The 142,280-nt window shown below is 41.8% G+C and overlaps 8 protein-coding genes across 17 annotated transcripts; 3 read left to right on the top strand and 5 right to left on the bottom strand.

The window, feature by feature from the left end:
* Positions 1–15,335: 15,335 nt before the first annotated feature.
* Positions 15,336–19,691, bottom strand: krt97 (keratin 97). Its single transcript, XM_030059633.1, has 8 exons — positions 19,175–19,691; positions 18,394–18,476; positions 17,981–18,137; positions 17,148–17,312; positions 16,898–17,023; positions 16,344–16,567; positions 16,103–16,143; positions 15,336–15,849 (listed from the first exon to the last, which is right to left on the bottom strand). The coding sequence occupies exons 1-8, from the start codon at positions 19,568–19,570 to the stop codon at positions 15,743–15,745; spliced, it is 1,299 nt and encodes a 432-aa protein (XP_029915493.1). The 5' UTR covers positions 19,571–19,691; the 3' UTR covers positions 15,336–15,742.
* Positions 19,692–27,816: 8,125 nt separating this feature from the next.
* krt222 (keratin 222) lies at positions 27,817–49,181 on the top strand. The gene is made up of 10 exons (XM_030051576.1): positions 27,817–28,057; positions 28,322–28,525; positions 32,098–32,180; positions 34,843–34,996; positions 37,443–37,700; positions 40,002–40,127; positions 41,856–42,076; positions 44,192–44,415; positions 44,524–44,626; positions 47,434–49,181. Exons 2-10 carry the CDS (start codon positions 28,328–28,330, stop codon positions 47,645–47,647), a joined length of 1,581 nt encoding a protein of 526 aa, XP_029907436.1. The 5' UTR covers positions 27,817–28,057; positions 28,322–28,327; the 3' UTR covers positions 47,648–49,181.
* A 139-nt stretch (positions 49,182–49,320) lies between these two features.
* LOC115361104 (tensin-4-like) lies at positions 49,321–60,258 on the bottom strand. Its single transcript, XM_030054435.1, has 13 exons — positions 60,215–60,258; positions 58,610–58,883; positions 56,660–57,002; positions 55,734–56,074; positions 55,513–55,608; positions 55,053–55,184; positions 53,342–53,434; positions 52,496–52,573; positions 52,138–52,197; positions 50,914–51,085; positions 50,687–50,755; positions 50,278–50,307; positions 49,321–50,056 (listed from the first exon to the last, which is right to left on the bottom strand). The coding sequence occupies exons 2-13, from the start codon at positions 58,857–58,859 to the stop codon at positions 49,924–49,926; spliced, it is 1,797 nt and encodes a 598-aa protein (XP_029910295.1). The 5' UTR covers positions 58,860–58,883; positions 60,215–60,258; the 3' UTR covers positions 49,321–49,923.
* On the top strand, positions 51,738–110,391 carry LOC115361177 (zinc finger protein Aiolos-like). 5 transcript variants are annotated; one of them, XM_030054719.1, is made up of 10 exons: positions 51,738–51,937; positions 82,817–82,939; positions 100,360–100,485; positions 101,367–101,433; positions 101,757–101,855; positions 104,041–104,433; positions 105,669–105,836; positions 106,283–106,399; positions 107,137–107,247; positions 109,722–110,391. In XM_030054719.1, the coding sequence occupies exons 2-10, from the start codon at positions 82,937–82,939 to the stop codon at positions 110,351–110,353; spliced, it is 1,716 nt and encodes a 571-aa protein (XP_029910579.1). In that variant the 5' UTR covers positions 51,738–51,937; positions 82,817–82,936; the 3' UTR covers positions 110,354–110,391. The 5 variants fall into 5 exon arrangements, with proteins under 5 accessions (XP_029910579.1, XP_029910493.1, XP_029910617.1 ...); XM_030054633.1 differs by having other exon boundaries at positions 51,738–51,947; XM_030054757.1 differs by lacking the exon at positions 51,738–51,937 and having other exon boundaries at positions 82,773–82,939; positions 100,413–100,485.
* On the bottom strand, positions 63,476–67,378 carry ccr7 (chemokine (C-C motif) receptor 7). The gene is made up of 3 exons (XM_030055333.1): positions 67,284–67,378; positions 65,866–65,915; positions 63,476–65,586 (listed from the first exon to the last, which is right to left on the bottom strand). The coding sequence occupies exons 1-3, from the start codon at positions 67,336–67,338 to the stop codon at positions 64,528–64,530; spliced, it is 1,164 nt and encodes a 387-aa protein (XP_029911193.1). The 5' UTR covers positions 67,339–67,378; the 3' UTR covers positions 63,476–64,527.
* On the bottom strand, positions 69,355–79,514 carry LOC115361514 (SWI/SNF-related matrix-associated actin-dependent regulator of chromatin subfamily E member 1). Of its 4 annotated transcripts, none has more exons than XM_030054951.1 (11): positions 79,345–79,509; positions 78,430–78,481; positions 78,027–78,070; positions 77,561–77,665; positions 76,590–76,670; positions 76,108–76,239; positions 75,712–75,883; positions 71,714–71,886; positions 71,490–71,591; positions 70,887–71,148; positions 69,355–70,755 (listed from the first exon to the last, which is right to left on the bottom strand). In XM_030054951.1, exons 2-11 carry the CDS (start codon positions 78,434–78,436, stop codon positions 70,547–70,549), a joined length of 1,287 nt encoding a protein of 428 aa, XP_029910811.1. In that variant the 5' UTR covers positions 78,437–78,481; positions 79,345–79,509; the 3' UTR covers positions 69,355–70,546. The 4 variants fall into 4 exon arrangements, with proteins under 4 accessions (XP_029910811.1, XP_029910896.1, XP_029910984.1 ...); XM_030055036.1 differs by having other exon boundaries at positions 77,567–77,665; XM_030055124.1 differs by lacking the exon at positions 76,108–76,239 and having other exon boundaries at positions 79,345–79,514.
* On the bottom strand, positions 86,401–97,537 carry LOC115361784 (insulin-like growth factor-binding protein 4). The gene is made up of 4 exons (XM_030055454.1): positions 96,694–97,537; positions 88,808–88,971; positions 87,631–87,756; positions 86,401–86,538 (listed from the first exon to the last, which is right to left on the bottom strand). Exons 1-4 carry the CDS (start codon positions 97,049–97,051, stop codon positions 86,401–86,403), a joined length of 786 nt encoding a protein of 261 aa, XP_029911314.1. The 5' UTR covers positions 97,052–97,537.
* A 3,028-nt stretch (positions 110,392–113,419) lies between the features above and the next one.
* Positions 113,420–135,934, top strand: LOC115364557 (protein AF-17-like). 3 transcript variants are annotated; one of them, XM_030059116.1, is made up of 20 exons: positions 113,420–113,724; positions 114,881–114,960; positions 115,059–115,113; positions 116,419–116,528; positions 118,608–118,711; positions 119,777–119,870; positions 120,495–120,602; positions 120,794–120,880; positions 121,484–121,628; positions 121,893–122,687; positions 123,288–123,487; positions 123,831–123,948; positions 124,217–124,283; positions 124,855–125,003; positions 129,011–129,211; positions 129,933–130,009; positions 130,752–131,122; positions 131,838–131,925; positions 132,657–132,875; positions 132,977–135,934. In XM_030059116.1, exons 1-20 carry the CDS (start codon positions 113,616–113,618, stop codon positions 133,010–133,012), a joined length of 3,213 nt encoding a protein of 1,070 aa, XP_029914976.1. In that variant the 5' UTR covers positions 113,420–113,615; the 3' UTR covers positions 133,013–135,934. The 3 variants fall into 3 exon arrangements, with proteins under 3 accessions (XP_029914976.1, XP_029914975.1, XP_029914977.1); XM_030059115.1 differs by having other exon boundaries at positions 120,495–120,614; XM_030059117.1 differs by lacking the exon at positions 113,420–113,724 and adding an exon at positions 114,349–114,664 and having other exon boundaries at positions 120,495–120,614.
* The last annotated feature ends 6,346 nt before the right edge of the window (positions 135,935–142,280 follow it).

Below are 142,280 nucleotides of genomic sequence, written 5' to 3'. Positions count from 1 at the left end.
GTATGGAGCATGCATGACTATGGAATAAAAGTGGTTACATGAAATAGACTGATAATTACGTAGGTGTTTACGTCTTTGCCACAACACTGTACATGTTGAATCTGTACTTGTCATGTGTAGGTGGTGTCGGCAGTGATAGTGTCAAGCCACAGCCACAGAGCTGCTATAGCGAACAGATATGGAGTGCATCAAACATCAGTTACATCAAATACAGGTGTGTCAACATCCTTCTCTCTCTCTCTCACTCTCTCTCTCTCTCGTTTGCGGTGGCTATCTTTGACAACAATAGATAGAGTGCTCCTCCAACACCCTCAACTCCTCTCAGTGTACACAGCCACGTGAAGACACACACACACACACACACACACACACACGCACGCACACAATCAGCCCCAGGCACACACCCTATACACAGTTCAGCTTTTTCTAAGAGTGCAATATCTTTGCTAATGGAATGATGGATCTGTTGTATGTAAATATGAACAACCACACATTAGCACCTATTGTGGAGTGGTTTGTGTCAGTGGACTGTACAAATGCTGGGCATGGCTGATGCTCTGTATGGCCATGCATGAAACAGGCCCATCAGTTCCCTTGACCACAAACACAGACAGAGAGAGAGAGAAAGAGAGAGATCCTGGTCAGCCGAAGCAGAATGCATCCTCATTAAACTTTAATGCTGGTGAGTTCTGGGAGCACTAAACAGGCTGAGCCTCTCTCTCTCTCTCTCTCTCTCTCTCTCTCTCTCTCTCTCTCTCTCTCTCTCCCTCAACATACACACTCTCAGGTCCCACCCAGCCCTACACTGTAAGCCACCATCACTGTCTCTCCCTGAAAAGGCCACTCCTGCTCCCTCTCCCTCACATGTTTTCCTCTTTCTTCTCTATCAGTGGTAGGAAATGATTAACCAGATCTCACAGCGGCACAGGTGTATCAACACACAACCACAAGGCCATTTCCCACATCACAAAAGAAAAAAAAAAGATATTAGTGGTCTGAGGGTAGGTCAGTGGTTTAAGGGAGTGTTCATTTGTCTTCCCTTAGAAAAGATAAAATACACACTTGGGGGAAACAAGAATGATTTAGAAAAGTGCGGGCCCCATTTGTAACATTTAGAACATTTAGAACATTTCCAACATTCGCCGGTACATTCAGATATCAAGATGAGTCAGGATGAACACATTGTCTTCTGGCCTCTGCACACAAATGTTTAGCCTCAATTCAGACTAATTGTGTAGCATGACTATATTAAAGGATAACAGTCATAACCAAAGAGCATCTTCTAGGCTATGCTTTTATACATTTTTCATGCTTTTAATTTGACTTTAAAGGTGAATTAACAGCTTTAAGAGCTAAAATCTTTAGTGTTCTGTTGCAATAAAATATGCATCTGCAGAGTTTTGGTTGGGTTATTTGATATGGTTACTAAGCAGTTTCATGTTTGCTGAGATTTACGGCTTTCAAAACTCACTCTAAGGGCTACCGACAGCCCACCACACTCCCCATGTTTTAAATCACAATGGAGAATGGGTCTAGGAGTGAGAGACTGGCATGTAGTATTTTGTTCCCAAGTCAAAAAGCAAATGAATAAACAGCATTATAGTTGAAGGGTCTGGATCTCTGCTCCAGTTGGTCCTTAGTGCTCATGTCTATCATGGAAATAAGAGTTTTTGACAATTATAGGTGACCATCAGCTGTGCCAGACTCCTGTCAGTTTTGCTACAAGTCCTTGGCCACAGTAAAAGTAACAAATAACTTAAAATCTATTTTGGTTTCTAATTTATGTGATATTTGTCTCTCTTCTTTTTTATTCGCCAGTGTCTGTACTGTATTATTATATAACTCAGTAACACTAGAGCAAGGCATGGCTGAGAGTGTGATCTAAACGGTGGCCAAACAGGATTTTGGAACTTGCTGTGACAGTGAAAAACTGAGGGAGGCAAAAAAAAAAAAAAAAAAAAGATAAAATATGCAGCATTTCTCAACAAGTGTCAAAGTTCTTCCATTGTTCACAAAGAACAATGGCACTCCACTGAGAATGATAGACAAGAACAGACACATGCACACAGAAAAACACACATGCATGCCAACACAAGCCCATACACACATACAAAAGAAGCTTGCACACATGTTTATACACACACAAATAAGTACACACACCCAACCACCCACCCACCCACGCACACACACACACACACACACACACACACACACACACAACGCTATTCCCCCAATGGCATACATTCTTCCAGGTGTTGCAGACACACCTGACTGACTTTGAGTTCTTTTAATTAAGAGCAAAGTGTGAACATCCAATCCAGCACTTTCCAAATACAGACACATGGAGCGTGGTGTTAGCGCTGAGATTCATCCACTCTCCAGATGTCTGGAAAAGAATAGAAGCAGGCTGCAAAGCAACAGGACAAACTGTACAGTGCTTAAGCCATTCTAAGACAGAATGGCTGGGGGAATGTTCTTCCCTTCTGCAAGCTTACATCCACAGGCCAAGAAAGCAGAACAAGGCCCTTTGGAGCCGCACGTCGGCTTGTGTGTTGCTTACAGAGGCACTGCAGAGGCCTCACATGCTCTCAGACACACAGATGTAACGCGTATGAGTATGCATGTGTATGAAAACACATAAAACACATGCATGCCTCCATATATCCACACAAATGAGGTAGAAACATGAAACACAACAGTGGACCAAAAACGAAACAGGAGGGGGAAAAAAATTAAACAGAACATCAACAGCAGCCAGCAAACTGTATATTTAAATATTTCAGGATCTGCTTCCAAGTGTGTGCTATTTTCAGAGCTGATCCATAATTCAACATTAGCATTTTTCTCCCAGAAACCTTGAAACTCTTAACTCCGCTTGGGAAAAAAAAAATGTTTCTGTTTATCTTAACTGGGAGACACCAAGTCGGGTTGAGGCAAAAGGTTTTTTTTTTCTTTTCTTTTCTTTTTTTTTACTCAGGAAACATAATTTGGTAACTTGATGTAATGTTAGTCACTCTTGCATCCTGTCAGCCCTAGTGCAGGCCAGCTGAGGCTATCCACCAAGAAGTGACATATATTTCACTAAAAATAATCAAGAGATACATACAACGTAAAACATAAACTCAGTATATGGAAATATAGAATCATATATGGAAATATATTTCTATATCATAGAAATATAAAGCCTTTTTGTGTGTGTGTGTGTGTGTGTGTGTGTGTGTGTGTGTGTGCAAATGTGGAAATTTTATGGCTCAAAAACATCATCCACATCAGCACCAACTCTTGATATTTTTCTGTTTCATGTAACTTATATACACTTACTAATATAATATTGGGAGAAAAAAAAATGTCTAAGTTTGAAGCTACTTAAGGACAAATATAAAGCAAAATTCACAAGATTACAGCTCATTTATGTGTAAAAACTCAACATTTCAAATAATTTTGTAGCAGTGAACACACTGCAGGGGCTGTCTCTTAAAGACAACATGAATTAAGTCTATGTTCTCAGGTTTCAGCCCTTGAATGACAGTTGTTAAAGCCAGTATTTTCACCAACATCATCTGAAATGTTCAAGATTAATAGGTGGACCTTCTTAAACAGCGCATCACATAAATTTTTCTAGGCGCCATGCTTCATGCATGAACAGGGCCAGGACAGCTCAGCTTAGTTCAGCTTTGTTGTTAAGAGCTCTAGCTCAAGAGCCACATACTCCTCCCAGATGGCTTATGCACACACACATGCGCACACACACAGGTGGTGCTTAGCAAGAGAAACATGCTAGTGGAGTTACAGTCAATTCCCACTGGTAAATTTCCACCCAAAGCATGCATTTTCAGACTGCCTCACATCTATACATTTATTCTGTGTTTTGTAAGCTTGTCATGGCATTACCTGCACTGACCTCTGCATGTGCATTATGACACTGTCAAAAAATTAGGACTGAACAGTTAATTGAAATATTATCAAAATCATAATGTGGTCAAATGGAATATCCAAATTGCAGGAGCTGCTATTTTTTGATCAAAGTAAAATAAGCGACAGGAAGTACTGTAGTTCTACAGAGATGCCCTAGCCTTCAAATCGTCATCATCTTAACACAAGATTAAAAATAAGATGCAAAATGTATCACTCCTACTAAAATTGTGAGTAATATCGCAATTGCAATATCTAAAATTAATTGCAATATGATTTTTTTCTTCAACCCTTCTCTCTATCATCCATTCATATCATACAAGAGGAGTTCAACCCTGTTCACAAAAGCATTTATATTTGATTTTCTAAATACCCAGAGTATAAACACCCAGTGTCGGTCACTTCCTGTGCATCACAGGAGGTGAGGTGTTTTATGATTCTGGCAGGAGCAACAGAGATGGTTTGAGAAGAGCCAGAAAACACTGGTTTACTATCCACAGAAATTCACATTTCAACAGAAAATCAAAGGATAAACACTTCAACTAGGCATGCCAGCTACATTCTTTGATTGACGAGTGGTATCTGGGAATGCTAGTGCAAACCCATAGCAGCAATGATCTTTAATCACTATAGATGCTACCAAATTTAGAAAGAGAGACAACCATTTCAACGATGCTACAAATTACAGCCAGGATTGCAAATACTCAATGACGTATTTGTTGGTTTATAGAAACGTAAAATGGCAACATTTTATTCTGGCAACTGAGTTACAGTAACCGGCTGTTACCCAGGTTCTGATGAAACTTCCAATCTTAATTATTCCAGATGTGCCATATATTGTATATGTATGATATAGGATCCTGCAAGGACATTTTCCACTATCTTTTCCTTCATACTGTTACTCCTCTACCTATTCTAGTTATACCATCTCACTGGTGAAAGAGAGCCTGGGAAAGTTGATCCCAAGCCTGTAACGTCACATTTGAACGGTACAGGTTTTCCATGACAGGAGCCATAGGTAACATGGCAGCTGAGACTGTAACGTGTGTCAACTGACTGAAGAAAAAGTGTTTGAAATGAGCTGAAATATAAAAAATGTGCTGTATACATGAATGATGTGTTGCAATCCCCCACTACAAAGGATTATGTAACAATGCAACAGATAGGATTATGTGAAAAAAGCAGGAACTGGACACATTTTGGTGAAGTTTTGGGTTGAGGTCTGATTTAGTCAACTAAACCAATTTGGCTGAGGTGAGGGTGAGGTTTCATTTGACTGTGCCTCCCCTGAGATAATTTTCAAGTTAGAAAAAGCAACAAACCTATTTTTCCACATTGTTTGACAAACAGAGGTGTATCTAGATATTTTGGATCATTTTATTTCCCTGTTACTCATTTTATAATTTAATTTATCTTCCCCTTTAATACATCCACTAGAATTTAAAATAAAGTTCTGTGGGTTTGAACAAAGCTTGGGAACTGAAGCCCAGACACTGGGGCTGAGAGAAAATACACACACCCTTCCATTGCACTTTCCTGTTTCCTGTTTCTAGTTGTACTTGCTCTGTGTCATTCTTTTGTGGTGGGAACCGTATTTCTCTCTCTGCATACACTCATTTCACTGCAATTCATCAGACCAGGCTGATGGTACATAATCATACATGAACCTATCTGTGCATCCAGCTCTTCAAGTTCTGATGGTGAAATGCCTGGTACATGAAGTCACACATCACAACTGTATCCTCCACTGAATGACCCCTCCCATCTCCCCAACGAGTGACCTCTTGCTGGGCAGTAGCAGCCACACCAAACACATCAAGGAGAGGCATTTCTGGCCTCCAGATGCACCCTGTAGCCTGTAGCCTGGGGGACCACTGTGGAACAGAGATTAGCGATGTGTGTGTGTGTGTGTGTGAGTGTGTGTGTGTGTGTGTGTGCGTGTGTGCGTGTGTGTGTGTGTGTGTGTGTGTGTGTGTGTGTGTGTGTGCGTGTGTGTAGTCTTCCTAGGGGCCCCTCACAGAGGCTCTCCCCCTCCTTTCTCTCCCCTTTTTCTTTCTCCCACTCTTTCTGCCATTCTAATCCTTAAGCCTCCAAATCCTCGCTTCTCTCCCTCCTCCTTTGCCCTCTTCTCTCCATCTGGTCCATCGTCCGGTATACAGGATGTCAAGCAACAAGCCACGGCCAATCTGAACCTCACAACGCACACTCTTAGAAATAAAAGGGCTAACTACAAACGTATAGGTTTCTTTGGCTTTTCTGTCTAGGTACTACTCTTTGTAAAGGTTTTACACTGAAGGGTTTCTTCCTGTGACCCAGACCTCTGTAAAAGGTGCCACGCAGATATGTTGTGAAATTTTATGCAGAGAACCCTTTTAGGATGCAATGATTTTACCCATAAACCTCTTTGGGGGATCTATCTGGAACCTGTGCACCTTGTAAGAGGTGTTTCAAGAACTGTCCCAGGAGATTTTACCAAGAATCCTTTTATACTCCAAGGGATTTACCAACAACCCACTTAAGGGGAGTTTACAAAAAAAAAAAAAAAATCTCTTCATCGAGTTTCATGTAGAACAAACCAAGAGGGTTCTACACAGAACCTTTGAGAAATTTTCTTTTAAAAAAAAGTTGAGATTCAAATGGTTCTGGGCGGAAACTCACCACCCTTTCAGATGAAAGGACTGGATCATTTCAGATTTAAGTAACTCAGTAACTCACCTGTGGATTCCAGTAAATTACTACCATCTCAAATAGAGCTGACTTGCACTGAGCCGTACTTTAAAACTGGTACAAGACAAATCACCACACCTACCACCCACCACTGTACTCCCACCCCAGTATTCTCTCCTGTTGCTGTGTTACACATCAATCCCTGTCTAACATAGCTACACCCTCTATTTACATTTCGCAAACCTCAAGAAGCTGCAGATCGGGAGCTTGGGGTGCTGGGGGAGAAGGATTTAGGCAGAAGTAACTAATTACTTTTACTTGTGTTGCTGTCATTGAGCAGTTTTTTGTGCACTTTTGAGTATTTAAACTTTTACTTCAGTACGTTTTCACTTGAGTATTGTATTTCAATGCATTTTAAATCGCATCCATTACAGAGAAAAAATGGTCAATGACAGACTGTGGAACCTTTGACAATTAACACTCAGCAGCAAAGATGAGAGGAGGAACCTGCTTCCTCTTTGTTGATTCTACTTTTTGTCATTTCCAAATTTTACACTGAAAGGTGCACAGTGAAAAACTGCAGATGGTCGATCATAGCGAGGACCATTTAGACTCAACTAAATGTGGAACAAGTGTGGAGAGTCGTCCTGACAATACGAATTGTGTAGACTCAACCATCACATTACACGCACATTTGTCAGTTCACTTCAATTAACCCTCTATAATTTTGCCAAATGCTCCTTTAAAAGAATGTAGTTTGAAGCACATTCTTTCCTCCTTTTATAACTGCATGGAAAAGATCACATCTAACACAGTTCCTGTTCTGGAAAAGGAATTCAGTAACTTGTAGTCTGCGTTCATTTTAAATGAGCTACTTTTTACTTAAGTAGCTTTTTACAGCAGTACTTCTACTTCTACTGAAGTAAAAAATCAGCAAAGCATCAGTTCTTCTACTTGAGTAGCAATTTGTAGTACTCTTTGCACCACTGGAGAAGGGTGTGAGTGAAGGGTCAGAGCTTGCAGTGTTGGACAGTGGGAAGATTTCCCACTCTGCTGGTGGGAGGATTTAGGTGGCAGGGCGTTATGTGCCAGGTTGGAGCAGCTGGTCATCGCCATGTTCAAGAATTTCGCCCACTTGCATGACAGTTCAATCACATTAACTTCCTCAGGATTAGAAAGTCAGCGGACATGCAGCGAGTAAATGAGAGACGTCTCTGAAGGCTATGATGTATTAATCAAGCACAAAGCATTGCTGGTACTGAGTATCAGTATAGCAAAGACCAGCTGTTGACTTCTCACAGACTGGACAGGGCTAATTATTAGCCCAGAGCCAGCTCCACTGGCAGGCCAACAAACCAGGACACTCAGCCATCAACGCGCAGAGGCTGAACTGGTGAGACAGAGTCCCATATTGATACAATCTTATCATTACCAGCTGCTCAGGTCTCAGGCAGTGTTGCAACTAGGCTGGACTGTATGGTACTGGTGCACACTATAGATGTAAGACAAGTTCATTACAGTCTATGAATGTTCACTGTAAAGGGGGCAAGTCTGTGGTTTTACTTTTGTCCCTTCTGTTGGTTGAAAACAAATAATTATTGCTAGGTGTGCTTGCCAAATTAATTGATGGAAAGGGTCAGTTTGAATAGTATCCCTTACAAAAAAGTCAGATTTGTCTCTTTGCATTTGAAATGAAGTCTCATGTTATGTAATAGCAGGCGAAGATGTGAAAAAATATTCATGTGTGGGTAAAGAAACACATTTCATCAATACATTTAAATTTTCACACCTGAGGCAAAAACTGTCACATGATGTCAGAATAGAAATTGAAAAAATTTGTGTCCACAAATTAAAAAAAAAAAAAAAAAAAAAAAAAAAAAAAGCAACATGCATTCAAAAGGTGCATGGCGTTGGAATTTATATGTAAGTTTTCCCATATTACTTTTTTGTAAGGAATAAATATGTCACATATTAGCAGCTGGCACAAAAATGATAACATGCTTTTTTTGAGCTACCTCATAATATGTGTGTTGCAACATGAATTACTGGCACACAGAGGACTAAACTATGTCTGTTATTGTACACACCCTGTCAGAGATTCATATTCAAAACAATATTTTTTAGATTTCTCTTTTACATAATGTATTCAAAGGGATTTAAATTTTATTTTTTACTCAACATAACCATGTACAAATTGAAATAAAAGAGGGAAAAAAGAAAGGAAATGCATGGGATAAATAAATCAGTTATTAAATAATGGAATCATAGAAAAGTAACACACAGATTTGTCCTTATTATCAAAAACATCTAAACTTTTTTGTATGTTTGTTGGCCCGTTTTGTCAGCTTTGACAACCAACATATTTGTCCATCTCCACTGTCAACAGACTGTAAAATGGTAAGAGATGATAACTTTATTATGCTAACAGAGAATAATGAGAGAGTGGTAACAATGCTGGCAATTAAAGTATAACCAGATGGTCTGTGTTTATCTATGTGAGACTCATCTATATTTAAATGTCTCTCTCTATGACCAAATCAGTCATTTTGGTGCAGTTTTATTCTCTCCATGCAGCTCACCATGTATATTTCAACGGCTTAAGGTGATCCATCAAGGCCTTTGTCATCCATCATTGTCCTAATCTTTCTTTTTGTATTACTCTGGAGACCAGAATTCTTTGGTAGTCCTATTGATTTTGGCATTAAACCGTCCCTTCAACACACCTGTTGCACACTGATGCTCGTGGTGTTGCAGCCATGGCCAAGCCTACAGCATGTGGTCTGTCGCTTTATTTTAGAATTTCTTTTTGGGTCAGGTGCACCATGTGTTTGTGTGGTCATCCCGCTTGGGTGTGAAAACATGTGTGACTGGTGTCAGTTTTTGCAATCACATCTCTCCTGGGACTGATCAGGAATGTTGGGCCCCTGACAGGCCCTGATGGTTAATCTTACACTTTAAAACACAATCAATAGATCTATATATCTATACATCTATGCATTGATCTGTCTATCTACCTGTCCTTTTTTTAATAATCACATCTCTTCTTCATCCATGGAGGATCTATGGCTAAACGAAAAGACAGGGTAACATGTGTGCTGCGTGAGTGGTCCCATCAATGATTGGCCAGATGATGAAGCCATTATAGACGGTACCTGTGCTGTGCAGGGCCTCATGGAACATTAAATACATCACTTCCTCTCAAGGGGACCAAGGCAGCTCTCACCCAGCTCCCCCAAGGCTCCGGTCAGGAAATGAAAACAGCCATTATAATGTGAACCAAGCAAGAGTGATATGATGGGCAACAGCAATATCCTTTATTATGCTTTCTGATTCAGCCATCTAAGCTCATTTTCACCTACTGGGCCCTCACTGTGAACATGGTCAGGGAAAATTGACATATAGCCTCAGCTTCACACAGGTCTGGTGCCTTTACCATTCCTTGTGAGGTGAAAAACCTTACAAAGCAACAATTCCTGTAAGAGACAGAGATAGCAAGATATGTAGAGCCACCCTGTAATATTTCAATTATATACCTTTAAGGACTTGTACCAGGACTGTGATACTCAGTAGTGAGTTTATTTCGACCTTAAGCATGCTTTAGGATATCTTGCATCTCTTATGGTACCACTGTGGTATTCCCATAATACTCCTTTAGGGGTTTATAGTTTTGCTGTGATATTTATATGGTATTACTCTCAAATGTATTATAGAATCACTATAGCTCTTTTTGGGTGGGAGTGAAGAATGGGAGGTTTGAGGCAACTGATGATCATTGGATCTGTTTTCAGAGCGCTTGCAAAGGTGCTGAAATAAATCCAGTCTGTCATCTTGGCCCGTATCGTGCCCGGTTAAGGCCTACATCGGCTAAGATTCCCAACCACACCCCATCCTCTCTCCACCGAGTGGAGCAGAAATGATGGGAGCTAACGCCTGGCGGACATATAAAATAAATGGTTTGTGTCACTCTAGGGCTATGGGCTATAATGTCATTATTGTCCCCCAGTCAAACTGGTGCACACACACACACACACACACACACACACACACACACACACACACACACGTTCCCTCGTTGTGCTCACAATCCTTCATGTTGCGTTCTACATACAAACCCTCTACAGCCTATAGGCTACGTGCGTAAAAGGGCCTGAGATGTGAGCAGATATCGTATATGGATGCCGACGTGTTGGGGGAGAAAAGCATAGCCTACTTTCCCCATTGATGGAAACGGGTGGGTGACGGATGGATAATGGTATGATTCATCCCCGGCTCCCCCCACCCCCCACCCACCACCACCCCACAAATAGTCACACCCCATCTCCACGGCCGTATCTACACCTGTAACTTGTTTGACCCTGTTTCGGACTTCAGTATATCACTGTTTTAATCCATTAATCGATTTATGCCTCCGAAAGAGCTGATTTCGAGCATGACACCTAACCTGCTGTTTCTGATGAGCATGAATGCTTTTGGAAGCGCATAACACCAGGCTGCATTCTGAGCTATTACTGCCCGCCTCTGTCTTATTTTTTGGATGCTTTTTCTGGGGAGGGGTGAAACACGACGAAGGTCTTCAAGCCTTTTGGAGTGAAGTATTCTTAGATAAAGCTAACTTGCAATAGCACCGACGGCGTTTACAGCTTTGAATAAAAAAAAAAAACGTGAGTGCAGGCAAAGCAACGACTAGTAGTGAATGGGTGTGATGGGTGTGTGATGCTGACCACCACAATGGCAATCAGCAGGCATATTGGTAATATATTGCACTATAATGGGCAGCGTACCGGGGACACCTTTCTCATCAAAGGGGGGCTGTGCGCTTTGCATTACGCGTTTGGGGTTCCACAGAAAACGAAATGTTGTCCTTACTTTAGCATGGCTTCTTCTTTCTCCTCTTCCTCCCTTTGCCGAACCATCACTGCCATGATGATCTTTCTCTCCTCCTCGGTGAGGTGGCTGAGGTCCGGCAGATCCGGCATGGATGGCGGCACGGTGGGTGGGCGAGGGCCGCCTTGGGGCCCCACTGAGGCGGACATCTTTTCCACCACCACCACCCCTCCTCGGCGTGTCGTTTCGGCTGACAGGATCCCCGGAGCGTTTCCGAGCCACACCTCACGACATGGTCCACGGGAAGAGCGGCAGCAGCGGCAGCCGCAGCTCGGGCAAATAGTGCAAGCCGCTCATGGTTGCAGGCACCCACGGTTGTGCTTTTGTTTGTCCTCGTCTTTTTTTCCACCACTCTCGTCGTCCCCCCCCACCCCCCGCCTGCCCGCCTCTCCCCTCCACCGCCGGATTTACGGGGAGCCCATTTCCATTTTCGCGTCGGGAGTTGACTCAAGCTGAGGGGCCACTGGATCACTTGGCCGGTCTGTGGTGCCACCGCCGCCGGACCAGAGCTTGATGTTGGGGCGGTATAGGCGGAGTCCGTACTGCTTCTCTCTCTCTCTCTCTCTCTCTCTCTCTCTCTCTCTCTCTCTCTCTCTCTCTCTCTCTCTCTCTCTGCTCAGTAAACGCTGCTGCTGCTTGCAGAGAGAGGGAACAGTCAGTGGGGATGCAGCCCTTCCTTTAGCGGAGGCGCGCTTACTCATGTGAGAATGGGGTTCTCATCATCATGATAATGAGGACCCCGAGGATGATGATCAACCCCCACCACCACCACCACAACTACACACACACACACACACACACATACACACATTCACTTAGCACACCAAGTTGTAATTCTCATAACCAGCTCTTAACGCCTAATCTGTTACCATTATCTCATACAAACAGCCCAGTCTCACGACACTTGTTACATCGTATTGCTTTTTCGGTTCAAAAGGAGAAAAAGGCCACATTAGGCTCCAGTGGGGGTGAATGTTTCAGCTGTATTTTCCTTTTCCCCCTTTCTATTCTATTCTATTTCTATTTCTATTCCCTTATCAATAAACGTTTCCTCAGCAGACGCGTTCTATGTTTCAGCACCATGGACAGCAGCAGCCGCTCTTCACAACAGTATTGTCTGAAAACATCACTTTCCCCACACAAGTCCATTCTTCCTGCAGTTATATCAGCAATCATAATAAATAACCTGGTTAATAAATCTCAAAGATTTGATATTTGTATGTACCAAACAGAAAAGTAGGTTATCTACCATCCCATTTCAGGCTATGCTTGATTAGGTGCAACTAATCAGACCACAGACAGTTTTTTAATCTATTGTTTCACCTAAATGTGCGTTTTTCAGATTGAATCAATACAGAGATTGAACAACCGAGTTTTTCTTTTATTTGCAGACTGTGAAAGGGTTTTTAATTAGCCTCCACTTTTGTCAACTTAACTTAAATGGGTTGAAATACTGTGTTAGATCAAAAGCCCTCTGTCCAATAGCTACGGAGTTACTGGGCCAGCCCCTCTCAGTTTGTTTGTATTCAGATCCAGACTTCCAGGCTATACCGAGCCGGAGCTGGCTCCCGTTTCCCCCACTGACGTAATGTTAGGTGAGTGGCTGAGTCCATCCAGCAGATGGCAATAGCCTTGCTACTACCACGTCCGTCCAGTGACATCACCGAGGAGGTGACTGTACCGCGGTGACGTCAACTTCCCGTGGTGCAGAATTTTGTCATCATTTAGGTCGTGACTGGGGACCACGAGCCTTGAGTGACACAGTGATGCACTACAGCAGAGGCTGACCACATGCTGCAGCACTGGATATAACTCTTCACTGTATCAGAGTCCCTGTCTCCCGCTGCTTTTTTATGATGTATTATATCTCTAAAGGCACTGAACAGACACTGCTCAGTTCAAGCATTAGGTTACACGTTATGGCAGTGATGGGTTAATGCATAACCTATTAGAGGTGAATGCATGAAAGGGACTGTTAGTATTTAAACCACTGGTTTTGATGCAGAGCAAGGACAAAAGACCACACGACCAACTTTTCAGCGTGTGTTTTGTTTTGTTTTATTTTGTTTTGTTTGGGACAATAAATATCGGTGAGAATGCCTATTGGCACAAAATAAGATATGTAATATGTATGGAACTGAATAGCAATGCAGATGTTTACGAAATCTAAATGTTACTGTTTTGTTAGTAAATGGCTCGAGAGATTAATTTTATTCTCATGGCAGCAGTTATGTTGTCTGAGTTACAGTTTTCAAATGATGAGTAAAATAATCTGGAACAGAATAAAATCATGTTTTTATACACAGCAGCGGAAAAAAAGAAGGTAATTGATCATGTTTACATAACTTTTAGGCAGCATTTTATCTTTCACTGTCCAGATTAATTCATTTTTCAAGGCAAACCGCGCATAAATGCCATAACAATTTCACAAATCGCAAAGTTTTTTTGTTGTTTGTTTTCTTTTTCTTTTTTCATTCATTTTTAAAAACAACAACAACTATTATTATTATTGTTATTGTTATTGTTATTGTTATTATTATTGTTGTTGTTGTTATCATCATCACACATTTCGGGCCATGATTATACCAACCAAGCAATTATGAAGGAGGAATCCCCGCAGGATCAGTTGAGCATTTCAACAAATCCAAGATCTTAGCAAACTGTCACGACTTGGCAATCCTTATTATTGTAAATATACCGCCATCTAGAGGGAGAATGAAAGCACTACATGTACAGTGTGCGTGTGAGGGAGGGAGAAAGGAAAACGAAGTGCCTTTTACATTTAATTCTTTGAAATGAAGTGCTGTTCTATTCCAAATAATAAGCGTTGAGTTAACATTTACAACCAGACCAGATACAATGTGCATAATGAAAGAGGAAACAGAGATGACAAAGACACGTAAAGACATACCAGAGCCACCAATTTAAACCTGTGGCAGATCTTAACATGTATTTATTCAGGCAAGTTCTCAATGCAGACCTTATTTCCAAAACTAATTTGAAAACTCACACTCTCCCACCATGACATAGTGTTGTCAGAATACTATTCACACATTTGCACTCATGCATCTGTCAGTTCAGTGCTAACTGATGGGGTTATGCATCACTGACCAGATTATATGAAATCATGCCTGTGGATAAACTGGATCATAGGACCAGGACTCATACAAGGTACTGGAGAAAGTGACAACAAGAAAAGGAAAAGGTTCAGCAGGCTCTACAGCCTCAAAATTAGCGTTTATGGATCTTGTAATACCATGTTATCATGATTTCTTTGACAATAATATTTTGATATTTAAAAATGAGACATGTAACTCCTCTTGTGTCAAATGAGAGGTGCTATGTGTCAAAACATACCATTCCCTTAAAATATGCTCATATTTTCATTAAGTTGAGAAGTCATACACACCCACATAGGCATAAATCTAAGAATCACAGTGGTTATTAAAAAAATGGAAAGGGAAGACAGTGTAAATAATCTAATGACGAGTGTAAGGGAGACTTTTTCTGTTGATTATTTGGCCTCAGTCCTCCTCGTTCCCTTCCCTTTCTGAGCAAAGGCAATCAAGCGCACAGTGACACCTAATGTTGACATACGGCATTGCATGTAGCAAGTTGCAGGGCAAAAAGGCCTGCTGTAATGATAACCAGAGATAGGACAGACAGAAAAAAAACATGGTTTGTTAGGTAACTTTGCTCATTAAAATTTAGCCAAACTGGCTAAACGCTCATTTAACCCCTTGTTTACAATAGGATATTAACAAATGAGAGGAGATTAATATAAAAAGTGAAGAAAAAATAAGTACTGACACATAATTTGAGTATGTCTCTATGACAATGACACCAGATACAAGAAACACCGGTAAATTCACATTTTAAATCTTTTATTGTTTCATATTTTTGAGCAATACATCCAAATTTCCAGGAGGATCAGGATTGCACAAGTTCACTAAAGACTAAACTTAAACCGCATGGTGAAACTGTGGATGGCGTCTAGAGCTGAACGCTGTGGACACATCTAACAGTACAAAGTAGAGCTGAGCAGTGTTGTGGAATGAGGGCGGGCTCCAGACCTTGATCAAATAAGGACAACAAATAATTTTTTCCCAGTTTGTTTTAGTATTTTTCAGTGTGTACAGATGGGTGTAACCAGCCAAACAGAGAAATACAATGAGGGCCAGAAAAAGAAAGGCGTATTTGAGAAATTAACCTTACGTACTCCCCACCCAACAAACACTAAGAATTATTTGACCCAGGTCTGGTGGCGCGACAGTCTTGTCTACTTCTGGATGACCTCTGTATCCACGTCCTCTGTGCGGGACACCACCTTTCCATCAACCATCTCCTCAATCACTGTCCTCACTCTCTTGGTTACAACTGGTTCAGCTGTGATGAGAGACAAAGTAATCATTATTTAACAATCAAAGTTATCTCAATATACACATTTTTAATTCATTCTAAGAGAGAGTTCCCCCTGGGTCCAGTGGCAAGGGTCTAAACTAGTACACTGGGCACAAATATAAGTGCATTTTACAACTAGTTTTTGTTTGTCTTTGTTTTGGTTCATTTTATTTTCAGCTCATTTAGTGTTTGGCAAGTTGGGCACCATTAAAACTGTGTAATGTCAAAGTGCACTTACGTTTGACTTCAATGACCTCTACCTTCTTCACTGCAGTTCTCCTAGAAGACAAAAGACAGAATTCATGTGATTTTTTTTTTCCCTAGGTGAAATTGCTCTGGTACAAGAAAAAAACTAAGCATCATGTTAATAAGAGTTTGTTCTTATTTTTACCTGCATGATCATTAAAAAAAAGCATTAAACATCTATGATCCTTGGGTAAATCAATCAAATCATTATATGTTTTGCTGAATTTCCTTACTGCACTTCGATCTCTCCATCCAGCAGCCTCCTGTACTCAGCAATCTCCATCTCCAGCCTGGTCTTGATGTCAAGCAGCATCTGGTACTCTTGGGCCTGCCTCTCGATGTCTACCCTGACCTGGCTGAGTTCGGCCTCCAGGCTGTTTACCAGGGCCTGCAGCTGGTTCAGCTGGATGCTGTAGCGGCTCTCTGTCTCGACCAGCTGGCCCTCCAGCGCTGCTTTCTTCACCAGACAAACAGCACAGGGGGAAGGTGAGAAGGCGAGGCAAAACACTCTAACTAGTTATTAAATTAATGGTTCACAAAGTAAACCAGTAGTTTCAAACTGTGACCAATTTCACTGACAGTTATTGACTGTGTCTTACAATGGTGTATACTGTGATGTGTAACATTACAGTTTGGCCTGCAAGCTCAGAATCAAAAAGTGCTCATTTTATTTGATGCACAAAAATGTTGAAAAAAATGCACAAGAATGAACATGCAGTTCCATCTGTGTGTGTGTGTGTGTGTGTGTGTGTGTGTGTGTGTGTGTGTGTGTTGGATCATTCATTACCAGGCTCAGCTGGGACTGCAGCTCTATCTGCAGGGCCTGTAGGGTCCTCTTGAGCTCAGTGATCTCAGTGCGGGAGGTCTGGAGGCTCTCTGTGCTGCTTGCCACCTGCTTGTTCAGCTCATCAAACTGAAATGGGGAAACATTGGTGTTAAACCCCCAAAAATGAACAAAGATTAGAGCTATGCCAAGATGTACAAAATATGTATGTATATAACTAGCAGACATGGTGTGAGCATCTCACTCCCCTCACCTTGCCCTTGTACCAGGCCTCCATATCACGGCGGTTCTTTTCAGTGATGCCCTCGTACTGAGCTCTGACCTCCTCCATGACCCTGGCCAGGTCCTCCTGGGGTGCAGCATCCACCTCCACATTCACAGAGCCGGTGTTCAATTGAGCACGGACAGCGGCAAGCTCCTGCAGGTGGGCACAGAAAATCAAAAGTCAGTAAAAGGTCGCAGGCCACGTGCAAATTGACAGCGGAGGCTGTGGGATGTCCTAGATGAAGAGCTGCAGTTAGTACACACTGTAGAATGCGATCAGCTATGCTATGTATCTCTTCCTACCTAATAAACATGAAGCAAAAATAAATAAAGCAACAAAATAAATGTGTCAAGTGTCTTTCATGGTGAGGTAACGTTTTAAGAGGTCTCACCAAGCATTGCTATAAGTAAACAGACGATAAATCAATTAATTATTATCAAAGAGGCCTTGTAGACATGTGGTGTCGAAGATTAAATTTTTAAGCGACAGTGCCTTGGAGCTCATGCCAAAACTAACTTGAAGGTACACAGCCACAAGGCAAAGGAGACAATCCAAACAAGTTTTGCATGATTTGTTGTTTGCATAAGGGATGCTTCAACAAACGATAATATGCCTTGGGAAACCTGAGGCAAATAATAACCTCATTGTCTGTTGGCAAACAGTTTCCCTGCTGTCATTGTCTGCTGTTCCCAGTACAAACTACTGTGCCATCAAGACCTTTTTTTGGGTTGCCACTGGTGAAATATATAACCTTGAAGATACCAGGGAGCGTTTAAATCTTAAACACAGAGGGAAGTAGAGACAATGTGATGCCATTTCACCTCTGCATGGTTCTTCTTCAGGTAGACCAGCTCCTCCTTCAGGCCCTCGATCTGCATCTCCAGGTCAGACCGGGTCATGGTCAGCTCATCCAGAACCTTCCGCAGCCCGGCGATGTCAGCCTCCACAGACATGCGCAGTGCCATCTCATTCTCAAACCTAACACGTGGAAGAGAGCACCAAGGTTCATGTTACTGTACCTGCTGAAATGTTGTTGGTACCAACAAAACTGATGCGGTGAACCTGCACCAAAAACCAGCTCCACCAGTTTTATTGCTGTGTTGACTTTGACGCCTCTATAGTAACATGTCCACTTAACATGACATTTGGCCAAGGAATGTATGTGTGCCAAACACAGGTGATTCTGTCATTCTAACTTCATTCTAATTCTAAATTTCAGTGACTTTTCACATACTTGGATCTGAAGTCCTCTGCTGCAAGCTTAGCGTTGTCGATCTGCAGAATCAGCCTGGCGTTGTCCAGTGTGGCAGCATTGATCTGAAATACAAAAAAAGAGAACACTGTTACAGATTTCTTACCCTCATACAGTATCATGTCTACCAAGAGGGTGTGTCAGTAATTCAGTATCTCAAATATCTCAATGTGGGCTGGCAGTTATGTTAGCTGGCAGATTTCTTTTCAAACCTGCATACCTTGAAACCTCACTCACTCCTAATTTCCTCATCACGTACTCATCATGTGCTGTGCTGTATCCCCAGGCAGAGTATGTAGGTGGAGTGCCAGCATTATGTCCAAGAGTTTTTTTTTTTACACTAAAGTGTTAATTCCAATGTCTAGGCCTCCCCAAACTAATTATTTTCCTCTTTCAAACACAGAAAAACAAACCTTTGCGCACCTTGTCTCTCAGAAATTTACAATTCAAATGACAGTTGTAATGGTTTTAGCAGTTCACATCCTGAGGGCATTTTTGCCTCAGACCTGACTAAGCTGCTCATCGTACCTCAGTGTGTTTGTCAAAACATGGGAAAAAAATAAAAAAAGAAATAAAGTAACTGTTCTTTATACTGGGTTATGGATGAAATGGGCATACATATTTCCAGTTAACACACTGTTTTGTCTCTCAAATAGAATTTGCTCACCTTTTCAGGCTGACACAAATTTGTGCCAAGTCATACTTTTATGTAGCTTTACATTACAAGTTATTTTAATGGTCTCGGTTTGTTTTGGAACCCCACCTTTCGGCGCAGGTCGGCGATGATTGCCTCATACTTGCTGTAGTCCCTGACAGTCGGTGTCTGCTTCTCGTACCACTGGCGGATTTGAAGCTCCAGCTGCGAGTTGGCTCTCTCCAGGGAGCGCACCTTCTCCAGGTAGGCGGCCAGGCGGTCGTTGAGGTTCTGCATGGTGGCTTTCTCGTTGACTGAAACTGAAAAGCTATCGCTGCCCCCTCCTGTGCTCAGGCCCATGCCCATGCCATAGTCTCCGCCGAAAACCCCGCCGCTCCTGAGGCTGCTGGCGTATGACAATTGGACATTGCCGTCCCCTGCCCCGGCATGGACGCTTGATGCCCGGTGCTTTCTAGAGGACCCTACAGAGTACATAGACGCGGCTCTGCGATAACCGGTGCTCATGGTGATGATTGCAGCGTCGGGTAGCTTTAACAAAAAGTTGGATCTGGCAGACCCCGCGAGTGGCACGAGTGTGTTGGTGCTGAAACAGTCTCAGGAGGATGAATTTATACCTCCCCTCGAAGTGGGAGCGGCTGAGAAAGAGACGCATCGTCGCTCACAGGTTATAGATGCTGATCATTACCAGGTGTGACCACGCAGGGTGTGGTGTGGATTGGCATGCAGGTGAACTGAAGCTGTCACGATACATTTCATTTAAGGCGCGTTGACCGCTCAAGTTATATCTGATAATCAGGTCTCTCTGGTGAATTCCCCAGCACCGTGAAACACAGATAAAAGGCTCACAGATCATCCATGTAAACGTTATGTACACACGTCACAACTCCCTGATGGCAGTGTGCGGGGACACACCTTAAAATAGTGAATAGTGCCCCCAAAAGGCTCATATAGGAATATTACGTTAATATTATTATGGCCTTTTTGTTGGGGAGAGGAATTGTGATATAAAGAGGAACGATAAACAAAATATTGCAAGTGAAACTGTAAAAACTGTTCATATATGTAAAAAAAAAAAAAAAAAAAAAAAGGGCTATCTGAAAATAAACCCCTAGAAGAAGTAATGACTAAAATAAGTGTCGACTACACAGCAAAATGTACACATTTTCTTAGAATTAGTTTTTCTTCCAGCTCTGTGACTTATCTTTAAAGAGTGACAGACAGTGACATATGGTGTTTCTGCCCTGCAGTGAAACAAAGATGTCAGCTTCTTAAGGTCTGTGCAGTATAGTGGATATAATGTAGACCCTGAGAATTCAACATGAGTATTACATTTCTAAAGGTCTCACGTAACCAGTTGTGCATAAATGTAACAAAAGTAGATTTCTCTATCAGGAAGTCTTTCAGGAACAGGGAAGTGGACAAACCTCGACACATCTACAAAGAGCATAAGGAATTAAAAAATGATTGCAAAACCCTATTGTAGAGTTCACAGAGACACACCCTCACACGATTATAACATGCACTTAGATAAAACATTTTCTCTCACACTCAAATCTGCAACATTTTGCGTGACATGACCCACTGATACTAAATACGATACTAAATCCTACACTTATGTCAGTCAAAGTGACATGATCTTATCAAGTGCATGCAGCAGCATTTAAAAATAATACATTGATGTTTAGTTAATTGCTCATAATGCTGTTTGCTGCCCGAGGCTGGTGTTCTGCCACAAGTCATCAGGTGAGGATTTTCATGTTGGTGCACAATTATTTTGACATCAAAAGTGCAATAAATGGCTTGACCTTTCGAGGTTTGAATTTGCATGTGGATTCTCATACACTCTAGAGGATTTGATGTTTTAGTTTTTGAATGTAATCGGCTTTTTCCTGCTTTAACCTGCGATTCCAGGCTCATGCTATATACTGTGGATTAGCTGCAGTGAATCTTTGGTGTTCATATTCAGTGAAATTAAATGAACAGCGTACATTATGAGCTTTTTTTTTTAAGGTTCCCCTTACCTGATGCTGAAGCCATGTTTTCATAGCCTTGTAATTACACAATAGTTTACACTGTGGCTTTGTTGTGTGCTGAGAGGCATTTGCCCGCTGTTCCGCTTTGAAGACAGATGACAAAAAGTTGACAAGAACAATAAACTGTGGACAAACTGCTCTTGCCATATGAAGACATCGCTTGTTTAATATAGTCCTGTCGCTGAGTAAAACTGCATTGTGTTTTTTGTGCCACAATGAAAGAATTCAACCCCCTAATGAAAGCTCACTGGTTTTCTATGGAGCACCTGGCCTTTTCAGCTCAGTGTGTACTTTCTAACAAAAACCCGTGCGCGGATTTCATTCAAAACATGAAAAGTTTCTTACGGCAATTTCATAATTACAGCTTTAACCATCTTTTAAAAAATTCCCTTAATACAATATATTCTGACATGACCAAGGGTTACTCATGTCAGAACAGGTGTGGTCAGATCTGGTTTGATCAAGGCACAGTTGTGTGTGGATTTGCCTGTCAACATGTTTTAATCAGGTAAACTTAACACATACAGGTGCACTGAAGAAGACAGCCACACCACAGGAAAGCATGATACCTGATGCACCAGTGGCATAGGCACAGATCCATCCCCAGTGGAGAGTCCCAGTCATTCACAGTACAAGAGTGTGTGTTAAAACAAGAAAGTCAGTGATTTAATCACAAAATAGAGGAAGATCCCTTCAGTGTTCCAGGGCAGTCTGTCTGTCATCGATGCTTGGAAGGCCTGTAACAGCTCAGAACATGTTCCATAATAAAAATAATTGTGATTATTGGTTGCGGCACTACGTGGGCTCATTGCAAGCCATGTCATGCGAGACTTGTTTTAAGTGATCGATCTCAAAACTGAGCAGGATCCATTTCCCATCAAACATTCTTGTTGTCATAATTAGATTAATCCAAAAACATGTCAGCATATTATTTACAGCGTTAGTAATTATCTTTGCGCACCACATGAAATGGTTCAGTTTGTAGAAACTGGCAGATGTCATTTATGGTGTTTTTCCATTACATGTTATTGACTCTGCTTACTTTTGGTACCAGTTACTTTTCTGGATTTTGTTTTCCATTGCAGACAGTACTGGCTCTTGGTGAAGGCCCATCGGTCACTTGTGGGCATGTTGACTGTTTTTTTCTCTCTTCTCTACCATCGCACCGCAGTGTTAAGACCAACTTGAAATGGCTGCTTCACATGAACAATATTTGTGTGACTAAGGTACTCACTGAAAAACATTTTTTGTAAGAATGGATTATCAGCTATGACACAAGTTTCATGAGTCTTTTGCTAGTATTTCCTGATTGTAAGCAGCGACTGGCAGGGCTTTGCTACCAGCAGCAAGTTTTCCCTACCTTTTTGTTTATGCATGCATGCTATCCTAGTTTTTTCCCTGGGATGGCAAAATCATGACCTAATTGACTTACATTCATTCTCTCCAATCTCTCCCTAATCTTAGCCATAACCACCTTATGCCTAACCCTAACCTTAATCCTAAATGCAAAATGACCATTCAAATGACTTTTGAATGGTCAAAAAAAAAAAAAAAAAAAAAATGGCCTACTTGCAGGGTGCCACTGTTTTATTTTATTTCTGACCAATCAATGGTCTGCAGAATTTCGCATCACTTTTAATATCTGCTCAGCTCACTTGGAAACTCGACTGAGGTGGTTCCAAAAATAATAACCACTACCAGATACTATCCCAAACTTTTGCCCAGTGGAAAACCACAAAAACTGTCTAGAGTTGAGGCAAGTAGAGCCGATACTATGTAATGGAAAAGTGCCAATAGTTGATGGGTGGAGGTAGAGGTATTTTGTTTCCTTCTTGGCTTTGGTCCAGTTTAGAACACAGACAGATGTAGGACGCTTTGAATGAACTCGGCTTCAGTGGTTATATTCACTCAACAATAATTGCATCGTTTAGCCACCCTTTTCACCAAGCATTACTTTCAAATTGGCTCAGGTCCCGCTGAATTAATACAAATGTCCCCAACGGCAAACTGAGAAGTCATCCAAAGCCTTTTCCTCAGTTGTATAAAGCTCTGAAGTGTAGGCAGTTTTAGAATTAGAGCTTTGCAATATAATAATTGTCGTTGTTTTGATCAATTCCAATATATACTGTAAATCCTGCTACCCCAGCAGGGTGAACACAGGAGCTTGAACCAGCACAGGCCTCCACTCCTGCTGTCTTGATATTGTAATTGAGGTTAATCATGTTAAAGCAATGCCTGTGGTCTCTTCCCACCCACCACCCTATCAGCTGCACGCCCTTGCCCCTTAAACCAGCCTCTCTGTTGACCCCTCTAGCTGCCTGGGTAATAATAGGCATTGCCCCGACTTGCCTGACTGTTTCATTGTAAGTATGAGCCCATCCTTGTTTTACGCACAGCGGCGAATGACAACTAAGTGTGGCACTCCTATGGTAATTGTTTTTGTGAGAAACAAGTACTTTAGACCTCGAGGTGCTTTGCCAAATGCCTTGTCAAAGCAGATTATCACAGGGATAATAGTTTTTCAGGCGCCGTCACAGCACTCAGCCTCTGTCATCTGGAAGATAGTCTGTATGCTTTCTTTGCATCTATAGACTACCAAAAAATGCATTGACTCCAATCAGTTTAAACTAGTTTTCAAGCTATACCTCAAGTTGCCAACCCTTGACGGTACAAAAGTAAAGCGTCAAAACACCAAATTACACAAAAGGTCAAAATGCCATCAACAATTCACCTGAAATCCTTTCATTTTCCTGCCAAATGCTGTTCAGCCAAAAACTATTAAAGGTCCCTGATTCGTAATTTAATGTACATGAAACATACAGTAGCAGGAGTCTTGTCTGTGTGAAGCTTTGCAGCAAACTTTCCAAGTCAGTCAGCTGGAACCGCCCTGCCATCTCAGGGTTTAAAACATCTTTGGAATTGACTTGTTAACATGCAAAAGTATTTTTTAATCTCATTGAATACCACGGTCGCCTGTCTTTTTCTCAACCGTGAAGAGTGAAATGTGTGGAATGATGCAAGTCTGGCAACAACTTAGGCTGGCAACCGCAAAATTGTTGGGTCGAGCCAGTTTAGTCTGGCTTGATTAGCATCAAAGTAAGGTGTGGATGCTTTGGCTGATAGTAATCTCTATGTACAGAACGTATATACAGTAATACAGTATATACATCTCTCTCTCTCTCTCTCTCTCTCTCTCTCTCTCTCTCTCTCTCTCTCTATCTTTCTAAACACACACACACACACACACACACACACATACACACGCACGTTTGTAGTCCAAGTGGTTTTGTGAAGGTAAATAATCCATGTGGGGGGTGAAGAGGCACAAATGTAGTCCAGATCTAAACCATCTACAAAAAGTATTGATGTGTGTGTATTGTGTTGAGAAGCATTCAACTTGTGTAGTAAAAGAAATGGAAACAGTTTCTGGCTTGTCTCTAGCTACACTGGAAAACCCCCAAAATTGGCCACCAACTCCAGAGGCTAAATCGTCACCATATGATAGCTGATAGATTCCAAGATTGGGCTGATAGAGGCAAAAGGACATTAGGGGAAGTCATCTGGTTGCCAATGCAAAGCTCGTGGCTCAGATACTGACAGGTTTTTTCTGTCAAAGTTAGGGTTATAAAAATCCCCCAAAACGGACAAGTGAGCAGCCATTGTATTTTGCATATAAAATATTTTTATTTGGTACTCTCCTAAACACCAAACACAGCAAAGGCAGGCTTTAGCATCCAAACTTGTAATGCGTTTTGCCAAAAAAAAAAAAAAAAAAAAAACAGTCCTCCTCAAGCAAAGGAGTTAACATGGGAGATATGTCAGGTGATGCATCATGTGGTCACCTGGGCACACCTCTCTTCCTGCCTGTGGTAGGCTATAAATAGAGCCTCCTTCCTTAGACGTGTAAGCTTGTTTGACTGAAAACGGCTATTTTTTGTCACAACACATTGGATGTTTTGCGTGCTGTAGTCTGTTTTTGCTGTGTTTGGTGTTTGGGATTGTGCCCAGTAAAAAGTATTTTATATGCAAAGTACAATGGCTGCTCATTTGTCCTTTTTTGGATTATTGTTTGCCCAATGAGCACTTGGAGACATCACATTTTTCCCTCTTGGGGTTAGGTTTACATTTGGATGGGCCTTAAGGATTATTGGGGTGTTACTCTGTGCTGCGTGGTTCAAACATGATGATGGGCTTTGAACCCATTGAGTCCCCTTTTTTGACCACAACTGACTAAATGGTCCTTTGAAATGACTGGAAAGTCAGTTCTGGCTTCAATTGTTGCATTACATAAGAGCCTTAAGCCATTTTCCTAAATACTGCACACAGAGACAGTGAGTGTAGTTATCTGTTGATCTATTTCAAATGGTAAGATGACTGAACACCAGTCTGACTTTTAGTAGAAGCTTGAATTGATATCATTGTACTTGAGCACTTGAGTAAATGGCCACAAGAAGGGCTGTCACATGACTGTACCAGGGTTTTTTATAGGTTTGAAAAGTCACAGTATTATTCTTCCTATTTCCTGTTTCTTCATCTGTACAATAGCTTTGTACTGCAACTTTAAGCATATGAAACATGCTTAAGCTAAACACAGTACAGTCTGGTAAAGAGTTTATATGAAGATAATCCCCTCTACAGTTCTGGATTTGAATCACAATACCTTACAAACCGGGACTCAAGTGGCTTGCGTCATGATATCATGTAGGAACAAAGGCCTCCTGGCATGATTTTGTCCATAATTGTTACTGAATAGTGCTAACCTGTTGTGGGCATCTCCAACCTGTTTTTTCCCCCCTTTCTTTCTGGAATCCACCTTAGGTCTGCACAAACATGAATTATGAAGGATCATGTGAGTAATGATCAAAGTACTTGCTCACACCCACCCTCAAAAGGACTGGTAGTAGAGGAATGCAAAGTCACAGAGGTTAAGAACAAGTGGTAAACCCATAATCTGGGCCCCACTTGTTTTGTTTTCATTCCCTTCACTGCCTCTGAAACACATCAGGCTGGGTAGGGATGTTTTTGTACTGCAGTTTCAGTGTAAGGATGTCAAGATGTAATGATAACAGCCACGCAGAAGTAGCTAATTTACATGTCCATCTCTGCTACCAGACCGTGACCAAAACAACAAGCCACTACCTGCCCTGCCTTGTAACCCTCAGTTAATCCCCTGCCTAAAACCTCCTGCGAATGTCATGCGACGGAGACCGTTTTGTGGATCTTGTGGGAGCAGCTTGACAGTAAGAAACAGGCTGGGTTGCATTCCCTGTTTAGTCGTCACAACGGGATTCATCTGGCCCAGACGTTCAGAACAAAACTTACTGCAACGCCCTAACAGGTATTGTGTTTCCAGGATTTTATCTAACGGCATTATTAATCGTCACCATCATCAACACCCACTCTTTGGGTTGCTGAGTGGGTGTGGGATTGTAAATGACGGTAAGTGTTCCTCCAGTCTTGTGTGGCCCTGTGTTTGTTCTCAGACAGCATGCATGCATAAGTAAAAAATTCACAGCTTTCACTTTCGTGAGGTGGACAATTCAACTCTCTTTCTCTTTCTCTTACTCTCTCTCACTTTGACATTCACATGGCGGAAAACCACAACCATGACAATCTCTGAACAAAAGAAAGTCAGCTGGCTGCTCCTCTCTACTTTCCAATTGTTTCCTTAGAAAAAGAATGAGGCGCCCAATATTTGTACAAGGATTGTAACCGATCTAAATGCAAGCATGGTAGTCTGAACTGATAATCCCTAGATCCTAGTCTTTTAGATATTTACCTAGGAAGTCATGCAACAAGCAACTCTCCAGCCTGTTTCCTAGAAGTTTCTTGTTTAAAAAGAAAGCTCTGGGCAAAACTATATGGAAAGTCAGAACAGAGATGAAGCTAATGACAGGATTGTTTCAAGTAATTTATGGCTCCGTTTATCCTTAAACATTCATTGCCATCTTTGTCACGCCCTAGCATAACTACACACACATCTTATCATAACACTCTACCTGTTTAGTTTGTTTTTGATTTTGGCACTGATGCCTTTTTGTCTGCTATGCGAGATGAAATGATAAAAGAAGGCACTTATGGAAAATTCTGAATGGTATGGAAGCCCTAATTCACAGCTGCTTAAACAATAGGCAGTAAAACCCATGCTAGGTAATCAGGCATTGCACGCATGCACAGCAACAAGAATATTCAAGACACTAGAACATTTTACAGATGATGCCTTTGCTCCAGACAGCCAGACACAGACACTCAGTTATTTTCTCAACCAGTCCAACGAAGTCATTGGGCAATGGGTAACTCTGCACAGAGAGTAATGTTTATTGGTTAGAAATTGCCAGTGTACAGAGCCATTGATTCCACATGAATTATAGCATTTATAGCCACTGATTAGAGCACTGCTCACACACATATACACACTCACACACACACACACACACACACACACACACACACACACACACACACACACACACACACACACACACCTCCTGTCGTGTGTGCCCCTGAACATTCCCTCCACAGCTTGTTTGAAAGCAGCTCAGTAATCCTGGATCAGAGAGTACAAAGGGCCTCAGAGAGCTGGTGATGTAAGCGCTGTGTCCAGTGCTTACCCCACTGGTCTCCCCTCTGCCAGAGGCTGCTGATGTGGGTGGGGGATACCCCTGTCATGCCGACCCCTGCGGCACTGACTGACACATATAGTGAGAGCGACAGTCAAACCCTAGCCTATCTCCTCTGTCTGATCTGTCTCAAGGGTCTGCCAGTGACCTGGGACCCAGTGGGAAAGGGAAAGTGTTGACCAACCCAGCATAGAGGAATGTGGCTAAGCTCTGTCTGCAGGGAGTGGTGGATCGGCCTGCTGTGACCAGAGGTTGGATTGTGGGAGTTTTGCTGCTTCTCCACTACCCTTAGCCACACACTGTGCCAGATTTTTGCAGGGAAGGCCACGCTTCCTCAGGTAAATACCACTGGGTAAACATTTACGCAGTATACGCCTGTCGGACTGTGATCTTGTGGCTCATATTAGTGGGACTTCCTGCCTGGGAAAGGTGTTATTTCATGTGACTCGGCCGTGCAGGAAAGACACAGGTTTTTCAGCTGCATTGCCACCTGTGTGTTTTAGCCAGTTTGGATACCACAACGTGTGTTGCTTTCAAGAATGACAGCGTCACTGCCTCGTTATTTGTATATGTAAATGGACGGGTGTTCACCTTCCTCTCAGGTTTCCATGGACTTGATGGAGGACACCCGTCAAACTATGTGGGGTCTGAATGCCCGCTTGAAGGGGTTTCTGGAGCAGGTGCACAGGCTGCAGGAGGCCAACCAGCGTCTGGAGGATCAGATAGCCAACTGGGGTATTAGGAGCACCTCACATTCCCGGGACTGGTCCCGGCAGGAACAAACTGTGAGGGAGCTCCGCAACCAGGTGAAAGTTTCCTCTATTGTCTTTTGATCAGGTGATCCTTTGGGTCCTTTATGGAAATTGCATGTATTGCACATCAATTATTAAAGACGATTTAAAAGCATTTTGGAAAATAACACTTCAGTTTGTCAAAGGGATTTTGGCCATGTGAAAAGCATAATACTGGTGCAGCTGACATAGTATTGTTATCTCCATTCAGTCTTGTGCTCTTAATATTCTGTTGCATCAGCTCAAGGCCATTTTACTTGGCCGGGAACAAAAGCAGGTGGTTATAATCAAACAGCAGTGGCGACAATCAAAAAGCAGACGCACACTAGTGTCGGTGACAAATGCATGACTCATCATGTGAATACTATTAAGTACCGGAGCCACTCCTAGATGTCAGCATTGAGGCCCCTGCTGAAATACCACCAGCCCAGTGCTGGCTATGTTTACATGGTGACTAAATAGATTGAAGATACTTCTCACTCTCTTGTTGTTGTCAGATCCTTTGATGCAAGGGCTGACAGTTTGTGGCAGCTAAGTTTTAGATGGCATGTATTTTGAGGCTGTACATGTTACATTGCTCATGCAAAATCCTCATAAAATCAGTTTTGATAGTTCCATGATTTCATCTCAGCTGAATGTTTGTCTGGGTTGGGAAAATTCTCCCACCTGTTGGGCTTATGAAACGCTTATGAAAAACTGATGTTTGGTTCAAGTAGTGCAATGCTGGATTAAAAACACCAGAATAAATTAGGACTGAAAACCCAAAAAGCTTATTTTACACTACTTAAATTTACCAGCTGTGTATCCAAATATCATTTAAAGTTAAGACATTCAAATGAATTTGTAAATCCATTAGGGGAGAGGTGACTCCATATTAGGCAAACCTCCTACAAAGGATTAGAAGTTGGTATGTGTCATTATGTATGGACTGGAGCCAACACTGCAAGACAAAGCAAGAATGCAGGCTGTTACACGCATTATGAAGGCAGGCCTCTTTACTACCTTAAAGGCCATACCTCTTTGTAGGCCATTAACTCGGCTGCAGCTGTGATCTCGCCGACTTGAGGTCTTTCAATTACTCCCTGAATTGTTGCTGTGTCAGCATCAACATAAACTGAATGCACCGAAGCCATTGATCTGACACCTAGTCCAAGCAGTGTTGACAGACAGTAATTATAATTGCTCTATAGTGCTTCACTGCTTATCTACTGTACCCGTGTCCCCCCCTTTCATTCTCAGCTCAGCTAAGGTTCTCATAATTTACCTGTCAAGTGACAGACATAAGATCAAACAGGTTTTTGTTGGTCACTGATGCACAAAATGCAGTCATGTCCCTCTATAAGATATATATTGTTCTGCAGAAGAACTGTTTATTGTGATGTTTCGTAGTATTAAGTTAATGTTAAGCTGTCAAACAGCAGGACACTCAGCAGGATCCTTCTTTGCAACAATGTCAGGGTATTGACTCAAAAACAACAAAAAAAGAGAGAGAGAACTGTAGACTAGATGAAAAATAACAGCCAATAATGAATGTAATGAAATGTAATTACAATGATCTTGTCAGAGTGTTTGGGTGATAACAGTTCTGGAATATTCCATGTTAGTTTTGGCCTTGCTTCAACATGGGTGCGTCTCTTTCTGTGCTGGATTTCTAAGGAAGCAGGGGCAAATAAGGGTGTTTTTTCATTTTTATTTGTTGAATTACAGAGAGAGGAGCCAGCATTTCACACTGGGAAAATGTCTTGTCCTAACTAGTGAGAAATTAAAATGGGATGAAGTGTTTGGTTCGCTTGAATTTTGAGCAAAAGCATCAACACAACTTAGTCATTACTATTGTTAATAGATAATTCCCTGAGGCCCCTCACCTGTCAAACATTTTACAAGTTGCCTGGGTTATGCATGCAACACTTACATTACCACCCACAGGGCTCTGACATCCAGAGATGGCTTGTGGATGGGCTACAAACAATAAGTTTTTGTATTGAATAATATTACACTTACATTTACACGCAAATGTAAATCTTGTAATCTGCAAATGCCTCATATTATAGCATTACATCTATTTCTAAAAGCTTTCGTCATTTTTTAAAATTCATGCAAACTAGGTTGAGCTCATTGGTATAATACTATAATTACCTCACTTTTAAATGTCATCTTTTCAAAGTACAATCCGGGTTGGCTCTCCAGTCATCCCTAATTTTGGCTCTTCAGTTCCCCAAAATAGATTTAATAGTAGTAATCCTCCTGAATCCTGAATTTCAATACCATCCCCTGAACCTAATGAGCTAATATTAGTGAATATTGTTTAACACTACCTTTAGGTCTTGTTAATGTTTTCAGATATACTAGGTGGATGAAAAGAGATATACAATCACTATTGACATAAGAGGTCTCTCCCAATAAACTATTATATATATTTCATACATAATATATAGGAAGCAAAAATATACTGCAATATTGTATGTGATATGAATACTTAAAAATCGCCCCTTTGAAGAAATAGTTCTAAATATGCAGAATCTCTACTGATGCAAAATTTTCAAGAACTGCCTCAAAGCTGGCTCATAACATGGGCTTTGCAAACAGTACGAATGAGTGATTTTGATTTTTACTACTATTAGTTATTTTATTAGTACTAGTTAAGATTTTTTAAAATGATTTGATACTGCAAGCATTGGTATTTTATGTCCATTGCCACCAGCTGTCATGAGTGATCTTACATAAGCTGGGCAGTAAAGGTCATTACTACACACCTGTCAGGCATACACAGTTCAGCAAGGAGCCAGTGAAAATCCTGCAGGCACCTTGTGACTTCAGCAGATCTAAAGCGATCAATATGTTGATGCAATGGCCTCTTGGCGAACATAATGATCATATAAAATGAAGAAAACAGCATACACAAGTGCAAATCAAGCAAAATCAAGTTTTAGAGCAAAAATATGTTAAAACGTGTAAAGGGTCAGGATCAAAGAGGTTATCTACAACTGTACATGCATCCATGTTGACTGTGCAAGAAAAGACTGACATCATGGAGGAAAAAGAAGAGATTGAAAAGAAAAAAGAAATGAAATGAAAATGCAGACCAGAGAGATGCTTCATCATACAAAGTTTGAACACGGTGCGAAACTGTTAATCATGTAATTTATTCCATAATTTCCATAGCTGTGGTTTTAATGATGCTAAATGAAAGGGCAGTGTCTAGGTGTAGCAAGCTCGATGATATAATACAAGGATAATGATATTCATCCAAACTCAAAAGCATACATTGCTTTATTATCTACTGTATACGAATATCAGCAAAAGACACATTCATTGTGGGGAATAAATAAGGAATGTTTTCACTTATTGCCCATGGAAACGCTCAATATCAGACAACAAACAAAGAGTGAAACTTCTTGTTTTGAAAGCGCCTCGCCCAAATGCCTGAGCTCAACCCAACCCAACCACACCAATCAACATTTTCTGTTATCTGGCATCACAGGGAGTAAAAATAAATTAAACACATAATCAGGCAGCTGCGAAATTAAATGCTTGATGTAAGCATGCTGTTGTTGCATTTCTCCTGTGTCTCGTGTGTTTTGTGCCAGGTTGGTAAACTACTGATGGAGAATGCCCAGCTGGCATTGCAGTCAGACAACATGAAGTCCAAAGCTGCTGCCATTCAGGCCAGGTCAGTGATGTTTGGTTCTGCCTTTCCTGAAAACTCGAAAAGCTCCAGGACTAGCAGCAACCCCTCCCTCCCAGCAGCACCCCACCCCCTTCCTTTGATTAGGAGCCAGGTATGAAATCAGGTCCCACACAACAGCAACACACACATCTGATTGTTCTCACTCATGCTCTTCATCATCGTCAGCCACAAAAAGAAAATGATACTTAATTGCGTGGTAACATGGGCTGAGAAAAATAACACATGGGGTTGACTTTTTTCATAATTTCACATTGCTATAGTATGAGGTACCCCAAATAGTTCTTGTCATATAGACTCAGGTTCAAGCCACCAGCCAATTAAAGGGATTATCATTAGTAGCCAATAAGAACACTACAGTATAGTCATAGCAGTTAAAAAGCAATCAAAGACTTCCTGTTTTCCCCCTGCAGCAATGCTCAGTCAGTCATCTGTTATCTAACTCAGGCCAGTTCCTGCTCCTGTGGGCCAACCTGCATACAAATCCAGGCCGGGCTTTGTGCCACGTCAGCACTTTCCCTTATGTATTGATGTGGAGCGACACCAACCCTCACCACCCGTCCATCCCCCTCCCTTTCTGCAGCCACAGAGGCCCATTAACCCCTGAAGGGCACAGGCAACACCCTGCACCTTAAAATAAATACACCTGTTCTATTTTTAGAGCCACCTGATGGCCCAGCTGACTGGCTGCATCCGTCTGTGAGACTGTGGACTCTCTGGCTATGTATCTCTGGACTGCACCTACACTCTCAGAAAATAAAGCACAGAATTGTACCTTCAGGGGTACAACGGCTTGTCAGTGGGGCAGTATCCTCTAAGATTTAACTTTTGCAGCCTTGACATTGGGTATTTATTTGCACCCTTGCGGTTTGTACCTAATAGAGACCAGTGTTCTTCCTATATTATAACAACAATATTGACTGGATAACTGTTTTACCTATTTTTCATATCAACAAATCTAGCTACTCAGCTACAGCCTGGAAGTTAAAATCGACCCTAAAATAATATTTCACCTAATTTATCTATTTATTCAGGTATCTGTTTATATATTTATTTATTTATTCATTCATTTATCGACTGATTTATTGTATTTGGCCTGACAAACGCTTTCTCCTGATATTGTACCTTATTTAGAGGAAACATTTAGAGAAAACAGTACATATATGTATCTTTTACTGCTTGAGAACATATACTATATGGACAAAAGCACAGGGCCTCACCTCTTAATCACTGAATTCAGGTGTTTCATTCAGTCCCGTGGCCGCAGGTGTATAAAATCCAGCAACTAGCCATGCAGTCTGCCTTTACAAACATTTGTGAACGAATGGCTTTTTCTAAAGAGCTCACTGATTTCCAGCGTGCTGCTGTAATAGTCATGTAATAGGATGCCACCGCAGTAACAAGTCAGCTGGTGAAGTTTCTTCCCTCCTAGATATTCCACCATCAGCTGGAAGTGGGATTATTGCAAAGTGGAAGCATTTAGGAACCACAGCGACTCAGCCACCAGGTGGCAGACCACGTAAAGTTACAGAGCGGGGTCAGCAAGTGCTGAGGCACATAGTGCGTAAAAGTGGCCAACGCTCTGCTGACTCAATAACTGCAGAGCTCCAAACCTCCTTAACATCAGCACAAAAACTGTGTGCCGGGAGCTTCATGGCATGGGTTCCCATGGCCGAGCAGCCGCATGCAAGTCTTACATCACCAAGGACAACGCCAAGTGTTGGATGGAGCGGTGGCCGACTGTAAAGTTTGGTGGAGGAGGGATAACGCTATGGGCTTGATTTTCTGGTTTTGGCCTCGGCCCCTTAGAGCCAGTGAAGGAAAATCTTGATACTTCAGCTCACCAGGACATTTTGGACAATTCTCTGCTTCCAACTTTGTGGGAACAGTTTGGGGAAGGCCCTTCTCTGTTCCAGTATGACTGTGCCCCAGAGCACAAAGCAGCTCCATAAAGACATGGCTGGCTGAGTTTGGTGTGGAAGAACTTGACTGGGCAGAGCCCTGACCTCAACCCCATCCAACACCTTTGGGATGAACTACAACAGAGATTGAGCCAGGCCCTCTGGTCCAACATCAGTGTCTGACCTCTCGCATGCTCTTCTGGATGAACGGGCAAAAATTCCCACAAACAGACTCCAAAATCTTGTAGAAAGCCTTCCCAGAAGAGTGGAAGCTGTTCTAACTGCAAAGCAGGGGGGGCGACTCCACATTAATGACTATGGATTTAGAATGGGAGGTCATCAAACCTCCTGCAGGTGTAATGGGTAGGTGGCCCAATGCTTTTGTCCATTTACGCAGTTGTGCACATTTCTGTTGCTCACTTGTCTACTGCCACCCATTGAGAAAAAAAACTCTATGATTGTCAGAATCCCCATCAACTCGGCTAGCACAGGGTGTTTGTTAAGATTAAATATTTTAAAATTTCAATAATGCAAACCCTCCACTTGACTCCAGTCCTTTGTGCTTGATTTAAATAAATTGTTTCAGTAAATACAGGGTGTGTGACTCTTTTGGTCATGCCAGCATTAGCTCTGTTGTGGAGCCACATTCCAGTCATACCATGGCGGTCACTGTAGGTTATAGGTAATTAGTCACTAATAAAGGCTGAATGGAGTTGAATAATTGATCCTGTCTGTTCCTGGTGCAGATGTGAAGTGGAGGAGCGGCACACCAAGCGTCTGGAGCAACAGGTGGCGCTGCTGAGGGAGTCCAAGAGGCGGGCAGAGCACAACAGCGTGGAGCTGGAGGCAGACCTTCAGCGCTCCATGACACAGCTGCAGGAGCTGCACCAGGAATTTGAGGTCACCAATTACACTGTACATGCCTGTCACAGCAACTTGGTTTTCCTGTCTGTCACTGTGTTTTGTTATCTCCGCCATAAGCTGTCTGCCTTTCTGCTTAGCTCTCTATCTGTCTATCTATCTGCTTTTCTATCTTTCTTTCTTTGTCTGTGCATCTGCTTTCAATTTTTTTTTTGTTTTGACTGTTTAAGATTTTTTTTTCTTTTTTAAACTTTTGTTCAACTGTCGTTTTAGCAGGCAGATCAGTTGAGAACAAAACCAGCGTATTTCATTTCAGCATTTACACAAAGCCAATCAAAATTACAGACAGACAGCCTGGCAAGCAAAATGCATCTTGATGGGAGAACAAACAAAACAGACAAGTCAATAAATAAATAGTAGGCGCAGTAATGTTAATAATAATGCTAAATGTAGTGCTTATTATTATTAATGCTGTGACTATTTTCATTAGCAGCAGAAGCATTACCATTCTTATTAGCAATGTATTGAGTTCTCAGTTTTCAGTTACAGTCCCTATCTATAAAATAGGTGTGTGTGTATGTGTGTGCGCGCGCGTGCGTGTGTGTGTTTGTGACAAAGAGTGTGTGTGTCTACGTCTGCACTTTGTAAAAGGAAGATAAATGTGAGACAGGATTTGCCAGTGTGTCTGTGTTTACTAACGAGAGAGAAAGAGAGGGAGAGAAAGAAAGAGAGAGAGAGAGAGAGAGAGAGAGAGAGCAGTCACCTCCTCCTTATTAGCCCATTAGTGCAGAGAATGCTTACCGCTGTTCTCTCTGGCCTCCCTGCCTGACCCTGGCTTGTAACTTTCACAGTATCCTCTGATTCCTCTCATCACCTCCTTTTCAATGCCACCCCTTTCCTCTTCTTTTGCTTGCTGACTAATACTATTTTTGAATCTTTACTGAAACAAGTAAAACCTACTACATACAACATAAATAGTGCATACACATTGGGTGTCACACTATATGGCCAAACCTCCCCCAGGCTGCAGTCTAAACACACTATGAGACTGACATGTCAGGACCTAAAGAACTTATCTAATTCCCCCCAAACAAGTACTATTAACATATACACATACACAATACATGCACGCACCACAGACATCCACACAGATAATGTAATATGTGATAATACACACATTCAAATGATGATATACCTGAGAGGCCAGGAGAGAGACATTTTGTTTTGTTTATTCTACTATTCCCATCCTTCCCAAAGGCTTAGATGCTGCCACTCCTTTAGGAATTTCAAGGTTTGTCATGTTCTTTTAGATGTTAGTATTTCTATCATCCAGCATCTTCTAAGACAGGCATTGAAATCCGATATGTTCAGCTGTCTGTATATTTTCCACTTTATTATGCAGGCTTTGCCAAACAGGCTTACAATATTACTAATATCTCTTGAGATTAGTTTGCAAATAGATAGGATTTTTTTTTTATTATTGTAGTTCTGTATCCACTTTTAGATATCCCAAAATAGAGCAACACAGCAAATGCAAGATCGATTCCTCATCATCATTGCAAAATGTACACAAGCAAGTTTGTTCTAGGCCCCAGATAGATAGTGTTTTTGTTTTTGTTTTTTTGGTGAATAAAAATTTACATATTTTCTGTATTTGTATTATATGTATGGATACATCTGAGGTTGATAATACTAAGTACATCTTTCTATGAAATTATTATGTTTATTTTATTTCATTTTTTTTAAATTTACTGGATTTTTAACAATTTTGTCTTTGACCATATTAGATTTATATATTGTTTAATTCATTTTATTTCTATTCATCCGTCTGCCATATGGACTGCATAGAAGTCGTTAATACTAATACTTCCCATCCATCCCATTTTTCAGCTTTAACATGATCCAGTGGTTGTCTCCCATGTTCACACACACACATACACACACACATGCAGATACATTTATTGGCTCAGTAACTGACTCTGCTAGTCTTCTGCATTGCGTGTGCTGCCTCTCTCCGTGTACCACTGTATACTCTCTCTCTCTCTCTCTCTCTCTCTCTCTCTCTCTTTCTCTCTCTCTCTCTCTCTCTCTGTCCCTTTCTCTCTTGCTCTCCTTTTTCTCCTTGGCAATCATAAACCTTTTCACTCTCTGGCATATGCTATTATTTTCACTAAATATCTTTCGCATCCTCTCATCTCCCACTGTCTTGTTTCTTTTGTTCACACTCACAATCTATCACACTCTCTCCCTCCCTCTTTTTCCCTCCCTTCCTCTCGTTCTCTCTCTTTCTCTCTCTCTACCTCCCACTCCCTCCCACTCTCTCCCTCCGCCCCCCTTCTCTCTCTCTCTCTGTCTCTCTACCTTTCTCTCTCTCTCTCTCTACCTCTCTCTCTCTCTCTCCCTCTCTATCTCTCTCCCTCTCTCTCCCTCTCTCTCTCTCTCTCTCTCTCTCTCTCGCTCTCCCTCTCTGGTTGGCTGTTTGCAGGCAGCCTCGGCTCTGCAGCGGCAGCAGGCCGACTTCTGTGATGCTCTGTCAGTGACGGCCACAGCAGCAGGGGAGGAGGAGGATGGCACAGGGATGGAGCTCACCCAGCTCCTCGAACGAATCAGAGCGCAGTGCGACCAGAGCAGACTTCCAGGCCCAGGCGAGGGACGTCTCGGCCCGGGCGCCGTCTCAAATCCAGTCCCAGGCCTGGCCAGGCCCGGCCGATCCGGAGCCGGAGCAGCATCAGCAGCATCAGAGGTACGCAGTGTCTTCGCTCTTCTTCCCCCTCCTCCATCTTCACACATCCCTTTTCTTTTTTTATCCCCCTTTCATGCTGTTCTGGCCCAGAGCCAAGCAGACACACCCTCAAGCCCCTCACTAAGCATTCCCACAGGCAAAGCAAAGTGATGTATATTTGGCTGGAGTTTAAAGACTAGCAGAGTATTTTGCTGGCTGTGATGTAAGGCCTTAGGCTCAGGACTTGCTATGCCTCTTTCTCCCGTTCTGTTTGTGTGTATGTGTGTGTGTATGTGTTTGTGTGTGTGACTTCCCACATGCTTGTGTGCATGTGTGTTTTTGTGTATGCCTTATTGGTCCCTCAGTCTCTTCAGCTATTTACGAGCGCGTTCAGTGTTTACTATATTATTGGCTCATGATCCTTTATCTTCATCAAATATTTATGAGCCATAAACTAATACGTGCTGAAGGCAATGATTTTGAAATATGAGCTTTTTTGGCTTTTTGTTCCAACCCAAACTGCCTGTTTTTGTTATTTTGGGGAAAATGCAGTCTTCCGGGGCTTCTTATTCTCCCAGTGTTCCTGTGTCACAGCTCAATGACTTTGACCTGACAGCAACAATAAAGTACATTAGCCAAGGACTGCAAGCCACCACAGTATTAAATCAGAGCAGGCTTTATGACGTTCCGTTGTTTACATCATGAAATTGAAAGCAGGAGCTCTCGGTTCCATTACTGTACAGTTTACAGTCAAAATCTTAAATGCACAGCATGCATAATTAGCATGGCTGGTATTTAAATTTAGGATTTCATGGGTTTCTTCCACAGAGGTGTGTTACACTGGGCATATTAAGATATCCTCAGGTGTATAATACGTTATTATACTATTACATGCAGAGAATGTGTGCTCACTGGGAGGAGGAGTTGCATTGTTTATTTTATGAGGTGACAATGCTGGAAGGCAACCCTGTGTCTGTCCCATAACTGTGAAGTGTTTTCCACAAGCCTGCAGTGAAAAACCTGATGCAAGCACCAAAACCACACAACACCCATAACTATTTTTGATGACATTAATACCCTTTTCAACCTTAAATCATTCAGCACAATTTCTGGTATTGCTTCATGATGGAAACTTTGGTTGAGAAATGGGTAAGTAAAACAGAGTACATGTTTACTAAAGCTCTCAGTGCTATGTTAGCTATTGACATGTTAAAAAACAAGCAAATTTAATGATAGCCATGAAAGATGTGAGTCAGTAACAGGATGTATCATTCTTACAAGTTTAATCTAAGTCAAATCAATGATGTAGCAGTTACAAAGTTTATTTTTTACCTATAATTTTTTACCTATTGTTATAGCATATCCATCAGGCCAATCAGTATATCAGAGATATCATGCCTTAGTTAAAGGCTCTGACCTTTTATAGGTCAAACGGTGTGTTGTTCAAAAACTGGAAGACAATGCAAAGCGTCATCTTTCCTCTACGTTTTGTCAATATGAGACTTGGGTGTCTGAAACATCACCTGAGATAGTCAAATGTTGGGCAAGTGCATTTCACTGAAACCTCACTTGGGTCATCAGCCCAAAGCAGGACATTCCAGAAGTTGTAGAAAAGACTGCACTCCAAAAAACAAAACCTCATGTCTTCAACTGCCTGATTTCTATTCCATGTTTACAGAATCATATCCAGCCACATGAAAGACATGCTGACGCATTTCGGCTAAGCAAAGCTTTCATCAGAGCATGAAGCGAGAACAGGCATCTTGTTTCTATTGGTAGTTCAGCACTGACCCAAGGCACATATGGTCTTAATGTGTTTATCACACAATTCGCCTGCTAGTTACAGAAAATCATCTGCAGCATCGGCAAATCGGCCAGAGCAGAGTAAACAGAGACTAACTTACATAACTTGAGTCATCATCTTTTGTTATGCTGACAAGGTGTTGTCATAACGGTATTGAGGCTGCTTCACTGCTTCACTGCGTCTGAAGTGTGTGTGTGTGGAGGTGGCAGAGGGTGGGAAACGCATAACGCCTTATGTCGACTCAGGCAGTGCAGCTGTGTGTCGATGCCTGATGCTGTGTGCCAACATGCCAGCTAGGATGTCTGCAAGAGTGTCTGTTTACCCAAACCGATCCACACACTGACACCAGTACCACCTGTAGCCGGTTGGCCTCCGAGGCAGACTGTGTGCCAGAAGGGTGGGAACATTTACCCACAAGGTGTGTAGCCTGTGCCTGTTTGTGCAGGTGCGGGTGTGTTTTGGGTGAGAAGGGGTGAAGAGGTGGTCCTCTTAACAACCAATCGTCCTTCCCCACCCAGGAGGAGGCAGCGTGGGCGCAGGTGAGCCTCGGCGGTGCTGCCTTGAGGGAGGCACGGGCTGAGCTGGCCGAGGCCCGGAAACAGTGGCACTCCCTACAGGTGGAAATCGAGACCCTATATGCCTTGGTAAGAACAACCGCACACACACACACATCACACATCATCACTGCCACCATCACTCTTCACCTACTAGCTGATTATGTCTCCTGGCAAGCAATAGATTAAATATATTGTTTTAGTAAAAATGATCGCTTAAGGGGGCAACGTGTAGAGCATGTACCACATCCTGTTGCGGCTTGTCTTCGATTCCACCCAGGGCCCTTTGTTGCATGTCATCCCCTTTCCCTGTCCCATCTTTCCTGTCTCTCTCCTCTGTACCTATCCTATAAAGCAGAATGCCCAAAAAAAAAAAAAAAGATCAGTTAAATGAATACTCAAACGTTTTGGACAAAATATTCCTATTCCAAATTACCCATGATGTTAGATACTCTTTTCGGAGATGTCGGAACTGGTGATCCGTGCATCTCTGAAGGTATAGGTAGATCCATCACAGATTAACTTAAATTACTCTCATTTGTTTTATTTTTTTTTTTAATTTCAAGACGTATATTTCAACTACACATAATACATTGTGTAATCAGGATCGCTTCAGAGTTGCTTTAAGGTTTGTTTTTTTTCACTTTGACAGAAATAGGCTAATGACTCCCATAGACTTCAAGTCTTTATGCTAAGCTAACATGAAATGCTACCCACAGGACCTGAACCACTGGACGTACAGAGGTGAAAATGCTATCGAACATCTTTTCTCAGTCTGGATAAGTTGGAAAAAGGATAATCTAGTTATAACATTACTTACAACAATACCCTGTGAGGCAGGTGGACAGAGCGTGGGAAACAGATAACGCCTTATGTGTACTCAGGCAGTACAGCTCTGTGTTGATGCCTGATGCTGTTTGCCAACATGCCAGCTAGGATGTCTGCAAGAGTGTCTGTTTACCCAAGCTGATACGCACACTGACACCAGTACCACCTGGTGTCAGTGTGTGGATCAGATTATTGATTATCACACGCATACCTCTCAGATTATTGGTCTGAGCAGCACATGTGATATCATGTCTTACCTTCTTAAATGAGGTATACTATGGGCAGCAGCTAACTCTTGGAGGACATCGCCTTGTTCATTTTGACCTGAGGTACATCTCTTCTTTTTAGCTGTATCCTCTTTGTCTTACATGTTCCAATTTTGCATACTGCACCTTTAAGAATGCTTAAAATCATGCAATGATGCAACAATAACCACCTATTTCCACTGTGTATGGCCATGACAAATATGCCAAGGCAGGCAAAACAAGACGATATGAAGCTTTATGATCCCTGTGGGAAAAATTAGGTTGTTGAGGCAGCAAATAATAGGATGAATCAGGGGAAAATAAATTTATACAGGAATATAAGCAGGTAAATTGAATATACAAAGTGTTTCAAAAGTAGGTACATGCAATGTTTTTGTATCCATTTAACCAATGCAGACAACAACTGTGCAATAAGGTGTGTTGTAGAGAAAATGCATGATGGGAAATAATTTTAACACTTTCACAAGTCTGTTCAGAAATCTAACAGTGCATGGAATTATTTTGTTAAAATTACTAAAAAGTTACTAAAACAGCACACCTTTGTTTTTCATTATTATAATAATGCTACTTTTGCAACAACTGGTATAATATGCAACAAAAGCAGTTGAAACGATAAAAATAAAACAATAAATACAATAATCATCAATACATTGGAGATCATGGAAGCATGGAAAGTTCAACATGTTAGGGGGTGTATAAGACGATTCTTCTGTCTCCCATGCAGGAGAAAGGCCTGGAGAGCTCCCTGCAGAACACCCAGCAGATGTACTCCAGCCAGCTGCATGACCTGTCCCAGGTGATCGCTGGGCTGGAGAGCGAGCTGGAGCAGGTGAGGGGCGGACTGGCCACCCAGCGGCAGCGCCACAGCCAGCTGCTCAACACCAAGATGAGGCTGGAGCGAGAGATCACCACCTACCGACGGCTGCTGGAGCGTGAAGAGGGCAGGTGAGGGACATGAGCTGGAATGCTGTGGTTTCAGTGCCACTGCCATCCTGTATAGAAAGCTCAACTTTAGCTATTAGTTGGGAAAGTTGGCTGGTTTTAGGTATCAAATTGTGCATGCGTGTATTAGCTTGCACAAGTGTGTGTACTCTTGTTCTGCCAACAGACCCTGAAGCACTTTGAAAAGTGATTTTGCTAGAATAACTCTCTGATGTGGGTCCCACATTATCACAGTGATCATAATAACAACCAGTTTTTGTCATGCACACAATCTCTGAAATCACACACTCTCACTGAACTAAGAAACCTCTTGTTCTTTAGTAGAAAGACATACACAAACAGCACTGAAAGGATCACAGAATTAAGACCTAGATTTCACAATTGTTACCTTTATATCGTTGTCAAAACAGCTAAATTTATCTCTTGACACTCTGTCTTCTACTAAGAGAGATGGCCAAAGCCTGCCATTTTGTTATGGATTATGGGGATCTTATCTGAATAGAAAATGAAAATCCACAATAATTGCGAGTTGGTACTCATTCAGGTTGTGGTGAACGCCCAGTCAAAATATTATGGTTGAACAACTGCTGGAAATTCTCCAGAAAATTTGCATATAACAGCCATAAATAAATAAAGGTGCTGTTGGCAAAGGTCCTGGATGCTTGTCTTGTCTCAACAATTACCAAAGCACTGCCATTCTTCCATTCTTCATTCACAGCCTAAACCTGAAGCATTGTCCTTAATCATACAGTTTAACGGAATCTGACAATAAGTGAGCAGATCAACATCCAGGTGTTCCAGATCCATCCGTTTTGATCCATCTGTCTGTTCCGTAAATTGACTTCCCGTCAGCATCAAGCTGTTTTATTGGGGAATATTCCGTTCCCCTGGTACACCATTCAATTATCTTCACAGGGGTTCTGAACCGCAGACAGACTGCTCACATCAACCCTCTTTTCAATTGAACACTTTGCTGCATCAGCCGTATGATTGTGATTTTATAGTTTGAGGAAGGCAATTTGGTTTTATGACTCTTTTGTTAATGTTACAAAACATCCTGTCTGCGTCTAGTCCCAACTCTGGCTGCGGCTTTGTTCCTCTCTCCTAAGTAGGGGATTTATATCCACAGTTTGACTTTGACTGATGCTTTTGATGTAAATACAAGACAGGATGTGATATTTGGGATTTGTATTCAGTGGTTCACACGATAGTCCTCTTTGCTGAAGTATTAGCTCACACAAAATCATATTTTTTTCAAGCATGGCATATCCTCAACATAAATAAAATACCATAGGCACAAAAGGTTGTATTGAGAAGTCGAGCCACAAAAGTGAGGCAACATGTTTCAACCATGGTTGGTCTTCAGGTTGTGAAAACTAAGCGAAAATGTCTCCATTGTCAAGATATTAAATTAAATTTAAAAAGTAAAAATAAAGAGAAGAAGGAAATGACTTCCATTATATTGAGGCACTCTACCATTGTTAACCATTTAAGGGCTTATTTTCCCTTCATAATTTAGATCAACTAAAGCCATTTGGTTAAGGCCCGATTTTAGTCATGATTAATCCCTTAAACTCTGATTGGCCCCAATGTTTCCACTTAAATGTTTCAAAGGTAGACTTTTTTTCCCCATATTGTATAACAAAAGGTGAAATTTTCAAAAACCATCATGTCATTGTTTTATAGCAACACCATCACATAAAATAAAACATATCTACATGTCTTGTGCATCATTTTTTACACATTTCCCTGTAATTCAGCAGGACATGTTTGGTATCTTTGGAATCCTAGGAATCTCCACCAGAATTTAAAATTAAGTTTTGTCATAAAGATTACACTGGCAGTGTGGTTCATTGATTAGATAGATAATCAAACTAACTGTATTTGATCTCTTTTTGATTTGAACTCTGTTACTTTTACTGTACTATAATACAGCTTAAATGGATTTGTCCTCCAAAGGTTTGTGGTGCTAGAGGTTCATCCATCAGGAATGCACACAAGACCTAACATATAGGAGTTTCATGGAATGATACAGAACACACCCATTCATATATACACACGTGCAATTTACGTTCCTTTCATCTATACTCACTCTGTGCTGTGTCCCTGTGCCTGCAGGTACATGAGCCGTAATGGGCAGCTGATGAGTCTGCGGCCCTGGAGGAGTTCTGTGGTGGAACCCAAGGAGAACGGGCTGGAGAACGGCTTCAGTGACCCTGCGCTGACCCCCGACGAACCCAAGTCTGAGCCCCTGCCAGAAATACCTCCACTCCACCCGGCAGAAAATGGGCTGAAGAAGAACTCCATTCTGCACAGACAGCAAAGCCTTGTAATACTAACAGGTAAGACACACACACACACACACACACACACACATACACACAGTCCCAGCACACACAGTATAATCCAGTCATGTCCTGTTCTGATTTCTTGCTGATGTCTTCGTTCAGAGCCTGAACAGGATAAAGAGTTGCAGATTTCCACTGTGAAGACTCAGGAGATTCTTCAGGGCCACGTGGTGCGGGAGAGTGCCGAGGGTCACGGCACCATCGAGTACGTATCGATCCCTTCACCCTCTACTGGCCCAGTGTCAGCACCTCTGCTTAAGTCTGTCATGAATGCATTTTCGCTTGAGAGTCACTTTCAGATGCACTATATTGCACAAATAAATACTTTTTCAACTTACTTTGATATGCCAAAGACGTTATTCTCCCAAAAAACAGACATAGATATATTTTCCAACTTAACCCTTGCAGTGCAGTCAATCCATCCCAATAATTTCGGTGTGATTTGGTGATGTTTCCAATCTGCCATGATCCACCTCATCTCCTGGCACTCCAGTACAATGAGGCTGGGTGGGTATCCGTTTGTGGAACGGATACCCATTAAAAATTAACGTGAAAAATTCAGCAGTTTCAGCTTTTTCCAAAAACAATGACACAGATACCCTGCATAATCCACAGCCCCAGGGAGTGAAGAGTTTTGTTGGAAACTATCTCCCGCCAACGAACAGCAGGAAAATGCATCTATCCACCTCAAATTCATACACCTTGTGGGCCAACAGATACAGTTTGGTGGTGTTCTTCAACAGGAAATTGTTACCAACAAAACCATTTGATGCTGTGCATTATCTGTGTCATTGTTTTTGGAAAAAGCTGCTGCTACTGAATTTTTCAAATGTAAATTATTTTGACTGCAGACAAACACAAAAACAGATTCAGCTCTGATGTACTGGAAACCTTGCCAAATCACTCAGAAACGATCTCAATGGATATACCACATTAGAGGAAAGTGGGAATATATCCTTTTTTGTGTTCCTTATTCGATGTAGATGTAAACCTGGCAATTTGTGGACTACTTTTCTAATCACGGAAGACACCTGGAAAATACAAAAACTGATAAAACGTCTTGAAATTATTTGTGAAATCCAAGGAACTTATAAAGCTTGGCTGAGGTTACGCGTTCAAATCTCTTGTTCATCTCACATTTCCCATTTTCAGCTGCTGATGCCCCATTTCACTGCTCATTCATACCCAGCTATGGTGTGTTGGCGTACTGGAGTCACATGTGTATGGAAGGCCCAACAGCTCAAAAACATGCAAACCTGACACTTTGATAGCATTTGTTTGTAAAGAGCATGTTGATTGCACATTGTCAACACATTGTTAATTTGTAAAGTTTGTTACACTTGAACAACATGTTCAAACAACTCTCAAACAATGTGTTGACAATGTGTAGCTTAAGAATTGCTCACTTGGTCCATTTTGAACCATACTAAGATCTCTTTCAGTGAGCAACAGTGAACATAAACATAAGTCATTGAATATGTACTTGAAAAATCCTAGAACTTATTTTCTTAAAAGAGTGGGAACCCTGTAACCTCTTATTTCAATATGATTTCAGCGTGATATTTTCCAGGGCGACCGGGATGAGCAAGCTGGTATTACATGTCCTAAAGCCAGAACCCTTAACAATTACACAGTCTTTAGCTGAGTGGCTTTTAATTGACTCATAACATCGTGACGGCATAGACAATTAGATGGAAATGCCAAGTCCCACCCTGGTGATGTCTCGTCCAACAGACAAGATGTACAAGCTTTCAAAGGATTTACCTTTGCATGTTCAACAAGTTGCAAGGCATGAAGCGCTTATTTGGCTGCATAATTTCCCATGAGTAATTCATCATGGTGCTGCATGGGAATTTTTTTGCTTTGGGAGCAGCCTTTTAATGGCTTGTGTTTGATGTGGAAATACCTGTCTACCTGTACAATGACAGGCGCCGTGCTTCAGGGTGTGGCGCTTGTCACTGTTGGATCAGACATGGGTGGAATTCATTGTACGCATCATCAGGTGTTGTAACCCATATAACACATGCACAAAGTTGTGCACACATACACACATATGTACATGTCCAATCATCCATGCAACCACACACGCATGCACATCAACACAGACACCCGGCAGCCCAGAGGGCATGGCTTAAATGCTTTCAGCTACAAGTCATCAGGCGTCTGAGTGGCCTGTTTTCAATTGTCGTTCTCTGAACTTTCCTTCACACATGAGGATAATTATGCCAGACCGCTGTTATTTAGGTGTGTGAAAATAGTTGGTGTGTGTTTTTGGGAGGGCCTCAGTGCTCACGTAAGCTGTGAGATGCGCTGTAAGCAGTTCGTCCCATTTACTAAAGCAGACCATGCCTCATCTTAATTCCATATATACAGTTCATCAGCCTGTAGATAAAAATTATTCAGCATATGCTTGTTTTAGATTTTTGTGTGCCTTGGCATCCTTGGTGTCATTAAAAAAAATGCTTTCAGAACAAGCTTAGTCACCAGGGAAAAATTAAGGCATTTTACATTTCTGCAAACCAAGGATACATTGAAACATCATGTTTTCAAATTTCGTGACATAGTATAAAGCAAGCAAAAAACAATGCTTTGGGAGGCAGGTGGGGTTAAGGCTGGCACAGTCAAAAGGACTTTGCTTTTGCAAAGTGAGGTTCAAGTCATGTGTCAAGTGAGAGCCTTAACCATGACGATGAACCTTTTCCTAACCTCAACCAAGTAGTTTTGGTGGCTAACAACACAAACAAAGCAAACAATACATACAGATACAGACTCTGCCACATTGGCTATAAGTCTAAATGTTAATATGCCACATACTTTTGGTTCAGAAACAATGATATTTTAATGTATCTGGTGCTTTACAGGAAAGTTTTGGTGTGTTCTATTGTAATAAGATGTTCCAGCTAGTTCAGGCCTGAAGCCTTCTACTTATTCATTGAATTAATTTTTCCACTTGAATACTATAGGTTATCATTAATGCTGACTTTTTGTCTTATGTCTTCTACTGTCTACCAGGACAGAAAAGATTGACAAGGTGATTAAACAGTGGGAGGGTTCGTTCTTCAAAGGGAATCCCAAGCTGCGTAAGAAGTCGGTGTCTCTGCGCTTCGACCTGCACATGGCTGCAGCAGACGAGGGCTGCGCCCAGACGAAGCAGGACAGCCTCCCTGACGTGGAGGTGCGTCTCATCATGAAGAGGTCCCGCAGCATCCCCACCATCACCCAGTAACTCTGTCACCCCACTGCCCCTGGTCGTGGCAATACTGGTGATGCAGTACAGAAATAACTTTATAAATAAATACAGAAATAACTGTACCGTTGCCATCTGGGATTTTGCCGTCCCGTCATGCTTAACTTAATATGATTATGAAAGCATTTCAGCCAGATGACTTGCTAAAACTCCATTACAACAATCAAGCCTCATTCGTGAATGTCTCATCAAGGACTTGGCATTACCCAAGGGTTAAAACTGCGCTTCATTTCACAAAAACATGACTGACCGCATAAGCGTGCTCTTCAGGCTTATGTGCTAATTGTATGGGGCCTTTTTTTTATAGCAATTACCCTCAGAAATCCACAGCAAATATACTATATCAAAACTATACATATCATAGAAGATAACTCAGATTAATTTAATTTGTCAACATATCTCTGTATTTTCATTCAAGATCAAAGGAAACGTGTCTCTCGACACCATCATCAGTGCAATATGGCGTGTCACTGTTCGAAAAAGATTAATATCAATGATTCTGCTTAACCGCAGCATTTTATTCTAATCAACTAACATTTAGACAGGTGGCAGAGTGCAGAGATTGATATAGATAAATGGAGGTGTGCTGTCACAGATCACTATAAGCTACTGTGAACTATCTAAGGGTGTATTATTGTCAACTTTCTGTCTGTAAATGCTTTGCACTGCAGAGTCTCAGAGGAACCTCAGTACTGAGAGATTTCCAGAACGCTTGTGCCTTGTGGGGCCTTGTTATTGCAGTTCATTCTCTATGTGGGGGATTTTTGTTTTGTGGCAACTCAATCTGATAATGTACATTTTACGATGCATTATCCCCAAAACTGCTCACTGTGAACTTAACAGCAGTGAGGCTCTTAACTCTCACCATGTGTCTCAGAGAATTTAGATTACCTGTCTTAACCAGAAGAGGGCAGTATTTGTAAATAGTTAACACTGCAGTATCTTCAGTGCTCACCTTGGGGGTTGTGGTGTGCAACACATGCTATCTGTACAACTTCAAAAAAAGACAGTTTTTATGCAAAGTTTTGAGTTGGCACCAAAGATATTAAAATCAAGAAAACAACTATTGTGCATTGCGTTTGGGTGCCTATGAATATGTAAAAAAGATACTATATATACTATATATCTATATCTATCTATATCTGTCTATATCTATCTATATATGTAGATAGATAGATATAGATAGATATAGATAGATAGATATATATAGAGAGATATAGATATATAGATATATATAGATATATATATATATATATACATATGACCTATGCAGTTCTTCCTGTGCTTTATTTTGCTTTGCTTCATGGAGAACTACATTATTCTTTTTCATTATGAGAGCTCTTTAACTTCAGAATGAAGCATTATGCTTTTATCTAACAATTTATCATTTAAAATAAAAACAATGTGCAGTCTGGCGTGTTTTTATTAGCATGAAAAGCTGTTGTGAAAGGTTTACCACTGTGATATGGGTTTTCATACAAGATAGAACATTTCACCACAAGCGCTTCTTTGCTGTTTACAGGCGAGCCTTGTTTCGTAGTAAAGAGAGAGAAAATACTCCCTCGTCCTGTCTCTCTCTCTCTCTTTCTCTCTCTCTCTCTCTCTGTGTGTGTGTGTATATATATATATATATATACACACACACAGAGAGAGAGAGAGAGAGATCACACAGACGTACAAACTACATATCAACATGTTTATTATAGTTTATCAACACCACATTTTTTTAAAAAGTGCATGAATATACAGAATAGAAATGTTACACATAGTGCATTATATTAAATACATTCTGAAGCATACAGCAGGTATAGGTGAACAGTCTCTGCTATGAAATGAAAATAAGTGACATGACAGTAGGATTTCTCTGAGTCTAATAACAGAACTGTCCATGTTTCTTATCAAGGTTTTAGCTCTTAACAGACTTATAGCTCACTCTCCATGTGAATCATTCTACATCAGCAAAGCCAGCTCCCTCGGGTGAATTGGATCGCTATGGTAAGACAAATCAAATGAATTACATCCCATCCTTTACGTTAGGCACTGGCTTCCATCATTTCATAGTTAAACACAAATACGTGGATGCCAGCGTCAAATAATAAGTATTGCATCAACACAGATGTTTGGATTGTAATCTGATGAGCCATTCCACCTGTCCAGTGTAACAACAGCAGTGGTAACAGTCAATGCAGGGCCACAGGAGCCCTTGCTGTCTGAAGTCATTTCAGCCCAGCAGCCTCTCTGGACTGGCTGCATGTCTATGGCTTGGCTCCGGCCGCCCGTATACATTCAATGGCTTTGTCACAAGGCTGGAGGGCGTCATACTCTGCAAAAATGTGGCACACATTCCCCTTGCCAGCCTCTGCACCTTTAGCCACAAAGCCGAACATCCTGTTGGAACAATGACAGATTAGATCTACATCGCTGTTTATTTGCATATATTAATGCACATATAAAATACTTAAAGGAAGCATACAACTTAATAATGTGCAGTGAGTAAATGATCCTGGCGAGCATTGAAAGTACTTCAGCGATCATGCATGAGTCATAAAATGTAAATATATAGTCTAGAGAAGTGCTGATGAGTTAAGGGTTAAAATGTTGTAAAGTACCTTGCTCGGAAACTGGAACCTTTCAGCCACCTGTGAGAGAAATAGAAAACAGGAGGTTCAGTGACTAAAAAGGTGAAATTTGAACGAGGTGAGGCTTCCATATCCTCTGCTTGCACAAATAATTTTTTCTGGGTACAGAGGTTTGGTGCTTTTTTCAAGAGCAAAAAGTGACACCTGCACTGACAAAATTATTACCAGCATGAATGAAAAACTCTCTATGTAATACAAATGTTAGTTATTATGAGCATTATATAAGAATAGTACAATGAGTGAGTTTAACAATGAGTTTCATAAGAACCTTATAAAAGAATGAGTTTTATAACACTAACTAGTACGAATCAGGTGAAATTATTCTTTTCCAAAGTGGATAGGTAGGAATTTTGGATGGAATCCCATCAAAGCTACTCACAGTCGTTTTTCTGGATCTTCACCACCATAGCTCATCAGATTAGCAGGGTAATGACGTCTGAAGAAGAGTCTGGGGGGAAATGGTGAGGATTGTTAGAGGCAAACTCACAAAAATGTGTAAGAACTGAAAAGATGACACTGCAATTAAATAAATCAAGTTTTACTCCTTATAATATTGTGATTCTATGTCAAATCTAAGCAGTAGACTTCCGGACTGGCTTGTCTTACCTTCTGTTAATATCTGTCAGTGTTACACCCTTTGATGACGCCTTCATGTTGACGATGGTGGGTGAGATGGCACTGGGGTCCTTGTTAAGGGTGGCGGTCACTGCCTTCTGCACAGCGCAGGGGCCTGTCAGCATCTCAGTGGGGACAGCATTCAGGTAGACGAAGTTGCAAGCTATAGTTAAGACAGACGTTAAACCAGTTAGCATTGTGGGAAATAGTCAGTGGATGCTCATTGTGCACAAATGATGTTTTGGTCAATGCACTTGTCGCTCCCACACAGATATTTCCCATGAACAGTTTATGTATTTAGAGATGAGCGGGTGTGGTTCAGCCTCCAGTATCTTGGATAGGCCATGTTACAAAAAAACAAGTGCATGTATTTACAGTGTCCAAGACATACTTCAATGGATAACTGTATCATGAGATGTGTGTAATTTGACTGACTGACTGGCTGATTGATTGATTGACTGACTGATTGATTGATTGATTGATTGATTGATTGATTGATTGATTGATTGATTGATTGATTGATTGATTGATTGATTGATTGATTGATTGATTGATCGTTATGAATCCCAAAGTAAGTTAAGGTTAGTTTTGGTTGGGTGAGGACTAACGGGCATCAATAGACCGACAAATGTTACGACCAATCAGAGCACTTGTGGGCGTTTCTCTCTTAGGGCTCGAGTGAGCTCCATAATTAATGAGGCGCGCGGCCTGACAGGTGAGGAGCCTGAATGGAGACGTATTGCAAGAAAACAAGTGAACTGCCACTACTTAACATTATTCAGAAAATATATATATATTTATAAAGTAAAATAAAACAGATTTTCCCAAACGTTTTCACACTCACATGATAAAGACAATGACTGCAGCTCAAGGAAAACAAGACATTTTTTGTGGTCAGGTTTCCTTGCTAGTTGGGGTGAAGACAGCAGTGCGCTAACGTTTGTGGCCTTAAAAACACTGAAGTGGAAAGTGTCTGTGATTTGGAGAGCCTCTGGAACTTTCTACAGGACCTGAGGTGAGCCCAGGTAGGGAGCCACCGAGCCACCACACCTCACTGCCACCTGACGGGCCGTAAATGCTGGGAGCTAACCTTAGCTTTAGCCAGAACAGGTTGTTGTTTAGCTTGAAATACGTTGCGGTGACTGTACCGTAATGTGCATGAGGAGGGAAGAATATGGTTCTTTGATGTAGTTTTAGCTTGTAACTTTATCTCACCGGTTTTATTGTTGTCCACTGATGATGTGTTGTCATTTGCCTTCTCTTCTGTGCACAGCTCTGTGGATAGAGTAAACATGCTTAGGTTTTCATATTCACATCCATACTCTCTCTCTCTCTCTCTGTATGTATGTGATGTTAAACATGCAGTCACACACAGGATAAGAAGTCAGCGGCCTACATATCGGTAACAAATACATTAACATTTTTATACATTGGCACTTAATAAATCAGTACATATACTCTCTGTCTCTCTTTCTCTCTCTCTCTCTCTCTCACACACACACACACACACACACACACACACACACACACACACACACACACACACACAAACAGTCTCACACAAAAAGCTTACCTTTGGTTGGGAGCAGTAATTTGCACGGCAAAGCATAAGCAGTAATGGTGTGTTGGTAGACAAGTGCAGAGAGACTACCTGTGAAGAGGACAAACAACAGGTTGGGTTTAACAATGGTTATCAGAAGCTTATATTGTCTAATACTTTACCACAGTAGTATATGACACATTCTATAATACACCCAGTAGTGTCAATATTAGCCAACAAAATGTTTTTGGACTTTCAGATCATGGTAGGAGTGCCAAAGTGGCTAGTAAAATAGACAAACTTGCCGGCCACTGCCAAAATTTGCAAACATTTGGCTAATGGTTTGAGTCTGTTCCTAAACACCACATTTTCTACGAGTGTTTTGCATATTTTGGGTAGATGTTTTGTATCGGACATAATTTTGCTTTTAAGATCCAGGTTTACTAAGAATAGTACCGATATTAAGACTAGATGTACAATTTTCATTGTATTTATTTTTTTGTAGCCTTAGGCACACTTTCGAACTGAGGGCCAAGCAAAATATTCAAACATCACAAGTTCAGAGCAGCACCTTACACAATCAAATATGTCTCATTCTCACATGTTCAAACAGGCCCTGATAAGAGCGTGGAGGACCAGGATAGAATCAGAGGAATAATGTCTGAGTGTGAGAACACACCCTGTGAGCTCATACCCATTAAGAGGCCTCAAAAAGAACAAGGACCAACCCAGTGCTGCCCACCCACGTCCCAAGAGGTCAGACATAGCTGACTCAACACTGTAGATCAGGATGTGTGCTCATACTCAGCTGTAAGTGAGTTTGAAAGATAATGCATAATTAGATGTGTGATTAGGTAGTTGTTGTAGCCTTGTACTTACCAAAGTATGGTTCAATAGAAGATCCTTTGATGCACACACCTTTGGTTGATGATTCAATAAGAAAGTGCCTGATGAGCTCTGAACTGCCCTCTTCTGTTATGAAAGAAAAAGAAAAGAGGGGCATAACAGTCAGGGAAGGGGCAAAAAAGGACAAATCTGCAAATGAAGCCAGCCTCAAGATTGCTTCATTTCTGTGATTGCCTACAGCACCATAAACAGTTGGTTTTCTTTTGTGTTTACAATGTGTGCATTGCGGGTGGAAAATATGACAGCACTGTCTCCTGCCTCGCCACAGATAGCTGGATGTCCACAGACATGCCCATTCACGTAAGCATGGTTGGGCAAATCCTTTCAGATCTGGTATGTTGGCAGATGTTTGCAGCAGCACTGTGCTATGCTGTGTTCAGGTTGTTGTCTGAGAATGTTGGTAATCGTAGTAGTTGGGGTCAGGGCTGCTGACATGGGTGTTGGAGGGGAGCAGGGCAAATGGTCACTTGTCCTGGGATTGAGAGCTGATTTAAGATTTTATCGGCAAAATGTTTCATGTTAGGACACAGGCTTTCACTGTCATATATGCTGGCTAAGGTTAGCTGGCCTTTTCAGAATTTGTGTGTTTGTTTCTGCTTGTTGTAAAAATTCATGTGCACTTGGAAATTGTATACATATGTGGCCAGCTAGTTCCACAGCATGGACAGTTTGGATTACACACATGTAATTTGTTATGTGTATGGCTCGATTACAGGCCTAAATACAGCTGTGTGGCTCTACATAGTTGTATGGGCATCCATCAACACCAGAAGTCAAACTGTATTTATTTGCCTTGTGTAATATTTGTCTGACAACATATTCTTGGTTGCCTGCCCCACTAGTCTAGTCTGCTCAAATGATTTATCCTTTATCTGACTGCAGATTATTGCTAAAATTCATGGTGCCGGCCACTGATCTATAATGAAAAGTATAATAAAAGGTATAGTGGGGCCATTTCATTGACATTAGGATTAATATAAGTTTTGTGGATGTGTTGTTGGCATAATAAAGCAATTAGAGAGAGATGCTTACAGTGACATGTGTTTCACTATCCTTTGGCCAGTAAGTAAGTAAATTAGTTTGACAGCCCATATAGTAGGTGCTTAAAGTATACTTATTATCAACTAGTACAACATCTACATTTTAAAATTTGTTACACAACCAAATTTCAAAAGATAAGTCATTCTTAAGCACACCAAATATGTTTCTTTCATATAATTTAGTAAAAACAAAACAAACAAACAAACAAACAAAGAAAACAAACAAAATTATTGAAATCTACATTGAATCTAATATGGGTCATTTTTGAGCCAGTCATGGAAGAGTGTAGGTTCCATGTGCTTATGCATTTAAGGGTAAAATGTGTAAGAGAGGGAAGTTCTTTTGTCACACACAAATGTAACACACTTTATATGTGTGTTATGGACAGCAATCTATGCACGGTTGGGACTGGGAATGCGGTCAGCCAGTGTGGGAGGCCTGTGGAGATCATCTTGTCTGGGGTGTGGGAGAGACACGCGGTGGGCTTGATGTGGGTAACCAGTACTCAAGACCATCTGTTGTTAAATGTGTATCTGTACTGACCTAAATATGCTGAGGCTGTTTATGATGATTTAAGTTTCTAAAGGAGTCATAAGGTAGTTTCAAACCCCAAACCATCTTATACTGACAAGTAAAGGGTTACCTGGATGGCTTAAAGGGGAGAAGTTGGAAGAAGTTTGATCCACCTTCATAGCCAGTCCAAAGCTGCCTCGGTAGGACGTGCTGTCTCTCACCACAAAGCTTCCAGGCTCCTTGTCTTTCAGCAGGGCTTCGGCTAGAATTGATGACACATCATATATCAGCTCAGAGACAGTTGCATAAGTATGACCACACCTACTCTACAACACAACCTTTAAAAAAAAAGAAAAAAGTTTAATGTGAATTTCAAATGTAAATTAGTTCTACAGTGACTCACTCTCAGCATACTTAGTGCTGGCATTTTCCAGTTGGATATTGAACAGGTTTCATTAGAAAAGACCCATGGAGCATGGCACCCTTCAATTAATTAGACAAAGGTAGGCTAAAACACGAAAATCACCAAGATTTTTGCAAAGCTGGGTCCCAAATTATTTATGTGACATTTGGTATCATTAGAGCCTCACCCTCTGCTCTGTTGAAATGTGGGCAGAACCAGAGTTTAGAAGTGTCCATGACAAACTTCATTGACGGCTGACTGCCACTGAAATGGGCTTGGAAACCTAAACAGTAAAGAAAAATACAGCATGACAGGTGGTTCAGTTTGCAGACAACAGTCCAATGTTGTGTCTCAATTTCAGCAACAGACATAAGCTGGCCATCTGTACAACCGAACTTCAAGACTCACTCTGCGGAGAAGATGGTTTAGTGCCGGACATCTTGATGGTTTGTGTGAAGGCCATCTCTGGTGTTAAAGTCTTGTGGCCAAGGTGTTTTTCTGGCGCCCCGTTGACCAGCAGCACAGGGATATCCGTCAAGGAACCCGCCAATGAGGCAGGGCTGCTTTGTGATCCTCTGCAGTGGAGCTCCTGGAACTGTCCCACCGGTGAAGGCTTTGTTGGCCAGGGTTTGTCTGGGCTCTGTCTGGTATCAAAGGGCTGTGTTCGGGACCCATCGCTGAAGGGGCCAGGTGTGCGAGTAAGGAGAGACTCTGGAGAATCCGCATCTTCACTGGCCAAGGACAGGCAGCTATGCAAGGGAGAAGATAATAGGTTGCATCAGGCCAGATCAAAACTCCAGCTGTTTCTTGGTGTCTATAAAACATAAGGAAATGCCACTAAATTCTCCATTCAAATATGCCCTTGGATAGTTTAGTTTAGTAAACATTAACTGTGGTTCCCTAATTGCACAAACAAGGGAAGCGTTTGTCTTGACCTCTAATTTGAAACATCTTATTTATGACTCCAAGGAGAATTTTAAAAAGATGGAAAAACAGAGCTCATTGTGGTTTTCTGTGGATGTGGGTACATTTCGGGGTTTATGACTTTAACTGCTCTCATAAAATGTACTTTTCAATGTAAAATCTCCAACATCTCAGGCCACAGTCATTCATAGTCAGAGGAGTAGCTATACAGCTGATATGACACCATACATTCTTGCTTGTAAATTCAGGGAAGAGTTGCAGATGTTCATAAATGTTGATTCAGTTACCCATAACGTAACAGAAAAGGGTCATGTGAACCCTTCAGTGCTAATCCCATTCAATCCCATCTTGTTGTGCAGTCTCGTAGCTTGTTAACTGTTCATTAACGGTTTGAATTGGACTAGTTCTACCTGCCCATGATGTAGCTGGTGTCTGAGCCTGGGGATGTGGAGAGGAGTGAGGTGGTACTGTTCCTGTTGGGGTGCGACAGCCGCAGGGATCCGTGGGAGGTAACGTCATTCCTTGGAGAAAGATTTTGCCGGGGAACACTACCGCAAGGCAGTGGGGGGCGGGAGGATGAAGGAGACTCTGAGAAGACCACGGAGCCATGAGGGCTGTAGCTACGTCCACTGTATACAGGGATGGGGATACTGGGTGACAGGGCTGATGGGACTGAGGAGGGTGAGGAGCAAGGAGCACATCCTCTAGGGACCAGCACACACTTAGAGACATCCTCATCTGAGTTGGAGTCATCTAAAGGTAAAGAGGAAAACATGAGTAAAAACACTGAAAGAGGATGTTGTGGAAATGATCATGTAGTCATTTAAAGATGCAGTGTATAGTTTTAAAGGAAGTCAGAAAAGTAAACAGTGTATAGAATGTATTGTTTGTAAAAAATATATTTTTAAAAAACTTTCATCGGGGGAAAATTAGTCCACAGGTTACTGAAGTTTTATTTACATACATTTTTGCTATTTAAATATTTTGATTTATTATAAAATGAGGTAGAATAATTGAAAGAATTTCATGTATAGTTGCAGGCTCTGCCCGTGTAAACACATCTGTCAGAACGACATGGTGCACCATTAAGAGGATGTGAAACGCCCCCTCACCCCATCCCCCTCTCACAAAAAATAACATCAGCATTCTATTGTCGTGAGATCAGTTCAGTTTGTGGAATTGAAATGTTAGAGAGACGTGTGCCTTTACTTACACACCTACAGGAGCGTAATCTTTTTTCTCCTCTGTGGCTTGGTTCAGGGTTAGCAAGATGGGCTTGGCCTCAGTGTGTAAACACACCAGAGTTATAACTCTCCTGATTAAGACCTTCACATTTCTTCATGTCATGCATGTACTTGCTTGCTCATAGTCCCAACCCAGGCCATTTCTTCTAAATGCCTTGAATGCTGCATTTCTGCTGGTGTGATGATATAAAATCAGCTAGAGGAGTCTCAGCTTGTTCTTGTTCACTGCTGTCTGTAGGCTCTTTCTGCCTCCCTGTATTGAATGGCATTATTGAATGAGTTTAAGCCCTCAGGAAAAGTGTGTAACCTGTGGTCAGTACATGAGCCAGAGGGGTGGCCCAGACATCGGCAACTCATGTTACACAGTGATGACTAATACTTTGGCAGAGAGGGGAACTCTGCCTGTGAGTCTTATTACTGTAAAGTCTGTTACAACAGAAATCACCAACAACACCCACACATTTTCCAACTTTCTTTTAGTGTTCTCACAATGAATCCTTTACATATTTGTACGGCACATAAGCTGATGTAGGTTTTCTTGGTGCTTTAACATTTTATGCATTATAAGAAAATTAACTCTTACATTTACACAGATTTAACATACCACCTTCTTTCCAATATAGTATCAGCTACAAAATGTCCATTTATGTCTATTTATGACATGAATTTTGTTGCACACTGACTGATGTGAACAACAGTGAGTGGTCGGCTGACTTCTCTGTCTTAACCTGAGATGTGCAGCCTGCGCTACTTAGTCTGGGCAGAGCAGCCAAAGTGGTAACCCAATGTGAAATTGTGAATTTCCAAAGCCGCAGGCTGTTTGTACAATGGTTGTTATGTGGCTGACTCTGATTTTAATGTGCTCTCTGCCACACCTGTGAAAATTTACTGAGGAAGCTTGTACAAGGTGCCTGGCCTGTACATTAAACCTTTTAGATGTAGAGGATCTTTCAAATGATTTCCAGGTTTTCGCTATTAAATGAGTAAATTTTAATGCTGTTTGGTATTCTTACCAAAGGCAGCACATTTGAATTGGGTGCACAGAAGGAATGGAATCTCTTTTAGGCAAAGCACCTCATTCACATATTTTACTGTGTGTTTCTTGCTGTGCAATACCTGTTGGGGGGCTGGTGCATGAAGGACTTTTGTTGACCTGGATGGGTTCAAATGTCGGATCCAGTTCTAGGATCAGCTGGTTGAGGTTATCCAGAGAGATGTCAAGGTCAGAGTCACTGGGATCACTGGTGGGCTCAATGAGGCCGTGCCGTTTGTTCAGCGTCTCCTCAGCTGAGTCTACTCGGATACTCTGGCCAACTCTCAGGACATGATTGGGTATCATGGTTGACATGCTTCCAACTATAGGCATCACGTTAGGAGAACTCTCAGTCTTCTGGGAAAACAAAAAGCATGGAAACAATGGTGAGATTGTTGAGGGAGATCGATTACACCGGCTTCACTGGAATAACAAGCTCACTTTTGTTACCTGTGTGCAACAGTGCTAACATAATCTTTTCCCTGATACTCATATGTTCATGGAGAGGGGGATGTGCTTAACTAGTTTGTATTTCACTACGTTTTACATCGTACATAATCTTGTATCTCAAGTTTATTATTATTATTGATTGATTAAAGCAACAAGTTGACTCTGTTTAAAACCCAAAGGAACTGATCATCAGTAGATTTTGTTGAGTGAACTTTTTCAGTGCAATCACACACATTGTTATTGTAAGTGAAACAGGTTCATGTAAAACTCTACGATTTCATCCAAACTCGATGCAGGTATACTGGTATTTATTAGAAATTACTTGAGTGTTATTATTGTTGTGGTCAATAATTGCAGGATGCCAGTTGAGAATGCACATCCAGCATTTAAATAACAAGAACTGAAGTAAATGACAACAAGAGAAAAAATGTCAGTACTGCAACTCAATTTATATTCTTACCATAAGCCTAATATAGTTTTCATTTATTGTCAATAAAGTCATCTTTATAGTCTGCCAGTGTTCAGTGTGTCCAATTATTAGTGGAATTACATTTTAGCACTCTAGATTTTGCCTATACATTAGTCTCAATCCATGAAAAAAAAAGCACAAGAGAATAATGACATTTAGCACGTGGCTTACTTTGATGCTGATATCAGTGGAAAGACAGACAGAGGAAGGGTGTGTAGTGTTGAGGATGATCAGTCTGTACTCTGTCCCCTGCTCCCCTCCTAAGGTGTGGCTCTGAATGAGTCATGGTTGCCATGACTACACTAGTATTTTGTCTAACAACATGCCATGATTTTTTGGAGGAAACTTTAGCATTAGCAGGTGGTCTACAGACAAAATTCAGTTAATTCCATATAAAACTAAGACCGAGAAATAACACTTTCCATTAAAGAACTGAAGTTTAATCTCCTCTTAGCACAGGCCCACAGTTGACTTAAATGCAATTTTTTATGACCTTGCTATGATCTACTTCCATAATAAGCAAGCACACGTTGCACATGTTTTCACATAATAAATAGAAGTTTTATGGACTTTCTTTATATGAATTATGAAAAAATATGCTAAAAAATAAGTTCCTATTGCTGCAGACCCTTGTCAAGCCATGTGCAAAGTTTTGTTTGAATCTACCAATATAGAGACATTGATCTGTACAGTCATATTTTTATACCATGTTGCCTTGTGTATTTACACTCTGTCTTTGGCTGAGATGATGTAGAAAGGGTGATCTTACCTTATTTTCTCTGGTCTTGATCTTTTCTGCAAGCTCTGTCTTGGTTGAAGACTGTTCGCTGATTTGGCTTGACATTTCATCTGTTGAATGCTTTTATTAATGAGTGCCAACCCCTTCCCCCTGGTGAGCCAATCAGCGGCTCGGCACACACATTCCTGCAACTCCAGCGGCATGTCAGATGACGTCATCTTGACAGTGTAATCTTTATAGCTGGAGGGGGTTATTCTTCAGAAAGCAAAACCAAAGAGACTGAAAATGGATATTTGTGGAATCCTGACCAGGACTTGATATGCATTAATAAACTTTGCCATATTGCACACATATTGTATCTATATTTATCGACTGATTCACTTTACATGTCCTCCAACTAAATTGCCATTTGCTGAGTGGATGAAATACATAAAATAGAGCTGTCCTTAAAAACAGAAATCACTTTACACATAGATCTATGACTAAAAGCAATCATACATTTGCTGACCGTTTCCATGGTAGAAAACTCCTGGTCATGGGCCACAATGGTCACTGAGTCTGTCTTCGTCAGGATCAGAAATTTCAGCCATTTTATTAAAGTTTTTTTTGTGACATTTCTGCTTTTATTTGATAGTGATAGTACAGAGAGACATTAAAGGCAGGGGAGACAGAGGGGATGCAAAGGGCTCAGTTTGGAGCTGAGCCCGGGCGCTGTGGTAAGGACTTAGCCTTGATATTACATATGTGCTCTATCAGGTGAGTGAGCGGGGCATCTCTCCCAGCGTAATCTTAAGAGATAACACAGTGTACTGTATGATTCCATGGAAGTAATTTCTAGCTTCAGTCCAGTAAATGCCAGTATCAGTAAATTGAGTTTAGATGAAGTGTATGAGTTTTACATCAACCAATTTCACTAAAGGTAACAAAGTGTATGACTGCACTGAAAAAGCTCAGTCTACAACATCTACTGCTGATGTTTCTATTAAATTGTCACAGCTGCTGTGTTGTAAATGTTCCAAATTTGTTGCATTGATCAATCAATAACAACAAACATATGATACATACTTACATATGATGCAAAATACAGTGAAATACAAGCTAGGTACAAAACACTTTCGATTCCATAAATGAGTATCTGAGAAAAGATTATGTTGGCATGTTTTAACACAGGTGACAAAAACGAGCTTGTTATTCCATTGAAGCCATTGAATATGCCACATTTGTAACCATGCATTTCATTTTCCGAGAAGGCTAGCATGTTGCCGGAAGTCTCTCCCACATGAATGAACCAGTGTCTCAGCCTCATGGAGCATGGCCAAGTCACAGACTACCATGGAAGTGTGGGCAGAAATGTTAGGATGTACCTGGAGGGGATATTGAGTTTGGTTGTGTGTGTTAATCCATGTATCTGTTTGCCTGTGTAGGCCTATCTGTCCACAGCTAATCTTGCATATTAACGGGCCTATCAGGCTTATATTTTTTGTGCACAGTTCTGATTGTATGAACAAGGACCTCTCATGGTTGTGGTGATTCAAAACCTTTGAAAAACCTGTTTTGTACGGCAACTGAGTGGTAACTCCCCTGTTTTTTCCGGTCCAAGCACCAGAGAGGAGGACTCACACCTGGCAGATATCTCCGCTCTACTGAGTGCACTCTTCCAGGTTGAAATTGCTGTTGCGGTAACCCAGTTTCCAGAGAGAAACAAACATTTTTATGATGCTGTAAGGAGACGGTGCCAATTTTCTGAAGAATCTCATTTTTGCCATAAGGCTACATTATTGTGGATATTGTGTCAGAGATCTCATTATCAAGAAATACCATAATAAAGATGTGGTGTTTTTTCCTCAGAACACACCCACAGGGCAGACACTTTGAGGGGGAAACAGAACCTGAGGTTTCACAATTACAAGGCCACTGCTTTACACAAAAAGCTAACAAAGAAGACCCTTTTTGTTCTCGAGTGGCTCACTGACAAACCAAAAGAGAACTTCTACAAACAAGAACCCAATCCCTGTTCTTAAATTTTGTTGTGTGATCACTTTCGTGGCAGATTATTTACCACAAAGCCACTGATTTAGGAACACCTTCTCAACATATTCCGGCTGGCTAAATATTTATCATGTTTTAATCACTTAAGAAACTGTTATTGTCTTGCTTGTATGTAATTATTTTTTATTGGTTTTGTGGTTTGTTTTTATGTTTTTGCCTTGTTTTTATGTTTGAAACTCTATCAGGTGAGTGAGCGGGGCATCTCTCCCAGCATAATCTTAAGAGATAACACAGTGTACTGTATGATTCCATGGAAGTAATTTCTAGCTTCAGTCCAGTAAATGCCAGTATCAGTAAATTGAGTTTAGATGAAGTGTTTGAGTTTTACATCAACCAATTTCACTTAAGGTAACAGTGTATGACTGCACTGAAAAAGCTCAGTCTACAACATCTACTGCTGATGTTCCCATTAAATTGTCACAGTTGCTGTGTTGTAAATGTTCCAAATTTGTTGCATGGATCAATCAATAACAACAAACTTATGATATATACTTACATATGATGCAAAATGCAGTGAAATACAAGCTAGGCACAAAACACTCCCGTTTCCAAGAATGAGTATCTGGGAAATGATTATGTTGGCATGTTTCAACACAGGTGACAACAGTGAATTTGTTTTATTCCACTGAAGGCAGTGTAATCGATCTCTCCCTTTCATTTTCCGAGAAGGCTAACATGTTGTCGGAAGTCTCTCCCACATGAATGAACCAGTGTCTCAGCCTCATGGAGCATGGCCAAGTCACAGACTACCATGGAAGTGTTATGAGGTTTCTTTCATTCCTCTCGCTGTTTTTTTCCTTTGCAACTGTTTTGAAAAGTTTGTTATAAGATCATTGTTGTTGTTGTTATTGTTGCTGTCGTTGTTGTTGTTGTTATTGTTATTATTGGTCATAAAAAAAAAAAAACTTTTTTGCCCATTGACAGTGGCTGGGCAAGTCCAAAATTCAGTTTTAGTATTTTACAAGAAAAATGGATTTTGGCTCAAAACAGTGGTTGTTGTTAAAGGTAATTGAATAAACCAGCAAAGCAGCCACAGCCCAAACTGATCAGCACTTGGCTGTTCTTAATTTACCACTTTGGCCACTTCATTTGTTTTGTGTCTTACTCAGAGGCACTTACAATACATAACATAAGCATTTTCTGAAACCCCACTCTTATGAGTTTGATCTGTCTTTCAAGGCCCAACTTAATGTTTTTAATCCACATTAATGTTGGTAATTGAGGTCTGAGGTCTGAATATAGAATTAGTAAATCTAAGTAGGAAAGAAGTAAATATTTGCTACAGCTTTTCAGTCTCATTTAATTGCTTTTACAATGTTGCAAATATAATGTACAGGAAAGAACAGGTATCAACAGGATAGAACAGAGGTTTTTCCTGTGGTTTGTTGAACTGCATGACTGCATGGTGCACGCAGCCTTTATAGTAACAGGACTACACTTACAGGAAGTTTGATAAATGGCATGCCATGCATACAAAGATGAGACACAGAAAAGATTAACTTATACTTTTAAAAACATAGTTTTCAAGGTAGCATTTAGCTGTTAAGGTTTCAGTTTTGTGACATAAAAAATATTACAGCAGTATAGACAATGCATTGCTTAGGCTTGGAAATAAGAACAAAGCTAATCAAAAAATAGTTGCTGAATAATACACTGCAGAATTGCTGATTGAAGTGAGTATCATTTATACTCAGCTGACAAAAAACATGGAATAAGCATGTAATTTATCAGTAAGTCCAACGGTGAGAGCCATGAGCACTCCACCAGGAAATGATGTGCTTATTCCACTTTTTCGTGAGGTGAGTCTAAAATGTCCTCACTTTAATCGACCCACAACAATTTCGTATAACACATTTTTAAAAAGGTGGTGGTGGTGGTATACAGCAAATGAGTGGTAACTCCCCAGCTGTTTTTTTTTTTTTTTTTTTTACCAGTCCAAGCACCAGAGAGGGGGAGGTACACCTGGCGGATATCTTTACTCTACTGAGCACACTCTGCCAGGTTGAAACTACCGATATGGTAACCAGAATTCCAGAGAAATACACTTAGATGATACATCGAAAAGTATTTGATGTTGAGTGAATAAAAGCTTATGCTGTACATATGATAACATGTGCTGTCTGCATGTGAAAATATTTTGAAATTATATGTTTCTGGTGATAACTCAGTATTTTCTGCTATTTTCTGGTTCGTAACTTCCATTATAACAGTCTTCAGTCCGCTGTGTGATCGACTGTTCTGTGTAGGTAGTTCTCCGTGGCAAAACATTTGATAGGGAGGCTACATTGGCAGTTTTAGGGAGAGAAGGTGGTAGTAGTCTCGGTGTCTGTGGGTGCTGAGCTCCTCCTCTTGCCACAGGTGTACCTGAAGAACATCTCCTGGCTCATGCAGCCCCAGTCCTTCAGTAGCTTCAGCAGGTCATTGCGAAACTTCACACCAACAAAGGCATAGACAAAGGGGTTCAGGCAGCACCTCAGGAAGGCCACACACTGAGTGACATCATTGGCGTAGAGGAGGTTGTTGTCGTAGTTGCAGTCTGTGCTGCCCCCTCCGGCTGCATCAGCTGTGGTCATAAACAGGACAATGTTGTAAGGCACCTGGCAGAAGAGGAAGACAGCCACCACAGCAAAGATCACCTTGATGGCCTTATTCCGTTCAAAGTTGCGGGCCTGGCAGAGGGTGTAAACAATGATGCTGTAGCAGAAGCCCATGATCAGGAGTGGTATGGCAAAACCCAAAACAATCTGGCTTATCTGGATGCTGACACGGAGTTGGTCAGAGGTGCCGGTATAAAGGGAACAGGTTTTGTTATTGACAGCAGCGTATGTCATTTCTGGTACGGAGAAAATCATAGCCATGACCCAGATGATAGCCGATGACACCTTGCTGAAAAACACAGCTTGGGAGCGGTGGCGATGGGCAGACACGGCCTTGGCGATGGCGAAGTACCTGTCCACGCTGATGCATGACAGGAGGAGCATGCTGCTGTAGAAGCTGACCTTGTAGATAGTGTGCATCATCTTGCACACAGCCAGGCCTAGCACCCATTCTGTCATGGAATTGGCTGCCCAGAAGGGGAGCGACAGGGCAAAGAGCAGGTCTGCAAATGACAGGTTGAGCAGGTACACATCAGTCATGGTCTTCAGACGTTTGAAGTAGAAGAAGGTGAGGATTACCAGTATGTTCCCCACCAGGCCCAGGAAGCAGATGATTGAATAGAAGGTTGGCATGAACCAGAGGCGAAATTCACGGTTGGATTGCTTGACACACTGTGTGGCATATTCACTGTAATCCATACTGTGGTCAGTATAATCATAGTAGGCTGTGGTGCTGATGTTCTCAGACGCGCAGGCCTAGAATCAAAGTAAAGTAAGTAAGTAATGTAAAAGAGCAAAATAAGACACTTGCTGCTACGTTGTCCCGTGACATATAGGATTTGTGTGTTTGTTTGCCTGGATTTGCTTTTTCAAACATCTTTACCACTTCCTTGCATGTGAATGGAAGGCAGCGGTTTGCATTCGGCCAGCTGTTTTCAAGTCTATGTGGATATATTTGCCAGAAATACAGAATAAGCACATATCGTGGTCTCTGGTTTTTAATGGCTTGAAAAAAGAATAGATTTTTTTTCTTACCTTAATATTCAGTATCCATACAAACAGAACTGGGAGAAGGAATTGGAAATCTGAAATTGAATCAAGAATTAAAAGACTAAGTGTTATGGAATATTTGGTTGATAGATCTCTGCATGAGGGTAGTAACAATCTAAATCACCTGGCTCTTTAACGTTTTGGAGCCAATTGCCAAGTTACTAACTTAGGCCACTTTCAGACAACCCCACCTTGCACTAAGTTTAATTTTGAATCCGAATTTGGTTGATTTCTAAAGGTGATCAGTGACTTTCACACTACATTGGTAATGTCACCGAATGCAGTTGTAGAAAACAATAAAATTGCCTGTGAAAAGCTAGCCCACTGTGCTTTGCTGCTGTTTTTAAATGTTTCAACTTTGCCTTGTACCACTAAGTTGTTGTTGTGTGCACACAATGACTCTGTGGTATTACATTTGCACACATGATTAAAGCCTAGTTCCTTATTCTTGGTAAATGTCGTATCTATAATACCACATGAAAAGCACTGCTGACACAAAAACTCATTGATGCAGTTACCTCATCATTAAATGTGATTGGTGATTTATTACACTCTCCATTACAGAATGTACTATACCTTTATTACAATTAGTTAATTAATGGATTATTATTGTTTGGTGAAGGATATGACATGGAAATCTGCTGGTAAACTATGTTAACTGTTATCAAAAATAATATATATCAGTGATTAATATTGAAAAGTGGCAGTGTTTGGCAGATTACTTGTTAAAGTAGTGTTGCCTGATTAGATAGTAATCACTTATTGTGTTGACGACAAGTGTTTTTGCCTGTGTGTGCTCAGTATTGTCCAAAATCACTATTAGTTTACCACCTGTAGTTGACTACAACAATAACAAAAGAAATAATATGCCACACTTCATAGTGAACTCTTTCACGTAGGCTACAGTATGAGCACTAACAAAAGAGCCACACTATTCCCCAGTGTGGTGCACCCCGCAGGTAATACTAAGAAATGATGCAGGGAATGGAGCTTACAGAGGTGAGTATAGTCAGTGTGAATGCTAAATTACAAAGCACACTGACAAAGGGACTGGAGTGTACAATCTGTGTCTTTCAAGTATTTTGCTCATTTGATATCAGTAACAAAATTTCTCAAAATGCAAAAATAAATCATGTCTGAATATTCTTATCTTGATAAATTAGCGTATCGTATAACACATCGTGCATCCCAGAAGTTAAAAAAAAAAAAAAAAAAAAAATTTTTTTTGCACAATCCAAGGAGTACAATCATAGTATCTAGGTGTTTACAACAGCATGTAGAGGGTTTTACAATATCTGCTATATTTCCAATTTTAATGTTTTCATGGCTTTTTAATATTAGACATAAATTCACCATACTACTATTTCTACTGTTTGTAGTGGAAACTTTGGTAAGGCACTCACCATTGACAGAAGTCATGCTGGCGGAGTATGCTGCAGGTGAAGCGACTGAGCACATGAGACAAGTGTCACTGTCTGATGGTTTTTCCCCTCTGTGGCTCGAATGGAAAGAAAAAAAAACAGCCAATGCTCAGACTTCTTTCTGCTTCTCCTCACCCCCCAAATATCATGTGAGAACAACCACATGCTCCAACTGTAGCAAGATTGTGGTTGAAAACAGCAAAGGTGGCACTTCTCTGTACTGCATCTTCTGAAAGTATTACTAAATATGTAAAACTGATTAGTGCTACTGCATTAGTTTTGTCACCTTTCATTAGATATGATTATATATAAGTATCACTGCCATAGCACATTGAAACCACAGTACTCAGAATAAAATGGTGTTAGTGACTGACTGCTGTGAGACTTTCATAGACAAGAAAATTACAGTTCTTTGTTAGGTAGTTTTTTGTTGTGACGCAGTTATAAATAATATGCAAGTGTATTGTAGCCATAGGCGGAAATCCCAAGGGGGTCAGAGGGGACAATAAATGTTTTTTGAAGAATAGTTTGATGTCTCCTCCTCTGAGCTGTCATACATCAGTTTCTGCGTAGACAATGTAACGACAAGGAAGCAAGTAAAAACATTCCCCAACCAAAAACCCTGGTTTAACACCAACATCAGAGCACTACTCCAAGCCAGGGATTCAGCACTGAGGTCAGGAGACAAGGAAGCCTACAGGAAGGCTAGAGCTGACCTGAACAGAGGCACCATGGCTGCTAAAGTGAAGTACAGGAAGCAGATAGAGGCCAACTTCAGGGAAAACAAAGGCATCCAGAACATCACAGATAACAAACAATGCCACAACCCTGATCAGCAACAACAACGAGGCGCCATACAGGGAGGAGGTCCAGACGCTGGCGGCTTGGTGCAGTGACAACCACCTCAACGTCAACACCAGGAAGACAAAGGAAATCATCACAGACTTCCAGAAGTCAAGGACCACACTGCACTCAGGCCTGAGCATCAGTGGGGAGGAGGTAGAGCGTGTCTAACCCCCACCCCTCCACCCCCCTCCCCACTCTCATGTCCATCTCTTAAAGTGTTGGATGGGATGGCAGGTGAGTTTTCGTTTAGCAGCACCATTGTTTCTTCTCTTGGTATGAAGAGCAGTGCTGAGAAGAGGTCATGCTGTTCGGAAAGAAAACAATAAATGTTACAAAAATATCGATGTAACGTAAAGTTGCAGTATAACAATACTGAAATTCATATAGATACATATAGATATATGTAGATATCCAAAGTATTATAATATGTAATAGTAGTGACAAAGGCTTATGTCATATGCAAATTGGATTTAAAAAAAAAATTGACATACTTTAGAAATGGCTTGTTCTTGGAAAATCAGTCTTTTTTTAAATTTAGTTTCACTTGTTTTATGACAGCATCTACATTAAGACTACGTTGTTTTGGACAGGAAGGCAAGTCTTGAACACTAACCTCCTACCTACCTTTGCTCAGGCTTTGCACAGGCTGCTGCACACACCTGTATTTTGTGGTTGTGGCTTCATGCTTTCACTTATGGCTGTTCTAACCGCACAGCACATCACGAGGCTGTTTGAAGTGCAGGGCAAAAGCTTAAACCAGTGGCAAATCTCATCACTACATCAGAGACTATCTGAAACCTTATAAAACATCACATGCAAGGCGAATCTCTTATCTCACATCTTTCTCTGTCAGATTGGCACAAATGCTGTTGTTTTTTATTTTTTTTGTTTGTTTTTTTTTTTGTGTATTGCAACACAGTAAAACATCCCTGAACACAACTGAGGAATGGTAGCTCTGTGCTGAAAACAGGAAATCAGTAATTCCTTCTCATCTTACCCACTTCCCTTACCTGCACACTGTAGAGGACAAACACACCATGCTTACAACAATGCATGCTTGTCATATAACTGCTTGCATATATACCACATTGTACTTCTCTTATACCACACATACTTACCATAAACATTAATTTACAGTACAAACACATCATTGGGACATTGTATTTAAAAAAAAAACAAAACAAAAAAAAAAACAATCAAACATAACTTGTTCAGGGTAGAAAAAGTTTATTGGTATAAATATGTAAAAGGAAATTCATTTTAAGACTGCATGTTTATGACCATTTTTCAAGCTGCTTTACAAGATGAAACTCCATGTTTAAGCAAACTTTGTAACACTGTGTACACAATTACATTTAAAAGGTTTCTGCTGAAAATCGCAATACTGATAATAACATAACACTAAGATGTTCTAAGCGTACTGCTTTTGATTTGATTGATAGCTAGCAAACTTGAGAACACTGGTAATTGAGCATTGTACAGCATTGATGATTTTGAGACATGTTTATGGATAGACTGGGCCCCAGGACAACTAATACACAAGTATAATAAAATGCTGATAATAAATAACAAAAAACTCTACTACTAATGACTACAAACTCCTGAGACGATACTGTCACTTTAATACTGATACTGAGTAAACATAAGTTCTCCTGTGTAGGAGACGTCACCTCACTCCACTCTTCACAAGTAAGCCAACTTAGTTTAAAAAATTGCAACATGCAAAAATAACAATGAAAGCAACAATGACATTACAATACAAAGGACAAAGTTAAATATAACATTGAACAATGTTTTTTTCATGTGACAGGTTTTCACACACACACACACACACACACACACACACACACACACACACATATATATATATATATATATGGGTGTGTGTGTGTGTGTGTGTGTGTGTGTGTGTGTGTGTGTGTGTGTGTGTGTGTGTGTGTGTGTGTGGAGTCATAATTTGCGTTGATCTGGGATCTGCCAGACATAGTGCTAGGGACTAAGACAGGATATGTATTGATATGTGCTGAGAGGGGGCTCTATGGGTTCTCCCAGCTGGCACTAAGGCCTGTGGGGGGAATATAGTGCTTTCTCATGGGCTTCTGTGGCGAACTTAGCAGTCATCGATGTTAGACAGGACCATTGTTTTGTAGACTTGAAGTGTTTTAAAATTTTCATGTATTTGTATTCAACGCATGTCTAGAAGTCTAAATGATTTCAGACTCACTAAAAACTGAATCTTTGTCTCAGGCCCGTTTCACAAAATGGAGCCCATTTGAACACTTTTCATATACTTTTACAATCTGAGATGATACTGTGCAATATATGTTTAGCAGAGGATGATACTGGAGGCCAATGGAGGTGATAATGGCCTTACAGTTCAAAGACAGTCAGGGGTTCAATCAGTGGGCTGCTCGTGCTCTGCTGGGGCCCTCTGAGGATGGCTCACTAGGTGGGGCGTCCTCTGTCTGTGCTGAAGTGGTTTCTGAACCTGTGTTACTGTCACTGGTACCCTCTTCCATGGCTCCTTCTGGGACACTCTCCTTGTCCTCTGACGCCCCCTCTTCACTGCCTGGATGAGCCTCCAGCTCCTCTGAGGCCTTTGGCTTCCCTGAATCCAACAAGATACAAGAAGAGAGAAAATGGACTGAAGTTAAGAAAGCCATAGTAGCTGTGCAATATCAGTTTTTATTGGTGAGCCAAATAGCAAAACTGCTGGTATGCAAGGCTACAGCAGCTAACCTGTAGTATCCATGGGGTTGGATTCTGTGTCCTCGCCTTCCTTGTTGCTACTTTCACTGAGAGAGTTCTGCCTGTGTTTGCTGCCATGCGTTGCACAAATGTGTTTTTCTTCCTCTGCTAAGACACACACCGGGGCCTCTCGAGCACTTTGGTCTCCTGTCTCCTTCTCACGTTCAGCCATCCGTTTACGAGATGCCTCCTCTGCTGCAGCAATCTCGGCAGAAATCTTCTCCATGTCTACCTCCACTTTCATACAACACAGCTGGGTGGAGAAAGAGTAAGAGACAGTATCATAATGGGGGTTTGACCTTATTAGCCTTTCTTTATGAAGTCACTCACAAGGTCAGTGTTGGATAATGGTTAGGTTTGTGATCACCTTTTCGCTAAAAACTATTGTTTGTTGTGTGCCAGATTTGCAGTTTGGAAATAAGAAATGACTCATGATTTACTCTAAAGGACCACAGAGTTCTGTTTAATACAAATGTACACAATTATCGCTTTTCAGTGCATTTCAGCCTTGAAAATCCTCCTTCTGTCTCAGTGGATAGGTCGAGCTTGCATGCAAGTACGTGATGGGCAAACATCATGTAACAGATGCCATACCCTTTTGAGCTCATTTGTGAAAGACTCTGTAGCTTCAATAAATTTCCTTTTCTTGTCCTGGTGGCGATCTTCAATCTGAAGCAACTCTGCTTCCAACTTTCTCTGTGACCCAAGACACACAGACACCCATGATTTTTATTTATTATCAACACAAAAGCAAGGAGTCAATGTAGTATGACTTATGCTGCAATTATGGAAACCCCTGGGATTGAATTTGGTCGTACCTGGTGCACCATCAAAGACTGGACCTGGCGCTTGAGGACCTGCATGCGAGCTGTGGTTACAACTGAACGTACATCTGGGACTACGCTCTCGCTAAGGATCTCACTGATCAAACGGTGGTTGCGCTGGAAACGAGCTGCAGCCGAATGCTTTATGGAGAACCCATCATCATAATCTGAAGACACACACACAAAAAAGCATTTGGCTCTTTGTGGATGCTTTAGTTACATCATTTCATGCACCGGCTAAAAGGCAAACTGTAAATGGATATGTTTTTCACAGCTGCAGTTAACAAGAGTATGACAGGTTTCAGGAAGCACTAGCACAAAGGGAACAACAGTATAAATTTGTTTCATCAAGACACTACAAACACCAGTAGACTCAATATTTATACAAGGTTAAGTAGAGGCCAAGCTCAAGCTTAAACCACTAAGGTATATTCCTTTGCTATAAAAATACAGGATAATGGTAAAATAGGTCCATATCAAAGGTCACCGTTGACTTTTTCTGCTCTCCATGTTGCAACCCCAAACCAAAACAGATTAAAAAGGTTTTCAAGTCTGCACAAAACATGTCATGATGACAAAAGTGAAAATGCTTTTTGGACTTAATTCAAATGTAATGAAAATTAAATACATAAATATCTGATTTAACTAAGTAAGTTTTAAATCTCCTGAGTCAGGAATATTTGGAAGCACTCTTGGCAGTGACTGCAGCTTTGTCTCTTCTTGGATAGTTTGTATACACTTGGCACATGGATTTTTCAATTTTCTCCAATTCTTCCTCATGTTGAAACAAAGCATCTATGAAGAACTAACTTCGAGTCATTCAGCAGAATGTCAACAGGATTCAAGTCTTGGATTTAACTGAGCCATTCGGGGGCTTTCGCATTACTCTTCTGAAGATATTCTCTGTTGTTTTTGCATGTTTTAGCCCATTTACTGCACTGTACATACACTTTACCATAGGTTACTACCAATCACTCTCTAAAATATGCTATATTTATTTAGGGTGTTTAATATTTACTCCATCTGTTTCTTCCTTTTTTTTTATTCAAATGTTCAAGTGATAAACATAAAATTATCTGCTGCTCCAACTAACACCCATGCCTGCCTGAGTATAAAAATTTATTCCATAAAATATACCCTCTGGCACACACCTTGTAGTCTCTGCACTAGAAGCATTACTGAGTTTGACAGAGAGGAAGGAGGCATCCATGCTCTATAGGATGAATCGGAAAAATGATTTCCAACTTGGTAGTTAGCCAGACCAACAACCATAACTGTCATAACTTTTTTAGAATAAGAATCCAAATCCACATCATCCTTTCCGCAGTGTCAATGTTTGTGTATCGCTTCTCTTCGACATGATTCTCTGACTAAATGGCATGTGAATGCAATGCTATTTGGCAGCCAGCTTTGAAAACCCAGATGTTGAAGCTTCCCAAAAGTATGTGAACACACCATAAGACGTATGACCTTTCAAATCACTACAGACAAACTAAATTACCAATGAGGGTGTAATGATTCATTCATTGCATTTATGTATCAAGTATAAATTCTGCTGATTCAATTCCATTGATCTGCTAAATGAAATAAATAGAGTGAATTGCTCTGACTTTGCCCTGAATCATTTGTGTCACAGCATATGTTAATAACATGTTGTGCTTTTTTTGAGTACACAGTAAGTGCTTGGGCTGTATTTTAAGGAATCAGTGGCAGATGGTCCAAAGCACAGTCAACAGCTCATGGCGTGGGTGTACAGGGGATTGCCTCTGATGTTTGATATTCTTGTGGACAGAGGTGCGCCTTGCCTGGGCACCTGGAAATAGGGTGGTATAAGGAGAAATACCTTGTCAGTTGGTGTGGTGGTGATGGTTGGGGGGGGGGGGGGGGGGGGGGGGGGGGGGGTAATTGTTTTATTCAACAGTGGGAAACAGTTCAACAAATCCAGATAGAGGAAATAAAAAGTTCTGTATCTTATTGTTCCTGCTTGAGGGATTCATATCAAAGCAAAGTGGCCAGCATAAACCCTAAGTGGCCATAAAAAGACGGGTAAGGTTTTGAATAGGACCAGTTCATACATACATCACTTGGTAAAGCCATGGAAATAGCACAAAACATGACACAAACAAGATCAGGCAACTGCACATCTCAACACAAAACTGCCCTATGCTGCTTGACCTTTACTGACATACGCCCTACTGTGCCTCTCCCCCCACTCTATCCTGTGCACACCTAAAAAAAAAAAAAAAAAAAACACCACAACGGATATAGAGCCCTTACTGTTATTGTCATGCTTAAAAACTGCCACACTAATCAGGTAGTATTTGCTTCTGTTTGGCTCCATTTGTCTTTCCCCTCTATCTTTGTAAGTCTCTATTACTTGATATTTTAGTATACTGTATAAACACTTAAGGAATTATTTCATACCCTTGCCCAGATTTTTAATCTCTTGAAAATTCTGTTCCTAAATTGTAAGGACAGCTCCTTGCTCATCTGTAGTGCCTTATATACATGTGTTTACTCTTAGATCATGTCTAATCAATTTAACTGGCCACAAGTGGACTCTAGTCAAGTTGAATGGACATCTCAGACATTCAGAGGAATCTGGATGGACCTTAACTCACTTTGGGGTGTCACTGCTCAGGGATTGAAAGCTTAATTGTAACATTTCAGGTTTTTACTTTTAACTAATTTGTTTAAAAAAAAATAATAATAAAAAAAAAAAGTAATAAAAAAAAATCCACTTCAATATTGTGGGTTATTGAGTTTATGTGAGTGATTCGATCAGTTTTGAATTCTGAAAATTGAATTTATGAACTAAAAGTGAAACTCTGGGAACCAGACAAATATGCCAGAGCAAATACAACATAAGTTTACGGATTTGTCTGGGTCCCAGGCTAGAGAGTTTCACCTTTAGTTCATTAATCAAAATTCAATAGTGTTTAGTGCAAGAACACGCATTCGTTTTTAATTGTTTTTGGCACCACAGTGTCAGTATTATATGTATATTCTGGTTATGATGTGGTTTGAAACAACCTTTATTATAGATGTTTCATTAAAGTAATGCCAGGGCACCTCCAGCAGGTTTGTCTTGATACTACATCACACCCATCCCCAATTACGTTGTATTACTCACACCCTTGGCACAACTTTTAAGCAATGGCTTAGTTTCGTTTGCTGGAAAATAGCATTCACATAACATGTCAACAATTGTGTTTTCCTACTATGCTTGCTAAATGTATCAACTGCTTTTGTGAGCATGTCTTAAACAAGTGCTGTATCTTTGTTTTTTCTTGTGTTATTAGGAACAGGAGTAACTACTGCAGCTAAAAAAAAAAAGGTGAAGACTTTGTTTGAGACTGCATTTATTAATGAGTGACCAGATCAACTCGAGTAAACTGATATGCATAATAAGCGAAAGGCAATATTAGACTGCTGCTACTGTTTAATTTCCTAAGCCCAATCTCTGAATGTGTAACCACCTGCAGGGCTAAATCTTGTTTAATCACTAACGTACGTGCATTTTTTGAGAACATAACCCACAGGGATACAAGTTCCGACATTCTCATGCTCAGAGGTGTTTCTCTGTAGCAGTGGGTTTTATCTGTAGTTTTCCTGTGCATCATTATCTTCTAGCCAGACTCCCGACAAGGATCATTTCCTTGAGTTGGGTGTAACTCAAATGCCTACTTCAGATTTGTGTGAATTGTTCATCTAAATTGTGTGTATGTGTGATTCTTTAAAGCCTAAAAAATGTAAGCTGTTATGGAATACAAAGACACATTTTGTTCCATTTGGTGGCATTTTGTTGCATAAATGGCATTTCCAGTGTAGCACGACCCAAATTGTGAAAGGTTACAGCAGTATAAGAGGAGGAGATAAGATAACAGAGACTCTGCTGCCGTGCAACTTTGTGCGGCCATGCTACTATAATTACAGCTCTGTGACAGTACTCTAAACTTTTGGAGGGAAACCAGTTAGTGGATGGGCCTTACCATCTGGATCCTCAGCTGGCTGAATACTCATATAAGGCTCGCCCTTGTCCAGTCTTGACTGCCTCTGTCGGCTCTCCTCTTCTAGAGCTGCCTCAGCACGACTCTTTGCATTGACGTAGGCCAGGTAGGCTGGCGAGTTGTGATAGGCCTTCATACTCTCATTATACTCAATCTACGGTGGGAGAGATGACAGGAATGACAAGGAAACAGAGAAGGCAAGCAGACGAAACATGTGGATCCTCAATTCTATTCAACTACGACAAGATAAGAAAAGAGGATTACTCAGGATTGTTAGAAAGGAAGGAATGATGACTGGAGGGACCCACAACTGTTGGAGACACATCTACTGGTCACCCATCAGAAAACCCCATAAACACCCCTTGTAAAACAACCAACCTTCTCTGCTTCGTAGTCATTCAAATAATCCTGTTTCTCCTCATCAGTGAGGTCCCTCCACATGCCACCGATTATCTTCCCAATTTCCCATAGCTTCAGATCAGGATTGGAGGCTTTTACTTGATCCCAAACCTGGTGATGAGAACCAGACATGGGTGTGGGGTTGGGTTGGGTTGGAGGGGCTATGAATGGTTATCTCTTTGCAGAGAGGTCACAAACCAGAGGAGGCCGTGTGGTTTAAGCTCCATCTCCAAGTTGATAAATCCCACTATCTGATGTGGACTGTCCTAGATATGTACCTTTTTCTGGCCTGGCTGGACTTCTCGTCTCACACCTACCTCCATTAACTAGTACGAATGTCTGACACATAATTCATGGCTTACCTGCTCTGAGCTGACTGAATATATAGGAGCAAAGGATCTTTGTCTGGCAATACAGCACATGATAGCGCAAAAGACAGCAGTTACACATCATGCACTTACCTTTCGACTATATCTCATATATGGCATAAGTGGTTTATCAGGTGGCTTGGGTGGCTTTGGAATATTTATTCCAGAGGAATTCTGGGAAGAAAAAAACAGTAGAGTCATCTTAGGGCATGGTAGCTGCTGAGTGATTAAGCAACAATTTGAACACTCTCCCACTAAACTAGGCTGAGAAATAGCTTGTAAAACTACATGCAGGCACATGGTTGTGTAACTTTACATAAAACTATCAAAAAAAGAGGCTTTACGAAATGCATCAGAGTCATTTCTTATCAGTTCAATTAACTTGATTTATTTAATGACAGTTTGAGGCCAAACACAAGTCAGGAACCCCACAGAGTACAATGGAATAGCACTGACCAGAAAAAAAAATACAAAAATCTCACTTAAGCTGAGATTTGCCCACTGCGAGACATAATGCCATTATCAGAGTCAGCCAACCACAGCTTGCATGCAGCGACTGAATTACTGCTCAGCAGCCAGAGCCATGCCGAGCAGTGAGTCTGTAATGCCATGGCAACACTGATGGCATGGGTTACTTAGCATGGCTGTCAGCAATGCAGACTTTGAAAGGCAGGTGGTATTTGAATACACACAGATGGACTCTTAGCCAGTCTGCACTGTGATGGAGGCAGCAGAGGGAGTTTGAAATGACACACATTTCAGAAAGTCTTGGTAATGGAATGAGTAAGGCTAATCACACTTCATCTACAGCATCTGCTCTTTGAACAGTGGAAAATGAAAAAACCCATCTAATCTGACTCTTTAAAGAAAGCAAGGGTCAATCTCGTGAAAAGCTGTAATGCTATTGATGCTCGCAGAGGCTACTGCTGTGTCTTGTTTTTGACTCAGCAAGTTTGATTGCTCGCTATTTTGACAACGAACTGGACGAGATTGTTACAGGTTTTGTTTTCTCCGGTTGTTTCTGCCTGTCACTCACATTGTTTTCTCTATGTTAATATTCATACCGTTACCCGACTGTTGCTGCCTTGGCTCCCTCCCAGTCTGTAGTTGTTGTAGGCCAGATGGCTGTATGGGTTGTACCCCACAAACCCGGTAGTATTGGGCATTTGCTGATGGAAACAAATGAGACAGAAACACGAATGAGAAATGACATAAAAGAAGGAGGAGGTAAGCCCAGGACGAAAATTAAAGAAACCAATGAAAGAAGCTGGAAAATGCGAAATAAAGAGACCTGCATTCATGCTGGGGTTATAAGGAAATAATCTTTTCAGCAGCAATGGAATATTGGCACATCATTTTTGCGTGAATAATAGGGGTGTGGCTTTAACAAAATGCTGATTAGTGAGATCAAATGCTTTGATATTCTTTGGAAGGATATAAACTAAATGCTGAAATAAAGTCTTCACATTGGCAACATTAATGTTATTTCGGATACCTTATTATATTTGGTGCCATACTAGTTATACTTACTGTTGTAGGGGCTGGGGGAGGGGGAGGGGCATAGGATGGCCTCTCTGTTGTGAAAGAAAACATCAATTATCATCCAATATCTCTATAGGCTATTCACAGTCTTTTGAGGGTGAGATAAAAACTTAACTCAGTTAAACTCTGACCAGTTAACCAGTTTAGTCTTGTAAAGTTAGGCTGAAAAAGTGTTCTGTGTATACAGGAGACAAAGTCATTTTATTTCATTTTGCAAATACAGACCCACATTGTGGACGTTCACTATGCTAATAACTGCAGTGCACAACTTACGTTACATGTCTTCTCTATGATTTATGGCAAGACTGGTTTTGATGTATTTGAAAATGCAGGCTATGGTAACATCAGACAAAAAGAGCTAAATACAGCAGAGTTACATCCAATTCCTTACTTGACATCTTTGCAGTGGGGAACAGATTATCAGTCTATTCCAGTCATTGGCTCTGTAACAAACACATTTTAGTGGAGGACACCATTGTATAAGATACTGATGAGATGAGTGTTGTGGACATGGTCATTCATTCACGGGACAAAACAAAGAGATGCCGATGATGAGTGTCAGACAACGCAACTGGCTAACGTTAGCTCACAGCTAACAGCTGACAGCTAGCGTTAGCTTCAAGTTAGCTACCAACTATAACATTATGGACGCGGACAAGTCAGGGAAGCACTCCTGGATACAGCTGGCTAGCCATCACATCTCCGCACGACAAACAGTGTTTATCATCGTGTTAACGCCAATTGTTTCGAACAAATCAATTGCTTAGTGCGTTATTACCATCTAAACACCGTGATTCGTGAATAGCTATTAAACTTTATATTATGACTGAGGGTTTCGGCGTTTCGGTACATGGAGCTCTGCGCTATCCAAGAAACGAACAGCTAGCAAGAGCCGTTAGTAATGCTAGCTGGTTGTAATTTACAGTAATTGTTTTTCTTCCTGCTCGGTGAACCAGCTACTTTGCAGCAGAAACAAGAGATACATTTAAATTTTCCATGTCGTGTGTGACACGGACTGAGCTGTCATCGTAATGCTATGTGCATAGATTGACGAGCCAGACTGGCTAGCGAGTTGGATCATCAGCTTAATTAACGTTAGCTGGTATTAATACCAGCAGGCTGGCGTCTAGCTAGCTACCTAGCTATCTACCTAGCTTAGCTAAGTCGATGAAAAGAAAAATGGCATCCCTGAAAAATTATTAGCATGCAACGTTAAGTCACACTAACACATCTAGAAATACATTATATTTCCATGGATATTATGGCTAGCAAGCATGTTTTTGAAGTGACGGCCAGCAAAACTCACCCTAAAACCTTTTTGTCCCCACCACAGTGAGTGTGTAGCTACGTTGTGGCTATTACGGGGAAGGCTAACCAGCTAGCACAGAGAAACAGTCCCCACAATAAACGAATGAAATGGGGTCCACTCATAAGATTCCAATAGAATCTTCCAGAATTGCACCCCCACCCTCTCCTCATTACAGCTGTGCCTTGCCTCTATAATGGTGTGTTTGCTCTGAGCTGTCACTGCTGCGGCCACCAGCTTGAGGTATGGCAACATGAACAATAAAATTCAAATCATTCTTTTCAGAAATGGTCCAAGAGGAAAATACTGGCTTTATCATAACAGCTGACTGTAGAAAATACACAAGTGCATAAGTTCAGTAGTTACTTATGAAATCATAACATAAACTTGACAGCCACATGTGTAACCTGTTTATTGCTGAGTTGCATGAAAGCAGAAACAGTTAACAATTCATGTTCAAGACATTTAATCTAAAGCATACCGATATTGCTTCCCTCACTGCAGAATGGCTGACCAGGAATAAGCAGTGTAAATTAGTTGTTACAGCAACACAGAAGCAGTTGTTTATGCTCCACTGCATGCACTCATGCTTTGCTACAAAGTATTATATCTCATGTCTATGACAGAAAAAAAGTGGAGATTATTATTATGTCACCGTAGCATGAGTTGCATTAATAATGTTTCACAGGCTGGTTGGTTTGTTGAGAAAATCAAGGTTGCTCTATTCACCGCTCCCTTGTTGTTACAACTGAAATACTTTGCATTCTTGTCCTCATTGTATGAGAGCCGCACATGTCACCAGTAGTAATGGTGTGGTCTCTAATGATAACAATCCTAAGCCTCTAGGATTAAGTCTACATCTCTCCATTCAGCCTGAGTGGTACTCCTTTTGGATTTGCTAATTGATTGTGTTCATTGTGGCCCCCTTTCTTTCTGTTTACATTGCACACTTGAGAGATTATGTAATTTCTGCTTGACCTGTGTTCTACATAATATGCACGCACTGTTTGGATTTTGTCTTCAGGTGAGGCGGTGAACTTTCTCTGTCAACACACATTCTCCAGACAGTGGCCAGAGATAACAGAATTTTATCATTTTGGTTGGCAAGTAGATTCCAGACAAGAGGTGAAAAGAAGCTCATTTGGGGTTGGACACCTGTGATGGTGTACAAGGGTGGAGGTCACATGCCTCCTGTAAGCTACAGTGCAGGCTTAACACACACACAGGGCCTCTCAGGCACAGCTGTGGGATTCTGGATGCCCAGAGGCACAACAGAACCTGTGACATTTTGAATTGAGCAGAGGAATACCCGTAACACAGTCCAATCCATATTCAGACCCAGTTTTTCTTAAGCCCATAGAGCTCTCCAAAATAGACTCAGGCAGTGGAACTAAGCAGACTTGAAAGTTTACTCTGGTGGTGAACGGAGGGGGTATTTTTAGAAGCCACTGCTGTCAGATTATTGTGATGTATCATTCCAGAGGTATTCTTTGGACAAATGCCTAGTGTATTATCATTAACTTCTGTGTTTGCATAAAGCGTTTGCATTTGGCCGCGCATATGGCATGGGAATGATGTTTAGATTTGAGCTTAAGATCGTCAAGAAACAACATCACTTTCACATAGACTCCCCAAATATTTTAATTTTAAGGTGCATGTCTTTTGTAAAAGCAAGGGGAAAGATTACTTGAAGAAACTTCGACATCCGCCTCCTCCATTGTTTTCTGTCCACCATGCATGCCAGAATGGTTGGTTTCATAAATGCATAGGCCTAAAGGTTTTGCTTTGTGCCAGGCCTAGAGGCAGCACTTGGACTGTTTTACCATTAGATGGAAACAACAGGGACATTGAAAGCTCTAAGTCCTAGTTAAATTACTGTATACATAAATAGCACACTGGTACACACACGTTACATAGACATGAAACTGCAACCTTTTATCTCCTGTTTGAATTTCCCAAACTATCTATGGGTTCTAGATACCATTTACAGATTTTTGCATAATTTTTGCCAATTATTAAATTTTAAAATACATTGGCAGTTTTTTGTCACTGTATTTGAAAATCACAGGTTTGGAATAATTAATTTTGGCAAGTTAGCATTTAGACTGAAAATAATCACATGCTACTGCTACTACTACTAATGATAATAATAATAATAAAGTTAATAATGACATCAAATACATTGTGATTTGTAATGTGTTTTAATTGAATGTATTACAATGTGTACATTTTCATCAAGTAAACATTAACAATGTAACTAATAATTCCAATAGCTGAAACTCTATTTGAGTTCTTTGATCACTTCAGTGTTTGAATATCACGGTCCTGTTCTGGACAAGATGCACAAGACCTTAACAGTTTCCAAGCCCCAGTCCACTGTTATGCATGCAAAAGTTACTTCATATCTTCTAACATTGAAATCAACAGATAATGTCAAAGGCAAACAGGAACAGTCTATCTCTCAGAAATGCAATTACAGTACAGTACAGGAAAGTCAGAGATCAAGTAACGTACTACTTGCATAAATATGCGGTCAATGTCGTTAGAACACTCGAAGGCCTTTCCAAAATCAAAGCCAAAACCGTTTGCTGTCGCTCTTGAAGCTTAAAACTGTTTAACTGAGAAATGTGTTTTGCAACACTGGTTGATGAATGATGAGCTAGCCCACAGTTGAGGCCTTGTTTTGTGCATGCAGTTCACAGAAGGAGGATCAGTGCCTCCAAATCTTACGGTTATTGTCTTTGGAAAGATTTTTAGAGTATTTGGTTCTTGATTTTTTTTAAGCAACAATTCCCTGTCTCTGTATTTTGGTGAATAACCTTTGGATAAAATTCTTATTTGCGTTAACTAATAAAGCTGGCCATCTGTTGACAATATGCTATCACCAGCATTGGTAAGGTTGATGCTTAGTTTCAGTGTTTAAATTGAAAGCCCCTTAGGCAGATAGCACAGCTGGAGATTGGGGAATCATAATGTGGAGAACAAACTGATTTCTATTAAACAGGACAGGACAACAAGGCCAATACAGAGACAGAGACAATACAGAGAAATTTTATGATCTTTTCTATGGTAATTGCTTTTATATTTGTATGCTTATTATAATTAAAATGTGATCAAAATGTTTGAGAAAGATTTTGTGCAGCAGTTGCCACTTGAGCAGTTTGCACTTTATATTTTTGGACAGCCTCATGGATTATTAACTGTATTTTTCTAGTACAGAATGTTTTTTCCTATTGTTGAGCAGTGTGAGGATTCTTAGCTTGATTCTTTCACTTGTTAATGATTGAACATTGTTTACAACATGTGAATCTCTTTGCTGAAAGGAGATTGCACATTTCAGTGGCACCCCCCTATCCGGTTTCTTCATTGAATTCCATAGCAAAATTACAGAGTACAAAAAGCACTGGAGATACACCCTCTATGTTTTCATGTATAATGATGGAAGGAGTTTTTTTTTTCTTTGAAACCCTAGGAACTGGAATGAAACACTCCTGAACTCTGAGGCAGAGTAAGCCAATACCTTGAAGTCCCCTTTTGATGTACTGCAGAGACCTGGCCTAAGAAGAACCCGTGTGCCAACAACTTCACTCTGATGGTAAGGGCCATTGTGAGATTCATTTTGGGCAGGGCTGGCCCACATCACCAATTATCAGATCATCGGTTATTCCTTTAATTGGGTTAAGTTGGGGGAAAGCAATTACTTTTTCAGACCCAAATAAAACATGCTTGCACACCAAGAAATTGAGAGAAGCACCACAATTAATTGCATTTTTGTTCTGTCAGACTATAACTATACATATATATACTACTACCCCCCACCCCACCGCCAAATAAAAGCTTAGACCAAATTCAGTATGGAAAATGTGCAAAAATGCAGAAAATCAAACAGGGACAAATACCTCCTCATGGCACTGTATGTTATTACTGTGTTGGGCTGAATAAATCTCCCTTCAGTGTGTTTTGCTCTACCAGTCATAGTTAAAGCTTAACCTGTATTGAGGTAAAATCAAAGTCTGGAGAGATAGTTAGCAAAAGCAATCAATATGACATTATGTGTCTAAGAGTAGCTTTGAGCTTCTCTCTCTCTCTCTCTCTCTCTCTCTGTCTATCTTTCTTTTAATCCGCAGCAAAAATGATTCTGCTGTACCATCAACCACACCAGTATGATTTGTTTAGGAGACCAGCTGCATTACTGTGTGTGGGACACTTTCCCTGACTTCCTGCCCCCTGTTGCTCCCATCCTTTTGTTGAACTCAAATACAGGCTCTAATTGCCAGTGTGACACCACACCAATAGCCGTCTTTCCACTGTCGTGCCACTGCGAGCTAGGGCTATCTTCGAGCCAGATGTTATTAATGGCCCTCGGCCTCAAGCCACAAGAGCAAAAACCATTTGCGTTTCCACTGTTGTGCCGATAGCCCCGCAGTCTCGTCCCGTCCATGCATGAGAAAGGGAAGTAGGAAGCGAGTGGTTAAAGTCTGCACACCCGGCGCCAACTAACTACTGCAGAACTACACACCACGGGATTTTTTTTGTGCGTTGTGTACTTTAACTGCCTTGTACTGAGACCTCAGGGTTTCTTTTACAGTTTTTCTGGACCTGTCCGATTGTGTGTCCCCGCCGCTGCCAGCTCTCTCATCATATATCACATAATGTCTTCATTTTGGCAAACGACGCAAGTTTTCACATTGGACATTATCCTCTGCCCAGGTAGTGATTAGAGCCCTAATGTCCTTGTTTGACCAGTGCTGCCAGGTGTTCTCCATTTTTCTTTTCTCTGTTACTTTTCTACTACAAAGGCGAGCTTCTGCACTGACATCTGTACTTATCAGCTGCACCCATCTCCCCATTTATGATCCCTAACTCCACCTCAGACCTCAGTTTGCCATGTCTGGCCCATGGGTATTTGGTGGGCCATTAGCACCTGGAAAGTGGCCCAGGCATAACCCCACCAAGGTACGAGCAAAGACCGAACGTGACAGTAGAAACGCAGCTGGCCTTGGTAAGCACTAGCACGCCCGCATTTGGCATGACAGTGGAAAAGCGGCTAATAATGACCACCCATCCAGACAAGAACAACACTTGCTCGAGTCAATCAGTAACCTAAGTCCTCCAAGGGACAGTTACCTAGAGCAGACTATTCCTCTCTAGTGATAACAAACACAGGCCCTGCTTAAACATGCCAGTCTACCCTGCATTCACTGGTGACTCCACCATGGAATACAATCACATTGCTGTAAGAATATTAACAGTCTTGCCTACGGTATGTAAAATGTTAGCTGAGGAGCTGCGTAGCTTATGTTGGTAATGTACCCTATATTATGTCCTTAAACACAACATAGTGTGTGGTGTGCTGCCCTAAAGAAGAAACCCGATAACTAGCTTTGCCAGAGAAACAGAAAAAATGAACTGACCACCACATATCATTATACTATCTTCAATGCTACACCATAGTTTCACACTAGCTAGTTTTTTTACGCTGCAAAGAACATCATTCAAAGTTGGTATGCTGTGCTTGTATCTTTAGTAAGTGTATGCAGTTTCACTACACTGGTCAATGAAACAGTCAGCCAGTTAACTGCAGTGATAGTGCAAAATAGTGTGGGAGGTTAGTTTCATATTTTATTTTGTCAAACACCTGTTGGAAAGTTTTGTCAATAGCTTTTACAGATGGTCACACATTTAGGCCATCCTCACACTTGATAATAATTGCTCCACTTCCGGAAAATCCCAGTCTTCAGTTCCAATCTAAAACAATGCCCAAAAAGTGCAGAAGCCTTTTTTTTTTTGTTTGTTTTGTTTTGTTTTGTGTTTTGGCACAGTCAGTATATAGCACCACCAAACTGTACAATTCTGCCAAGCAGTCTGTTTGGAGAGTAATCCTTTATGTTGAAGCATATTCATACAAACATGAGAGTCGCACTGGCGTCTTAGCACCAGCTGGAGAAACAAGATTATCCTATCAGCAGTGCACAGAGTTTTTAGCCCAGCTATGCTTCCAGTCCTTCTGGATCACTGTGCTAGGAAGAGCTCATTGTCAAAGAGAGGGGGATGCAGAGAGAGTGAGGGAGTGATGAAGCACATCTATTCTGGGCTTTCAGGGCTCTCAGAGGTACAGATTTTCAATGTAATCTCTTTGAAAATAATCACTTTTCACTATGGTCTCCAAATGTTGTGAAAAGCTGTGGCTTATCATCAGTTGGTAATTCAAGGCAGTGAATTGTTGCATTCCATCTCTACCCCTTTTTTCCTTCTTTTCCTTTTATCTGCTGTTCTCATCCCATCTTCTTTGTCGCTGTTATGTCATGGCTGAACCAGAACTTGTGCTTGCAAACACTTTTGATGGTTTGTTTTAACCTACTTAGACGCCAGATGGGTAGGGCTTACCACATAAAACAACACAGTGAGAGGCACAAATCTGAACAATTATAGCAACTATTTGAACGTAATTTTAGTGCATTATCCTCTCCTTTGATTGAGAACTTATCCGATGCTGAATTGTCCTGATGTGGCAAATCCCATCCATCTAGTGCTCCAAAGAGGTGAAAGCAAATGCTAACAATTAATTGCAGCTTCTGTTCCATCCTAGATCTGATTATGCTATTGATCTTGTAGGGCCGATGCCATTCTTTGTTGTTTGTTTCTAGGATGCTACTGAAGCATATTAGACTAGTCTAAACAAAACCAATTTTGTCCTCTGACAAAGATCACATTTACATCTGCTATCCGGGGAAGTTTGTCTGCCACCTGTCACTTAAAGCGCGTCTGTCTAAAGAGTATCTGTCTAAGTTCTCATAGTAAAAACAATACACAACAAGTGCTCAAAAGACTCATAGAGATCACATACTCTCACACACAGAAACAAAAAAAAAGCAAAAGAACACAATTCCATGGTTTCCTTTTTGTTTCACAAGCTCAAGTACCATTGGCCTCAGGTGAAATGAGGCTTCAGGGTTAAGTCCTTTCCTCATGTAGCTCTACTAATCAGCACCAGTAGAATTCAGCTGGTCCTGCGCCGCCCCCATCCCACCCCCAATCCAAGCCACTCCTCACTTCTCACTCCCTTAAGGTAGCAGTCATTAGTTGGTGGCAGTCCAGATCCCCTCGCAGCTCCAGTGGCCCTGGCAGCTTCATGCCTGTCTTCTGATCCACACACCAGCACTTTCCTCGCTGCCCGTCACGCGCTGGATGGCACTGTGGGCATACAGCAAAGGGCACACGCTGGTGTCAGTCAAAAGATATTATAGTGGTCTGGCATTCAGATCTTTTTTTAATAGGCACCGTTATGAACAGATTGCATGCCAGTTAATGTGCTAGAGACTAGTTTGAGTATCTTAATACACTAGTAGGTATATTGGAGGCAGGGTTATAATTTTCAGAGATGATATATTCACCATGAGCCTCCAGGACACCCCCTTTGAACTTCCACAGTTTTATAGCACATCTATCATACAGTCTTTACTGCGTGACTTTGTTCTTTGCCTGTGGCTGTTTAAAAACAGCCCTGCGAGACTAGTTACAATCTTCTAGCCAATGTCCCAATGGACCCTCCTGACCTGTGCTTTGCCTGCCAATGAGTTTTACCGTAGTGCAATTTTAGTTAAACAGTAAACAGATGCCTTTGAATCAGTCTCAGAAGGGCAGCAGACAGGGATACTTTAACCGCGTTACACAATCAACATAGCCCAGACTCTGGATGCCTGGTGCCTTCTGCAGAGTTTTCCTTTTATCACTGACTCTGCGTCTGGTGCTTTGATTGCACACACGGCTCACAGCAGGCCACACATTCTTATCTGTGTTTTTATGTGCTCTGATTCTCTTACTCTTATCTACATAGTTGCCCAATCTTGCAAAGCCTTGAAAAACAGAAAAAAGGTAACTGCATCCAAACTCTTAATAGCATCCATCACAGCAATGAAGTGATTATTGTCTAAGAGTTTAGGGGAAAGCACTTGATACACACAGTTGAGCTCTTTATTTTGAAAGAAAATCGCTTTGTTGTGTGCCTAGAGAACTGAGGTCTTGGCATTAGTACACTCTCACAAAATCTGTTTGGAGACATTTGTGTTGCTGTTGAGTTAGCAAGTCAATATTTCATCAACTGCAGGCATGTTTTGTACTTTGGCTCAGAGAGCAATAATGCAGTTTGAAAGGGGCTATTTGGTTAAAATACACACTGGCTAAACAGAAATTGATAGCTTACCAGTGTAAGTGGCTAAATAGTAGCCTGCTCAGGAATTGAATGCTACCTACAATCATAAAATCAGTTTGCTTGAAATCACAAACCTGCTTGGCATGGAAATCTCCATTCTTGTCACAGTTGGGTATGGGGATTGTATAGAGATCATCATGTGTGCGAGTATTCGATGCCAGCCTGTCCAGTGCTCTCTGAAGCTCGGCACGACATGGAGCCTGCAGGAAAAATAAGAAGTGTGTGATCAGTTTTGGAATACATGTACTGCAAGGTTCCAACAAAGGTTTGAAAAATAGGGAAAAGAATGGTAATTTGTTTTGACCACCTCCAGGTCTCAAAATGACCAAATGAAGAAAGGAAAAAAACAATCATGAGAAAGTTTGGGTAAAGTCTGGAAACCAGCCAATACTGTGTTCAACAGTTCAAATAGTCCTGTAAAGACATGTGCAATACAGCAAATGTATTGCTTCCAGTATCCAGGAATACAAGGTTATTGCCAGAGGGGATGAAAGAGCTCTAAACAAACAAGTGTTTTGCAATAATTGATTATATATGCATAGAGTGAAAAAGATTTTATTTCTGCATCTCAAAATGTTCTGTTCTTATTTAAATGAGTCAAAGTGGTTGGAAACTAGAAATTAGTGGAAAACTCAATAACATAAGTATCCTCAATTGAAGCAACAAATACCAGGAGGTAATCTGTATTCCTTCCTTTTTTTCTTTTCTTTCTTTTTTGTGTGCTTACAAACACCTAAGGCCTCTAAGTCTTTCCATAAATTATCCTCAGTTGTTTACCTATCCTCATCTACCACAGCATTAGGGAGAATTACATTTTTGTGGTCCTGCAAATGAAAGTAGTGTCTATATTAATATATTTTGATGTATCAGTGATCCTTCTTGATCCATCTTGACTATAAACCTTAGTAAATGCATTACCATTGTGATTGTTCACGTTTTTGTGCAAAAAATGTGATAAACTTTGAGTGCCGAAAATGGCCTGTTGCTGACAATTATTTTTGAGTCTTGTTGTTAGCAAAGTTAAGCATTTTAATGCCAACCTGTGCCTGCAAAGACGACTATTAAATGTTACAGTCTGCGGGAAACTAATATGTACAATTTATAATCTCGCCATTACGGTTGTGGCTTTGGAACTATAAACTCTAATGCAAAACACCTGCCAGAGCCATGTGGCGTCTGCTGCAAAGGAGAATAACAGGGTTTATTGTATGCAGTGAAATTGATAAGGTGTCAGGAGGGCATTTCTCTCACCAGCGCTGCCTTGGTGTCTTCTCTGGCATTGTTGCTTCTCTGATTTGTGGATTTCGGAGAGTGTCGAGCCAGGGTCTTTTGTATGCAGCGCTTATCCTGTGGACTGCACCGGATATTGCTGTTGTTTGGGTGCTCAGAGATTATCTCATCCTGCCTCTCCATCGCTACAGGACAAGGGGTAGAGATTTAGAATTCAAAGTCAACAACAAGATAACACAATCTGTCAGAGGCACAACAAAAAATTGCCAGAAGCATTTGCAGTGCCTTTTTCACATGATTATCATTGCATGGTGGCACAGTTTTTGGCGAGTTCTAGAAATGTAATGATTTCCTTGATTGTCAGAGATAGAACAGGAGCTGCTCCACTGCTCTTCCTGTCCCTCCACATTCCCGCTGTCCCATACAGCTAAACATCCAGTGGTGAAATGTAGGCTAAGAATGAGGCCAGGTTAACCTCAAGGACACAGAGTTATGTCCCTGCTCGGGGCGGATCTGTACCTCAGCTCTTTCCACGGTACTTTTCAACGACTGCACCACATCCACACCGCAAGCTCTGTGGCATTTTAAATGATACCACCCCTGTCCTGCCACACTCTGTCCATTGTGGTGTGTGCCACATTCACCTTTGCATCCCTTTAATCCTGCAGCTCTGTGGCCCTGCTGGCAGCCAGCTGCTTCCTCAGGAAATGCCCCCCCCCTCCAACCCCACCCTCCACAACAACCCCCCTCTGTGCCAGATGGAGATTCTTCCAGGGTATTTTGCACTGTCACAAGTGGGCATGACTGAAAGTGTGTGTGTGTGTGTGTGTGTGTGTGTGTGTGTGTGTGTGTGTTGTGAGGGATAAAGAGTACAAGTGCGTGTCTTTGTGTGCATACAAGCATATTTGCCTTTCACCTGTGGCCTTTAAGTTGGCAGCTCCTCCTTTGTGTGGTTACTTTCTGCCAATAACCTGTGGCATTTTACAGATTGGCACTGCCACCAAAGCACTTAAAACAATGTTCTCACCATTTTCAAGCTGTGCTCGACTTGATCACTGGAACAAATCTGAGTCTTGGTTAATATCTCAGGTTGCTGCCAGGCATACAGTAATTGCTGTTGGCAACAGCGCAATAAACGTAGGTTGGTAGCCCTCCTAATTTCGTGCAATATGGCCGCAGTGTTTCTCAGATCTACACTGATTGAGGGTATACTGGAACTTTCAAATTGCAGTGTAAGGTTTTATTCTGTTCTAGTCCTTGACTGCTTTATTCAGGGTCACTAGTCAGGCCATGTTCTGGTAACAAGACTCCATTTTTATAAAGTTCGCCAATTGGAAGGTGAGGGACTTTCTCTGGACTTCATTGACAGAGCTGTTGCTTGGCTTAGGGGGAAGTGTCTCTTGACTGTTTGTATTTTTAGTCTTGTTGCTGTTAGCCTTGTTCATCAGCACTTTCTCCCACACGACCCAACAGGGTTTCAGCTGTTTCCCCAGTTCCAAGTTGTTCTTTCCCCTCTTTTGCCAGTTCGCAATTTTCCGATTCCATGCTTTTTCATGGGGCAAGCCAAAGTGATTTAGAAGTGGGTCAGGGGTGCCATGTCCTGTTTGCTACCACTGCTGTTTTCCAGGGAGGAAGTCACCACTTGTCTGTGCGGTTTCATTAGAATTGTATCAGCAGCTCTTGGCTTTTAAAATATAAGTCCTGCTGCGCATTATCAGCCTTGTAGCTGATAGACTGCACTGCCAGTCACAGGTGCACAGCAGAGATAAAGCACTTGGCTAAAGGTAAAAACTTGGAATCAAAAACAGCTCGCCTTGTTTCCTGTGGTCTTTCAGAACGATACATTAAGCCCACACCAGGCCAGCAAGCACCATACAAGCCATAAACCTCATCTGAGCTGAATTTCTATCAAATTCAGCATGGTCTGCAAACCTCAAAGAGACATATTGGCAAAGTGGAAGAGCACTTGATATGTTGATGGCACTGGATCTTGATGTCTAAGTCAACAGAGAGTCCACAATATGAGATGGTCTTCCATTACAATGAGCGTAAACATATTCTTTGTTTTCAAGTCATTTAACCTGAAAAGTTAAAAATCTGCCCTTGAGATGAGATCAGTTGTTTGAAGAATCATTTCGAATTAATTGTAATGTTCTTGCTATCAGCAGAGTGATACGATCATTGTTGACTGACACTTATTATCGACAAATAAAGGGCAAGTTTCATTTGATTATTTACAAATGATTGACAGTTCTTTCTAGAGCATTCCAAGAAGCGGGACCGCGTTCGGACAAGCAGAATTTGCTGAATTTTTCATTTGTTCCATTTGTTAACAAAATACAATCTGAGGTTGCAACATGAGACTAAATAACGTGTTTATACAGACATTTTTGCTGTGAAACATTGTGAGTGCAGGCAATGAAACTTAGCTTGTCAAGCCACTAAAAAGCCCCAAATTAAACATCCTAACAGGGCGCATTGCCATCTGTTGCCAAATGACCTGACCAAGAGTGATTTTTCAACCCGTCGTCCCTACCACAATGCAGTGGCGAGGCACCAACGTTGGTTCTTTGACCATGATTAAAGCTGAGGCATGTAAGCTTGAAGGAAAACAGGAAGGCTAACATATTTAGTTCCCCTCTCCCCTCCCTCCGTTGCCCACACAGCCAGTGACAAACTGTGCACAGCTGACTGACAACTCTGAGCCAAGCCATCTTTAGTTTACCTCAGCTGGTCAGATGCCCAAGCCTCAGAATTTACATTGAAAGAAATAGCAGAGCAATGGTCCTATTAATATTGCCAGCGTCCTGGTATCGTACTCATGTATGTTCACAGGACATGGGGGTTACTTTCCCTCAATTCAGTTCAGTTCAGTCCTGTGTAAAGGACATGAGGTGGGTTTGCCTCAGATAGTTCTCCTTTGTGAGACTAGATACTGTTAGATCTATTGGTGACTTCTCTCAAGAAATGAATACTCTTGGGGTTGGCTACAGCTGTGTTCAAAAATGTTTTGTAATGCATTGATAAGTGGTTGTTTTTCCAGAGTTTCTGGCTAGCTGTAAAACCAGCTAGGCTTACTACCAAAAACTGCTCCTGTCAGTCAACAGTAGGTGCTGCCAGAGTATGAGGCCAGTGGGTTCCAGGCTGAGATTTCTTTGAACCAGTTAATCATCAGAGATGATCTCTAGTGCAAGAAAACTATTCAAGTCTGTGTGCGTCACAAAAGCCTTTGTAAAATATTTTAGATCTTTGTGACATCATTTGTCAAAGGAAAAAAGGTGTAACAGTTGAAACTGCCCATCCCTACTTTGAATCCCAAGTTGCACACGTTTTTACAAGAATTCTAAATTTATATGCTCATAAGTAAAATTTTGTCATTTTATTTAGGAGCATATGTTGCTAAAATGACACCACTATAGAAGTTGTGAGGGGAAGAAATCAGATATCAATGTTTGCAGTTTGCTGATCTTGGATGAAATAATAATTTGGACACTTAGCCAAAATGGTTTGAAAAGTCTTGTAATATTCTAGGCTTAGGCTTGCAATTCTTCTCTGATAACCAGACAGAACACACATCCAAGTTGTGTGAGCGGGTGTGAGACAGAAAAACAATTACGACTGAAAGCTGGAGAAGAAACAGTTTTGTAATGCTCCCCAAGGGTGCTCATTTTCACCACATAGATCAGCGTTTCCACCCCAAACGATCATCAACAGGAAAAACATCCTTCATCATGACAAAACTCTTTTGGATCAAAATGTTTATGTCTATGTGGTGAAAATAAAACACACTTTGGGAGCTTTACAGCAATGTGTGGCCTTTTCCCTCATTCACTGACTCCACGAAGGCTCATAGTTTCTCCTGTTTTCCTTCTTTTCTTCTGGATAAAACATGTTTTCTTAGAGCTGAATTTGCGTCAGCCACCCAAAACTAAAAACTGAAGTTTTTCAAATCAACCACATTGTGCAGAGACGCAACTCTGTAGCCCAGTCTCCATCACTGCTTATTCTGCATATAATGAACTGGGGTAACCCTGGCCGTCTTTCTTCACTTGTTGATGCATCTGACGGATGCAGCTACAAGTAGAGAGGAACCTCAGCAGCACTAAACTGGGTCAAACTGTTTTGAGTTATATCATAATCATTTTGAACCTAGTGGTCGTTTCAGGATATGCACAGAATTGATTATAGCAATTTTACTACCCACTGAACTGATTTAGGACTGCTTTGACTTGAATATGTGTCTGTTTTCTGGCATGTTCATGACACAATTTAATTATCTGCAATAAACAAATTAGTAGTGTTTATTAAAATTAATGACCACTGCTCAAACAATGGCCTTATTAATCAAATCCCCAGATGTTATCAATACTTAAGTCCTGTTGTGGATTGCTGCAATGTTCCTGGCAAGCTGGAAGGAGGCTGTTTTAATAGGTCCACATATGAAATCACAACACTTTGGGATTCACTTTCCCCTTCAGATAAGGCATATTTCATGGCCAGGACAATGTCAGATTGTTTGTGTATCTCTACCTCCACAGCTCCAGCACTAGAGGGGGGTCCCTCTCCCATAGAGGGAGGCAATTAGCTAATCACATTTACTCCTGCATAAGAGTGCCAGCTGTATAAATGTGCTACAGAACCCAAAGTAAGCAAATACACAACGTTAGAGGACATCTGCTGAAGGGAGTTTGAGCAAATCCTCATTTGGCACCAGCAAAGTGCTCGCACATCTTTAATCAGTTCATAAGGCATGGAAAAATTCTGGAGCGCTTTCCCCTCGTAAAGGAGAATCTAGTTTAGCATGCCGGATTCATAAAGTAAATTGTGCATAGTTGAACAGAGGCCGTGGGTCTCCCAAAATACTTTTCAGCTTCATTCATCCAGACTCTGTTGGTGCCTGTAAGTGTAGTGTTTTTCATATCTGACAACTATATCAGTTTGTACATAATATCCATTTCATGGTTAGAGGGGAACATTTGAACATGACACCAGGGGAGACTCGGCTGAAATGTTGGAACAGGTGCCAACACATGCATGATGATTTATTCTAAGTATTAAGATAGAGAGGGTTTCTAAGAATGGGATATTAAGAAGCACTAAGAAGCTGCCTTAGTCCTTGACATAAGATGCAGAATAGTGCTGGGTGTTGCTATGGAAATTGAGTTTAAGAATAGCCTTAAGGTTGATAAATTTTTGAGCACAGACATTGAACCACCCAGTTTTGAACCAAGGAAAAGGGACTGATTGCTAACACCATAATATTCTGTATTAAATTAACAAAAACAGTCCCTGCTTTGCTATTTAGGAACTAGCCTTGAACACATGTCATCAGTCAGCTAACACCCTTGTGAAACAAATGTGATGCAGAATTTCTAGATGCAATGCTGCAACTATTAGTCTGTACTCCTAAATTCCCTTGAATGGCTCATCCACATCTGCCTCCATCACACAGTGTCCTTTTCATTAGAAATTCTCTTGGTTTTTAAAAACCCTCTTCTATTTTTATCTAGCATGTTCACTGTTGCTAGGAGTGGGGCAGTGTGGGACATGTATTCAGGAGATGCACCCCCTGGTTTAATAATGCATAAGTACAGTGAATGCGCCACAAAGGAAATCTCCTCCTGCTTGTGACTCGAGTTGCTCTCCCCTGTGCTTCTCGGCCCGTCTCTCTCAGTGCCAGGGTTTACATTCAACATTCTTACACAGGGGATGTGAGCTGCTGCCCAGAAGAATTGATTTACAGTGAGATTTATTGAGCAGAGCTTCCCTGCTTTGTTATGACAGACTCCAGGGGTGAGAAGGAGTGGGGAGTCAAACAGGACTCGACACTCAGATTACAGAACACCGAAAACAAAACTTCTGAACTTTCAAAAATGTTCCATCTACTGCTGCCCCACCCTGGAGAACGGAACAGAGACTCCCCCCTAGTGCACTATAACCCAGTTCTGTCCCAGCTGATCGGACAATAGAGCATCAAAGAGCATAAACAATGTATAGGCGGAACATTCTGCAAGATTAACCAGGGCGGGTGGACAGGGCTGGGCCAAGCTGAGATAGGCTTCCTTTTTATCATGCTCTAAACAGCTTTCCTCTTCTTTCTGATTCTGTTTAGTCACGCTATGTGCCGGCCTAACCTATGCTGGCCCCGCACAGAGAGCAGAAGGCTCTCATTTCGGCTCTGGCAGCCAGAGTGCCGATGAGCTCATCCTCGTGAAGGAGCTGGACGCAGTGGGCGATGCGCTTGAAGGCTTGTGAGGGTTGGGAGGGTGGTGGTGGTGGGGGGGTGGGGGGTGCACCCAGGGCCAGGGGAAACAGATGCTGCAATGGAGAGCGAGTCTCTGGGAATTTTATGTTGGTTTAGCTGATCCAAATCTTTGGTGTTCTGGCACCAGCAGATAGCCTACTGCCATTACCAGTAACCTTCTGGGAGCCCACTGGAAGCAATGTCGGGCCAATTAGCGGATGATCTGGAACAAATGAGGGAACCGCCGTGTCCACAACACATTTTAACAATCACCTCGTATGCCATAATGGAAATCAGCACTGTGACAAATGGTTCATAATCTTTCCCCTTTTGGAGAGCAGTGGGAGAAGGACGGTAGGAACAGTTTCATCAGCAGGAGGACGGGGAGAGATGTTGAAAACTAATAATTGAGCCAAAACAGGATACGCAGATAAGCCGTGCACTTTTAGACGACCCTCTAACCACCGTGTAAAAGTGGAAACAGACTTTGTAATAATAATGCTGTGACAGCAGGGGGGAGAATACACGGACTAGGAGTCTGCCGAGAAGAGTGTGATAAAGACATCTCCTGTAGAAGAAGAGTTAGACATCTGCAGCAGAGAGCAGCAGGAGGAGGAGGAGGAGGAGGAATGGGGGCATCCATGGAAGAGCACCAAGTGAATTACTGATTGCAGAGAGCTCTAATAGCACCAGACTGGCCACACTCCATTACAGAGTCATTTCATACAGCAGACAGGCAGCTTTTATTACCTCCTCTCATTACAAACACACACACGCGCACACACGTACACACACAAACACACTCAATTACATACACAGACATTCGCTCACATACTCAATACCACGACAATGCATTTCTGCCTGCACTACATGGCTACATGCATGTCCAGCTGAAGGACTTGTCTAACAGAGAATTTGCAGAGCTGAAGGGTCATTGGTTTCATTATCTGTCCAAAACAAATGCATGATTCCTTTACTAAAAGAGACACAGTCACACACGCCGCACACGCATATACAGATTAGAGAGACATGCAGGTACATACAAGCGTCTCACAGAGCACGCACACAGACTCATACATGCCCAGCAGAGTTATCACCACAGTGCTCCTCTCTGAAACCTGCTCTGCATCTTACAGCAGGGGCCCTTTCACAGCAAGCGGCTGCAAGACAGCAGAGGGACTGTGTGCGCTCTCCCATCAGGCCATGCGTGAGGAGTTGGCGTGTGTGTATGCTCTGGTTCGGCGCTTAGCCGAGATTAGGGTAAACAAGCAGCACATTGTCACACCCGACTCTGACCCTGCCTGGCTCAGGTAAGACCCAGGGAGCAGAGACAGAAAGCACTCTGGTGAGCTCGGCCGCCGGTCCGCAGGGATAGAGACACCACTCCAGCTTTAAAGAGGTCTTGACACTCAGAACATACTCCATACCATCATCATAGTGTCTTAGAGTTGGACATTTGAAAAGCTATGCCATTCACACTGGGGGGGTCTTATGGTGCATCGTACGCACGTAAAGCAGCAACTGTTGGTGGGAGAGTGCTGGAACTGGCGTAAATTTCTAATAAAGAATCGAATTCAAATTAGCAGAGAGAGGTGCCCATAAACTAGTTCACACACAGCCATTTCAGAGCACAGACTCCTCCCAACCCCCTCCCTTGTCTCACCTGAGTTCTCCTCCACCTCCCTCTCATCGGTGCACACCCCCTGGCCGTGCATCAGCGAATGCAATGGCCTCTCTACGCCACGCGGCGGATAACACCGGAGGCCTGTGCCACAGCGGGGCGAGTAGACACCACAGTGCGCCCCCTTAGCCAGGGCGCAGGTGGGGCAACAGCCACAGCCCGGCTCACGCACCGTCTCCTCGCAGCCGTCCGGCAGACGGCAGCTGGCCAGCCGCTCCTCGGAGCACACCGGGCAGCGGATGGCCTCCTCCGTTAAGCACAGCGCCACCAGTGACAGAGCGCCGACAGCCCACAGGCCCCAGCAGGATGGAGCTACTGCCACGCCACCTCCACGCACCATGGCAGCCCCAGCACCTGCACTGAATCCTCTGCCCTCGTGTATGGTCCCTTAGCTTCCCTCTTTGCGTGTCCTGCAGTTTTCTGAGCACTTTTCTACTTCAGTAGCAGATTTTTGGACAAACAAGGGAGTTTTGAGAGGAGAGCTTTGTCCAGGACGGTCTTTGATGTTGCCAGCTGGTTAGTGTTTCAATTGCAGGGACACACAATGCCTCTGCTGTATTGCCCCTCCGCTCCTCTGATTCAGTTTCACCAGCACCAGAAACAGAAGTCTGCTCTTGATCTGCTCGCTTAGTGGATGTACTGATGTTAAGAACTAGTTTTTGTTTTGTTGGAATGAACAGTTGCAAGCCAGGATATCCGTCAGTGTGTTCAGGTGAGCCAGTGTCTTCAAGTTTCAGTTCAGCCAGAGTCCAGAAGCTTGCCCCTCCGCTGAAACACAAAAACCTGGTGTGTTGGTGTCCAGATGCAAGCAGGTTATCAAAAAGCAATGTTTTAAGTAACAGCTGCAGTTTCCTCCTCTCGTGGTGTGCAATGCAAAGGACTCGCTCCTGAGAATGGCTCTACACGAGTGGCTCTCCTTGGACTTTATACTGGTCCATGGACACGCCTCCTCCTACAGTGAGAGAGGAGCTGAAAGGCACAGCGGAGAAAAGCCTGGCTAAAGCTCTCTCCCTCTGTCTCTTTGCTTCTCTTGCTCCCCCCCTCTCTCTCTCCACCTCACTCTCACTCATACACACAGGCTTATATACACACTCACTCTCCCTCACTTGTCCTCTCTCAATCCTGAGTGCACACAGAGAATTGCGGAGAGAAAAGACAACTGAATCGCCCTGTGACTTGTTCAAGCACACAAACACAGGCGCACACAAAATACACACAGAGAAACACACACGCACACACACACACTTTTCTCTCCCCACCCACTCTTCCTCATCTACTCCTTTTCATTCTTTTTTGTTAAGATGCCACATTATTCTTTCTATTCTGAAAAAAAGAATGGACTGGAATCTCTATTGGAGCCATGAATGCAAATGTTGCCGTTATTACAGTGGATGGTTTGTTAACCATCCATGTTTTGTTTATTATTTTACACTGTATAATCATGATTATAATAATAATACATTTATTTAACACTTTACAACTTTGTTTTGAAAAGTGCCATTCAGACCTAGTTTGTATTAATGTTGATATTTTCTGCAGTCATATTGATGTACTGCACATGTAGTGAAAAGTGGCTATGAATCAATACACTGATATGTTCTCCACCTGCTGCATACAGATAAACTGCATATAATTTTGTCTTGCCAGCATTTGATAAAACATTTGTGTATATTCATAGAACAGTAGGAAGACACGACAGCCGTGCAGTTCCACTTGAATCTCCCCAAAAGCTGCTCACTCTTGTACACCAAACACACACATGCATGTGTCTCCAGGGCCGCAAAACTGCTCAAACAACAACAAAGCAACCTCGTGCCTACTTCCTCAGCATGGTCTCAGTGTGTGTGTTTGTTTGCATGTGTGTGTCCAGTCAGCAGTCCATCTGCCCTGCACTGTCGTCCCTCCTACATTATGTCGCCCCCCGAATCTCTGTCTCTCTCTCTCGTTACGAACTGGAATAGGTAGTTATAAAAGGCAAATGGACAGTGCCCCCCCCTCCCAGCACCACCACCACCCCAACACTGCCGCCCTGCCCCCACAGGTCTTAAAAAAGACTCCCCTCTTCCATAGTGAGCTCACAGGATAAGTTTTAACAGCCCTGCTAACTGGGACAGTTTAAAATACGATTGTGTGTTTCTGATCACGAGAGAGTCTGTAAATCAGCATGCTGTGTTTGTCCGTGTGCATATATACACTCTCCACCCAGTCTTTTAAGTTTTTTGAATCATGGCTTTGATTAGTGGACATTTCGGGGTTTTTTTCTATGTTCCCTTGCCTTCATTTTGCCATGGAAACCCAGCATGTATTGTAATGCCTTTGTGAGTGCGCTTTCTTTTTAGCTTTTTTCTTCCGACTGGTGGCTGGTTGCCATAGGCAGGTCATGGGCAGCAGCCAAGCCTTACAAGGCCGTGCACCACTCAGGTGGGTGCTTCAGGATATGTTGTTAGTTACATGGTATTTAAATTCCTCACGCCTCCTTGCTTGATAAATGATCAGAAGGCAACAATAAGACATGAAAAATAGTTTTGCTGAACCACTTAATGCAGTGCAAGTCAGGTATTGGACAGCACAGCTACATCTGGTCAGTTTTAAATAAATTGATTTAATTAGATGACTGTAATTGCAGTGTAGCAAAGCGGTTGGTAATTAGTAGAGCTGTTCACCGGTCCCCTAGCTCATTTGGAAGAAGAAGGCCAGCTACAGCCAGTTAGAGCAACATAGCTTCATTGTGTATCATTTACGAGGTGTGTGTGTGTGTGTGTGTGTGAGAGAGAGAGAGAGAGAGATGAGTAAGAATTAGCATGTGAGGGTGAGGAATCTATCTAGAGTTTAGGTTCAACAGCAGTGAGCAGTGGTTAGTAATGATGTAGGTGTTTGTCTGCTGCTAATGAGCTGTGTGTGTGTGTCTGTGTGTGTGTGTGTGTGTGTGTGTGTCTGTGTCTGTGTGTCTTAGCACACAGGTCTTAGCACGCGCATGCATGCGTGTGTGTGTGTGTGTGTGTGTGTGTGTGTGTGTGTGTGTTAATAAGGAGCCTGTGAATTGCTAAGACCTTAAAAGAGCAGACATCATGTCCTCAAGTGTTTCTGTTGTGCAAAATAGCGAATTCCATGAAAAAATAACACAAAAAGCAGTTTTGTTTACAGTTATTATGTTGTTATGGTGAACTAAGGGGCGAGTTTATGAATGTTTCATCCAGTATTCATTTCGTCAGTATATTTGATGTTGCATATGCTGTCTACAGGCAGTTTATCTAATAATTATTTACTTTGTTTTATTACTGATCATTAGTTATTTTATACTAATTATTTAAATGCAACTTATTTTCATGTCAATATTGAGTTGGAATGAAACGCAGTAGCATGGTTTGGCCACAAGGTGGAGTAATACTACCTTAAATAGAACTAAGACAGGAACCATATGTGAACAGCCTAATCTGATACCTTAATCCATAATCAGTTGTTTGCTTCAGTCTTAAAAGTATTACGTATTTTTCATGTTAATGTTCAGCGAGGAAAGCTGTTTGATCGTGTTTCCAGATGAAAACGTGGAAGAGACATCTATATTGTATTTGTTGCTACCCTGCTGTGTGAAAATGCAAAAGGCTGTGTTGCTCCACCTTAATCAAAATGAGTTCCTGTTCCTTTAAGATCTCTCCAAAATTCAGCCCAGTGACGTTGCTTTTGGCATATTCCATACTTAGAGAGGGTCCAGTGGCAAAGTGGGGAATCTCCTACTGTAAGAGCTGTTGTGTTCCAGGTGTTGAGCCAAAGCAGGTAAGCCCATTTGAGTTTGTCTTGACCCAACTCTTGTCTTCTTTCATAAAATGGATTAGTTCCTTGGAATATTATCTCCAATATGCAGCCATAGCCTTGACTCGTCAGTTTGACGATGTAAAAATCAGCTTGGTATCACTGTGTTGTCGCCACAGAATATACTAACGGTACAGTTGCCAGAATAAAAACTTTTCTAGATTCCTATCTAGTTTTTATTTTTATTAAAGCTACAGTTGAGTTGTAAATTTAATATAAACCTTCTGTTTTGAGAGACAAAATCAATGGTTGAACTGAATTAGTGATTCAGGTGATGTAGGGGATGCAGTTTGATGTGTTTAGCTGGATACTTTGTTTCTTAATTCATTGTCACAAACTGTGAAGCCTCACTGGCTGGCAGCGTGGAAGGTACTTTTACATTTGCTCATATGTAAAGAGCTGGCAGGAAATACATGTGCAGTGAACGTCATTTCTTTTTCATAAAGCTAAAATCGACTGCTAGGGTCGAGCAATCAACCGTGCATTTTTACCCGCTTTTTTTGAAATAAAGCGTTTATCAAAATCCAGTCATCAAAAACAGTGACCTGGAAGTGCTGCCTTTATTTGTTCAAAAAATACGTTTGATAAAATCTGATTTCAAAAAAAAAAAAAAAAAAAAGATCATTTCAGCAAAGTCACCAACATCGATACAGTTACACCAGTTTCAGGCTCTCAAACAAAATGTCTGAATGAGTCCATCTTTAACCTCGTATGCCATGTAAACAAGTTATGACAAGCCTGGTTTGTAAATAGCACTATATTAATTAATTTGACTTGATGTGGCTCAGCTTGGTTGCACTCTAAAATGTCATTCATCACTCTAATATGCTAATTCTTCTCTGCAGACCTTTTTTTCTACCATGAACACAGAGAAACATCCTGAATTTAATTCCCTAGAGGGGGATAGGATGAGTGAGTATCTGATCGCTTGTCCATAATATGAAAATGTTTGTGATTTCGCAGTACATTTCCCCCTGCCGCTGCGTGCATCCTGCATGCCATACCGCCTGAACGCACATGGCTGTAGAGTATTAACTGTTCAAAGTGTTTACGTGGAGTGATATGTGCAGTCTACTGTCTGTAGCGTGCCTCAAGTTGTCAATATTCCTGTAACAACGCCACCAAGACAAGTTTCTGTACATTTATTGGACTTGTGATTTTTGGTGTATTTACTAATATAAATGGAGGTAACTGAAACAGAAGTATTTTGATCCACCAAAAGTATTGCTTTTCAGCCGTTCACAGTGGTGAGACAGACGTGAAGCCACAGAAGGAAGAAGAAGAAGAGAGGGAAGACAACTCCTGCCACAGCACTGCAATGGAGTGTACTGAAGGTGCAATTAATACACAAACACACACACAAACACACATACATGCACACACACACACACACACACACACACGTGGTTTACATGTTTGACATCCTTCCTTTACAGTTGACCAGGTTTTTGTCGTTTAGCTGACACTCTGTGAGCAGCTTACAGCACAATGAGTTCATCAGTAGAAGTTGTAAATATTCTTGGTTCATCAACGTTAAAATCAAAAGGAAAGAGTGTGAAGGCCAGTGCCAAGCAACCCTGACAGTACATGCTGTAAGCTGCCAGCGTTGTATCTTCATATTGTCAGGAGCTACGAAACACAGCTTTCTTTTTGAGTTTAACCACCATGCCACTTTGAAGTCATCTTTATCGGGCGATGTGGCTGTCCTGGGGGGCAGTTCACGTCTTTTTTGGTGGCCTGCACCAGTGCTGATTTGCTTTAAATAGGATTTACAAATAATACTTAGCATTTGATTTAAGCTCCTTGTAACGCCAGTTGAATGGGACATGAGTGGCAGAAAAGTGAGGCAGTGACACAAAAATATGAACGTCAAATTCGTGTATTATGTAATTACTAACTTACCCGTCTCTACTGGAATTTTCCTTATGCGGTAAACCCCAACCACTGATAATCTAAGCACGATAAACCAAAGTTGCAAATACAATTTCACTCCAAATTGAAATCCTAATCTCATCACTGAAATGATTATCACTTGTGATATTTTAATGTTGATAAATATATGAAGCTTAATACACATCACTCATGACATATAGAATGTACAGTATGCTTTTGCTCTAACACAATGCCGGAAAACTTACATGTTTATATTTTGTGACTACCTTGTCTCAGATATGAGATATTTTAAGCGGGGATATATTTTTTTCTTAGAAACCCATGGACGTAGTCCCGTATTTGTCACTTAAAAAAAACACCTAGGTATAGGAGTACTGTCTTCTTTATTTTTGACTGCCAGCCATCTGCCTCATCATGTGCATGTCCTACAGACCTGCTGTGCGCCTGAAGCGCACCCTGCGGTTCACTATTCTCAGACCCTGGACTCTAAAACAGCCTCTCAGGGTTCCGTGTGTGCAAAGTTTCCATAGCACCTCTGAGCGTGTTCCACAATACAGGGCGCCGCTCTTCAGCCCGTCATCAGCCACTGCCGAGACACCACATCACACTGTGGTTTCTGGATGGAGCTAAGCATGCGGGGCATTGGTTAACACTTAGCAAGAGGGTATGTGAGAGCCCTGAAAACCAGGCCTCAGGACCTTAGGGTGTCAGCAGTTGTGGTGGATAAAAAAAAAAAATTAAAAAAAAAACATAACCATTGGTATGGGCAGCAGAGAGTGTGGTGGTCAGATTCCGTGCAGTGAGACGGGCGGTTTTTCCCTCTCTGACTTCTGGAAAGACCTGTTGGCAAACTGACAGATGAAACTTTTTGTTGGCGTTGCACTTGTAATGGTTGTTTAGTAACTGGAAGAAGTGGAAGTTTGTTAATATTGTAATACAAATTTAGGTGCAGACTTTTTGCAAACCGTGGCCTTTTATGTTAAATCCTAAAAGTCGCTCCCACTGTTTCTTGCAGGACTGTTGTACAATTAAGATTTAGCCCATAAAACAGAAAAATATATCTTAACACTAACCTCTGTTCTAAACATCTTTGATACAGGCGATAAACAAGCAGTCTGAAGTCGCTGTTTATAAAAGGAGATGAGGAATTGGCTCAGTCAGTTTGAGATGTCTACAGCGTCTTCTCCTGCCCTGGTTCTAGTTCCTCTGTATTCAGAGGAAATGCCTCCCTCTTATCTCAAGCACACATCTTCTGAATCTCTTTCTGACACTATGCATTGGCCCAAATTAACCTAGCCACACTTTGGAGATGTGCTGGTGCTAATAACAAACTATCAAACCATAAATATAACTGTAGAAGTGAGGACATCAGTGTTCCACATTCTGTCTTATCAGTCTTATTTGCCTCCTTATTTACCCTTATTTGGAAGTGAGAACAAATGTGAACTTTTGCACATTACTCGCTCTCTCTCACACACACACTTTATCTATCTCTATATATATGTTTGTGTGTGTGTGTGTGTGTGTGTACTTGTACATGTATCAGCTACTGCATGTGTTTAAAACCTAGATTAGATGTTACCCCTGATAAAGTCTTTACCTCTCCCTTGCTCTGACCATGCCTAGATGTGAAATCAGTGAAAACAGAGGCAGAGGAGATGGAAGCCAATGAGCAGTACATCAAGACAGAAGAAGACAGAGAGAACGCGCCAAAAGAGGAAGCAGAGGGGGCCAGTGAGGATGGGATGGAGGAAGGGTTCGATGAAGAGAGGACAGAGGACGATGAAGATGAGGAGAGGGATGGGGAGGGGGATGAAGAGGGAGAAGCCCTGAATGAACCACAGGACCTGTCCCTGGTAGATTACACCCGCTACGAGAGCTCAGCAGCGGCAGCAGGGACCTACATGTCTGGAAGTGCGGCCCCTCGCAGCCAGCCTGCAGGCAAGCTCAACTGTGACATCTGTGGCTTGTCCTGCGTCAGCATCAACGTACTGCTGGTGCACAAGCGCAGCCACACTGGTAAGCATAGGAACACAGCCCAAACACCTCAAACACAGCACTTGTGCAGTCAACACATTGTTGATTGTGGAAGTAGATAGAGCCTTACTTTGACTAGGTCATGGTGAATAGAATGCTTATGGGTTTACCATTTTGATTGCGTGAATCTGCATCATATTTGACGCACATGTCTTCACCAGTGCCACAGCATGCAACTTTGGTTTAAGCTATTGTGCAATATCCTCTATGGTAATACACATGTAATGCGCATGCAGCAACCTCACGCTGCCTGACAGTTTTTTTTTTTCTTTTGCACTAACAGAAAGGTCAGCACATCGTATTATATTTCTGTCATTATTTTATGACAAATGATGCAATTCAATCACTGAACTATTCAATGCATAGTGAGTTTATAAAGTACATGATGGTTTCTTTGCATAGTAATTACAAAAAAAAAAATTGTAAAGATATATTAATTGCTGTAAAGAATAAACTTCACCATGCCTTGCAATCCCACATCAGCTCACATTTTGGATGGCTGAAATCTGAAATCTACAAATCCAGTATAGAAATCTATAGAAGTCTTGAGGGCAGCCTAGCTCAGTTGGCCATGGTGCACTCAGTTTACTGATTACATCAGGATCTTTGTCACATCATCTCTCTCTTTCTCACATTCTCCTTTTTACTCTGCAATGTGGTAAACAGAGCAGAAATGGCGTAAAGACGATGTTTGTTTAAAATGAAGTCCATGTGACAATTTAGTTCCACGGATCATGTGTCAGATGTGCTGAAATTAAGCTGATTGGGTGTGGTTTTTGATTTTCAGTAATTTAACACACTTTCAATGCAACTGTGATTCACTGATAAAAAGGTTTCATTTTGAAAACATTGCAGACAGTCAGCACAAACAGTGTGAAACAGCATTCAGCTTTGATTACACATGTATTATCTGTGCATAAACATCTGCACCTTGACACAGTGCATCTGACTAGGTTTGTCTCAGGAAAAAAAGGCTCATGGTGTTTTCGTGCCCCAAACGTTGCCAGTAAGGCAGCGCTTTGAAACCCTAACTCTAACCATAGCCCTAACCGTAGCCATAGTCTGAGAGGCAGCGCTGCCTTTCAGGCAACACTGGGTGCAAAACAAACAGAGAGAGAGAGAGAGAGAGAGAGAGAGAAACAGAATAAAGGTATGCTAAAATGTGAAATGTGCAGGAACTCTTCCCATGAGGCCACACAGTGTTTTGTCTCAATCAGGCGAGAGGCCATTCCACTGCAACCAGTGTGGGGCCTCCTTCACCCAGAAGGGAAACCTGCTCCGCCACATCAAACTACACTCCGGGGAGAAGCCTTTCAAATGCCCCATATGCAGCTATGCCTGCCGTCGACGTGATGCCTTAAGTGGGCACCTGCGCACCCACTCTGGTACCAGCTTGCCACCTGCACTCACTCACTCACACACATGCAGTTCACTGATATGCACCTGTGAATGGGTATTTTCTTTAAAACTTGCTTGATAACATAAGCTGAGCATGCATGGTGTTTCTGAGTAACAGCCTGCCATACAGTCATAAGGTTACGTACATTCACATCCAGTACAGCTGCCTGACACCTCCTTTGGAGACATTTGGGCTTAAGCACCTTGCTCAAGGGGTTTTCAATGGCCACTGCTCAGGGAAGGCAGAGCATTAGTCACTTTCCGTTCACACACTTCACCTGCAGACACACTTCTCACTCTGCTTTCCATCACTTCTTTCCATGCCACCTCACCTATGAAATCAAGTTCCAAGCGAATGCACTTGCTGTACATTTTAGATGTTGTTAAACAGACATGCCATGTGTGAGTCTTAAACTAAAACTCCTCCACGCAGTAGAGAAGCCCTTCAAGTGCAACCACTGCGGTCGCAGCTACAAACAGCGCAGCTCCCTCGAAGAGCACAGAGAGAGGTGCCATGTATACATTCAAAGCAAAGGTCCCACTGAGAGAGGTGAGCAGCATTCACACACTCGGCCTAACCACTGTGGTACATTCTAACACTTGCAACACACAGCACAACGCACAGCTATTATTTTAACTACTGCACAGCCTACATAAACTAATTTGTATGTACACAGCAGGCACACAAGTAAAGCTGTTATATTGCCTCCAGATCCTACTTTATAGCCTCATTACATTAATGAGCTTATGGTTGTTACCCCATCATTAGAGTTAAATAGGTTATGGCTGCTGTGGTTTGGAGCTGTTGCGCTATGAAGGCCATTTCTCATGTCTGTGGCTGCACAGGGGAAACTAAAGCTGTCTCGGCTCCTGGCCTGCAGCCCCCCTCCACATCAAAATCTTCACCTGATGATTGCAAAGGACAGTTGCAACACACTCACAGTGCTGTTTCTGTGGCCACCAAATGTCGTAAGCTTATGCCTGATAGTGCCATACTGGTGAGGAAGTACATCCTCATCCTGTGGTCTCTTCTACTGCACTGATGAAGTAAAAAAGCACCAGGAAGTGAGATCAAAGGATTGATGTCAAATTAATATCTTGTTCCTCCCAGTATGAGTTTTGCATCAAACGGGTGGGTTGTAGCAGTAGTTGCAGTCGTTTTTGACTTTGGTTCATAACCTCATAACCCCCATCCCCCCCACCTCGCTCACTCTCTCACTCTCTCTCTCTCTTTCTCTTTCTCTCTCTCTCTCACTCTCTCTCTCTCTCTCTCTCTCTCTCTCTCAGAGGACGGCCACACATCCAGGACTCAGATGGGCACTGAGCGTGCTCTGCTTCTGGACAGGCTGGCCAGCAACGTAGCCAAACGGAAGAGTTCAATGCCACAAAAGTTCACCGGTAAGAACAGCCGAACTCACATGCGCGCGCTGGCCTGTGGCTGCGCTGGCCACAAGCAGGTCACATATAAAGACCAAACAGCTTGAGGAAAAATGTTAGATAAAAGTGCATGCGAGGGTGTGCTTGAAGCCTGTACGGGCTTTATGAATGGGGTGTGTGGTAGTTTGAGCATCATACAGTTTTACTGAAGTATAACTACATTTTTTAACAGCATGTCCGGAAGATTTTATTTGATTGACATTTTGTCTATCTCATTACCCTATGCTAACTGTGTTTATGATTTAATGAGAAATCACTATTGCTACTCCTGTATCTCCTATATGTCTTTTAAAACTTTATCAGACAGCTATTTGCTATCTGCCGCTTGCCAGCTGAATCTATACACTTTGTGCTACTTGTTGTATGTTTCCGCTGATTCAGATTACCAAAATCCTGTTTGTTTTAAAGGAGAATTTCAAGTTATCTGTCATAGCTATGTGTTTGTCTGCATTTATGTCTTTGTCGGCTACCTCTATTTCTTGCCAAACAGGAACTGAGTGGAGAGCACTGGCCTCATAGCCTGCACCACACCATAGAGTGGTAGACCACTGCCCTAAATTCACTCTGTGAACTATATTATAGGTGGGTACTGTTAAATATTCTAAAAATGTAATATACATTAGAGAGGCATGCACTTGCACGTTCTCACAGTCATACAATCATACACCAGTTTAATTTAATTTAATTTTTAATTCAAACAGATCATTTGCTCCAGTGCTGAATGATCAAAAGACATCAGTTTCAGTAAACGGCTGACTTGGCATAACGATTTCCCAAACTTTATGAGTCTACACCACTATTTTCAATAGTTACTTCATGCCTCTCTGGTTTAGCAAACCTAACATCATCATATAGTTTCAGAATCAAACCTCATAATGCTTGCAAACATAGGCGTAGGGGCTGAGGACTCCTACAGCTCTCAATCAGCTTGACAAATGAGACAAGTGAGATCTTTCAATTTGACAACCACAGGGGGAAAAGAGAAATAATGTCTGCAAACCGCAATGAGAGAAAACAGGCGAGAGGCGAGAAACGTGAGCAGGTGCCTCTCTGTCTTTACGTCTGTGGTGCAGCTGCAGTAGAAGCCTTTGTCTGCTTCCTCTCAACCCTCCGTCCTTTCATGCCTCTACTGTTGTAAGCAGGAAGCTCAACTGCTGGGTCAGGACCCGCTCGGATGCTACAGCTTTGAAGGCTTTTGTCCTGCATACCTGTCATGTTGAACTTTGCAGCTCACTGTTTAGGTTTTCCCTTTGACGGCCTCAGTGGGGGGGTAGTGTGTGTTTTCCTCCATTAACTGTACTCTAGACCAAAGTGCGGACCACTGAGAGTCATACATTTTGCCACAGCATCCACTGTTAAGAAGTACTTTAACTGCTGCTCTCAGGCTGTGTTGGTACATAAAGCATTATTATGGAGGGCAAACGGGGCAAAAATCGTCTTACCAAAATACTTGTCAACACAGCCATTTACTGCCTCCTGACACGGTATAAAAAAAACACATTGAAGTGTCAAAGAACGTTTGCCATTGCATCTTCGAACACTTAACCCAATCATGTTCCTTATGTTATTTCTTTCTAGAGAGTTGATCGCGTATATGTAAACACTTACACATATTTTGTTGTATCTTAAAACATTGTTATTTATTGAGCAAGTGATTTAGTGACTACAGCCTTAGGTCATGCTGAAGACTGATGGGGCATAACATCACACAGCCGGCTGATCATGCAAGTTTGCTTTCATTTGACCCATGAAACCATCTGGGCACACTACCACCAAAGCGCCATTGGAAGCCACCAAATGGCTGGACCAGTCAGCGTCCTTTGAGGAGCTATAAGCGTGGTTTAGGACCTATACCACATCTAGCTGTCATCATCACCTAAATTTTAGGTGATGTTAGGGATATACAGTATTCCTGGCTGTCCTGTTTAGGTGATCTGGGAAAAATAATCAATGACTAAGTGGAGATAGAAAAGCAGCTACTGTTGTTTATTTTGCTTCAGCGCTCTCTTATTATTTGATGTTGGTGGTTTGTTGGTCTGATTGGACAGTTTAGCTGATGACAGACAGGTGATTGATCCAATCACCTGCTGTCTATTTTTGTAAGTGCACACCATTGCCCTCACTATTCCATATGATGTGAATCCAAAAGTGCCCAGATCCTGTTTCATGACATGAGCAAGGCACACTAAATCACGAGAATGGCTGTGCCAGACTAGGTGGGGCATGCTACGCAAAGGAATGCAAATATAAGGAACATCATCAGCTAAAATGTTTGAAGATGCAGTGACACAGGCAACAGCGCCACTTCAATGTGAATTTTTATACCATGTTAAAAGGCAACAAATGACTGTTTTTGTTCCATTGGCCTTCCTTAGATGGTGAGTATGATGTGTTCTCCTGGCCAGTCTTGAGTGCTCTCTCTCTCTCTGATGTAGGGGACAATGGTGTGTGTCTGGATCTGAGCTTTAACAGGGAGCTTATCCACCGAGCTGACGTTATGGACCCCCCACCGGGCTCCCCGGGGCCTGACACCCACCATCGGCAACAGCCCATTCTCGCAGGCCCAGACAGTGAGGCAGCTCCCTCCCACAGGTCCTACACCATCCCCTTAACCCGAAGTGACATCAGTCCCGTGGCCCTTACCAACGGCCACAAGCTGGGCCTGCCGCCCCCGGGTGTTCCTCACACCGCCCCTGCACCCCAGGGACACCTCAGCATGGAGTCATTCCACTCTGACAGCTCCCAGCTCTCCCAACCCCTCATATACAGCTTAGGGCACCTGCTTGGGGGGCCAAATAATCAGAATGGGCTCCCACACCCCCACGCCCAAGCCATCCCGCTGCCGCCCCTGAGGGCTGATGGAGAGGCGGGGGTGGTGCCGGGGGCGGTGTATCCCTGTGGCCACTGCAGGGTGATCTTCCTGGACTATGTCATGTTCACCATCCACATGGGATGCCACGGCTTCCGGGACCCATTGGAGTGCAACGTGTGCGGCCACCGCAGTCAGGACCGCTATGAGTTTTCCTCCCACATAGCCCGTGGCGAGCACCGGCTCGAACTGAAGTAGCATTGATCTGGACGCTCACGTGCTTGCACATGCATACACACCCACACACACATACTCCAACACACATGTATACATAAGCATGTACAAGCACACATTTTCACTCACAGAAGTAGCTAGTAACTAGTAATGTTAGAAATGACTAAATAAAGCATGAAGTAGCAGTTCTGTGGGTGTGTGTGTGTATGTGCGTGCGTGCGCGTGATATGAGAAGAATATCAGAATGTTCTTAGTCATGTACTTCTCATCTGAAAAGATGGCTTGTAAACAGGTTTATATGGGAGTAATTATACTTCCTTTTAATGCATATATTTCTAGTTAAAATGACTGCATGTGATCATGCATCTGCTGTTTATCATGTATGAAGCTACGTTTACACTTCCAACAAAGTAGCTGACATAGTTCCATTTACTATCTGTTTGCCCTCAATGTTTCTTCTTGTTACCTGTGCTGAGATGTAAAAATAAAAGAAACCTTTGTTATCTTCACACAAAGACTGCACTTTATTAAGAGAAGTTTAGCTGCTCTGAAAAAAGACTTGCCAATTTGAGAAGACAAAAAAAAAAAATATTATCTCGAAGGTCACATGTCTACTTTTAGGCTGTGGTTTACAGAGAAGTGCAGTGAAGTTCACAGCTTCAAAGGACATCACTTTGCATTGCACCACGTGTTGGTTTCTCACTCCTCAATTTTATACTCACTTAGCACTCCCACAAGTCAGAGATGGTTCACAGTACTGCAGATGTTTTTGTTGTACTGAATGAAAGTATAAAAAGTTTAACACATAAAACTATGTCATGGAGTCAGCTAATAAAGCTCTAAATGAAAACAGAAATGCATATAAAATTTAAAAAAAAAAAAAAATTCATCACTTTTAACAGTGAGTTAAAGCTCCTTATTTTATATTAGCCTTTTCCCTATAAGAATGAGCATCCATATCCCAGAAGTAGGTGTGAATTGGTATGATCTGAAAATGATCAAATCAAGCCAAATATCAGGACACTTGCCCTCGTTATGGGAATGTGTCCTTATTTCATCATAGGATTAAGACACCAATGTCAACCCCAAATGCTGAGGAAATAATATCAGTGTTTTGCCATGTTAGCACGCCTCCACTGGGAGGAGCAGGGCATTGCATGTGCATGTCACCCGATCAGCTTTCATGATACCTTCTCTTGTGCAACATCACCCTGGAACGTTATGGCTCTCGAATCCCAGGCAAAATGAGGAATGGCCTCATTTCATTATCACTTCCCCACCTAGAAAGTAGCTCAGCGAAAGAATGAGCAAAGGTTATACTGATCACAGCTTTCACGTTGCTCTCTCAGTGGGCCCACAGTATTGAGTGTTATATCGCTTTATTCTCAATCACATCAACCAACAACAACTTTGTCAGATGGGGCTCCCAAAACCGTGTCAACAGGACATTTGTATCCGAGAATCTTTGACATGAAAGTGAAACTTCTGCTGTTGGGTTGATGGGCCTTGAAAGCTAAAAAAAAAAAAAAATCCAGTGAATAACTTGGCACAAGATTCTTTTTTTCTATCACACAGCTTGTTAAACCTTATCCCAATCAATGTGAAGTCTCTCCAGAGTGTTGGGGTCTAAGGCAATAGATGGCTTGTGACTGGTACTAGTCTGTAGATCAACATGTCAGACTTTCTTGAACCACATGTCAGAGCAGGGACATGGTCACGCCTTGCTGCCTTCAGACCAGAACAGGGTGTGAGCAAGCTCCAGCTGCTACCACATTATCTGTCTTCTCCATCAGTGCCAGTTCCCTTTTCTCTCTTAATATTGCAGAGAAGTGACACGCATGATGCAAACTCTCATGGCAGCTTCATGTCCATGTGCCAGGATCAAAAAGCCAGGTTTTGTTACAACCCTTTTGCTTCAGGGTTGTAGCAGATAAGGGACTGACTTTAGGGTAGTTGGTTGTGAAAACTACCAAGAAATTTAAAAAAGACAATAAGAGTTGTTGTGAATAAGGCATAAGAGGATAATGAAGTTGTAGGACATAGAGAATGTGTCCAGGCCTTCACTGATCACAGTGAATGACGTGAAACATGTAGAGAAGAAATGTAGTTGGATTTGGGGGAGGCCATTGTTACTTTTTCTCATTTGATCACCGCCATTTCGACGTCTCAAAAGCCCTGTCTGCACTAGATTAGTGTGTGAAGTCCCACTTCCATCATGAAACAGGCTTGGCTGACAGAGTTTACTCAGCCATGGAGAGTCATAAAGCAGCAATGACGGAAGTCCAACTTAAGTGGAAGGTTTCTAGTGACATCTGCTGACTAAATAAGGATTCAGATTGAGCATCAGATCAAAATGAACAATAAAATACTGACGCATTTTAGCTGTCACAACAAACATCACACAGACCGGATGAATGACTAAACATCAAGCAAAGAGGTCAAAGTTCATACCAATAATGAGCCCACATGGGGCACACATATAGTGTAAATATTAGTACAACACCGAGCAGATAGATCTTGACAAATGGGAATTTGAATTTCCTTGTATTGCTGTTACTATGCTGAGAGTTCAAACTACTTGTATAAAAGGAGACAATTAAATGATTTGGTGGAAAAGGTGTGCCTCTGTATTTAGATCAGCACGAACGTATGGGATTCACAAGTCATACTGAATCAAACAAACGAAATGAGCTGCCAAAAATAAATATCTGCTGGATGTTTTTCATTTCAGGCCAGGGTATGGAATGGTGAAACAATTTGTAATCCTTGCCTAGCAACCCCGTTGACCCCCTGATGATGGCGCTATTCAACTAAACTGGCTCAGCAGCAGAGGGAGAGAGCCAGCCAGCGGTTTTGACTGATTCATCCACATGTTCTACTAATCTAATTTTAAAAACAGCTCTGCAGGACAGCGATCAGCAGCTGGCGATTCACAATGAAAACAGCCTCGTGTTATTATAGTGACTCGCTGCAGAGAGGGGAATTATTTAAAATAATAATATTACTTGCCACCTTTTCTGTGACTTATTTCGACCCAGGGAAGCAGATATGAGCATGCGCACTGCATCGGCTCTATGGGGACGGGGAGGACATCACGGAAAAACGTAGCAGCACCAGAAACCCCACGCTGAGATTTCGTTTCTCCACTGCGCAAAATTGCGCGACATAACGACCCACGAATATGCTCGACACGGTGATAAAGTCGGGGACCACTTGACAGCCCTGGGCGAGAAGTGAGTCGTCGCCGAGCTGAGGTCGAGAAGACATTTCTTCATATGGGAGCAGCATGCGGGAAATGGTCGGAGGTTGCTGCGTGTGTTCAGACGAGAGAGGCTGGGCTGAGAACCCGCTGGTTTACTGTGATGGACACGGCTGCAGCGTCGCTGTGCACCAAGGTAACTGCCGTTACTCTGTACTGAGCGCGCCGCTCTGAGGGATGGGCCGGCGGCTGGAGGTAGGTCGGTAGGTCGGTAGGTGTAGCTAGGTAGGCTGGTAGGTCGCTGCCTGCGTGCGTACGTGCGCGTGTGTGTGTGTGTGTGTGTGTGTGTGTGTGTGTGTGTGTGTGTGTGCGCGCTATGTGTGTGTGTGGGAGGGGTTGGGGTGTTTGTTGTTTCTTGTTGCCTTTCAGCACGCGCGCTGACATGGTTAGACACACAGGGCCAAGCAGGATGACACCGAGCCTTATGGCGCCGCCGCGCGCCTCGGGTTCGGATGCGCGTGGCCCTTTTGGGTTCAAAGTCACCACACGTAATGCAAGAGGCGTTTACGACAAACCCGGCGAGGCCCGTTTTGGATACATTGTTACCTTGTTAGCGCACTGTGTCCACATGCTTTGTTGCTGTAATGCATCGCAAAATGCAGCTATGAGAGGGTCAGAAGCTGTTTGGACTTGTTCCCGGACTAACCCCCGAAGCTGCTAGCTGTGTGCCGGCCCGACTTCACTCTTCCCTCCTCAGCCATTTTTGAGGCAAAGATGTTTTTTGTCCCTGAAAGTTAGCAGAGCTGAGGTGTAAATCATCAAGTGTCTGAAGTGTTTGAAGAGTGGCAGCATAGGCAGATGAAATTGAAGTTGACGCACCGAGTTGTGAGCTGTGTTCGTAGACTCTATCATTTGCGATGTGCTATCATTTTTTATGCTTAGGCTAGTCTATATTTAACCAAGTAAGTTCCACTACACTGGGAATATCTTATCCGAGAGAGACTTGACCAAGAAGACAGCCATACAGTCGCAAACAGCTGGAGACAGCACAGCACAGTATAAGAAACCGAACAAAGTAGGCAAAAAATACTTGGTTGTGTCATGTTTTGCAAAATAAAGAGTAAGACAGAAAGAAGGTGAGACACAGAAAGGGGGTGGGGTGGGGGTACACATATGCCTGCACTGTATGTAAACCTGCACATACTCATGTGTGTATCTCCATATTGTGAAAGTGTTACACAGTTTGAATGAGAAACACAGGAAGGAAAAGATTTACAAAGTAATGAATATGATATAACTGACCTACCACGTGTGTGTGTGTGTGTGTGTGTGTGTGTGTGTGTGTGTCACAGCATGCTATGGCATTGTTCAGGTGCCCACAGGGCCGTGGTTCTGCCGTAAGTGTGAGTCACAGGAGAGGGCGGCGCGCGTGGTAAGTGAAGCCTCCACCAAGCCCACACAGGACATGTCATTCATTATTTCTCTCATTATCACCTCTTGGTGCTGATGGCACTTTCTCTCCTACCCCAGAGATGTGAACTGTGCCCCCACAAGGATGGCGCCCTCAAGAGGACAGACAGCGGAGGTAAACTTGGGAACACTGCTCCTGTCTTGTTACTCCAAACCCTAAACTCTATCTAAACGTACTCACCCCTTCTTATGTTTTAAGTGTTGAACAGTTTGAATGAGACACGCTGGGAGAGACGAAGGAAATGAGACAGGTTCAAGAAGTGCTTGACAGACAGTTTAGACACAGATTGTGCAAGAGGGGGTGCAACTCAGTAGAGCAGGGACGATATGGTTATCTCCTATTTTAATGTTGTCCTGATACTTGGATGCCAATTCGATATGTATTGTGATTATGTATTACAATCTATTGTGATTTTTGGTTTTTGAATTATTCTCTAGTTTGAGGAAATAAAATCTCATGAAGCTGTGAATATCTTAAGGTCATGATAGGTCATTTTATACAGTAATGTCAAGTTCCAAATATGGTCAAACTACAATGACATGGCTACTATGAGGACTGTTAACATCATCACACATGACTCAAATGTGGCTCATTGAATCCACAAGAGTCTCAGCTTTCCAGTCAAAGCCAACTGATGCAACTCCAAGACTGTTTAGGCCCCAGTCTGCACAAACACACCAGTTTACAACAGGCCACAACACATTTGTACTTCATGGTTTGTGGCCCAAACTGCATGGGATTAACACAGGTGGGCCTGTCTGGAGAGGGGAGACCCATGGGCGCCCAGAGAACCCATTTTCATTCAGAAAACTTGAGGTCAGAGGTCAAGGGACCCCGTTGAAAGTGCTAGTTTTTCCCTCACTGAAATGTAGCCTGATTGGGAGCGATATTTAGTCCACTTGCCAACAACATAGCGTGACATGCTTGGTAGTAATGGATTCCTTGCGTTGTCTAGTTTAGTGGTCCCCATCCCAGTCCTCAAGGGTTTTGCTCCAGCTCTACTCTTGTACACCTGACCCAGTTAAGGCCCACACACCTTTATGCATGCCCTGTTCAGGTAGATTTGTTTCAACAATCAGCATGAAGCCCTTACATGATCAGGTGTGAAAGAGTAGAGCTGATGCGAAAACCTGCAGGACAGGACAGGGGATCCTTGAGGACTGGGTTGGGGACCACTGGCCTAGTTTCATATGATACCAATATCTTTACTTAAAATACATTAAGTAGTTAAAAAATAATTCAAAAAAGGAATCGTGAATCTTAAGTGAATCGATTTTTTTCCCACCCCTACAACTCAGTATTAGCTCGGTGTTCCATAGCTTTCAGATTCTCAGTGTATTTTGTGTGTGCTGGCGTTTTTGCATGCCTGTACCCACATTTGCATGCTACTTCTCTAACCACCGCTGATGTCACCGTCAGGCTGGGCCCACGTTGTGTGTGCACTCTATATCCCCGAGGTGCAGTTTGCCAACGTCCTCACCATGGAGCCCATCGTCCTGCAGTATGTCCCCCATGAGAGATACATCAAGGTACTCTCACACACACACACACACACACACATGCACACACATGTATATATATATAACACTCTTCCTCTGGCTTTTGACTGTGTGCCAGCTGTCAAAACAGCTTTTTTTTCCTTTCACCTGTGGATGGAATTCCTTTGAGCAGAATCAGTCCACCTTGAAGCGCTTATAGGTTGTTAAAACATTAGCATTTGGCGGCCCATTTTATCCAGTGGTGGATAATTGGTCCAACATACTGTATATGATGTGATGTCATTTTGAGACATTTTCAGCACAGCTACAATGGAGTTTGATCGCGCTAAGTTTTTTCAGCTATCTAAATTATCTGTCCCTCAGAATCTAAAAGCAGGTTGCTGCAACATTCATTAATCACACCAAGAGAAATCCATCACAGAAAAGGCAGACACATGTATAGTCCACAGTGCAATGCAGCCACATGGCATGTTGAGGTTTACAGTAAAGGAGGCGTGACTTTTTTCTTTACTGGAAAACCTCTTGCTATCACTCTTTCCACCTACACGTGTAACCCACAGCTGAATGCAGCAAATTTGTGCCCGTTCTCTGTGGGTTGTTGAAAGGCATGCGGGGAAATGTGGGAAATCACAAAACGAAGAAGAAGGAGATGAGGCGGGTTGAGGGGAAGTTGGTAAAATGTCCAAAGAAACATGCCAGTTATAACATTTCATCAGAAAATAACTGCTGTAAGACGCTGAACATCATATATTCATGACATCTAATCATCATGTATCTTTATTTAATCTCCAGTTGCAATAAATGTGAAGCAATTTGCCTTGTTCTCATTGGTGCAGTGACATAGTGACAGCTTGTAGAGTTTCACAGTCTGCACTGATTTGCAAAGATCACAGGATCAAGTGAAAGACATGTTTTGAGAAACAGACGTCATATCCGTCATTACACATATGCGTTGAAAATGCTGGATCTGAAATATTCTGCCAATGTGTTGTTTTAAGAGTTTTGTTTCTCTTTTTTGGGGGAGTAAAGCAAACCATTTAACTACAGACTAGTCTCAGGCCATTACAGCTTGTAACCTCAGCCCTTTACCTTTTTTTTCCCCCTTCTCTGTACAGTCTTTGATAGTTGGCAGTGTGTATAGGAAGCAGAGGTAGAGTGCTGTGTATCCAGCATTCGCCAAGGCTTTTAGAGGCAACAGCCTTTGTGGGATGCACATTACAAAGAAATCGATATTCAACGTAGGCCCTCTTAGACAGTCTTTTTCAATGAAAACTTGATATCATTGGATTACATCTGTATTGCAGTCTAACTGAGATGCTGTGTATGTGTGTGCATGTGTGTGTGCGTGCGTGCGTGTGCGCGCTAGCACATGAACGTACTGTACATATGTGAGTGTCTTAGTGCCTGGTCTCATATTACTGTGTCAGCTACAGTAAATTGCATGCAGCTTTACCCTGTCAGAGCCATTCATCCAGATTTGCTGCCCGCATTCCTAGACAGCGTTACAATGGACAGCAAAAACTTGAGAAGCCACTCTTCCTTTTACATACCCAGATGGTTATTTCTCCGGCCTTTCATTACATAGCTGACATCTTGCGGGGGCAAATGAGAGTGGAGTGGGGGGTGGAGGGGGGTGGGGGGTAGGAGGCAGAGGAAGAGTAGAGAAAAAGCGAAAGAGAGAGGGTTGAAGGAGGAAGGTAAAGAGCCCGCTGTTCCTTTGTCCAGCACCTGTTGCTAGGCCTCTTCTGCCCCCACTAGTCAACCCCCTCACACTGGGGAGAGGCTGAGCAAGAACTGCAAAAATTGTGTGTGGGTCTGTGTGTGTGCTTGCCCTTATTTGTGTGTGCGTGTGTGTGCGTGTGTGCGTGCATACTCAGTTACATATCAGTGACATAAGATGCGATAACTCTACCCCCTGCACTCTAAAACCCTAATTTCCAAAGTCTTGGCCACACATGAATGGGTTTAGCCAAGTTAAGCAGATGTCTAGGAGTGTTTCTGGTGACGCCAGTGCAACAAGAGCTCACGTATATAGCAAAGGGGCAAAGTAATTTCTTTCTTTCTTTTTTTTTTTTCAATTAATTTTGTCCTTCTTTGCTGCTCCATTAGACATGTTACATCTGTGAGGACCACGGGAGGGAGAGCAAGGCTGCCTGCGGAGCTTGCATGACCTGTAACAGACAGGGCTGCAGACAAGCTTTCCATGTCACCTGGTAAATATTTAGGTTTGTGTGGAATGTGAATGTTATGTAGAAGATCTGTCATCTACAACATATGTCATCATGATCACAAAATAATCATTGACAAGATAAAACAGTTCCTAATCTCTCTTATCTGTGTGAACTTTTTTTTCTACCAGTGGCATGGCTACTTAAAGGCATGAAGCATTTGACAGAAACATTTATTTAACTAATTTCATTATAAGGTAAAGTAGCTTACAGGCTCCTGCTAAAAAGTAGTCCTGCAAGACTGTCTGCAGATATTAAGGAGTAACATGTGTTGGGCACAAGACACAAGTTAGTTTGAGAGGATGTCTTGATAGCGGAGCGGTCTGATAAGGTGTGAAACAGTGGCTATTTATTCAGAAATACCAGACCTCAGAATGCAGTTATTGCCAGTTAGAACAGAGTATGTATAGCAGATGTATTTGTCATTTATTAAAGCCATAAATCTACAGAAGTGTGATGTCCCAGCCGGCCTATAATGGTTGAGTAGACACGGACTGCATTCTGTCTGCATTCTGAGACTCTGTATAGTTGAGCCAGCATGATCCTTATGGATATGACCTGTAGATAGAAATGCAGACCATGTCCACTCAACCATTCCAGCCCAATCCACACAAAATATGGATCTGGGCTTTAAGATCCAGCATTCAAGTGCTACTGTTGTTAACAGTAGCACTTTAACCACACCAGGCCTGAAAAGGGCCATTATGCAGCTCCCATTGCCGTATTGGTTTGACTGTGTCTGCTTCTTTTTCGTGCTCTCGTTTCCTATCTCTTTACAGTTCATTCATCTGTTTTGTGCCTGAATTGTGTCTAGACTGCAAGGAATTCTTATCACAATACAAAACTTGACCACCTCCAAATCTGGCCCGGAAGATCAGATAGCGATGATTTTTGTGCGCTTAGACCCGTCACTTAATCCATGCTGCCACGATCACTGACAAAAGATCTCAGGTGACTCTAGTGTCAAGTGTAACTGGGGTCTGTGTTTGAGTGTGTGTGTGTGTGTATGTGTGTGTCCCTTCTCCTGCCTGACCCTTTGTTTTCGCTCAGTGCTCAGATGGCTGGGTTGTTGTGTGAGGAGGAAGGTCCAGAAGCTGACAATGTGAAATACTGCGGCTACTGCAAGCACCATTACAGCAAAATGGTAAGAGCCTTAGAATCTAGAAACTGTGAACCTCATGTTTTTAGTATAGTTTAGGGATATAACTTACCAGGAGGTGCTTAAGAGGTTGATGGAGGCTAAAAAATGTGAGAAAATTATGCTGTGAATGCACTGTGAAGCATTTTACTGTTGACTGACACTCAGGAGTGTATCATGATGATTGACATCTCTTAGCAACTTGTACTGTGCTGGGTGCTCATTTTAAAGGTAGCTGGTTTAAAAAAAAAAATCTGTCTGTTTTTGCCACTGATTAGCATGCTAGCAATTTTTAAAAAATGCACATCAATACACATTTACATTCATTAAGTGTAATGATAAAATCTGTGACTACAGCAGTACTTCATCACAGCTGATATGTTTTTGTTGCCACTTCCCCAAACATTGTTTAATTAGTCTGTGCCATTTAATATTATGCTAGCACCAACGCAAAAAGCTTTCCCAGTTTCCCATGTTTTCTTTTAATCAGAGATACATGTCATGAAATGAGATTTCCATTTCAATTGGACTCAAAAAATAATAGTAAATTCTGCTCAAATCAACTTTTCCGGGTAAATTTTGTTTGTGTTCTCAAGACACTTAGTTCTTCTGTTCTTTTGGCTTGAACAGCAGAAGAAGTTGCGCTCCAGTGAGAATACAAGTAGCTCCTTTGGCCACTCTAGGGGGCGCTCCAGCTCTCCTTCACAGGACAAACACCACCACCACAGACAGAGGAAGGTAAGCACAGAGGTATGTGTGTGTAAGTATGTGAGTGTTTGATCCACTGTGTAAGGCCTGAACGCACTGGGAGAAAACCCAGTTGGGTTTGAACCTCAACAGTGATTGTTCTGCTCCATTTGAGTATGAAACGCTTTTTTTGTCCTCTGACGCTGAACTTGCCTGAGTCCTATGTATTTCTGTCTTCTCAGAGTCATAAGGACAAGATGCGACAAAAGGAGCGTCACAAGAAGTCTTCTGATAGCCTGAGCTCCTCAATGACCAGCAGTTTAGACAAGGTACAAAGTGCCAACACACATGATGAGAGGCAGCACACTTACAGTGCAACACTGGCCACAGTGTGACAGAAGGCTAAATGTGAAGAAATGCTGATGCAGTGATTCTTAAGTCAGTATATTAAAAAAAATGTTGGGAGAGTTAATGTCAGAGTTCAAAGACACTGTAGAAATGCCAGCCAATTAGGTAAACACCTGACAAAAGTAGTTGTGACAGTAATTAACTTAATTCTGTTAATTCAAGTACTCATCTCAGAAATTCCAGAGTCGCCTCAGGATCAACTATTGGCAGAGTGGCTTCAGTACTGTCCTCCGCAATTCTCCAATTAATTAATCCAATAAATTGCACATCTACCTGTTCTAAAAGGATATCTAGTTTACCATTCCGTATTGCAGTATTTTTCCCAGTGCATTTTAAGACAATGCATCTTGTTTTATTGCCATATTGCAATGCCCAATAACAATCCAAAAAAAAAATAAAGTCTTTGACTTCCCCTTCTGAGTTGATTGCAGAGGTCTGTGTGATTATTTGAATCATCAGCTTTAGGGGCACAGCCTTATTTAACTCTAATCTGTTTTTCTTATGACCTGCTTGTGTTGATGCAGATCTCCTCAAGTCATCACAGCAAGGACAGTGAGGGAAAGTCCAAGAAGCTGAGCTCTCACAGCCTTGGTCATCGCAGCAAGAAGACAGGAAGCACCGGCAAGAGCTGCTCCTCCTCCTCCTGCTCCTCTAGTCCATTCAACACAGGTACCAGAGGAAGATTGAAATGGGACCCAGAATGGAGCCTTGAGGCACTCCATAATTAATTTGTGTTAGAAAGAAGAGTAGAGATAACAAAAGTCAAACATGTCAGGTATCAACACGGTTGGCATCCATGTCTGTAAGGCCCACACACTTTTCCAAACTAGTCAAGTCACAGTTTTTAATGCGGTCACATTATTTAAAACTTGAAATTTGACTTAGATGCTCATTTTGTACTCAACTGTATCTTAAGTATATTTTTTCTCGCAGGTGGCTCCCTGTCTTCGGCTCAGGACTTCCACCAGTTCTCTTCTTCCTCACGTCTGGAGCGCGACCACGACCGAGGTGGTGATGACCACAGTGGCGAGGACCGTAAGGAACGTCACAGGAGGACAGTAGTCCAAGAGGATGAAGATGAGGAAGATGATGAAAAGGAAGAGGACAAAGATGAGGAGGTTGAAGAGGAGGAGGAAGAGGACAGTAAATACCACAAGCCACCGGCGCTGACCCCTGCCGATGGCCCCCTTACAGGGTCACAGGGTCACGACAGATCAGAGGGCAATGGCAGCCCTTTCGAAACCAAGGTCACCATCTCTACCTTTGGATCCATCATGCGCATCACTTCCTCCTCAGGCCTGGGCAGCAGCAGCAAGATCCGTAAGATCTCCACCTCAGCAGACTACAAACCGTCCAAGTCCCTGTGCAAACCCTCTCACCTTACCACACCCCCTATCCTGGAGGAGGCAGACCTAGAGGACAAAGCCACCCCCCCGCCACTACCTCGCGAGAGGAGGCACCGCGGAAACAAGAAGAGCCGTCACGGCCCGGGGCGTCCGCGAGGGAGTAAGAATCGAGAGAGGAGGGAAGAGGAACACCATCACCACCACCATCACACTGCACCTCCTCCTCCACCCTTAACCTCTTCGCTCTATCCCAGCCCATCTTCCATTCCCCACCCTGCCTTCCCCTCCACCCTGCCACCCACCGCCACCTCCTCTTCTTCTTTCTCATCCTCCTCTGCCGGCAGTTTTTCCGCAGGCCGCAGCAACTCATTGCTCGGCTCTGGTGAGTCTAAGAGTGGGTGTGTGTGGTCGCCCTCTAGCTTCCTGTGTGTTCACACACCACTAGAAAGAAAATGTGTGCATGTGAAAATGCCTGTATCATTATCTGTTTGCACTCTGAGGTGTTTATTTGCAGCTTGACTATAGAGAGGTAAAACTTTTCCATTGCACACTTGCCAAGTCAGCACCACAGTTGGACCTTATTTGTATATCTGGACAACACATTTTAGCGAATCATCTCCTGAAAGCAGGAGCCAAGCAAGACGTGTAAAAATAACATTTATACAGTTTGTTTTTCATCATGTGTTTTTCTTTCAGGTGGTTATGCAGTTCAGACTGTTCTCTAAATCTGCTTCATAGTATTTATTTAATCTGTAGGAGGTACAGATAATATGCTAGATAGTGGTTTCTGTGTGCACACATACGTCAGTGGTAGACTTCCTGCCCTAGTTTGAGAATGGCTCCCCCCCTGCAAGTGGGCGTGCGCACAAGCATGCATTCATATATGTTCATGTATGTGCATGTGCACTTGTCTTTTTAGAGTCACATAGGAAAAAGTTGCATGATCAAAATCTTTCTTTACCTCTGTCTTTGTTTTTCTCAGGCATCTACTCCAGTCTCAAGGACCCTCTCACACTGGGTGGGGGTGTCTGCAGTACCCCTCTTTCCCTAGGTGGAGGGGTGTGTAGCACCTCCTTGTCCCTAGGAGGGGGCATGTGTAGTACCCCTCTTTCCTCAGGACTTCTCCCATCCCACGTCTCCACTCTCTCTCTTCCTTCAGTCAATGCTGTCTCAAACACACAGGTACTCTAGGAACAGAGAGGAAAAATATATATATGTGTGTGTGTGTGTGTGTGTGTGTGTGTGTGTGTGTGTGTAGCACTATGTATATATGTTTTTATATATTTTCTGTTTTTGTATTTTCATGTCAGGACACATTTTGAGTAGATGATAGATTTTATCCAACAAATGCCCAATGGTCCATACCTGTTTTGACATGAAAACCGGTCATATACCTTTAATACATAGGTTACTTATCTTGTGCTCATGATGTACACCATATGAACAGCAGGCTTTTTTTGTCGCATTTTTCATTCCAGATAGTCGAGATGATGTCAGTAAGATGTTGTTATTTCCTGTCTCATAGGTCCATCCAGGTTCCAGTACTTCATATAGTCTGACTTCCTCTCAGCCTTTTGCCAGCTGTCTCTCCACAGCCCCCACACTGCCACCACTACTGAGCCAAGCCCAGACCTCACTGCCAGGTTCGAGAAAGACACAGCATGTGAAAGAGAGTGAGATAGGGATGAACATTATTTTTTCACAGTTGCCTCCACATCAAGATTAGCCACCAAAAAACATTTTCACAGGAACTTTAGATTTGCATTATTTATGCAGGACATAAATACCTTCATGTAGCAAGAAGTCATGTTCGAATGAAGAAATTACTGCTGTTCTGTACGAAAATCTCCAGAAATTAGGGTAGCGCTTAGTATGCATTTAGAGGTTATAACCCTTTTTCTGCTTTCTCAGAGTCCGATCTTGATGACTGTCGCTTCCCATGTCAGGGGAACTCACCAAGAGAGAGCCTTTCTTCACAGTACGTCTCATTCTCTCTTCTCTCAGCTTGTGACAGTGGCATTAAGTAACAATTACATTTGAAGGCTAGATTACACTAGATCATTTTTTTTCCAAAGTGCAAATGGGAAAAGCGCTTTCCAGTGCTGCTTAACATGATTAAGCAGATAAACGGTCAGTGTCTGGCTCAGAGAGGCAACAGAGTCAAAGCGTTACTCAAAAAGGCACCTAGTTTACACACTGTCCTTAGTTTATCTGTCTGTAACAATGTAATGAGCTTAAACATAGGCGGGTGGTTTACAAAGTATTTTGGCAGGTATGTCTTTCTATAATCTACAGTGCTTGTGTTTTTACATTCAAACAAAGCACTATGAATACTAGGTATTCATTCCCCAGGCAGTTGTCATTACATAAAAACCAAAACCTTTTTCAAATAGAGTAGATTTTCTAATCAAGTGGATTAGAAAAACGTAGGCACCGAAGCCATGATTAATCAGGATCTTGTAGTTGCTGGTAACTCGCCACCCTGGCTGGTGCAATGGCAATTTATTGCTGTTTTCCTCCCTGTTGTTTTTCCTTTCCTCCACACCCAGGTCTCCTATGAGCTGTCTTCCTCTTCTGTTCGACCAGAGAGATGGGTTGGGTCCCGGGGTTAGAGCCCGTCCAGAGAATGTCCCTCCAGCCAGCTCCCACATTGAGCTCCTCCTGGAGAAACATGGCAACGGGGAGATGGGAGTCAACAGTGAGTGAGCCTGGATAATTCCTGTTCACACAAGTTTCTTCCACTGTGCATAATTTAGTAGTATTTATAGTATTATTTTATTGATCCCACCGTGAGTCAGTTTAGAAATTAAATACCGCAAATGATACAATAAATTAAACAAAGCTCAGTTTGAACAGCGCACATAAACGCATCAGAATACATCGGAAACTGAAGGAGGCACATCGTAGTATCATTTATATTGGTTCTAGAATAATGCAGCCTGATTTTCAGGTTTTGCACTGGAAAATGTTTCAGGATTGGATTTTTGGCCACAAATACCACAGAAAATGAAGAACACCTGCATTTTATTCTGTAGCTGTTTATCTATGCTCTTTGCAACTCCATGAATGCAGCACTCGATGCTGTTCAGAGATGATAATGTGTATCAGGATGTGCTGGGAGCAAAAAATAGCAATAGAGAAAAAGACACCATACTGTGAACAGTGCTTCAAAGCAGCAATGGTGCAATGTAACGCGTGAAAATGCTGTCTCTCGTATGTTCTTTATTCATACGACATTTATATTCCACGCTCTCCTGAACCAAAAAACTCCTTATATTTCTCTCCCTGACTCACTTTGTCTCTGTGGACACCTCTAATTCATTCTTCACTTTTTTCCACCCACTGATTTCACTTTTTTCCAGTTTTTCTCATTCTTACTTAGTACAGCCTCTTGCTTTATTTGAATCTTTGTACTGTCATTTGCTTTCCCAAACGCAGTTTTGACCTTTCCTTTTAACATCTCTTCACTCTGCTTGCCTTCTCTGTCTCTGATTTGTATCTCCCGCACATCCGTCTGACTTCTTAAACTCAGTGTCTCTTAACCTTTCCTCTTCTGGAGAAAAAACAGAATTTCTGCCTTGAAATATATTTCCCATGCCCTAGAACAATTCATTTTGTAGCAGTGAGCATTCACTGCTGTTCCCCACAGACAGAAATAACAGAAGAGTTTGTTTGTTCTTCTAGTCTTTGATGCCAAGCACGTCGCACTGACAGCTCCATTGAGAATCACTTAGAAAGCGTTCAGAGGATGGGGTTCATTTTCTCGCTTAAACCTGATGTTTCGGCTATAAAATAACATTAGATGTAATGCCACGAGTCCACAGAATTGTCTCCAATTCAAGTTACCATCTTAATGTCATCACAGATTATGCCTCAGTTTTCTAGCTTTAACATAAATAATTTATATTCAAAAATATATAATTAATTATTGGGGATTCTTGTGTCAATTGAGAAATGTTTGAATTGTTAAAGTAGGAAAGACAGAATTTTCTCTGTGAAAATTATGGAACCGCCAGTCTCGGAGGATGTTCATTCAGTTGTTTAATTTTGTAGAAAAAAAGCAGATTACAGACATGACACAAAACTAAAGTCATTTCAAATGGCAACTTTCTGGCTTTAAGAAACACTAAAAGAAATCAAGAAAAAAAATTGTGGTAGTCAGTAACAGTCACTTTTTTAGCTCAAGCAGAGGGGGAAAAAATCATGGAATCACTCAGTTATGAGGAAAAAATTGGAATCATGAAAAAAAACAACAAAAGAACACTTAAACACACCACGAGTACTTTGTTGCACCACCTCTGGCTTTTATAACAGCTTGCAGTCTCTGAGGCATGGACTTAATGAGTGACAAACAGTACTCTTCATCAATCTGGCTCCAACTTTCTCCGATTGCTTTTGCCAGATCAGCTTTGCAGGTTGGAGCCTTGTCACAGACCATTTTCTTCAACTTCCACCACAGATTTTTTATTGGATTGAGATCCGGACTATTTGCAGGCCATGACATTGACCTTATGTGTCTTTCTTCAAGGAATGTTTTCACAGGTTTTGCTCTATGGCAAGATGCATTATCATCTTGAAAAATGATTTCATTATCCCCAAACATCCTTTCAATTGATGGGATAAGAAAAATGTCCAAAATGTCAACGTGAACTTGTGCATTTATTGAAGTTGTAATGACAGCCATCTCCCCAGTGCCTTTACCTGACATGCAGCTCCATATCATCAGTGACTATGGAAATTTGCATGTTTTCTTCAGGCAGTCATCTTCATAAATCTCATTGGAACGGCACCAAACAAAAGTTCCAGCATCATCACCTTGCCCAATGCAGATTTGCGATTCATCACTGAATATGACTTTCATCCAGTCATCCACAGTCCACGATTGCTTTTCCTTAGCCCATTGTAACCTTGTTTTTTCTGTTTAGGTGTTAATAATGGCTTTCATTTAGCTTTTCTGTATGTAAATCTCATTTCCTTTAGGTGGTTTCTTACAGTTCGGTCACAGATGTTGACTCCAGTTTCCTCCCATTTGTTCCTCATTTGTTTTGCTGTGTATTTTCTTTTTTCAAGACATTGCTTTAAGTTTTCTGTCTTGACGCTTTGATGTCTTCCTTGGTCTACCAGTATGCTTGCCTTTAACAACCTTCCCATGTTGTTTGTACTTGGTCCTTGGTACTTGGTGATGATTTACCTTCTTTAAGAAGTTTGATAATCCTCTCCTTTGTTTCAATTGACATCTCTTGTGTTGGATCCATGATTCATGTCAGTCCACTTGGTGCAACAGCTCTCCAAGGTGTGATCACTCCTGTTTAACTGCAAACTAACGAGCAGATCTAATCTGATGCAGGTGTTAGTTTTGGGAATTAAAATTTACAGGGTGATTCCATAATTGTTTCCTCAGAATTGAGTGATTCCATATTTTTTCCCCCTCTGCTTGGTCTAAAAAAGTAACTGTCACTGACTACCACAATTTTTTTTCTTGATTTCTTTTAGTGTTTCTTAAAGCCAGAAAGTTTGTATATTATCAAATGAATTTTGACTGAAACCTACTGCCTGTGATTATGGCATCATGCAGCACTGAACCTGTCATCATTTAAATTGGATCAAGTGAAAGCACAGAGCGGATCACTCTTGGTGATGGACATACGTTTTTTTTCCTGTGGCACTGGACTGTTTAACTGCGACAAATTCAAACTGACATGTTAATGAGAAAATTATACACCAGGATTGAGGTCAGTTCACTCACAAAATTCACTCAATTCAAAATGTTAAATAGATGATGAATGTGATATGAGAACTTTTCTTTTTTTTTTTTTTCTTTTTTTTTTTTTACAGCACAAGAGTTCTAGGTTTTGTGTTGTAAAGGAAATTCACTCTGAATTAGTTAAGCTGATAGTGGATTCACAACAACGCAATCCTACATCAAGTCTCTAGACTGATCGGTATATCCGTTAAAGTCAAAGAAGTGAATACTGTATGTCTGCTTTCTTCTTTCTTCTTCTTTTCTTTCCTCTTCTTGCTGTGACTTCATTACAAAAAATAAACTCAAAGCAAGAAGATCGCAATGTGCAATTTATTTCCCAACGGCCAGTGTGTCATTGGGTGTGCATTCTGTCACTCTCACAATGAAATCAAAATTTTATTTTTCACATTGTGAGCTAATTCTCTGGAGAAGAGTGCACTTTTAGTCATTGCTTGATGGCATATTAGTAGATGTACCCAACCTATAACCTATAATACTGTCTCAGATTTTTAACAACCCTACTTTGGCCCTCCCGTCGTCAAAAAAACCCCCAAAAAAACTAGCAACTTCACCACATTCAGAGTGATTTGAGTGGCAACTTGGTGGCATTTTGGGTTTTTTACCCTCTAAAACCCAGTGTCCTGTTCATAAGACTATGCTTGTATACTCCTAGTGGCTGGAAATTTGTGACATCTTGAGATTATGTGCAAAGTGGCCTGCCTCACCAGCTACAGCAAGTGCCCCACTGCCGTCACTGATTTTCTCATTCCATGTTTGTTATGGTTCAGTATCCTGTTGTGCTATGTCAAATCGTGGAAGCAACGAGAAAGAAGAAAATCCGCACACTGGATTCGAGCTCCCAATAGTCTTTATTGACGACGTTTCGTGGAAATCGTGGAAGCAAGACACGACCACAATGCTGTTTCCATGCGCCTTAAAATCTGTTCCTCTCCCTGCTCCAGTTGTGGAGATGCTCCAGTCACTACACTCCCTGCAGCAGGAGAACCAGCGTCTCCAGGACCAGATCCTCAGCTTGACGGCCAAGAAGGAGCGACTACAGTTGCTCAACGTGGAGCTGGCCGTGCCTTTCCCTCCACAAGCCCACTCTGCCCAGGGATCCATGCACACCTCTGCACAGATCAACTTCCTCTCATCCACCCAAGGTCAGACTCTGTTCGCCCCATACCTCCACTTTGAACATGGGGAACTACCATTTCTGTCTCCTTTGGTATTTGCATGGTCCAGGGCCCAACAAAAGTGCACTGTTCACCCCTTTGACCTCAACATCAAATATTTGGGCACTTTGTCCCACTTCCTCTTTCCTGTTCTCCCACCCGCATACACCGAAACCATTTGGAGAGTCATTAAATGTGCTACGTGTAGCAGTTTTAAATATCAACATATCATTATCAAGTTAATTTTGATAGGTATAATTACTCTAAAAAATGAGACAGTGGTTGAGACCATTGGTGGCCTCTCTCATGGCAGTGGTATTGATAGTGCTAATCTGTGTCAAGACCATATTTCTCACAAATCCTATTGCTTCCTGTCATGAGGAAGTTGCTACTTGCTCTGCCTGAACTTCCCTCTTGCTGTTTTGTTCCATGAATCAATATCCATGCTTTGTACAACAAAATTATATAGCAGATTCCCCATGAAATTCAATCAATCATGTATTAACTATAGTGAAGAATGCTGATTATCTTGTTTGTGTACAGAAATTATAAATATCTCAAAATGAGGACAGTAATTGCTCATTGAATGCTACTGAAATGCTATACGTAGTGCTTTTACTGACAACAGAAAAAGTGTTTGTTTGTGTACGTTTTGTGATTTTGTAGGTTTAATTCTTAGTCCCTGTGTTTGTGCCTCTCTTATCCTTAGACCCCCTAAGCACCAATAAGAGCCCCCTCTCCAAAAGCTGCTTCCTGAATGACACCTCCTTCGTTACCTCTTCTGAGGTGAGAACCTGTAGATCCTTCCAAGTCCCTCACCTTCTTGTACCATATAGACCTGGGTCAAACAAATAAATCCTGGCCTCGTAACCTTGTAGCTCATCGTAAATGGAGATGCAAAAGCACTGAATACATCCCAAAACCAACAGCTGATGACTTAAAGCAAAATTGAACTTTGGTCCACTGTTTGGTTGTATAGGTACCTTGGTGTTATACAAGTCCACATGGTGGTGAAATATCCTCTAACGAACAAAAACAAACAGATTATGCCAATACAAAAAGCAACAAGCCCCTGTACCTATTTCTGTAGTGTAATTACAATTATTTGTGACAGAACTAACATGTTTCTTATTGGCGCAAGGTTATTGTGCAGACGTTTCCTGCAGATGCTACCTGCCAGATCTACTCTCCAAGTCAAATGACAAAAATAACATCAAACAAGATTTGATTTCTTCAAAAAATGGGTACCAGGAATGTTTTTAATATTGGCATAATCCACTCTGATCTGGTTTGTTTATGCACTAAAAGTGTTATTTTGAGAGCTGTTCTGCTGCACTACAGAAGTGAATGGAGAGATACAAATCCAGTACTGTGGATGAGCAGCCCAGGGGAGCACAGGGTAACTAATTAGGACATAACATCACCATGTGGAAATGATATAGTGCCCAGGTAACTGTACAACCCAACCCTCTAAGAAAGTTCAAATTTGCTGTAATAGCTATAATGTACTTTAATTTCTTCCCTCCAGGAGCTCCACTCCGGCAGTCCGTCCCGCAGTAGCTCCTCCCTCTCCTTCCAGAGCACCCCCCCTCCTCAGCAGAGCCCCGCCTCCTTCGGCCAGCCCCTGCTGAACGGGTTGACTCGTGGTTTGAGTGATGGGCTGGGGACCATCAGTCAAGCTGGCAGCTCCACTCTGCCTGTTGTGGGTGGCCTCATGGCTTCCCTGGCAGGCAGTCCGCAGCTGAACATGAATGGTGTGCTGGGCAGTCTAAACGGGGTAATCCAGTCACCGGTTCAGAGCACCCCCCAGCCCACGCTCCCCGCTCTGCGGCCCCAGCCTCCACCTCTCAACCCCCAAGCGCTGGCACAGGGGTTCCAGCTGCCCAAGAGTGTGAGCCCGTATGTATCCAGCCTGTGTCGATCAGTTAAAGGAAAAATCCACCTGAAACACTTTCACTGCGTTAAAACACACATCGCTGACACACTTTGTATTTCTGGGCCAGCTTTGTTGATGGGTGGTGGGTTTTTTTCTGCGTCCCGTGAATAACTGGCCAAATATAGATGATTGCACACTGAGATATTTCGAGCACTGCTAGCAGAAATCTTTTCAAGTATCTAAAACATAAACAGTAACTGGGACGTTTTGATGTCAGTCCTTCAGAATCAAAGAGCAAAAACATCTTTCTTGACTCACCATTTTGCACCGGTGTTCAACAGAAAATGTAGACAGTGAGTACAACAAACCTAAACAACAGCAAAACAATTCCTGAAACACAGTGAACATCACAGATTGATAACAGTGCAGGTGAGAATGTCTAAGGTTGGACTTTTTCCTTTTAACACTTAGAGTATACAGTATATACTAGTTTTATCTTTCATAGTTTTTTGATCATAGCTAAAGCTTTGTTCAGCGACCAGCTTCTGTTTACTTTGATAATGATAAGACACATTGCTCTGTTTTGAGCACGCTGCTGTTATGTCTGGGTGAGGACACTTCTAAGTAAAGTCATGTTAAGCCACTGTTTGTTTGGCCTGATCAGCTTGTGTGTCGGGCTCCGTCTGGTCTGGACGGTGCAGGTGACTGTGTGTGTGTGTGTCGGTGGTTTTGTTGCAGGTCCTCTCTCCTGTCAGAGCAGCAGAAGCAGCTTCTCCTCCAGCAGCAGCAGCTCCAGCAGTTCCTCACCTCACAGAACTTCACTCCTGTAATCACAATAACAGCTACGCTATTTTTCTCACTTGCTCCCTTTCCAGTGTTTATTTACAGTAGCGCTTCACGAGTATTTTCAGGATTATCCGTTTTAGCCAGTGTTAAGTCTGCTAACACTTAGGATGATGGATGAAACACAATGAAAACTGCAAATGCTGTTAATAAGTATTACACTTGGTTAGTTTCACAATAAGTGTAATGTTAATAAAATGAGTTGCACATATTTTCAAATTTATGTGTATATACCCTTCAGTCCAGCTGCTTTAACCTCTGATTTGACATTTGGGGTTATATGGCCTCATGGTATGCTTGTGACTCAGTAGTACTGAAGGATAATTGTGGCATGGATTTGAGAATTTTGTCCAGACTAGTTGGCTCATTGAATTTACCATTCTGTATATGACATAGTCTCCACCACCCAAAGTATGACAAAAGACAAATGTATCCTCCATGTATACCTACATACATTTGATTTTTCCAGGCGAGTGCTAGAAACTTTTGCTTGTGACTATAAGGTTGTTGTAATCAGCCAGCCAACTACCACAACATTTTCCATATTAAAGTGATTATTTCCTTGCAAACCAGTAACAGTGTCAGAGATACTTTAGCACTCAGTCAGTTTCTGTGTTCAGATGATGAAAAAAAAAATGTTTTTGACCTGAGTGGGACTGTGAGATTTAGGTTTATTTGTGGCCATGTTAAGCCTCTTTTCTCCTGCCCCTCCAGGAGCAGCAGGTGGTGGTGTACCAGATGCTGCAGCAGCAGCAGCAGAGACAAAGAGAGCTACAGCGCCTCACGCTGACAGGAGCACTCACCTCCACCCCGACCTCACCCATGATCGCCCAGTCACCCAACCTGCTCTCCTCAGCAACAGCCTCACCCCTGCAGGGCGGCCAAGGAAACAGTCTCTTTGGCCTGCAGGACACTGCACTTCACAAGCCTGGGGTGAGTAATACTGCATTATTTTCAATATCATTATATCTATAGCTTGGATAATCACAACAACAGATGTTTTCCCTTTTTTAATTTTAAAATATTGCTTTCAGGCTGCAGGAGAGAAGGGTGGAGACAAGAATGGCTAAGATTTCTTGTTTAAATGGGAGCAGCTGAAATCACCATACGTCATTCAAACTGATCTGCCCCATCAAGATCTGAAGTCAACTTAAATATCTCATCCAAGACTTATCCGTCTTTCCTTCTCTGTCATCTTTATCTTACACCCTCTTTTATGAATGTATAATGGGACTGACTTAAGCGTTAAGCAATTTTTTTTTTTTTTTTTTTGTGATTTCAAATTCTTTATATCAGAGGTTCCTCTCATAGGTTTTTGTGTAGGCAGCTTTCAGAGAGCATGAATACAGTGGTCTCTTATTAAATTGCACTAATTTGTTAGCTAGACCAATGGGGCTGCTTCTGTAGGCAGAGCTCGAGTTCCTACTTATCTCTGCATGTGTTCTGCAGGGTTTTGGCTATAAGTTTGAACTCTGGCGATATTAGGTCAGAATGTCTTACTTTTGACTTCTCAAGCACTGACCGGTATTAATTTCCCCCATGGCTTGAACCAATGTTTCCATTCAATCTGTCCTCTCCGAGGACACTGAGAATCAGACTTCTGCCACCTCTTGAAACCTCAACTGTCTTCCTTGATATTTTGTCTTCCCTTTGTTTTCACCCTACCCAAATTTCATCCAAATCTATATATCACAGTCTCACACAAGCACCTGTTACATAAAGGATAATGATGCCACCGTTTTCAACATGTGGGTCATGTGTCATTTTGACATTAATATTGGTTATTATCTCAGACTTATCTGCCATTTGTTTCCATACTGAGATGTTTGGTACCCGTTTTGTGCTGACTCATTAACGCGATAGCCTTCACTGGATGTAAAAGTCTACCAGAAATCTCAGGAATGAAAAAATGCACCAAACAAGTCTGAGGTATTAATCCCTGTGAATGCAAGAATGGCACCGAACCTACTTTAAAAATGGCACTGTTGTCCAGTAGAGACTTTAAAGTTGAGCGCCAGGTTTTATTCAACCCCTCCTGAGAATTTCTAGAGAATTTTATATCCTACCAGTTGCTACCGAGATTAAGCAGACTAAACCAAACATTTGGAAATTGTAAGTAAGAAATTAATTGTATTTCCTAAACCAGTGTGCACTTTGCATGTTAATAGCTAACAGAGCAAATTAGCCATCAACAAAGTACCTTGTAAAGGATGTTGGGTACTTAATAGGCCACTAGGGACTGACAAGTTTTTGATTTTATATGAGTATTTTGCACTCTGTCCTGAAGTGTGTTTTTTTTTTTATGTTACTTTCGTACATAGATATTCTTTTCATGTTTGGCAACTAGTTGTTCTTTTAGCAATACTGGATAGATAATGCCTTAATGATGCTAGATACACAGAGAAAATCAAGAGCCCAAAGGCTTATTCTCTTGTCATCTTACTTTGATAGTGTTTTTATACGGGGTACATGGAGGACTTAATAAAGTGAAAGCACTCCTCCTAAGCCCATTTATACTTTTGATAGGTAACAATGATAATTTCAACAGTTGTGTGAATTGAATAACCGTAGTGATAACTAAAGTGTCAAATCATTTTGTATTGTAATTTTGTCTTCAGATGCAATGTTCTTTTGTTGTTTGTGCTTTGGAGAAGTGAGAAACGAGGACTTGTTGAAAATCTTACAGTAAAGCCTGCACAGTGGTGTCATAGGAGATAGTTTGAGCAGACGTTTCGACTAGCTGAAGACGGCCACATTGGAAACTGTTGCTGAAGGGCTGTTGCGACCGTGTAGAGTTACTAGTGTAGTTGTTATCAGCTCTGGACGGCGTGTTTTGCCGGTGCTGTTGCTGTACAACATCATGTTGGCTTTTCCTTCTGGACTGTGTTGAAGCCCGCGTTCAGAACACAAGCTAACTCTTAGACTATGATAAGCTTCTCTTTCCTTCCAGTACACGTAACTTTGTAGTATTTCTATCAATCTTATTCACTAACAAATGCCACTCAACTACATTTCTGTCTCTCAAGCTAAGGGATTATTTATTTTCTCATATATTTTCTTCTGTGTTCTTTAAAAAATGCTTAGGCCTTTTCAAGTTCTCTTCTGTTTGCATTCTTAAACATGATCTCCCATACATGTGATACCTGAGTACTAGGTTGTTCTGTTAGTAGTTAATGTAGGTGTCAGTAAGGAACTTCAAGCAACGTATTAGTTGTTGAAAAATACTGTAGCAATGACTGAAGGAGAATGTTTATTACGTTGATAACCCATGAGTCTACACGTTGACATGACTCCTAGAGGGAGGTCTGCAATTTACCAAGTATGTCCTTATGAGTCGCCTCGAAACCGAGGCAAAGTCCAGGCAAGAAAAACGTCCAAGAGATTGACTGAAAGAGTGCTGCGAAGGATTTTTGAAGGGGTTTCTTTCTCATGTTGCACTGGGGCATTTTGGGCCCAATTGTAAATCGTTTTTTAGTACCTTTTCAATTTTGTTGGAATACAAGTTGTATACTTTAATATGTTTGTGTAAAAACACATTCATTCTTTTAAGCTTTGAAGTTTGGGTAACCAAGATAATCCATGTTATGAATGTCGTACTGTGTATCTTTTATGTATTAGAACATGTTTAAGCACCTGGCTCTGAATGATGTTTGATGGAGAACGAGTTACCTATTGGGATATGAATTGCATGAAATGCAGTGAAGTCTCTCAAATGTATTGCTAAATACCAAGTAATAACTATGCATAGATTTTAAATGCATTGTTCCCTGAAAAAAAATGAAATGAAATGAGCACTGAATTTTAAAAAAGGACAAGCACGTTGTCATTGTACAGTGTATTTGTTTTAGAGAATTGATCAAGAAGAATTTGACAATATTCAGATTAAAAGCCCTGTAAAGTATTTTGATATTTTTGTGTGTAAAATTAAAAAGGACGGATTAAGACAACTGAACTTTTTTTTGTCAATAAATGTATTTTACTGAGTTGTTTTACATTTTCTCTTGAGTTTTGAATCACTGAACAATGATGTCAGTAGCCTACATGTTGTTATTTAACATGAGCAAATGAATTCAACTGTGCTGAAAAGAGACAGGAGAAGGTTTTGTGTAGGCCTGGAACAGTTTCAAGGAGAGGGGTATAATGCAGATTGTGTTGTGAAGTCACAACCAGTTTGTCTGGTTATCACTTTTCCCAGTAACTAATGGTTGTAATAACTTTTGATTACTTTCTCAAAAGATGACATTAAAGTTCAACTGAATTGTATTTTTCTAGCCCTCAATTCGTTTACCTTATTAATCTTTGTTCTCCGAGAGTTTAGATTAGAAGATGCAAAAAAAAGTTCAACACCACCCTCCATTAGTGTTGACGCAGGGCACTAAAGGTGTGTGTTGCCCCGTTACTCCAAGGTAACAGGAGTCACTATCAAACCCTCACATTTAAAGGCAGGCTGTGCAGTTTCAGTGGGGAGGGCTCTCACCTTGTTATTCTGAGGTAAAAAGTCATGAACGCCACCGAATTCTTAAAAGAGTAGAACTTGCCTCAGGAGCCCAGGACACCTCTTTCACCCCATCATAGCCCAAATATAAGGTTATTTCACTTCATTGCTTATGGTTTTGCGTGCATTACACATCAAAATGTCAGATTCAGGGCTCAAGGATTCAAGGATTCTCCTGTCCTGTAAGAGCACAAAACATTTTCTCCACTGGAGGCTCATCCATGAGGAAACTTCCACATCCTCACACATGTAGGGACAGTCTTTACAGCACTGCAGAACACTTCATCTACTGGAGGGACACTTCTTCATTAGAGGAAGACCTCTATTATTAATAATATAATTATTTATTTATTTATTTATTGCATGAAGTGGAAAAAAGCAATCCAAGGATTGTTTTTATTTTTATTTTTTATTTTTTTTTTTTGAGTTTTCATTCTGGCTTGTTGGTTAAGGTTAGATTTGGGCATACGTTGGTTATGGCAAAGGAGACGCTGTAGATAATGGAGTTAAGTCAAATAACTCATACCTTCGCTATCCTACACTGCAAAAACGCAAAATCTTACCAAGATTATTTGTCTTATTTCAAGTCAAAAATGTCTTATTTCTAGTCAAAATATCTCATTACACTTAAAATAAGACATGATCACCTCAGAAGTAAATTGTTTTTAGACAATTTTCACTTGTTTCAAGTGAAAATTCACTTGAAACAAGTGAAAATTTGCTTGTTTCATTGGCAAAATTTGCCAGTGGAAAAAGTGAAACTTCACTTGAAATAAGTGAAAATTAGCTAGAAACAAGAAACAAATTTTGCCAATGAAACAAGCAAATTTTCACTTGTTTCAAGCAAATTTTCACTTGAAACAAGAGACAATTGTCTAAAAACAAGTTACTTCTGAGCTGATCATGTCTTATTTTAAGTGTAATGAGATATTTTGACTAGGAATAAGACATTTTTGACTTGAAATAAGACAAATAATCTTGGTAAGATTTTGAGTTTTTGCAGTGTAGGGAAAAAAGCATCGCAGCCAGTGACGGCTTAAGGCATGTGCTGTTTGAAATTGAAAGTGGGCAGGGGTCGGCTGTGTTTGCCCGGCCCCGGCAGGAGGGAGGGAGCTCCGCAGGGCCGAGCCAGTGTGCACCTCAGCCAGGGGAGACTGCTGCTGAGCGCCGTGCAGCTCCGCGCCCGGGGCTCCGGTTCATCAAAATGAGGACACACAGTGACTGTCCACGCCTGCTCCCGACTCTGCACAGGCTCTCACAGACCAAGTGAAGAGCTTCAGCCACAGAAACCATGAGCAGGACGAGGCTGGTTTGCTCCGTGGTGGGTGAGGGAGGAGCGGACACAGCGGCCGCCTCCACCGGGACGGTAAGCCCCCCGGTGGGGAGTGATGGTGCCTGTCTGTGGGGTTGGGCTGTGAGCAGTGTTACAGTCCACACAGGCCAGAGGGCAGCTTCACAGCCTCTCAGCTCTTATTGGTGTAATATCTTAAATTCTGAAGTCCACTGGCCTCATGGCTTTCTGCTCTTACGTTCAAAGACAACCTGCCACACTTTACTCTGTCATTTTGAGCCTTGGCTGTCAACAGGCATCCCTTTTATTTAGGGGCCACAGTCAGCAAGACTCAAGACTTTTTCTGCTTGGTTTATCTTCTTTTATGTTTTGTTTGTACTAGAATTCTGGATATTTGCTGTATTGTTTATGACCACTTGTTAAGCCTGTAGTTTCCTTTGGTGTTGTTCTCCAAACCTCAAAAAACACAGTCAAAATACTCAACCCTCCTATTATCTTTGGAGTCAGTTTGACCCCATTCGGTGTTTAATGCCTCTAAATACATGTTTTTTGATGGTGTTGTTGTTTTTGCATATCTCATGACTTCTCCTAATTTAATGGGAACATGTGGCTAAACAGGAAATGAAAATGCTGATATGTTGTCAATGTCCTGGTCGCATCTAGTAGGTGTTTCATCAGGGTCACTTTGACCCCAGGCTGTTTTAGCTGTAGAAAACATAAGAAACACCAGCATTTTACACATTTAGTTGTTTTAGATGACTTTGAGGAACTCGAACATGCCATTTATAATCTTCAAAAAACTTCCCTGTTCTTCAGGGTGCTAACCAAACACAACCACACCTGTCATAATGTAGAACCACTGCTAGTTCATGTAACAGGTGGGTGGAAAAAACCTGGTTCCCAAAAGAACTGTGATGTATGAGAGGCTTATGTTTTCTTTAAAGAGCTGTTTATGTTATCAATAAGACACATAACACACACACCCACAAGTGTCCCTCAGGTGCAGAGCGGCCTTCGGTCCTTGCAGGCTGCTGTGGCTGTTGTGCCTGGTGTGTATGTGTGTGTGTGTGTGTGTGTGTGTGTGTGTGTGTGAACACAGCAAGAAACAGGTGAGGACGCACAGCAGGGTGTGTTTCAGAGGCATGACTCACCTGGGGTTCAGATTAATAATAATCATCAGAAGAATTCTTTATTTAGACAGCACCTTTCATACAGACGGTGTAGCTCAAAGTGCCTTACAATAAATTTTTGTGAAGACACAAAAATGTGAAACAGGAGGAAATATAACCAGTAAAATATGCAAAAGAACAGAATAAAAGAATAAAACAAAGGAAGTGTGACAGTTAAAAGTAATGTTGAATAAATAAATAAAGTTTTCAATAAGTAAAGTTTTCAATCGGCATTTTACTTAAAAATGTTCTCAGGGCTTGTTGCAGCTCTTCTAGCCTCGGGGAAATCCATCCCATGTTTTTTGCCCCAGCAAAGGATGGTAAAGAGTAGAGGTAAGGCTATCGTTGATCTGAAGCTGATTTTAATGTCCTGTTTTTAATGTCTTAATTTCTTTTCTCCCTGTCAGCTCACAGGACAGAAGCGCCAAGCATTTCTCCACTCCGCCTCATGTTCTAGGATTTAGTGGAGTCGGTGAAAAATGTTTTTAGATGAACAACATTTAAGATGTCAGCGCCACGAAGCCACAAAGCAGGCGTGTCTGAAAAATGAAGATTTCAGAGGTTAAAGGAGCCTACCCACAGACTGACAGGAGGCCATTTAATGTCATGTGTGGATGTAAGTTTGGAAATAAAATGAAAATGTTCAGCTGCACTTGCTGGAAGTTTAACACTGATGCATTTTAACTATAGCTGCTGTCATAAGGTTTACAGTCCTGAATGGGCACAACTTTGTGTTCTTGTATTTACTGTAAGCATGAGTACATTTACAGGTGAAGAGACAGTTTATTCTTCACAGTTTTACTTTATTACCGCACTACTCCCTCTTGGTCACATCTTCCGGAAACATCACATCCTCTTTCATTGCTACGCAGATGACACCCAGCTCCATATCTCCACCAAACCAGACTCCACCCTCCCGCCTTCCTCCCTCACCGACTGCCTCCTCGAAATAAAATCCTGGTTTTCATCCAACTTCCTCAAATTAAACAGTGACAAAACAGAAATTATACTCATTGGCACCAAATCCTCTCTGTCCAAAACCCCTAGTTTCACCTTATCCGTTGACAACTGTTCCATTTCTCCTTCCCCTGAAGTCAAGAGTCTGGGTGTCATCCTCGACAGCACACTTTCCTACACATCCCATATCAACAACATAACCCGGTCAGCTTATTTCCATCTCCGCAACATCAAGCGCCTCCGCCCCTCCTTAACACCTCACACAGCTGCCATTCTGGTCCACAGTCTTGTTACCTCCCGGCTTGACTACTGCAACTCCCTCCTGCTTGGCCTTCCTCATAAATCCCTCCATAAACTACAACTGGTACAGAACTCAGCAGCTCGTGTCATCACAAGGACTCCATCCACTCATCACATCACACCCGTCCTGCAGCAGCTCCACTGGCTCCCCATCACTTACCGTATTCAATATAAGATTCTGCTGCTCACCTTCAAGGCCATCCACAACCTCGCCCCTCCATACCTCTCTGACCTCCTCCACATTGCCACACCTGCACGCACAGTCAGATCATCTTCCTCTCTTCATCTCTCCGTTCCCCCCGCCCGCCTGGCTACCATGGGGAGCAGAGCTTTTAGCCGCTCTGCTCCCCAGCTCTGGAATTCACTCCCTCTTGACCTCCGCAACACCACTTCTGTTAATCTGTTTAAATCCAAACTCAAAACTCATCTGTTCAGACTTGCCCACTCCCTCTGACTCAGTGCACTTTGCTTGTTTGTATTTTTCTATGTTGCTTTTTATGCTGTGTTTTCCGTGATGCTTTATGCTGTGATGTTTTATGCTGTGTTTTTTGTGATGTTTTATGCTGTTTGCTACTTTTGATGCTGTATCTTGTATTTGTTTTTACTGTAAGGCGACCTTGAGTGCCATGAAAGGCGCCATAACAAATAAAATGTATTATTATTATTATTATTATTATTTCTTATGATGTGCTTTTAAGATCATCAGGATGAACATCATCGGAAACTCCTCAAATGTAGTTCTTACTGTGTCCACATGGTGTCGGCTTGTCATGAATTTGTATCCTTTATTATTATAGAGGATAATTGTATAGTTTTATTTTCTTGGACTTCTCTCTCTCTCTCAGTCAGTGTGTCTCCTCTTGCGTGTCCTTCTCATGTCTTAGTCCCAGCCTCAGGGATGTGAGCTGAGGAGACGAAGAAGACACTCGAGGAGAGAACAGGCGTTTAACAGAAGCACACATCAATCATTTATGACGTCTTTCACATCTCATGCCTGTCATTTCTTCTACCAAATAATGTACAAAATTTGAAGTGCTTATAAATAGATACAGTAAATCAGCCAAAGTCCCAGCTGCACTTCTTTTTGTTGATTTCCATTCCACTTTGTTGGGAAGCACAACATGCTGTGTAAATAAGCATGATGATGATGATTACAATGACATGGATGCAGCAAATGTGTGTCGACAAATATCTGATGAGTAATATTAACAGAGTGGGGCGGTATAGCTAAACTACCTGGCCTTTAATAATAATTAAAGGCCAGGTAGACATTTTTCATCAATTTAATTAATTAGTAAAAATTAATGAACGTGGCCACTAATTATTACAAATATGGATGATAATGATTGGATCAAAACAGTAGTGCATTACAATTTTTTTGTGATCACCTTTTTTCTTCTTCAGTGCATTGCATATTCATGCAAAGGTCACTTGACTGTAACTTTTACAGCTTGGCATACAACAGAAATGGATTCAGCATTAAATAATCATACAGAAACAACAGATAAAGTGCTTTTCCTCAAAAATGCCTACCATGTTGTTTTCTAAGGGGCTTTTTTCAATTTTCGGTCCTGAATATATGCTAGCCAGCTCGTTGGCTAGCTGGCTTGCAGTGGTGGTTGTGGTGGGGTGGGGCAGAAAGTGTTTGAGAAACTGAGTGTGTATAACTGTATTTTTTCTTAATTTAATGTGTATTTACATTTTTTAAATATTTTAATGAATCATTTTTATATTTTTATTCATTTTAACAAATCAAATGCCTGCTATGGCCACTAGGGGGCGCTTTTGTGATGGCCCAATATCCAGATTTGTTTGAAATATATCCACCAACACATCTACCAAATTTGGTGCTTTTATCACAAAATGAACGATTGTTGTGATATATTGAGCTAAGCCGCCCCACTAAGAGTGAATAAGGAGCGTCTGCCTTCTATTTCATGTTGTGATCAAAACACGACAGTGGACTGAGCAAGAGGAGTATGTAATTACAATTAAAAAATTAAAATTCTAATTAAAAAAAAAAACATTAGTGGGAAAAATAGACTCCATTAATGTGAAATCATTCAAGTAAAAATTCAGCACATCCGTTATTCCTCTTCAAGGAGTTCACAGTACAGTTTGACAGT

This window comes from Myripristis murdjan, chromosome 1, assembly GCF_902150065.1.
Source record: "Myripristis murdjan chromosome 1, fMyrMur1.1, whole genome shotgun sequence".
NCBI lineage: Eukaryota > Metazoa > Chordata > Actinopteri > Holocentriformes > Holocentridae > Myripristis > Myripristis murdjan.
The sequence above is the reverse complement of the archived record's forward strand: the minus strand, read 5'-3'. Positions and strand labels throughout refer to the sequence as shown.

What these genes read in the sequence shown, in the direction of transcription:
- LOC115361177 (XM_030054552.1), top strand. Translation starts at nt 100,339, where the DNA reads ATGAGTTCCTGTTCCTTTAAGATCTCTCCAAAATTCAGCCCAGTGACG. An exon ending in GCACCTGCGCACCCACTCTG is followed by an intron (nt 105,837 to 106,282) that starts GTACCAGCTTGC and finishes TCCTCCACGCAG; the next exon opens with TAGAGAAGCCCTTCAAGTGC. An exon ending in AATGCCACAAAAGTTCACCG is followed by an intron (nt 107,248 to 109,721) that starts GTAAGAACAGCC and finishes TCTCTGATGTAG; the next exon opens with GGGACAATGGTGTGTGTCTG.
- krt222 (XM_030051576.1), top strand. Translation starts at nt 28,328, where the DNA reads ATGGACTTGATGGAGGACACCCGTCAAACTATGTGGGGTCTGAATGCC. An exon ending in GCTGCTGCCATTCAGGCCAG is followed by an intron (nt 32,181 to 34,842) that starts GTCAGTGATGTT and finishes TTCCTGGTGCAG; the next exon opens with ATGTGAAGTGGAGGAGCGGC. An exon ending in CTGGAGCGTGAAGAGGGCAG is followed by an intron (nt 42,077 to 44,191) that starts GTGAGGGACATG and finishes CTGTGCCTGCAG; the next exon opens with GTACATGAGCCGTAATGGGC.
- LOC115361514 (XM_030054951.1), bottom strand. An exon ending in ATATGAGATATAGTCGAAAG is followed by an intron (nt 76,240 to 76,589) that starts GTAAGTGCATGA and finishes TCTCATCACCAG; the next exon opens with GTTTGGGATCAAGTAAAAGC. An exon ending in TCACAAATGAGCTCAAAAGG is followed by an intron (nt 71,149 to 71,489) that starts GTATGGCATCTG and finishes TTCTCCACCCAG; the next exon opens with CTGTGTTGTATGAAAGTGGA.
- LOC115361784 (XM_030055454.1), bottom strand. Translation starts at nt 97,051, where the DNA reads ATGGTGCGTGGAGGTGGCGTGGCAGTAGCTCCATCCTGCTGGGGCCTG. An exon ending in GGAGGTGGAGGAGAACTCAG is followed by an intron (nt 88,972 to 96,693) that starts GTGAGACAAGGG and finishes CTTGTCCTGTAG; the next exon opens with CGATGGAGAGGCAGGATGAG. An exon ending in GAGATTTCCATGCCAAGCAG is followed by an intron (nt 86,539 to 87,630) that starts GTTTGTGATTTC and finishes GTATGCCCACAG; the next exon opens with TGCCATCCAGCGCGTGACGG.
- krt97 (XM_030059633.1), bottom strand. Translation starts at nt 19,570, where the DNA reads ATGAGCACCGGTTATCGCAGAGCCGCGTCTATGTACTCTGTAGGGTCC. An exon ending in TCGCCGACCTGCGCCGAAAG is followed by an intron (nt 18,477 to 19,174) that starts GTGGGGTTCCAA and finishes TTTGTATTTCAG; the next exon opens with ATCAATGCTGCCACACTGGA. An exon ending in TGAAGAAGAACCATGCAGAG is followed by an intron (nt 17,313 to 17,980) that starts GTGAAATGGCAT and finishes GCCCACCTGCAG; the next exon opens with GAGCTTGCCGCTGTCCGTGC.
- LOC115361104 (XM_030054435.1), bottom strand. Translation starts at nt 58,859, where the DNA reads ATGCCTATAGTTGGAAGCATGTCAACCATGATACCCAATCATGTCCTG. An exon ending in ACATTTCAACAGAGCAGAGG is followed by an intron (nt 55,185 to 55,512) that starts GTGAGGCTCTAA and finishes CATCAATTCTAG; the next exon opens with CCGAAGCCCTGCTGAAAGAC. An exon ending in TTCTATTGAACCATACTTTG is followed by an intron (nt 52,574 to 53,341) that starts GTAAGTACAAGG and finishes TCCTCTTCACAG; the next exon opens with GTAGTCTCTCTGCACTTGTC.
- ccr7 (XM_030055333.1), bottom strand. Translation starts at nt 67,338, where the DNA reads ATGTGCTCAGTCGCTTCACCTGCAGCATACTCCGCCAGCATGACTTCT. An exon ending in CAGCATGACTTCTGTCAATG is followed by an intron (nt 65,916 to 67,283) that starts GTGAGTGCCTTA and finishes ATTCAATTTCAG; the next exon opens with ATTTCCAATTCCTTCTCCCA. An exon ending in TATGGATACTGAATATTAAG is followed by an intron (nt 65,587 to 65,865) that starts GTAAGAAAAAAA and finishes CTTTGATTCTAG; the next exon opens with GCCTGCGCGTCTGAGAACAT.
- LOC115364557 (XM_030059115.1), top strand. Translation starts at nt 113,616, where the DNA reads ATGCGGGAAATGGTCGGAGGTTGCTGCGTGTGTTCAGACGAGAGAGGC. An exon ending in AGCACCATTACAGCAAAATG is followed by an intron (nt 119,871 to 120,494) that starts GTAAGAGCCTTA and finishes TGGCTTGAACAG; the next exon opens with CAGAAGAAGTTGCGCTCCAG. An exon ending in CTGCCCAAGAGTGTGAGCCC is followed by an intron (nt 131,123 to 131,837) that starts GTATGTATCCAG and finishes GTTTTGTTGCAG; the next exon opens with GTCCTCTCTCCTGTCAGAGC.